Below are 144179 nucleotides of genomic sequence, written 5' to 3'. Positions count from 1 at the left end.
GTGATTTAGCTCGCTTCGGTCTAAAACAGCTTGTTTCGTCGTATTAGGCACGAATACATGCTTTTCGCGCAGTTATAAGAGAAAAAGTTTAGACGCGTATCAGAGGAACACTTGTAAAACCGATGTGTTCAGATTTAGCTCGTTTCGGTCTAAAACAGCTTGTTTCGTTGTATTAAGCACGAATACATGCTTTTCGCGCAGTTATAAGAGAAAAAGTTTAGACGCGTATCAGAGGAACACTTGTAAAACCGATGTGTTGTGATTTAGCTCGTTTCGGTCTAAAACAGCTTGTTTCGTTGTATTAAGCAAGAATACATGCTTTTCGCGCAGTTATAAGAGAAAAAGATTTGACGCGTATCAGAGGAACACTTGTAAAACCGATGTGTTGTGATTTAGCTCGTTTCGGTCGAAAACAGCTTGTTTCGTTGTATTAAGCAAGAATACATGCTTTTCGCGCAGTTATAAGAGAAAAAGTTTTGAGGCCTATCAGAGGAACACTTGTAAAAGCGATGTGTTGTGATTTAGCTCGTTTCGGTCTAAAACAGCTTGTTTCGCTGTATTAGGCAAGAATACATGCTTTTCGCGCAGTTATAAGAGAAAAAGTTTTGACGAGTATCACGTGGATACTTGTAAAACCGATGCGTTCAGATACAGCTCGTTTCGGTCTAAACAGCTTGATTCGTTGTATTAAGCACGAATACATGCTTTTCGCGCAGTTATAAGAGAAAAAGTTTTGACGCGTATCAGAGGAACACTTGTAAAACCGATGTGTTGTGATTTAACTCGTTTCGGTCTAAAACAGCTTGCTTCGCTGTATTAAGCAAGAATACATGCTTTTCGCGCAGTTATAAGAGAAAAAGTTGTGATGCGTGTCACAGGGACACTTGTAAAACCGATGTGTTCAGATTTAGCTCGTTTCGGTCTAAAACAGCTTGTTTCGTTGTATTAAGCACGAATACATGCTTTTCGCGCAGGTATAAGAGAAAAAGTTTTAAAGGCATGTCACAAGGACACTTGTAAAACCGATGTGTTCAGATTTACCTCGTTTCGGTGTAAAACAGCTTGTTTCGTTGGACTAAGCAGGAATACGTGCTTTTCGCGCAGTTATAAGAGAAAAAAAGTTTTGACGCGTATCAGAGGAACACTTGTAAAACCGATGTGTTGTGATTTAGCTCGTTTCGGTCTAAAACAGCTTGTTTCGCTGTATTAAGCAAGAATACGTGCTTTTCGCGCATTTATAAGAGAAAAAGTTTTGACGCGTGTCACAGGGACACGTGTAAAACCGATGTGTTCAGATATAGCTCGTTTTGGTATAAAACAGCTTGTTTCGTTGTTTTAAGCACGAATACATGCTTTACGCGCAGTTATAGAAGAAAAACTTTTGACGCGTATTAGAGAGACACTTGTAAAACCGATGTGTTCAGATTTAGCTCATCTCGGTCTAAAACAGCTTGTTTCGTTGTATTAAGCACGAATACATGCTTTTCGCGCAGTTATAAAAGAAAAAGTTTTGACGCGTATCAGAGGAACACTTGTAAAACCGATGTGTTGTGATTTAGCTCGTTTCGGTCTAAAACAGCCTGTTTCGTTGTATTAAGCAAGAATACATGCTTTTCGCGCAGTTATAAGAGAAAAAGTTTTGACGCGTGTCACAGGGACACTTGTAAAACCGATGTGTTCAGATTTAGCTCGTTTCGGTTTAAAACAGCTTGTTTCGTTGAACTAAGCACGAATACCTGCTTTTCGCGCAGTTATAAGAGAAAAAAGTTTTGACGCCTATCAGAGGAACACTTGTAAAACCGATGTGTTGTGATTTAGCTCGTTTCGGTCTAAAACAGCTTGTTTTGCTGTATTAAGCAAGAATACATGCTTTTCGCGCAGTTATAAGAGAAAAAGTTTTGACGCGTGTCACAGGGACACTTGTAAAACCGAAGTGTTCAGATTTAGCTCGTTTCGGTCTAAAACCGCTTGTTTCGTCGTATTAAGCACGAATACATGCTTTTCGCGCAGTTATAAGAGAAAAAGTTTAGACGCGTATCAGAGGAACACTTGTAAAACCGATGTGTTGTGATTTAGCTCGTTTCGGTCTAAAACAGCTTGTTTCGTTGTATTAAGCAAGAATACATGCTTTTCGCGCAGTTATAAGAGAAAAAGATTTGACGCGTATCAGAGGAACACTTATAAAGCCGATGTGTTGTGATTTAGCTCGTTTCGGTGTAAAACAGCTTGTTTCGCTGTATTAAGCAGGAATACATGCTTTTCGCTCAGTTATAAGAGAAAAAGTTTTGACGCGTGTCACAGGGACACGTGTAAAACCGATGTGTTCAGATATAGCTCGTTTTGGTATAAAACAGCTTGTTTCGTTGTTTTAAGCACGAATACATGCTTTACGCGCAGTTATAGAAGAAAAACTTTTGACGCGTATTAGAGAGACACTTGTAAAACCGATGTGTTCAGATTTAGCTCATCTCGGTCTAAAACAGCTTGTTTCGTTGTATTAAGCACGAATACATGCTTCTCGCGCAGTTATAAAAGAAAAAGTTTTGACGCGTATCAGAGGAACGCTTGTAAAACCGATGTGTTGTGATTTAGCTTGTTTCGGTCTAAAACAGCCTGTTTCGCTGTATTAAGCAAGAATACATGCTTTTCGCGCAGTTATAAGAAAAAAAGTTTAGACGCGTATCAGAGGAACACTTGTAAAACCGGTGTTGTGATTTAGCTCGTTTCGGTCTAAAACAGCTTGTTTCGTTGTATTAAGCAAGAATACATGCTTTTCGCGCAGTTGTAAGAGAAAAAGTTTTGACGCGTGTCACAGGGACACTTGTAAAACCGATGTGTTCAGATTTAGCTTGTTTCGGTCTAAAACAGCTTGTTTCGTTGAACTAAGCACGAATACATGCTTTTCGCGCAGTTATAAGAGAAAAAAGTTTTGACGCCTATCAGAGGAACACTTGTAAAACCAATGTGTTGTGATTTAGCTCGTTTCGGTCTAAAACAGCTTGTTTCGTCGTATTAAGCACGAATACATGCTTTTCGCGCAGTTATAAGAGAAAAAGTTTAGACGCGTATCAGAGGAACACTTGTAAAACCGATGTGTTCAGATTTAGCTCGTTTCGGTCTAAAACAGCTTGTTTCGTTGTATTAAGCACGAATACATGCTTTTCGCGCAGTTATAAGAGAAAAAGTTTAGACTCGTATCAGAGGAACACTTGTAAAACCGATGTGTTGTGATTTAGCTCGTTTCGGTCTAAAACAGCTTGTTTCGTTGTATTAAGCAAGAATACATGCTTTTCGCGCAGTTATAAGAGAAAAAGATTTGACGCGTATCAGAGGAACACTTGTAAAGCCGATGTGTTGTGATTTAGCTCGTTTCGGTCTAAAACAGCTTGTTTCGCTGTATTAAGCAGGAATACATGCTTTTCGCGCACTTATAAGAGAAAACGTTGTGACGCGTGTCACAGGGACACTTGTAAAACCGATGTGTTCAGATTTAGTTCGTTTCGGTCTAAAACAACTTGTTTCGTTGTATTAAGCACGAATACATGCTTTTCGCGCAGGTATAAGAGAAAAAGTTTTAAAGGCATGTCACAGGGACACTTGTAAAACCGATGTGTTCAAATTTACCTCGTTTCGGTCTAAAACAGCTTGTTTCGTTGGACTAAGCAAGAATACATGCTTTTCGCGCAGTTATAAGAGAAAAAGTGTTTACGCGTATCACAGGGACACTTGTAAAACCGATGTGTTCAGATTTAGCTCGTTTCGGTCTAAAACAGCTTGTTTCGTCGTATTAAGCACAAATACATGCTTTTCGCGCAGTTATAAGAGAAAAAGTTTTGACGCGTATCAGAGGAACACTTGTAAAACCGATGTGATGTGATTTAGCTCGTTTCGGTCGAAAACAGCTTGTTTCGCTGTATTAGGAAGAATACATGCTTTTCGCGCAGTTATAGGAGAAAAAGTTTTGACGCGTATCAGAGGAACACTTGTAAAACCGATGTGCTGTGATTTAGCTCGTTTCGGTCTAAAACAGCTTGTTTCGCTGTATTAAGCAAGATTACATGCTTTTCGCGCAGTTATTAGAGAAAAAGTTTTGACGAGTATCACGTGGAACACTTGTAATACCGATGTGTTGTAATTTGGCTCGTTTCGGTCTAAAACAGCTTGTTTCGTTGTATTAAGCAAGAATACATTCTTTTCGCGCAGTTATCAGAGAAAAAGTTTTGACGCGTATCAGAGGAACACTTGTAAAACCAATGTGTTCAGATTTACCTCGTTTCGGTCTAAAACAGCTTGTTTCGTTGAACTAAGCACGAATACATGCTTTTCGCGCAGTTATAGGAGAAAAAAGTTTTGAAGCGTAACAGAGGAACACTTGTAAAACCGATGTGTTGTGATTTAGCTCGTTTCGGTCTAAAACAGCTTGTTTCGCTGTATTAAGCAAGAATACATGCTTTTCGCGCAGTTATAGGAGAAAAAGATTTGACGCGTGTCACAGGGACACTTGTAAAACCGATGTGTTGTGATTTAGCTCGTTTCGGTCTAAAACAGCTTGTTTCGTTGAACTAAGCACGAATGCATGCTTTTCGCGCAGTTATAAGAGAAAAAGTTCAGACGCGTATCAGAGGAACACTTGTAAAACCGATGTGTTGTGATTTAGCTCGTTTCGGTCTAAAACAGCTTGTTTCGCTGTATTAAGCAAGAATACACGCTTTTCGCGCAGTTATAAGAGAAAAAGATTTAAAGGCGTGTCACAGGGACACTAGTAAAACCGATGTGTTCAGATTTAGCTCGTTTCGGTCTAAAACAGCTTGTTTCGCTGTATTAAGCAAGAATACGTGCTTTTCGCGCAGTTACAAGAGAAAAAGTTTTGACGCGTGTCACAGGGACACTTGTAAAACCGGTGTTCAGATCTAGCTCGTTTTGGTGTAAAACAGCTTGTTTCGTTGTATTAAGCACGAATACATGCTTTTCGCGCAGTTATAAGAGAAAAAAGTTTTGACGCGTAACAGAGGAACACTTGTAAAACCGATGTGTTGTGATTTAGCTCGTTTCGGTCTAAAACAGCTTGTTTCGTTGTATTAAGAACGAATACATGCTTTTCGCGCAGTTATAAGAGAAAAAGTTTTGACGCGTGTCACAGGGACACTTGTAAAACCGATGTGTTCAGATCTAGCTCGTTTCGGTCTAAAACAGCTTGTTTCGTTTTATTAAGCACGAATACATGCTTTTCGCGCAGTAATAAGAGAAAAAGTTTAGACGCGTATCAGAGGAACAATTGTAAAACCGATGTGTTGTGATTTAGCTCGTTTCGGTCTAAAACAGCTTGTTTCGTTGTATTAAGCAAGAATACATGCTTTTCGCGCAGTTATAAGAGAAAAAGTTTTGACGCTATCAGAGGAACACTTGTAAAACCGATGTGTTGTGATTTAGCTCGTTTCGGTCTAAAACAGCTTGTTTCGCTGTATTAAGCAAGAATACATGCTTTTCGCGCAGATATAAGAGAAAACAGTTTTGACGCGTATCAGAGGAACACTTGTAAAACCGATGTGTTGTGATTTAGCTCGTTTCGGTCTAAAACAGCTTGTTTCGTTGTATTAAGCAAGAATACATGCTTTTCGCGCAGTTATAAGAGAAAAAGTTTTGAGGCGTATCAAAGGAACACTTGTAAAACCGATGTGTTGTGATTTAGCTCGTTTCGGTCTAAAACAGCTTGTTTCGCTGTATTAAGCAAGAATACATGCTTTTCGCGCAGTTATAAGAGAAAAAGTTTTGACGAGTATCACGTGGATACTTGTAAAACCGATGCGTTCAGATACAACTCGTTTCGGTCTAAAACAGCTTGATTCGTTGTATTAAGCACGAATACATGCTTTTCGCGCAGTTATAGGAGAAAAAGTTGACGAGTATCACGTGGATACTTGTAAAACCGATGCGTTCAGATACAGCTTGTTTCGGTCTAAAACAGCTTGTTTCGTGGTATTAAGCAAGAATACATGCTTTTCGCGCAGTTATAAGAAAAACATTTTTGACGCGTATCACAGGAACACTTGTAAAACCGATGTGTTGTGATTTAACTCGTTTCGGTCTAAAACAGCTTGTTTCGCTGTATTAAGCAAGAATACATGCTTTTCGCGCAGTTATAAGAGAAAAAGTTGTGACGCGTGTCACAGGGACACTTGTAAAACCGATGTGTTCAGATTTAGCTCGTTTCGGTCTAAAACAGCTTGTTTCGTTGTATTAAGCACGAATACATGCTTTTCGCGCAGGTATAAGAGAAAAAGTTTTGACGCGTATCAGAGGAACACTTGTAAAACCGATGTGTTGTGATTTAGCTCGTTTCGGTCTAAAACAGCTTGTTTCGCTGTATTAAGCAAGAATACATGCTTTTCGCGCAGTTATAAGAGAAAAAGTTTTGACGCGTATCAGAGGAACACTTGTAAAACCGATGTGTTGTGATTTAGCTCGTTTCGGTCTAAAACAGCTTGTTTCGTTGTATTAAGCAAGAATACATTCTTTTCGCGCAGTTATCAGAGAAAAAGTTTTGACGCGTATCAGAGGAACACTTGTAAAACCAACGTGTTCAGATTTACCTCGTTTCGGTCTAAAACAGCTTGTTTCGTTGAACTAAGCACGAATACATGCTTTTCGCGCAGTTATAGGAGAAAAAAGTTTTGAAGCGTAACAGAGGAACACTTGTAAATCCGATGAGTTGTGATTTAGCTCGTTTCGGTCTAAAACAGCTTGTTTCGTTGTATTAAGCAAGAATACATGCTTTTCGCGCAGTTATAAGAGAAAAAGATTTGACGCGTGTCACAGGGACACTTGTAAAACCGATGTGTTGTGATTTAGCTCGTTTCGGTCAAAAACAGCTTGTTTCGTTGTATTAAGCAAGAATACATGCTTTTCGCGCAGTTATAAGAGAAAAAGTTTTGAGGCGTATCAGAGGAACACTTGTAAAAGCGATGTGTTGTGATTTAGCTCGTTTCGGTCTAAAACAGCTTGTTTCGCTGTATTAAGCAAGAATACATGCTTTTCGCGCAGTTATAAGAGAAAAAGTTTTGACGCGTGTCACAGGGACACTTGTAAAACCGATGTGTTCAGATCTAGCTCGTTTCGGTCTAAAACCGCTTGTTTCGTTGTATTAAGCACGAATACATGCTTTTCGCGCAGTAATAAGAGAAAAAGTTTAGACGCGTATCAGAGGAACACTTGTAAAACCGATGTGTTGTGATTTAGCTCGTTTCGGTCTAAAACAGCTTGTTTCGTTGTATTAAGCAAGAATACATGCTTTTCGCGCAGTTATAAGAGAAAAAGTTTTGACGCGTATCAGAGGAACACTTGTAAAACCGATGTGTTGTGATTTAGCTCGTTTCGGTCTAAAACAGCTTGTTTCGCTGTATTAAACAAGAATACATGCTTTTCGCGCAGATATAAGAGAAAACAGTTTTGACGCGTATCAGAGGAACACTTGTAAAACCGATGTGTTGTGATTTAGCTCGTTTCGGTCTAAAACAGCTTGTTTCGTTGTATTAAGCAAGAATACATGCTTTTCGCGCAGTTATAAGAGAAAAAGTTTTGAGGCGTATCAAAGGAACACTTGTAAAACCGATGTGTTGTGATTTAGCTCGTTTCGGTCTAAAACAGCTTGTTTCGTTGTATTAAGCAAGAATACATGCTTTTCGCGCAGTTATAAGAGAAAAAGTTTTGACGCGTATCAGAGGAACACTTGTAAAACCGATGTGTTGTGATTTAGCTCGTTTCGGTCTAAAACAGCTTGTTTCGCTGTATTAAGCAAGAATACATGCTTTTCGCGCAGATATAAGAGAAAACAGTTTTGACGCGTATCAGAGGAACACTTGTAAAACCGATGTGTTGTGATTTAGCTCGTTTCGGTCTAAAACAGCTTGTTTCGTTGTATTAAGCAAGAATACATGCTTTTCGCGCAGTTATAAGAGAAAAAGTTTTGAGGCGTATCAAAGGAACACTTGTAAAACCGATGTGTTGTGATTTAGCTCGTTTCGGTCTAAAACAGCTTGTTTCGCTGTATTAAGCAAGAATACATGCTTTTCGCGCAGTTATAAGAGAAAAAGTTTTGACGAGTATCACGTGGATACTTGTAAAACCGATGCGTTCAGATACAACTCGTTTCGGTCTAAAACAGCTTGATTCGTTGTATTAAGCACGAATACATGCTTTTCGCGCAGTTATAAGAGAAAAAGTTGACGAGTATCACGTGGATACTTGTAAAACCGATGCGTTCAGATACAGCTCGTTTCGGTCTAAAACAGCTTGTTTCGTTGTATTAAGCAAGAATACATGCTTTTCGCGCAGTTATAAGAGAAAAAGTTTTGACGCGTATCAGAGGAACACTTGTAAAACCGATGTGTTGTGATTTAACTCGTTTCGGTCTAAAACAGCTTGTTTCGCTGTATTAAGCAAGAATACATGCTTTTCGCGCAGTTATAAGAGAAAAAGTTGTGACGCGTGTCACAGGGACACTTGTAAAACCGATGTGTTCAGATTTAGCTCGTTTCGGTCTAAAACAGCTTGTCTCGTTGTATTAAGCACGAATACATGCTTTTCGCGCAGGTATAAGAGAAAAAGTTTTGACGCGTATCAGAGGAACACTTGTAAAACCGATGTGTTGTGATTTAGCTCGTTTCGGTCTAAAACAGCTTGTTTCGCTGTATTAAGCAAGAATACATGCTTTTCGCGCAGTTATAAGAGAAAAAGTTTTGACGCGTATCAGAGGAACACTTGTAAAACCGATGTGTTGTGATTTAGCTCGTTTCGGTCTAAAACAGCTTGTTTCGTTGTATTAAGCAAGAATACATTCTTTTCGCGCAGTTATCAGAGAAAAAGTTTTGACGCGTATCAGAGGAACACTTGTAAAACCAATGTGTTCAGATTTACCTCGTTTCTGTCTAAAACAGCTTGTTTCGTTGAACTAAGCACGAATACATGCTTTTCGCGCAGTTATAAGAGAAAAAAGTTTTGAAGCGTAACAGAGGAACACTTGTAAAACCGATGAGTTGTGATTTAGCTCGTTTCGGTCTAAAACAGCTTGTTTCGTTGTATTAAGCTAGAATACATGCTTTTCGCGCAGTTATAAGAGAAAAAGATTTGACGCGTGTCACAGGGACACTTGTAAAACCGATGTGTTGTGATTTAGCTCGTTTCGGTCTAAAACAGCTTGTTTCGTCGTATTAAGCAAGAATACATGCTTTTCGCGCAGTTATAAGAGAAAAAGTTTAGACGCGTATCAGAGGAACACTTGTAAAACCGATGTGTTGTGATTTAGCTCGTTTCGGTCTAAAACAGCTTGTTTCGCTGTATTAAGCAAGAATACATGCTTTTCGCGCAGTTATAAGAGAAAAAGTTTTGACGAGTATCACGTGGATACTTGTAAAACCGATGCGTTCAGATACAGCTCGTTTCGGTCTAAAACAGCTTGTTTCGTTGTATTAAGAAGAATACATGCTTTTCGCGCAGTTATAAGAGAAAAAGTTTTGACGCGTATCAGAGGAACACTTGTAAAACCGATGTGTTGTGATTTAGCTCGTTTCGGTCTAAAACAGCTTGTTTCGTTGAACTAAGCACGAATACATGCTTTTCGCGCAGTTATAAGAGAAAAAAGTTTTGACGCGTATCAGAGGAACACTTGTAAAACCGATGTGTTGTGATTTAGCTCGTTTCGGTCTAAAACAGCTTGTTTCGCTGTATTAAGCAAGAATACATGCTTTTCGCGCAGTTATAAGAGAAAAAGTTTTGACGCGTATCACAACGACACTTGTAAAACCGATGTGTTCAGAGTTAGCTCGTTTCGGTCTAAAACAGCTTTTTCGTCGTATTAAGCACAAATACATGCTTTTCGCGCAGTTATAAGAGAAAAAAAGTTTTGACGCGTATCAGAGGAACACTTGTAAAACCTATGTGTTGTGATTTAGCTCGTTTCGGTCTAAAACAGCTTGTTTCGCTGTATTAAGCAAGATTACATGCTTTTCGCGCAGTTATAAGAGAAAAAGTTTTGACGCGTATCAGAGGAACACTTGTAAAACCGATGTGTTGTGATTTAGCTCGTTTCGGTCTAAAACAGCTTGTTTCGTTGTATTAAGCAAGAATACATTCTTTTCGCGCAGTTATCAGAGAAAAAGTTTTGACGCGTATCAGAGGAACACTTGTAAAACCAACGTGTTCAGATTTACCTCGTTTCGGTCTAAAACAGCTTGTTTCGTTGAACTAAGCACGAATACATGCTTTTCGCGCAGTTATAGGAGAAAAAAGTTTTGAAGCGTAACAGAGGAACACTTGTAAATCCGATGAGTTGTGATTTAGCTCGTTTCGGTCTAAAACAGCTTGTTTCGTTGTATTAAGCAAGAATACATGCTTTTCGCGCAGTTATAAGAGAAAAAGATTTGACGCGTGTCACAGGGACACTTGTAAAACCGATGTGTTGTGATTTAGCTCGTTTCGGTCAAAAACAGCTTGTTTCGTTGTATTAAGCAAGAATACATGCTTTTCGCGCAGTTATAAGAGAAAAAGTTTTGAGGCGTATCAGAGGAACACTTGTAAAAGCGATGTGTTGTGATTTAGCTCGTTTCGGTCTAAAACAGCTTGTTTCGCTGTATTAAGCAAGAATACATGCTTTTCGCGCAGTTATAAGAGAAAAAGTTTTGACGCGTGTCACAGGGACACTTGTAAAACCGATGTGTTCAGATCTAGCTCGTTTCGGTCTAAAACCGCTTGTTTCGTTGTATTAAGCACGAATACATGCTTTTCGCGCAGTAATAAGAGAAAAAGTTTAGACGCGTATCAGAGGAACACTTGTAAAACCGATGTGTTGTGATTTAGCTCGTTTCGGTCTAAAACAGCTTGTTTCGTTGTATTAAGCAAGAATACATGCTTTTCGCGCAGTTATAAGAGAAAAAGTTTTGACGCGTATCAGAGGAACACTTGTAAAACCGATGTGTTGTGATTTAGCTCGTTTCGGTCTAAAACAGCTTGTTTCGCTGTATTAAACAAGAATACATGCTTTTCGCGCAGATATAAGAGAAAACAGTTTTGACGCGTATCAGAGGAACACTTGTAAAACCGATGTGTTGTGATTTAGCTCGTTTCGGTCTAAAACAGCTTGTTTCGTTGTATTAAGCAAGAATACATGCTTTTCGCGCAGTTATAAGAGAAAAAGTTTTGAGGCGTATCAAAGGAACACTTGTAAAACCGATGTGTTGTGATTTAGCTCGTTTCGGTCTAAAACAGCTTGTTTCGTTGTATTAAGCAAGAATACATGCTTTTCGCGCAGTTATAAGAGAAAAAGTTTTGACGCGTATCAGAGGAACACTTGTAAAACCGATGTGTTGTGATTTAGCTCGTTTCGGTCTAAAACAGCTTGTTTCGCTGTATTAAGCAAGAATACATGCTTTTCGCGCAGATATAAGAGAAAACAGTTTTGACGCGTATCAGAGGAACACTTGTAAAACCGATGTGTTGTGATTTAGCTCGTTTCGGTCTAAAACAGCTTGTTTCGTTGTATTAAGCAAGAATACATGCTTTTCGCGCAGTTATAAGAGAAAAAGTTTTGAGGCGTATCAAAGGAACACTTGTAAAACCGATGTGTTGTGATTTAGCTCGTTTCGGTCTAAAACAGCTTGTTTCGCTGTATTAAGCAAGAATACATGCTTTTCGCGCAGTTATAAGAGAAAAAGTTTTGACGAGTATCACGTGGATACTTGTAAAACCGATGCGTTCAGATACAACTCGTTTCGGTCTAAAACAGCTTGATTCGTTGTATTAAGCACGAATACATGCTTTTCGCGCAGTTATAAGAGAAAAAGTTGACGAGTATCACGTGGATACTTGTAAAACCGATGCGTTCAGATACAGCTCGTTTCGGTCTAAAACAGCTTGTTTCGTTGTATTAAGCAAGAATACATGCTTTTCGCGCAGTTATAAGAGAAAAAGTTTTGACGCGTATCAGAGGAACACTTGTAAAACCGATGTGTTGTGATTTAACTCGTTTCGGTCTAAAACAGCTTGTTTCGCTGTATTAAGCAAGAATACATGCTTTTCGCGCAGTTATAAGAGAAAAAGTTGTGACGCGTGTCACAGGGACACTTGTAAAACCGATGTGTTCAGATTTAGCTCGTTTCGGTCTAAAACAGCTTGTCTCGTTGTATTAAGCACGAATACATGCTTTTCGCGCAGGTATAAGAGAAAAAGTTTTGACGCGTATCAGAGGAACACTTGTAAAACCGATGTGTTGTGATTTAGCTCGTTTCGGTCTAAAACAGCTTGTTTCGCTGTATTAAGCAAGAATACATGCTTTTCGCGCAGTTATAAGAGAAAAAGTTTTGACGCGTATCAGAGGAACACTTGTAAAACCGATGTGTTGTGATTTAGCTCGTTTCGGTCTAAAACAGCTTGTTTCGTTGTATTAAGCAAGAATACATTCTTTTCGCGCAGTTATCAGAGAAAAAGTTTTGACGCGTATCAGAGGAACACTTGTAAAACCAATGTGTTCAGATTTACCTCGTTTCTGTCTAAAACAGCTTGTTTCGTTGAACTAAGCACGAATACATGCTTTTCGCGCAGTTATAAGAGAAAAAAGTTTTGAAGCGTAACAGAGGAACACTTGTAAAACCGATGAGTTGTGATTTAGCTCGTTTCGGTCTAAAACAGCTTGTTTCGTTGTATTAAGCTAGAATACATGCTTTTCGCGCAGTTATAAGAGAAAAAGATTTGACGCGTGTCACAGGGACACTTGTAAAACCGATGTGTTGTGATTTAGCTCGTTTCGGTCTAAAACAGCTTGTTTCGTCGTATTAAGCAAGAATACATGCTTTTCGCGCAGTTATAAGAGAAAAAGTTTAGACGCGTATCAGAGGAACACTTGTAAAACCGATGTGTTGTGATTTAGCTCGTTTCGGTCTAAAACAGCTTGTTTCGCTGTATTAAGCAAGAATACATGCTTTTCGCGCAGTTATAAGAGAAAAAGTTTTGACGAGTATCACGTGGATACTTGTAAAACCGATGCGTTCAGATACAGCTCGTTTCGGTCTAAAACAGCTTGTTTCGTTGTATTAAGAAGAATACATGCTTTTCGCGCAGTTATAAGAGAAAAAGTTTTGACGCGTATCAGAGGAACACTTGTAAAACCGATGTGTTGTGATTTAGCTCGTTTCGGTCTAAAACAGCTTGTTTCGTTGAACTAAGCACGAATACATGCTTTTCGCGCAGTTATAAGAGAAAAAAGTTTTGACGCGTATCAGAGGAACACTTGTAAAACCGATGTGTTGTGATTTAGCTCGTTTCGGTCTAAAACAGCTTGTTTCGCTGTATTAAGCAAGAATACATGCTTTTCGCGCAGTTATAAGAGAAAAAGTTTTGACGCGTATCACAACGACACTTGTAAAACCGATGTGTTCAGAGTTAGCTCGTTTCGGTCTAAAACAGCTTTTTCGTCGTATTAAGCACAAATACATGCTTTTCGCGCAGTTATAAGAGAAAAAAAGTTTTGACGCGTATCAGAGGAACACTTGTAAAACCTATGTGTTGTGATTTAGCTCGTTTCGGTCTAAAACAGCTTGTTTCGCTGTATTAAGCAAGATTACATGCTTTTCGCGCAGTTATTAAAAAAAAGTTTTGACGAGTATCACGTGGAACACTTGTAATACCGATGTGTTGTGATTTGGCTCGCTTCGGTCTAAAACAGCTTGTTTCGTTGAACTAAGCACGAATACATGCTTTTCGCGCAGTTATAAGAGAAAAAAGTTTTGACGCGTAACAGAGGAACACTTGTAATACCGATGTGTTGTGATTTAGCTCGTTTCGGTCTAAAACAGCTTGTTTCGTTGTATTAAGCAAGAATACATGCTTTTCGCGCAGTTATAAGAGAAAAAGTTTTGACGCGTGTCAGAGGAACACTTGTAAAACCGATGTGTTGTGATTTAACTCGTTTCGGTCTAAAACAGCTTGTTTCGCTGTATTAAGCAAGAATACATGCTTTTCGCGCAGTTATAAGAGAAAACGTTGTGACGCGTGTCACAGGGACACTTGTAAATCCGATGTGTTCAGATTTAGCTCGTTTCGGTCTAAAACAGCTTGTTTCGTTGGACTAAGCAGGAATACGTGCTTTTCGCGCAGTTATAAGAGAAAAAAAGTTTTGACGCGTATCAGAGGAACACTTGTAAAACCGATGTGTTGTGATTTAGCTCGTTTCGGTCTAAAACAGCTTGTTTCGCTGTATTAAGCAAGAATACATGCTTTTCGCGCAGGTATAAGAGAAAAAGTTTTAAAGGCATGTCACAGGGACACTTCTAAAACCGATGTGTTCAGATTTACCTCGTTTCGGTCTAAAATAGCTTGTTTCGTTGGACTAAGCAGGAATACGTGCTTTTCGAGCAGTTATAAGAGAAAAAAGTTTTGAAGCGTAACAGACGAACACTTGTAAAACCGATGTGTTGTGATTTAGCTCGTTTCGGTCTAAAACAGCTTGTTTCGTTGTATTAAGCAAGAATACATGCTTTTCGCGCAGTTATAAGAGAAAAAGATTTGACGCGTGTCACAGGGACACTTGTAAAACCGATGTGTTGTGATTTAGCTCGTTTCGGTCTAAAACAGCTTGTTTCGCTGTATTAAGCAAGAATACATGCTTTTCGCGCAGTTATAAGAGAAAAAGTTGTGACGCGTGTCACAGGGACACTTGTAAATCCGATGTGTTCAGATTTAGCTCGTTTCGGTCTAAAACAGCTTGTTTCGTTGGACTAAGCAGGAATACGTGCTTTTCGCGCAGTTATAAGAGAAAAAAAGTTTTGACGCGTATCAGAGGAACACTTGTAAAACCGATGTGTTGTGATTTAGCTCGTTTCGGTCTAAAACAGCTTGTTTCGCTGTATTAAGCAAGAATACATGCTTTTCGCGCAGGTATAAGAGAAAAAGTTTTAAAGGCATGTCACAGGGACACTTCTAAAACCGATGTGTTCAGATTTACCTCGTTTCGGTCTAAAACAGCTTGTTTCGTTGGACTAAGCAGGAATACGTGCTTTTCGAGCAGTTATAAGAGAAAAAAGTTTTGAAGCGTAACAGACGACCACTTGTAAAACCGATGTGTTGTGATTTAGCTCGTTTCGGTCTAAAACAGCTTGTTTCGTTGTATTAAGCAAGAATACATGTTTTTCGCGCAGTTATAAGAGAAAAAGATTTGACGCGTGTCACAGGGACACTTGTAAAACCGATGTGTTGTGATTTAGCTCGTTTCGGTCTAAAACAGCTTGTTTCGTTGAACTAAGCACGAATACATGCTTTTCGCGCAGTTATAAGAGAAAAACGTTTTGACGCGTAACAGAGGAACACTTGTAAAACCGATATGTTGTGATTTAGCTCGTTTCGGTCTAAAACAGCTTGTTTCGTCGTATTAAGCACGAATACATGCTTTTCGCGCAGTTATAAGAGAAAAAGCTTAGACGCGTTTCAGAGGAACACTTGTAAAACCGATGTGTTGTGATTTAGCTCGTTTCGGTCTAAAACAGCTTGTTTCGTTGTATTAAGCAAGAATACATGCTTTTCGCGCAGTCATAAGAGAAAAAGTTTTGAGGCGTATCAGAGGAGCACTTGTAAAAGCGATGTGTTGTGATTTAGCTCGTTTCGGTCTAAAACAGCTTGTTTCGCTGTATTAAGCAAGAATACATGCTTTTCGCGCAGTTATAAGAGAAAAAGTTTTGACGCGTGTCACAGGGACACTTGTAAAACCGATGTGTTTAGATCTAGCTCGTTTCGGTCTAAAACAGCTTGTTTCGTTGTAATAAGCACGAATACATGCTTTTCGCGCAGTAATAAGAGAAAAAGTTTAGACGCGTATCAGAGGAATACTTGTAAAACCGATGTGTTGTGATTTAGCTCGTTTCGGTCTAAAACAGCTTGTTTCGTTGTATTAAGCAAGAATACATGCTTTTCGCGCAGTTATAAGAGAAAAAGTTTTGACGCGTGTCAAAGGGACACTTGTAAAACCGATGTGTTCAGATTTAGCTCGTTTCGGTCTAAAACAGCTTGTTTCGTTGAACTAAGCACGAATACATGCTTTTCGCGCAGTTATAAGAGAAAAAAGTTTTGACGCCTATCAGAGGAACACTTGTAAAACCGATGTGTTGTGATTTAGTTCGTTTCGGTCTAAAACAACTTGTTTCGCTGTATTAAGCAAGAATACATGCTTTTCGCGCAGTTATAAGAGAAAAAGTTTTGACGCGTGTCACAAGGACACTTGTAAAACCGATGTGTTCAGATTTAGCTCGTTTCGGTCTAAAACAGCTTGTTTCGTCGTATTAATCACGAATACATGCTTTTCGCGCAGTTATAAGAGAAAAAGTTTAGACGCGTATCAGAGGAACACTTGTAAAACCGATGTGTTCAGATTTAGCTCGTTTCGGTCTAAAACAGCTTGTTTCGTTGTATTAGGCAAGAATACATGCTTTTCGCGCAGGTATAAGAGAAAAAGTTCAGACGCGTATCAGAGGAACACTTGTAAAACCGATGTGTTGTGATTTAGCTCGTTTCGGTCTAAAACAGCTTGTTTCGTTGTATTAAGCAAGAATACATGCTTTTCGCGCAGGTATAAGAGAAAAAGTTTTGACGCGTGTCACAGAGACACTTGTAAAACCGATGTGTTCAGATTTAGCTCGTTTCGGTCTAAAACAGCTTGTTTCGCTGTATTAAGCAAGAATACGTGCTTTTCGCGCAGTTACAAGAGAAAAAGTTTTGACGCGTGTCACAGGGACACTTGTAAAACCGGTGTTCAGATCTAGCTCGTTTTGGTGTAAAACAGCTTGTTTCGTTGTATTAAGCACGAATACATGCTTTTTGCGCAGTTATAAGAGAAAAAGTTTAGACGCGTATCAGAGGAACACTTGTAAAACCGATGTGTTGTGATTTAGCTCGTTTCGGTCTAAAACAGCTTGTTTCGCTGTATTAAGCAAGAATACATGCTTTTCGCGCAGTTATAAGAGAAAAAGTTTTGACGCGTATCACAGGGACACTTGTAAAACCGATGTGTTCAGAGTTAGCTCGTTTCGGTCTAAAACAGCTTTTTCGTCGTATTAAGCACAAATACATGCTTTTCGCGCAGTTATAAGAGAAAAAAAGTTTTGACGCGTATCAGAGGAACACTTGTAAAACCGATGTGTTGTGATTTAGCTCGTTTCGGTCTAAAACAGCTTGTTTCGCTGTATTAAGCAAGATTACATGCTTTTCGCGCAGTTATTAAAAAAAAGTTTTGACGAGTATCACGTGGAACACTTGTAATACCGATGTGTTGTGATTTGGCTCGCTTCGGTCTAAAACAGCTTGTTTCGTTGAACTAAGCACGAATACATGCTTTTCGCGCAGTTATAAGAGAAAAAAGTTTTGACGCGTAACAGAGGAACACTTGTAAAACCGATGTGTTGTGATTTAGCTCGTTTCGGTCTAAAACAGCTTGTTTCGTTGTATTAAGCAAGAATACATGCTTTTCGCGCAGTTATAAGAGAAAAAGTTTTGACGCGTATCAGAGGAACACTTGTAAAACCGATGTGTTGTGATTTAACTCGTTTCGGTCTAAAACAGCTTGTTTCGCTGTATTAAGCAAGAATACATGCTTTTCGCGCAGTTATAAGAGAAAAAGTTGTGACGCGTGTCACAGGGACACTTGTAAAACCGATGTGTTCAGATTTAGCTCGTTTCGGTCTAAAACAGCTTGTTTCGTTGGACTAAGCAGGAATACGTGCTTTTCGCGCAGTTATAAGAGAAAAAAAGTTTTGACGCGTATCAGAGGAACACTTGTAAAACCGATGTGTTGTGATTTAGCTCGTTTCGGTCTAAAACAGCTTGTTTCGCTGTATTAAGCAAGAATACATGCTTTTCGCGCAGGTATAAGAGAAAAAGTTTTAAAGGCATGTCACAGGGACACTTCTAAAACCGATGTGTTCAGATTTACCTCGTTTCGGTCTAAAACAGCTTGTTTCGTTGGACTAAGCAGGAATACGTGCTTTTCGAGCAGTTATAAGAGAAAAAAGTTTTGAAGCGTAACAGACGAACACTTGTAAAACCGATGTGTTGTGATTTAGCTCGTTTCGGTCTAAAACAGCTTGTTTCGTTGTATTAAGCAAGAATACATGCTTTTCGCGCAGTTATAAGAGAAAAAGATTTGACGCGTGTCACAGGGACACTTGTAAAACCGATGTGTTGTGATTTAGCTCGTTTCGGTCTAAAACAGCTTGTTTCGTTGAACTAAGCACGAATACATGCTTTTCGCGCAGTTATAAGAGAAAAACGTTTTGACGCGTAACAGAGGAACACTTGTAAAACCGATATGTTGTGATTTAGCTCGTTTCGGTCTAAAACAGCTTGTTTCGTCGTATTAAGCACGAATACATGCTTTTCGCGCAGTTATAAGAGAAAAAGTTTAGACGCGTAACAGAGGAACACTTGTAAAACCGATGAGTTGTGATTTAGCTCGTTTCGGTCTAAAACAGCTTGTTTCGTTGTATTAAGCTAGAATACATGCTTTTCGCGCAGTTATAAGAGAAAAAGATTTGACGCGTGTCACAGGGACACTTGTAAAACCGATGTGTTGTGATTTAGCTCGTTTCGGTCTAAAACAGCTTGTTTCGTCGTATTAAGCAAGAATACATGCTTTTCGCGCAGTTATAAGAGAAAAAGTTTAGACGCGTATCAGAGGAACACTTGTAAAACCGATGTGTTGTGATTTAGCTCGTTTCGGTCTAAAACAGCTTGTTTCGCTGTATTAAGCAAGAATACATGCTTTTCGCGCAGTTATAAGAGAAAAAGTTTTGACGAGTATCACGTGGATACTTGTAAAACCGATGCGTTCAGATACAGCTCGTTTCGGTCTAAAACAGCTTGTTTCGTTGTATTAAGAAGAATACATGCTTTTCGCGCAGTTATAAGAGAAAAAGTTTTGACGCGTATCAGAGGAACACTTGTAAAACCGATGTGTTGTGATTTAGCTCGTTTCGGTCTAAAACAGCTTGTTTCGTTGAACTAAGCACGAATACATGCTTTTCGCGCAGTTATAAGAGAAAAAAGTTTTGACGCGTATCAGAGGAACACTTGTAAAACCGATGTGTTGTGATTTAGCTCGTTTCGGTCTAAAACAGCTTGTTTCGCTGTATTAAGCAAGAATGCATGCTTTTCGCGCAGTTATAAGAGAAAAAGTTTTGACGCGTATCACAACGACACTTGTAAAACCGATGTGTTCAGAGTTAGCTCGTTTCGGTCTAAAACAGCTTTTTCGTCGTATTAAGCACAAATACATGCTTTTCGCGCAGTTATAAGAGAAAAAAAGTTTTGACGCGTATCAGAGGAACACTTGTAAAACCTATGTGTTGTGATTTAGCTCGTTTCGGTCGAAAACAGCTTGTTTCGCTGTATTAAGCAAGATTACATGCTTTTCGCGCAGTTATTAAAAAAAAGTTTTGACGAGTATCACGTGGAACACTTGTAATACCGATGTGTTGTGATTTGGCTCGCTTCGGTCTAAAACAGCTTGTTTCGTTGAACTAAGCACGAATACATGCTTTTCGCGCAGTTATAAGAGAAAAAAGTTTTGACGCGTAACAGAGGAACACTTGTAATACCGATGTGTTGTGATTTAGCTCGTTTCGGTCTAAAACAGCTTGTTTCGTTGTATTAAGCAAGAATACATGCTTTTCGCGCAGTTATAAGAGAAAAAGTTTTGACGCGTATCAGAGGAACACTTGTAAAACCGATGTGTTGTGATTTAACTCGTTTCGGTCTAAAACAGCTTGTTTCGCTGTATTAAGCAAGAATACATGCTTTTCGCGCAGTTATAAGAGAAAAAGTTGTGACGCGTGTCACAGGGACACTTGTAAATCCGATGTGTTCAGATTTAGCTCGTTTCGGTCTAAAACAGCTTGTTTCGTTGGACTAAGCAGGAATACGTGCTTTTCGCGCAGTTATAAGAGAAAAAAAGTTTTGACGCGTATCAGAGGAACACTTGTAAAACCGATGTGTTGTGATTTAGCTCGTTTCGGTCTAAAACAGCTTGTTTCGCTGTATTAAGCAAGAATACATGCTTTTCGCGCAGGTATAAGAGAAAAAGTTTTAAAGGCATGTCACAGGGACACTTCTAAAACCGATGTGTTCAGATTTACCTCGTTTCGGTCTAAAATAGCTTGTTTCGTTGGACTAAGCAGGAATACGTGCTTTTCGAGCAGTTATAAGAGAAAAAAGTTTTGAAGCGTAACAGACGAACACTTGTAAAACCGATGTGTTGTGATTTAGCTCGTTTCGGTCTAAAACAGCTTGTTTCGTTGTATTAAGCAAGAATACATGCTTTTCGCGCAGTTATAAGAGAAAAAGATTTGACGCGTGTCACAGGGACACTTGTAAAACCGATGTGTTGTGATTTAGCTCGTTTCGGTCTAAAACAGCTTGTTTCGCTGTATTAAGCAAGAATACATGCTTTTCGCGCAGTTATAAGAGAAAAAGTTGTGACGCGTGTCACAGGGACACTTGTAAATCCGATGTGTTCAGATTTAGCTCGTTTCGGTCTAAAACAGCTTGTTTCGTTGGACTAAGCAGGAATACGTGCTTTTCGCGCAGTTATAAGAGAAAAAAAGTTTTGACGCGTATCAGAGGAACACTTGTAAAACCGATGTGTTGTGATTTAGCTCGTTTCGGTCTAAAACAGCTTGTTTCGCTGTATTAAGCAAGAATACATGCTTTTCGCGCAGGTATAAGAGAAAAAGTTTTAAAGGCATGTCACAGGGACACTTCTAAAACCGATGTGTTCAGATTTACCTCGTTTCGGTCTAAAACAGCTTGTTTCGTTGGACTAAGCAGGAATACGTGCTTTTCGAGCAGTTATAAGAGAAAAAAGTTTTGAAGCGTAACAGACGACCACTTGTAAAACCGATGTGTTGTGATTTAGCTCGTTTCGGTCTAAAACAGCTTGTTTCGTTGTATTAAGCAAGAATACATGTTTTTCGCGCAGTTATAAGAGAAAAAGATTTGACGCGTGTCACAGGGACACTTGTAAAACCGATGTGTTGTGATTTAGCTCGTTTCGGTCTAAAACAGCTTGTTTCGTTGAACTAAGCACGAATACATGCTTTTCGCGCAGTTATAAGAGAAAAACGTTTTGACGCGTAACAGAGGAACACTTGTAAAACCGATATGTTGTGATTTAGCTCGTTTCGGTCTAAAACAGCTTGTTTCGTCGTATTAAGCACGAATACATGCTTTTCGCGCAGTTATAAGAGAAAAAGTTTAGACGCGTTTCAGAGGAACACTTGTAAAACCGATGTGTTGTGATTTAGCTCGTTTCGGTCTAAAACAGCTTGTTTCGTTGTATTAAGCAAGAATACATGCTTTTCGCGCAGTCATAAGAGAAAAAGTTTTGAGGCGTATCAGAGGAGCACTTGTAAAAGCGATGTGTTGTGATTTAGCTCGTTTCGGTCTAAAACAGCTTGTTTCGCTGTATTAAGCAAGAATACATGCTTTTCGCGCAGTTATAAGAGAAAAAGTTTTGACGCGTGTCACAGGGACACTTGTAAAACCGATGTGTTTAGATCTAGCTCGTTTCGGTCTAAAACAGCTTGTTTCGTTGTAATAAGCACGAATACATGCTTTTCGCGCAGTAATAAGAGAAAAAGTTTAGACGCGTATCAGAGGAATACTTGTAAAACCGATGTGTTGTGATTTAGCTCGTTTCGGTCTAAAACAGCTTGTTTCGTTGTATTAAGCAAGAATACATGCTTTTCGCGCAGTTATAAGAGAAAAAGTTTTGACGCGTGTCAAAGGGACACTTGTAAAACCGATGTGTTCAGATTTAGCTCGTTTCGGTCTAAAACAGCTTGTTTCGTTGAACTAAGCACGAATACATGCTTTTCGCGCAGTTATAAGAGAAAAAAGTTTTGACGCCTATCAGAGGAACACTTGTAAAACCGATGTGTTGTGATTTAGTTCGTTTCGGTCTAAAACAACTTGTTTCGCTGTATTAAGCAAGAATACATGCTTTTCGCGCAGTTATAAGAGAAAAAGTTTTGACGCGTGTCACAAGGACACTTGTAAAACCGATGTGTTCAGATTTAGCTCGTTTCGGTCTAAAACAGCTTGTTTCGTCGTATTAATCACGAATACATGCTTTTCGCGCAGTTATAAGAGAAAAAGTTTAGACGCGTATCAGAGGAACACTTGTAAAACCGATGTGTTCAGATTTAGCTCGTTTCGGTCTAAAACAGCTTGTTTCGTTGTATTAGGCACGAATACATGCTTTTCGCGCAGTTATAAGAGAAAAAGTTCAGACGCGTATCAGAGGAACACTTGTAAAACCGATGTGTTGTGATTTAGCTCGTTTCGGTCTAAAACAGCTTGTTTCGTTGTATTAAGCAAGAATACATGCTTTTCGCGCAGGTATAAGAGAAAAAGTTCAGACGCGTATCAGAGGAACACTTGTAAAACCGATGTGTTGTGATTTGGCTCGTTTCGGTCTAAAACAGCTTGTTTCGTTGTATTAAGCAAGAATACATGCTTTTCGCGCAGGTATAAGAGAAAAAGTTTTGACGCGTGTCACAGGGACACTTGTAAAACCGATGTGTTCAGATTTAGCTCGTTTCGGTCTAAAACAGCTTGTTTCGCTGTATTAAGCAAGAATACGTGCTTTTCGCGCAGTTACAAGAGAAAAAGTTTTGACGCGTGTCACAGGGACACTTGTAAAACCGGTGTTCAGATCTAGCTCGTTTTGGTGTAAAACAGCTTGTTTCGTTGTATTAAGCACGAATACATGCTTTTTGCGCAGTTATAAGAGAAAAAGTTTAGACGCGTATCAGAGGAACACTTGTAAAACCGATGTGTTGTGATTTAGCTCGTTTCGGTCTAAAACAGCTTGTTTCGCTGTATTAAGCAAGAATACATGCTTTTCGCGCAGTTATAAGAGAAAAAGTTTTGACGCGTATCACAGGGACACTTGTAAAACCGATGTGTTCAGAGTTAGCTCGTTTCGGTCTAAAACAGCTTTTTCGTCGTATTAAGCACAAATACATGCTTTTCGCGCAGTTATAAGAGAAAAAAAGTTTTGACGCGTATCAGAGGAACACTTGTAAAACCGATGTGTTGTGATTTAGCTCGTTTCGGTCTAAAACAGCTTGTTTCGCTGTATTAAGCAAGATTACATGCTTTTCGCGCAGTTATTAAAAAAAAGTTTTGACGAGTATCACGTGGAACACTTGTAATACCGATGTGTTGTGATTTGGCTCGCTTCGGTCTAAAACAGCTTGTTTCGTTGAACTAAGCACGAATACATGCTTTTCGCGCAGTTATAAGAGAAAAAAGTTTTGACGCGTAACAGAGGAACACTTGTAAAACCGATGTGTTGTGATTTAGCTCGTTTCGGTCTAAAACAGCTTGTTTCGTTGTATTAAGCAAGAATACATGCTTTTCGCGCAGTTATAAGAGAAAAAGTTTTGACGCGTATCAGAGGAACACTTGTAAAACCGATGTGTTGTGATTTAACTCGTTTCGGTCTAAAACAGCTTGTTTCGCTGTATTAAGCAAGAATACATGCTTTTCGCGCAGTTATAAGAGAAAAAGTTGTGACGCGTGTCACAGGGACACTTGTAAAACCGATGTGTTCAGATTTAGCTCGTTTCGGTCTACAACAGCTTGTTTCGTTGGACTAAGCAGGAATACGTGCTTTTCGCGCAGTTATAAGAGAAAAAAAGTTTTGACGCGTATCAGAGGAACACTTGTAAAACCGATGTGTTGTGATTTAGCTCGTTTCGGTCTAAAACAGCTTGTTTCGCTGTATTAAGCAAGAATACATGCTTTTCGCGCAGGTATAAGAGAAAAAGTTTTAAAGGCATGTCACAGGGACACTTCTAAAACCGATGTGTTCAGATTTACCTCGTTTCGGTCTAAAACAGCTTGTTTCGTTGGACTAAGCAGGAATACGTGCTTTTCGAGCAGTTATAAGAGAAAAAAGTTTTGAAGCGTAACAGACGAACACTTGTAAAACCGATGTGTTGTGATTTAGCTCGTTTCGGTCTAAAACAGCTTGTTTCGTTGTATTAAGCAAGAATACATGCTTTTCGCGCAGTTATAAGAGAAAAAGATTTGACGCGTGTCACAGGGACACTTGTAAAACCGATGTGTTGTGATTTAGCTCGTTTCGGTCTAAAACAGCTTGTTTCGTTGAACTAAGCACGAATACATGCTTTTCGCGCAGTTATAAGAGAAAAACGTTTTGACGCGTAACAGAGGAACACTTGTAAAACCGATATGTTGTGATTTAGCTCGTTTCGGTCTAAAGCAGCTTGTTTCGTCGTATTAAGCACGAATACATGCTTTTCGCGCAGTTATAAGAGAAAAAGTTTAGACGCGTTTCAGAGGAACACTTGTAAAACCGATGTGTTGTGATTTAGCTCGTTTCGGTCTAAAACAGCTTGTTTCGTTGTATTAAGCAAGAATACATGCTTTTCGCGCAGTCATAAGAGAAAAAGTTTTGAGGCGTATCAGAGGAGCACTTGTAAAAGCGATGTGTTGTGATTTAGCTCGTTTCGGTCTAAAACAGCTTGTTTCGCTGTATTAAGCAAGAATACATGCTTTTCGCGCAGTTATAAGAGAAAAAGTTTTGACGCGTGTCACAGGGACACTTGTAAAACCGATGTGTTTAGATCTAGCTCGTTTCGGTCTAAAACAGCTTGTTTCGTTGTAATAAGCACGAATACATGCTTTTCGCGCAGTAATAAGAGAAAAAGTTTAAACGCGTATCAGAGGAATACTTGTAAAACCGATGTGGTGTGATTTAGCTCGTTTCGGTCTAAAACAGCTTGTTTCGTTGTATTAAGCAACAATACATGCTTTTCGCGCAGTTATAAGAGAAAAAGTTTTGACGCGTGTCAAAGGGACACTTGTAAAACCGATGTGTTCAGATTTAGCTCGTTTCGGTCTAAAACAGCTTGTTTCGTTGAACTAAGCACGAATACATGCTTTTCGCGCAGTTATAAGAGAAAAAAGTTTTGACGCCTATCAGAGGAACACTTGAAAAACCGATGTGTTGTGATTTAGTTCGTTTCGGTCTAAAACAACTTGTTTCGCTGTATTAAGCAAGAATACATGCTTTTCGCGCAGTTATAAGAGAAAAAGTTTTGACGCGTGTCACAAGGACACTTGTAAAACCGATGTGTTCAGATTTAGCTCGTTTCGGTCTAAAACAGCTTGTTTCGTCGTATTAATCACGAATACATGCTTTTCGCGCAGTTATAAGAGAAAAAGTTTAGACGCGTATCAGAGGAACACTTGTAAAACCGATGTGTTCAGATTTAGCTCGTTTCGGTCTAAAACAGCTTGTTTCGTTGTATTAGGCACGAATACATGCTTTTCGCGCAGTTATAAGAGAAAAAGTTCAGACGCGTATCAGAGGAACACTTGTAAAACCGATGTGTTGTGATTTAGCTCGTTTCGGTCTAAAACAGCTTGTTTCGTTGTATTAAGCAAGAATACATGCTTTTCGCGCAGGTATATGAGAAAAAGTTCAGACGCGTATCAGAGGAACACTTGTAAAACCGATGTGTTGTGATTTAGCTCGTTTCGGTCTAAAACAGCTTGTTTCGTTGTATTAAGCAAGAATACATGCTTTTCGCGCAGGTATAAGAGAAAAAGTTTTGACGCGTGTCACAGGGACACTTGTAAAACCGATGTGTTCAGATTTAGCTCGTTTCGGTCTAAAACAGCTTGTTTCGCTGTATTAAGCAAGAATACGTGCTTTTCGCGCAGTTACAAGAGAAAAAGTTTTGACGCGTGTCACAGGGACACTTGTAAAACCGGTGTTCAGATCTAGCTCGTTTTGGTGTAAAACAGCTTGTTTCGTTGTATTAAGCACGAATACATGCTTTTTGCGCAGTTATAAGAGAAAAAGTTTAGACGCGTATCAGAGGAACACTTGTAAAACCGATGTGTTGTGATTTAGCTCGTTTCGGTCTAAAACAGCTTGTTTCGCTGTATTAAGCAAGAATACATGCTTTTCGCGCAGTTATAAGAGAAAAAGATTTGACGCGTGTCACAGGGACACTTGTAAAACCGATGTGTTGTGATTTAGCTCGTTTCGGTCTAAAACAGCTTGAATCGTTGAACTAAGCACGAATACATGCTTTTCGCGCAGTTATAAGAGAAAGAAGTTTTGACGCGTAACAGAGGAACACTTGTAAAACCGATGTGTTGTGATTTAGCTCGTTTCGGTCTAAAACAGCTTGTTTCGTTGTATTAAGCAAGAATACATGCTTTTCGCGCAGTTATAAGAGAAAAAGTTTTGACGCGTATCAGAGGAACACTTGTAAAACTGATGTGTTGTGATTTAGCTCGTTACGGTCTAAAACAGCTTGTTTCGCTGTATTAAGCAAGAATACATGCTTTTCGCGCAGTTATTAGAGAAAAAGTTTTGACGAGTATCACGTGGAACACTTGTAATACCGATGTGTTGTGATTTGGCTCGTTTCGGTCTAAAACAGCTTGTTTCGTTGTATTAAGCAAGAATACATTCTTTTCGCGCAGTTATCAGAGAAAAATTTTTGAGGCGTATCAGAGGAACACTTGTAAAACCAATGTGTTAAGATTTACCTCGTTTCGGTCTAAAACAGCTTGTTTCGTTGAACTAAGCACGAATACATGCTTTTCGCGCAGTTATAAGAGAAAAAAGTTTTGACGCGTAACAGAGGAACACTTGTAAAACCGACGGGTTGTGATTTAGCTCGTTTCGGTCTAAAACAGCTTGTTTCGCTGTATTAAGCAAGAATACGTGCTTTTCGCGCAGTTACAAGAGAAAAAGTTTTGACGCGTGTCACAGGGACATTGTAAAACCGATGTGTTCAGATCTAGCTCGTTTTGGTGTAAAACAGCTTGTTTCGTTGTATTAAGCACGAATACATGCTTTTTGCGCAGTTATAAGAGAAAAAGTTTAGACGCGTATCAGAGGAACACTTGTAAAACCGATGTGTTGTGATTTAGCTCGTTTCGGTCTAAAACAGCTTGTTTCGTTGTATTAGGCAAGAATACATGCTTTTCGCGCAGTTATAAGAGAAAAAGTTTTGACGCCTATCAGAGGAACACTTGTAAAACCGATGTGTTGTGATTTAGCTCGTTTCGGTCTAAAACAGCTTGTTTCGCAGTATTAAGCAAGAATACATGCTTTTCGCGCAGTTATAAGAGAAAAAAGTTTTGACGCGTATCAGAGGAACACTTGTAAAACCGATGTGTTGTGATTTAGCTCGTTTCGGTCTAAAACAGCTTGTTTCGCTGTATTAAGCAAGAATACATGCTTTTCGCGCAGTTATAAGAGAAAGAAGTTTTGACGCGTAACAGAGGAACACTTGTAAAACCGATGTGTTGTGATTTAGCTCGTTTCGGTCTAAAACAGCTTGTTTCGTTGTATTAAGCAAGAATACATGCTTTTCGCGCAGTTATAAGAGAAAAAGTTTTGACGCGTATCAGAGGAACACTTGTAAAACCGATGTGTTGTGATTTACCTCGTTTCGGTCTAAAACCGCTTGTTTCGTTGGACTAAGCGGGAATACGTGCTTTTCGTGCAGTTATAAGAGAAAAAAAGTTTTGACGCGTATCAGAGGAACACTTGTAAAACCGATGTGTTGTGATTTAGCTCGTTTCGGTCTAAAACAGCTTGTTTCGCTGTATTAAGCAAGAATACGTGCTTTTCGCGCATTTATAAGACAAAAAGTTTTGACGCGTGTCACAGGGACACGTGTAAAACCGATGTGTTCAGATATAGCTCCTTTTGGTATAAAACAGCTTGTTTCGTTGTTTTAAGCACGAATACATGCTTTTTGCGCAGTTATAAGAGAAAAAGTTTAGACGCGTATCAGAGGAACACTTGTAAAACCGATGTGTTGTGATTTAGCTCGTTTCGGTCTAAAACAACTTGTTTCGTTGTATTAGGCAAGAATACATGCTTTTCGCGCAGTTATAAGAGAAAAAGTTTTGACGCGTATCAGAGGAACACTTGTAAAACCGATGTGTTATGATTTAGCTCGTTTCAGTCTAAAACAGCTTGTTTCGCTGTATTAAGCAAGAATACATGCTTTTCGCGCAGATATAAGAGAAAACAGTTTTGACACGTATCAGAGGAACACTTGTAAAACCGATGTGTTGTGATTTAGCTCGTTTCGGTCTAAAACAGCTTGTTTCGCTGTATTAAGCAAGAATACATGCTTTTCGCGCAGTTATAAGAGAAAAAGATTTGACGCGTGTCACAGGGACACTTGTAAAACCGATGTGTTGTGATTTAGCTCGTTTCGGTCTAAAACAGCTTGTTTCGTTGAACTAAGCACGAATACATGCTTTTCGCGCAGTTATAAGAGAAAGAAGTTTTGACGCGTAACAGAGGAACACTTGTAAAACCGATGTGTTGTGATTTAGCTCGTTTCGGTCTAAAACAGCTTGTTTCGTTGTATTAAGCAAGAATACATGCTTTTCGCGCAGTTATAAGAGAAAAAGTTTTGACGCGTATCAGAGGAACACTTGTAAAACCGATGTGTTGTGATTTAGCTCGTTTCGGTCTAAAACAGCTTGTTTCGCTGTATTAAGCAAGAATACATGCTTTTCGCGCAGTTATTAGAGAAAAAGTTTTGACGAGTATCACGTGGAACACTTGTAATACCGATGTGTTGTGATTTGGCTTGTTTCGGTCTAAAACAGCTTGTTTCGTTGTATTAAGCAAGAATACATTCTTTTCGCGCAGTTATCAGAGAAAAAGTTTTGAGGCGTATCAGAGGAACACTTGTAAAACCAATGTGTTAAGATTTACCTCGTTGCGGTCTAAAACAGCTTGTTTCGTTGAACTAAGCACGAATACATGCTTTTCGCGCAGTTATAAGAGAAAAAAGTTTTGACGCGTAACAGAGGAACACTTGTAAAACCGATGGGTTGTGATTTAGCTCGTTTCGGTCTAAAACAGCTTGTTTCGCTGTATTAAGCAAGAATACGTGCTTTTCGCGCAGTTACAAGAGAAAAAGTTTTGACGCGTGTCACAGGGACATTGTAAAACCGATGTGTTCAGATCTAGCTCGTTTTGGTGTAAAACAGCTTGTTTCGTTGTATTAAGCACGAATACATGCTTTTTGCGCAGTTATAAGAGAAAAAGTTTAGACGCGTATCAGAGGAACACTTTTAAAACCGATGTGTTGTGATTTAGCTCGTTTCGGTCTAAAACAGCTTGTTTCGTTGTATTAGGCAAGAATACATGCTTTTCGCGCAGTTATAAGAGAAAAAGTTTTGACGCCTATCAGAGGAACACTTGTAAAACCGATGTGTTGTGATTTAGCTCGTTTCGGTCTAAAACAGCTTGTTTCGCTGTATTAAGCAAGAATACATGCTTTTCGCGCAGTTATAAGAGAAAAAGTTTTGAGGCGTATCAGAGGAACACTTGTAAAACCGATGTGTTGTGATTTAGCTCGTTTCGGTCTAAAACAGCTTGTTTCGCTGTATTAAGCAAGAATACATGCTTTTCGCGCAGTTATAAGAGAAAACGTTTTCACGACTATCACGTGGATACTTGTAAAACCGATGCGTTCAGATTCAGCTCGTTTCGGTCTAAAACAGCTTGATTCGTTGTATTAAGCACGAATACATGCTTTTCGCGCAGTTATAAGAGAAAAAGTTGACGAGTATCACGTGGATACTTGTAAAACCGATGCATTCAGATACAGCTCGTTTCGGTCTAAAACAGCTTGTTTCGTTTTATTAAGCACGAATACATGCTTTTCGCGCAGTTATAGGAGAAAAAGTTTTGACGCGTATCAGAGGAACACTTGTAAAACCGATGTGTTGTGATTTAACTCGTTTCGGTCTAAAACAACTTGTTTCGCTGTATTAAGCAAGAATACATGCTTTTCGCGCAGTTATAAGAGAAAAAGTTGTGACGCGTGTCACAGGGACACTTGTAAAACCGATGTGTTCAGATTTAGCTCGTTTCGGTCTAAAACAGCTTGTTTCGTTGTATTAAGAACGAATACATGCTTTTCGCGCAGGTATAAGAGAAAAAGTTTTAAAGGCATGTCACAGGGACACTTGTAAAATCGATGTGTTCAGATTTAGCTCGTTTCGGTCTAAAACAGCTTGTTTCGTTGGACTAAGCAAGAATACGTGCTTTTCGCGCAGTTACAAGAGAAAAAGTTTTGACGCGTGTCACAGGGACATTGTAAAACCGATGTGTTCAGATCTAGCTCGTTTTGGTGTAAAACAGCTTGTTTCGTTGTATTAAGCACGAATACATGCTTTTTGCGCAGTTATAAGAGAAAAAGTTTAGACGCGTATCAGAAGAACACTTGTAAAACCGGTTTTGTGATTTAGCTCGTTTCGGTCTAAAACAGCTTGTTTCGTTGTATTAGGCAAGAATACATGCTTTTCGCGCAGTTATAAGAAAAAAAGTTTTGACGCCTATCAGAGGAACACTTGTAAAACCGATGTGTTGTGATTTAGCTCGTTTCGGTTTAAAACAGCTTGTTTCGCTGTATTAAGCAAGAATACATGCTTTTCGCGCAGTTATAAGAGAAAAAGTTTTGACGCGTATCAGAGGAACACTTGTGAATCCGATGTGTTGTGATTTAGCTCGTTTCGGTCTAAAACAGCTTGTTTCGCTGTATTAAGCAGGAATACATGCTTTTCGCGCAGGTATAAGAGAAAAAGATTTAAAGGCGTGTCACAGGGACACGTGTAAAACCGACGTGTTCAGATTTATCTCGTTTCGGCCTAAAACAGCTTGTTTCTTTGAACTAAGCACGAATACATGCTTTTCGCGCAGTTATAAGAGAAAAAAGTTTTGACGCGTAACAGAGGAACACTTGTAAAACCGATGTGTTGTGATTTAGCTCGTTTCGGTATAAAACAGCTTGTTTCGTTGTATTAAGCAAGAATACATGCTTTTCGCGCAGTTATAAGAGAAAAAGTTTTGACGCGTATCAGAGGAACACTTGTAAAACCGATGTGTTGTGATTTAGCTCGTTTCGGTCTAAAACAGCTTGTTTCGTTGAACTAAGCACGAATACATGCTTTTCGCGCAGTTATAAGAGAAAAAAGTTTTGACGCGTAACAGAGGAACACTTGTAAAACCGATGTGTTGTGATTTAGCTCGTTTCGGTCTAAAACAGCTTGTTTCGTCGTATTAAGCACGAATACATGCTTTTCGTGCAGTTATAAGAGAAAAAGTTTAGACGCGTATCAGAGGAACACTTGTAAAACCGATGTGTTGTGATTTAGCTCGTTTCGGTCTAAAACAGCTTGTTTCGTTGTATTAAGCAAGATTACATGCTTTTCGCGCAGTTATAAGAGAAAAAGTTTTGAGGCGTATCAGAGGAACACTTGTAAAACCGATGTGTTGTGATTTAGCTCGTTTCGGTCTAAAACAGCTTGTTTCGCTGTATTAAGCAAGAATACATGCTTTTCGCGCAGTTATAAGAGAAAAAGTTTTGACGAGTATCACGTGGATACTTGTAAAACCGATGCGTTCAGATACAGCTCGTTTCGGTCTAAAACAGCTTGATTCGTTGTATTAAGCACGAATACATGCTTTTCGCGCAGTTATAAGAGAAAACGTTTTGAGGCGTATCAGAGGAACACTTGTAAAACCGATGTGTTGTGATTTAGCTCGTTTCGGTCTAAAACAGCTTGTTTCGCTGTATTAAGCAAGAATACATGCTTTTCGCGCAGTTATAAGAGAAAAAGTTTTGACGAGTATCACGTGGATACTTGTAAAACCGATGCGTTCAGATACAGCTCGTTTCGGTCTAAAACAGCTTGATTCGTTGTATTAAGCACGAATACATGCTTTTCGCGCAGTTATAAGAGAAAAAGTTGACGAGTATCACGTGGATACTTGTAAAACCGATGCGTTCAGATACAGCTCGTTTCGGTCTAAAACAGCTTGTTTCGTTTTATTTAAGCAAGAATACATGCTTTTCACGCAGTTATAAGAGAAAAAGATTTGACGCGTGTCACAGGGACACTTGTAAAACCGATGTGTTGTGATTTAGCTCGTTTCGGTCTAAAACAGCTTGTTTCGTTGAACTAAGCACGAATACATGCTTTTCGCGCAGTTATAAGAGAAAAAAGTTTTGACGCGCAACAGAGGAACACTTGTAAAACCGATGTGTTGTGATTTAGCTCGTTTCGGTCTAAAACAGCTTGTTTCGTCGTATTAAGCACGAATACATGCTTTTCGCGCAGTTATAAGAGAAAAAGTTTTGAGGCGTATCAGAGGAACACTTGTAAAACCGATGTGTTGTGATTTAGCTCGTTTCGGTCTAAAACAGCTTGTTTCGCTGTATTAAGCAAAAATACATGCTTTTCGCGCAGTTATAAGAGAAAAAGTTTTGACGAGTATCACGTGGATACTTGTAAAACCGATGCGTTCAGATACAGCTCGTTTCAGTCTAAAACAGCTTGTTTCGTTGTATTAAGCAAGAATACATGCTTTTCGCGCAGTTATAAGAGAAAAAGTTTTGACGCGTATCAGAGGAATACTTGTAAAACCGATGTGTTGTGATTTAGCTCGTTTCGGTCTAAAACAGCTTGTTTCGCTGTATTAAGCAAGATTACATGCTTTTCGCGCAGTTATTAGAGAAAAAGTTTTGACGAGTATCACGTGGAACACTTGTAATACCGATGTGTTGTGATTTGGCTCGCTTCGGTCTAAAACAGCTTGTTTCGTTGTGTTAAGCAAGAATACATTCTTTTCGCGCAGTTATCAGAGAAAAAGTTTTGACGCGTATCAGAGGAACACTTGTAAAACCAATGTGTTCAGATTTACCTCGATTCGGTCTAAAACAGCTTGTTTCGTTGAACTAAGCACGAATACATGCTTTTCGCGCAGTTATAAGACAAAAAAGTTTTGAAGCGTAACAGAGGAACACTTGTAAAACCGATGTGTTGTGATTTAGCTCGTTTCGGTCTAAAACAGCTTGTTTCGTTGTATTAAGCAAGAATATATACTTTTCGCGCAGTTATAAGAGAAAAAGATTTGACGCGTGTCACAGGGACACTTGTAAAACCGAAGTGTTGTGATTTAGCTCGTTTCGGTCTAAAACAGCTTGTTTCGTTGAACTAAGCACGAATACATGCTTTTCGCGCAGTTATAAGAGAAAAACGTTTTGACGCGTAACAGAGGAACACTTGTAAAACCGATGTGTTGTGATTTAGCTCGTTTCGGTCTAAAACAGCTTGTTTCGTCGTATTAAGCACGAATACATGCTTTTCGCGCAGTTATAAGAGGAAAAGTTTAGACGCGTATCAGAGGAACACTTGTAAAACCGATGTGTTGTGATTTAGCTCGTTTCGGTCGAAAACAGCTTGTTTCGTTGTATTAGGCAAGAATACATGCTTTTCGCGCAGTTATAAGAGAAAAAGTTTTGAGGCGTATCAGAGGAACACTTGTAAAAGCGATGTGTTGTGATTTAGCTCGTTTCGGTCTAAAACAGCTTGTTTCGCTGTATTAGGCAAGAATACATGCTTTTCGCGCAGTTATAAGAGAAAAAGTTTTGACGAGTATCACGTGGATACTTGTAAAACCGATGCGTTCAGATTTAGCTCGTTTCGGTCTAAAACAGCTTGTTTCGTTGTATTAAGCACGAATACATGCTTTTCGCGCAGGTATAAGAGAAAAAGTTTTAAAGGCATGTCACAAGGACACTTGTAAAACCGATGTGTTCAGATTTACCTCGTTTCGGTCTAAAACAGCTTGTTTCGTTGGACTAAGCAGGAATACGTGCTTTTCGCGCAGTTATAAGAGAAAAAAAGTTTTGACGCGTATCAGAGGAACACTTGTAAAACCGATGTGTTGTGATTTAGCTCGTTTCGGTCTAAAACAGCTTGTTTCGCTGTATTAAGCAAGAATACGTGCTTTTCGCGCATTTATAAGAGAAAAAGTTTTGACGCGTGTCACAGGGACACGTGTAAAACCGATGTGTTCAGATATAGCTCGTTTTGGTATAAAACAGCTTGTTTCGTTGTTTTAAGCACGAATACATGCTTTACGCGCAGTTATAGAAGAAAAACTTTTGACGCGTATTAGAGAGACACTTGTAAAACCGATGTGTTCAGATTTAGCTCATCTCGGTCTAAAACAGCTTGTTTCGTTGTATTAAGCACGAATACATGCTTTTCGCGCAGTTATAAAAGAAAAAGTTTTGACGCGTATCAGAGGAACACTTGTAAAACCGATGTGTTGTGATTTAGCTCGTTTCGGTCTAAAACAGCCTGTTTCGTTGTATTAAGCAAGAATACATGCTTTTCGCGCAGTTATAAGAGAAAAAGTTTTGACGCGTGTCACAGGGACACTTGTAAAACCGATGTGTTCAGATTTAGCTCGTTTCGGTTTAAAACAGCTTGTTTCGTTGAACTAAGCACGAATACATGCTTTTCGCGCAGTTATAAGAGAAAAAAGTTTTGACGCCTATCAGAGGAACACTTGTAAAACCGATGTGTTGTGATTTAGCTCGTTTCGGTCTAAAACAGCTTGTTTCGCTGTATTAAGCAAGAATACATGCTTTTCGCGCAGTTATAAGAGAAAAAGTTTTGACGCGTGTCACAGGGACACTTGTAAAACCGAAGTGTTCAGATTTAGCTCGTTTCGGTCAAAAACAGCTTGTTTCGTCGTATTAAGCACGAATACATGCTTTTCGCGCAGTTATAAGAAAAAAAGTTTTGACGCCTATCAGAGGAACACTTGTAAAACCGATGTGTTGTGATTTAGCTCGTTTCGGTCTAAAACAGCTTGTTTCGCTGTATTAAGCAAGAATACATGCTTTTCGCGCAGTTATAAGAGAAAAAGTTTTGAGGCGTATCAGAGGAACACTTGTAAAACCGATGTGTTGTGATTTAGCTCGTTTCGGTCTAAAACAGCTTGTTTCGCTGTATTAAGCAAGATAACATGCTTTTCGCGCAGTTATAAGAGAAAAAATTTTGATGAGTATCACGTGGATACTTGTAAAACCGATGCGTTCAGATACAGCTCGTTTCGGTCTAAAACAGCTTGATTCGTTGTATTAAGCACGAATACATGCTTTGCGCGCAGTTATAAGAGAAAAAGTTGACGAGTATCACGTGGATACTTGTAAAACCGATGCGTTCAGATACAGCTCGTTTCGGTCTAAAACAGCTTGTTTCGTTTTATTAAGCACGAATACATGCTTTTCGCGCAGTTATAAGAGAAAAAGTTTTTACGCGTATCAGAGGAACACTTGTAAAACCGATGTGTTGTGATTTAACTCGTTTCGGTCTAAAACAACTTGTTTCGCTGTATTAAGCAAGAATACATGCTTTTCGCGCAGTTATAAGAGAAAAAGTTGTGACGCGTGTCACAGGGACACTTGTAAAACCGATGTGTTCAGATTTAGCTCGTTTCGGTCTAAAACAGCTTGTTTCGTTGTATTAAGAACGAATACTTGCTTTTCGCGCAGGTATAAGAGAAAAAGTTTTAAAGGCATGTCACAGGGACACTTGTAAAATCGATGTATTCAGATTTAGCTCGTTTTGGTCTAAAACAGCTTGTTTCATTGGACTAAGCAAGAATACGTGCTTTTCGCGCAGTTACAAGAGAAAAAGTTTTGACGCGTGTCACAGGGACATTGTAAAACCGATGTGTTCAGATCTAGCTCGTTTTGGTGTACAACAGCTTGTTTCGTTGTATTAAGCACGAATACATGCTTTTTGCGCAGTTATAGGAGAAAAAGTTTAGACGCGTATCATAGGAACACTTGTAAAACCGATGTGTTGTGATTTAGCTCGTTTCGGTCTAAAACAGCTTGTTTCGTTGAACTAAGCACGAATACATGCTTTTCGCGCAGTTATAAGAGAAAAACGTTTTGACGCGTAACAGAGGAACACTTGTAAAACCGATGTGTTGTGATTTAGCTCGTTTCGGTCTAAAACAGCTTGTTTCGTCGTATTAAGCACGAATACATGCTTTTCGCGCAGTTATAAGAGGAAAAGTTTAGACGCGTATCAGAGGAACACTTGTAAAACCGATGTGTTGTGATTTAGCTCGTTTCGGTCGAAAACAGCTTGTTTCGTTGTATTAGGCAAGAATACATGCTTTTCGCGCAGTTATAAGAGAAAAAGTTTTGAGGCGTATCAGAGGAACACTTGTAAAAGCGATGTGTTGTGATTTAGCTCGTTTCGGTCTAAAACAGCTTGTTTCGCTGTATTAGGCAAGAATACATGCTTTTCGCGCAGTTATAAGAGAAAAAGTTTTGACGAGTATCACGTGGATACTTGTAAAACCGATGCGTTCAGATTTAGCTCGTTTCGGTCTAAAACAGCTTGTTTCGTTGTATTAAGCACGAATACATGCTTTTCGCGCAGGTATAAGAGAAAAAGTTTTAAAGGCATGTCACAAGGACACTTGTAAAACCGATGTGTTCAGATTTACCTCGTTTCGGTCTAAAACAGCTTGTTTCGTTGGACTAAGCAGGAATACGTGCTTTTCGCGCAGTTATAAGAGAAAAAAAGTTTTGACGCGTATCAGAGGAACACTTGTAAAACCGATGTGTTGTGATTTAGCTCGTTTCGGTCTAAAACAGCTTGTTTCGCTGTATTAAGCAAGAATACGTGCTTTTCGCGCATTTATAAGAGAAAAAGTTTTGACGCGTGTCACAGGGACACGTGTAAAACCGATGTGTTCAGATATAGCTCGTTTTGGTATAAAACAGCTTGTTTCGTTGTTTTAAGCACGAATACATGCTTTACGCGCAGTTATAGAAGAAAAACTTTTGACGCGTATTAGAGAGACACTTGTAAAACCGATGTGTTCAGATTTAGCTCATCTCGGTCTAAAACAGCTTGTTTCGTTGTATTAAGCACGAATACATGCTTTTCGCGCAGTTATAAAAGAAAAAGTTTTGACGCGTATCAGAGGAACACTTGTAAAACCGATGTGTTGTGATTTAGCTCGTTTCGGTCTAAAACAGCCTGTTTCGTTGTATTAAGCAAGAATACATGCTTTTCGCGCAGTTATAAGAGAAAAAGTTTTGACGCGTGTCACAGGGACACTTGTAAAACCGATGTGTTCAGATTTAGCTCGTTTCGGTTTAAAACAGCTTGTTTCGTTGAACTAAGCACGAATACATGCTTTTCGCGCAGTTATAAGAGAAAAAAGTTTTGACGCCTATCAGAGGAACACTTGTAAAACCGATGTGTTGTGATTTAGCTCGTTTCGGTCTAAAACAGCTTGTTTCGCTGTATTAAGCAAGAATACATGCTTTTCGCGCAGTTATAAGAGAAAAAGTTTTGACGCGTGTCACAGGGACACTTGTAAAACCGAAGTGTTCAGATTTAGCTCGTTTCGGTCAAAAACAGCTTGTTTCGTCGTATTAAGCACGAATACATGCTTTTCGCGCAGTTATAAGAAAAAAAGTTTTGACGCCTATCAGAGGAACACTTGTAAAACCGATGTGTTGTGATTTAGCTCGTTTCGGTCTAAAACAGCTTGTTTCGCTGTATTAAGCAAGAATACATGCTTTTCGCGCAGTTATAAGAGAAAAAGTTTTGAGGCGTATCAGAGGAACACTTGTAAAACCGATGTGTTGTGATTTAGCTCGTTTCGGTCTAAAACAGCTTGTTTCGCTGTATTAAGCAAGATAACATGCTTTTCGCGCAGTTATAAGAGAAAAAATTTTGATGAGTATCACGTGGATACTTGTAAAACCGATGCGTTCAGATACAGCTCGTTTCGGTCTAAAACAGCTTGATTCGTTGTATTAAGCACGAATACATGCTTTGCGCGCAGTTATAAGAGAAAAAGTTGACGAGTATCACGTGGATACTTGTAAAACCGATGCGTTCAGATACAGCTCGTTTCGGTCTAAAACAGCTTGTTTCGTTTTATTAAGCACGAATACATGCTTTTCGCGCAGTTATAAGAGAAAAAGTTTTTACGCGTATCAGAGGAACACTTGTAAAACCGATGTGTTGTGATTTAACTCGTTTCGGTCTAAAACAACTTGTTTCGCTGTATTAAGCAAGAATACATGCTTTTCGCGCAGTTATAAGAGAAAAAGTTGTGACGCGTGTCACAGGGACACTTGTAAAACCGATGTGTTCAGATTTAGCTCGTTTCGGTCTAAAACAGCTTGTTTCGTTGTATTAAGAACGAATACTTGCTTTTCGCGCAGGTATAAGAGAAAAAGTTTTAAAGGCATGTCACAGGGACACTTGTAAAATCGATGTATTCAGATTTAGCTCGTTTTGGTCTAAAACAGCTTGTTTCATTGGACTAAGCAAGAATACGTGCTTTTCGCGCAGTTACAAGAGAAAAAGTTTTGACGCGTGTCACAGGGACATTGTAAAACCGATGTGTTCAGATCTAGCTCGTTTTGGTGTACAACAGCTTGTTTCGTTGTATTAAGCACGAATACATGCTTTTTGCGCAGTTATAGGAGAAAAAGTTTAGACGCGTATCATAGGAACACTTGTAAAACCGATGTGTTGTGATTTAGCTCGTTTCGGTCTAAAACAGCTTGTTTCGTTGTATTAGGCAAGAATACATGCTTTTCGCGCAGTTATAAGAAAAAAAGTTTTGACGCCTATCAGAGGAACACTTGTAAAACCGATGTGTTGTGATTTAGCTCGTTTCGGTTTAAAACAGCTTGTTTCGCTGTATTAAGCAAGAATACATGCTTTTCGCGCAGTTATAAGAGAAAAAAGTTTTGACGCGTATCAGAGGAACACTTGTAAAACCGATGTGTTGTGATTTAGCTCGTTTCGGTCTAAAACAGCTTGTTTCGCTGTATTAAGCAAGAATACATGCTTTTCGCGCAGTTATAAGAGAAAAAGATTTGAAGCGTGTCACAGGGACACTTGTAAAACCGATGTGTTGTGATTTAGCTCGTTTCGGTCTAAAACAGCTTGTTTCGTTGAACTAAGCACGAATACATGCTTTTCGCGCAGTTATAAGAGAAAAAGTTTTGACGCGTATCAGAGGAACACTTGTAAAACCGATGTGTTGAGATTTAGCTCGTTTCGGTCTAAAACAACTTGTTTCGCTGTATTAAGCAAGAATACATGCTTTTCGCGCAGTTATTAGAGAAAAAGTTTTGACGAGTATCACGTGGAACACTTGTGAAGCCGATGTGTTGTGATTTAGCTCGTTTCGGTCTAGAACAGCTTGTTTCGCTGTATTAAGCAAGATTACATGCTTTTCGCGCAGTTATTAGAGAAAAAGTTTTGACGAGTATCACGTGGAACACTTGTAATACCGATGTGTTGTGATTTGGCTCGCTTCGGTCTAAAACAGCTTGTTTCGTTGTATTAAGCAAGAATACATTCTTTTCGCGCAGTTATCAGAGAAAAAGTTTTGACGAGTATCACCTGGAACACTTGTAAAACCGATGTGTTGTGATTTAGCTCGTTTCGGTCTAAAACAGCTTGTTTCGTTGTATTAAGCAAGAATACATACTTTTCGCGCAGTTATAAGAGAAAAAGATTTGACGCGTGTCACAGGGACACTTGTAAAACCGAAGTGTTGTGATTTAGCTCGTTTCGGTCTAAAACAGCTTGTTTCGTTGTATTAAGCAAGAATACATGCTTTTCGCGCAGTTATAAGAGAAAAAGTTTTGAGGCCTATCAGAGGAACACTTGTAAAAGCGATGTGTTGTGATTTAGCTCGTTTCGGTCTAAAACAGCTTGTTTCGTCGTATTAAGCACGAATACATGCTTTTCGCGCAGTTATAAGAGGAAAAGTTTAGACGCGTATCAGAGGAACACTTGTAAAACCGATGTGTTGTGATTTAGCTCGTTTCGGTCGAAAACAGCTTGTTTCGTTGTATTAAGCAAGAATACATGCTTTTCGCGCAGTTATAAGAGAAAAAGTTTTGAGGCCTATCAGAGGAACACTTGTAAAAGCGATGTGTTGTGATTTAGCTCGTTTCGGTCTAAAACAGCTTGTTTCGCTGTATTAGGCAAGAATACATGCTTTTCGCGCAGTTATAAGAGAAAAAGTTTTGACGAGTATCACGTGGATACTTGTAAAACCGATGCGTTCAGATACAGCTCGTTTCGGTCTAAACAGCTTGATTCGTTGTATTAAGCACGAATACATGCTTTTCGCGCAGTTATAAGAGAAAAAGTTTTGACGCGTATCAGAGGAACACTTGTAAAACCGATGTGTTGTGATTTAACTCGTTTCGGTCTAAAACAGCTTGCTTCGCTGTATTAAGCAAGAATACATGCTTTTCGCGCAGTTATAAGAGAAAAAGTTGTGACGCGTGTCAGAGGGACACTTGTAAAACCGATGTGTTCAGATTTAGCTCGTTTCGGTCTAAAACAGCTTGTTTCGTTGTATTAAGCACGAATACATGCTTTTCGCGCAGGTATAAGAGAAAAAGTTTTAAAGGCATGTCACAAGGACACTTGTAAAACCGATGTGTTCAGATTTACCTCGTTTCGGTGTAAAACAGCTTGTTTCGTTGGACTAAGCAGGAATACGTGCTTTTCGCGCAGTTATAAGAGAAAAAAAGTTTTGACGCGTATCAGAGGAACACTTGTAAAACCGATGTGTTGTGATTTAGCTCGTTTCGGTCTAAAACAGCTTGTTTCGCTGTATTAAGCAAGAATACGTGCTTTTCGCGCATTTATAAGAGAAAAAGTTTTGACGCGTGTCACAGGGACACGTGTAAAACCGATGTGTTCAGATATAGCTCGTTTTGGTATAAAACAGCTTGTTTCGTTGTTTTAAGCACGAATACATGCTTCACGCGCAGTTATAGAAGAAAAACTTTTGACGCGTATTAGAGAGACACTTGTAAAACCGATGTGTTCAGATTTAGCTCATCTCGGTCTAAAACAGCTTGTTTCGTTGTATTAAGCACGAATACATGCTTTTCGCGCAGTTATAAAAGAAAAAGTTTTGACGCGTATCAGAGGAACACTTGTAAAACCGATGTGTTGTGATTTAGCTCGTTTCGGTCTAAAACAGCCTGTTTCGTTGTATTAAGCAAGAATACATGCTTTTCGCGCAGTTATAAGAGAAAAAGTTTTGACGCGTGTCACAGGGACACTTGTAAAACCGATGTGTTCAGATTTAGCTCGTTTCGGTTTAAAACAGCTTGTTTCGTTGAACTAAGCACGAATACATGCTTTTCGCGCAGTTATAAGAGAAAAAAGTTTTGACGCCTATCAGAGGAACACTTGTAAAACCGATGTGTTGTGATTTAGCTCGTTTCGGTCTAAAACAGCTTGTTTTGCTGTATTAAGCAAGAATACATGCTTTTCGCGCAGTTATAAGAGAAAAAGTTTTGACGCGTGTCACAGGGACACTTGTAAAACCGAAGTGTTCAGATTTAGCTCGTTTCGGTCTAAAACCGCTTGTTTCGTCGTATTAAGCACGAATACATGCTTTTCGCGCAGTTATAAGAGAAAAAGTTTAGACGCGTATCAGAGGAACACTTGTAAAACCGATGTGTTGTGATTTAGCTCGTTTCGGTCTAAAACAGCTTGTTTCGTTGTATTAAGCAAGAATACATGCTTTTCGCGCAGTTATAAGAGAAAAAGATTTGACGCGTATCAGAGGAACACTTGTAAAGCCGATGTGTTGTGATTTAGCTCGTTTCGGTGTAAAACAGCTTGTTTCGCTGTATTAAGCAGGAATACATGCTTTTCGCGCAGTTATAAGAGAAAAAGTTTTGACGCGTGTCACAGGGACACGTGTAAAACCGATGTGTTCAGATATAGCTCGTTTTGGTATAAAACAGCTTGTTTCGTTGTTTTAAGCACGAATACATGCTTTACGCGCAGTTAGAGAAGAAAAACTTTTGACGCGTATTAGAGAGACACTTGTAAAACCGATGTGTTCAGATTTAGCTCATCTCGGTCTAAAACAGCTTGTTTCGTTGTATTAAGCACGAATACATGTTTCTCGCGCAGTTATAAAAGAAAAAGTTTTGACGCGTATCAGAGGAACGCTTGTAAAACCGATGTGTTGTGATTTAGCTCGTTTCGGTCTAAAACAGCCTGTTTCGCTGTATTAAGCAAGAATACATGCTTTTCGCGCAGTTGTAAGAGAAAAAGTTTTGACGCGTGTCACAGGGACACTTGTAAAACCGATGTGTTCAGATTTAGCTCGTTTCGGTCTAAAACAGCTTGTTTCGTTGAACTAAGCACGAATACATGCTTTTCGCGCAGTTATAAGAGAAAAAAGTTTTGACGCCTATCAGAGGAACACTTGTAAAACCGATGTGTTGTGATTTAGCTCGTTTCGGTCTAAAACAGCTTGTTTCGTCGTATTAAGCACGAATACATGCTTTTCGCGCAGTTATAAGAGAAAAAGTTTAGACGCGTATCAGAGGAACACTTGTAAAACCGATGTGTTGTGATTTAGCTCGTTTCGGTCTAAAACAGCTTGTTTCGTTGTATTAAGCAAGAATACATGCTTTTCGCGCAGTTATAAGAGAAAAAGATTTGACGCGTATCAGAGGAACACTTGTAAAACCGATGTGTTGTGATTTAGCTCGTTTCGGTCGAAAACAGCTTGTTTTGTTGTATTAAGCAAGAATACATGCTTTTCGCGCAGTTATAAGAGAAAAAGTTTTGAGGCCTATCAGAGGAACACTTGTAAAAGCGATGTGTTGTGATTTAGCTCGTTTCGGTCTAAAACAGCTTGTTTCGCTGTATTAGGCAAGAATACATGCTTTTCGCGCAGTTATAAGAGAAAAAGTTTTGACGAGTATCACGTGGATACTTGTAAAACCGATGCGTTCAGATACAGCTCGTTTCGGTCTAAACAGCTTGATTCGTTGTATTAAGCACGAATACATGCTTTTCGCGCAGTTATAAGAGAAAAAGTTTTGACGCGTATCAGAGGAACACTTGTAAAACCGATGTGTTGTGATTTAACTCGTTTCGGTCTAAAACAGCTTGCTTCGCTGTATTAAGCAAGAATACATGCTTTTCGCGCAGTTATAAGAGAAAACGTTGTGACGCGTCTCACAGGGACACTTGTAAAACCGATGTGTTCAGATTTAGCTCGTTTCGGTCTAAAACAGCTTGTTTCGTTGTATTAAGCACGAATACATGCTTTTCGCGCAGGTATAAGAGAAAAAGTTTTAAAGGCATGTCACAAGGACACTTGTAAAACCGATGTGTTCAGATTTACCTCGTTTCGGTGTAAAACAGCTTGTTTCGTTGGACTAAGCAGGAATACGTGCTTTTCGCGCAGCTATAAGAGAAAAAAAGTTTTGACGCGTATCAGAGGAACACTTGTAAAACCGATGTGTTGTGATTTAGCTCGTTTCGGTCTAAAACAGCTTGTTTCGCTGTATTAAGCAAGAATACGTGCTTTTCGCGCATTCATAAGAGAAAAAGTTTTGACGCGTGTCACAGGGACACGTGTAAAACCGATGTGTTCAGATATAGCTCGTTTTGGTATAAAACAGCTTGTTTCGTTGTTTTAAGCACGAATACATGCTTTACGCGCAGTTATAGAAGAAAAACTTTTGACGCGTATTAGAGAGACACTTGTAAAACCAATGTGTTCAGATTTAGCTCATCTCGGTCTAAAACAGCTTGTTTCGTTGTATTAAGCACGAATACATGCTTTTCGCGCAGTTATAAAAGAAAAAGTTTTGACGCGTATCAGAGGAACACTTGTAAAACCGATGTGTTGTGATTTAGCTCGTTTCGGTCTAAAACAGCCTGTTTCGTTGTATTAAGCAAGAATACATGCTTTTCGCGCAGTTATAAGAGAAAAAGTTTTGACGCTTGTCACAGGGACACTTGTAACACCGATGTGTTCAGATTTAGCTCGTTTCGGTTTAAAACAGCTTGTTTCGTTGAACTAAGCACGAATACATGCTTTTCGCGCAGTTATAAGAGAAAAAAGTTTTGACGCCTATCAGAGGAACACTTGTAAAACCGATGTGTTGTGATTTAGCTCGTTTCGGTCTAAAACAGCTTGTTTTGCTGTATTAAGCAAGAATACATGCTTTTCGCGCAGTTATAAGAGAAAAAGTTTTGACGCGTGTCACAGGGACACTTGTAAAACCGAAGTGTTCAGATTTAGCTCGTTTCGGTCTAAAACCGCTTGTTTCGTCGTATTAAGCACGAATACATGCTTTTCGCGCAGTTATAAGAGAAAAAGTTTAGACGCGTATCAGAGGAACACTTGTAAAACCGATGTGTTGTGATTTAGCTCGTTTCGGTCTAAAACAGCTTGTTTCGTTGTATTAAGCAAGAATACATGCTTTTCGCGCAGTTATACGAGAAAAAGATTTGACGCGTATCAGAGGAACACTTATAAAGCCGATGTGTTGTGATTTAGCTCGTTTCGGTGTAAAACAGCTTGTTTCGCTGTTTTAAGCAGGAATACATGCTTTTCGCGCAGTTATAAGAGAAAAAGTTTTGACGCGTGTCACAGGGACACGTGTAAAACCGATGTGTTCAGATATAGCTCGTTTTGGTATAAAACAGCTTGTTTCGTTGTTTTAAGCACGAATACATGCTTTACGCGCAGTTATAGAAGAAAAACTTTTGACGCGTATTAGAGAGACACTTGTAAAACCGATGTGTTCAGATTTAGCTCATCTCGGTCTAAAACAGCTTGTTTCGTTGTATTAAGCACGAATACATGCTTCTCGCGCAGTTATAAAAGAAAAAGTTTTGACGCGTATCAGAGGAACGCTTGTGAAACCGATGTGTTGTGATTTAGCTCGTTTCGGTCTAAAACAGCCTGTTTCGCTGTATTAAGCAAGAATACATGCTTTTCGCGCAGTTATAAGAAAAAAAGTTTAGACGCGTATCAGAGGAACACTTGTAAAACCGGTGTTGTGATTTAGCTCGTTTCGGTCTAAAACAGCTTGTTTCGTTGTATTAAGCAAGAATACATGCTTTTCGCGCAGTTGTAAGAGAAAAAGTTTTGACGCGTGTCACAGGGACACTTGTAAAACCGATGTGTTCAGATTTAGCTCGTTTCGGTCTAAAACAGCTTGTTTCGTTGAACTAAGCACGAATACATGCTTTTCGCGCAGTTATAAGAGAAAAAAGTTTTGACGCCTATCAGAGGAACACTTGTAAAACCGATGTGTTGTGATTTAGCTCGTTTCGGTCTAAAACAGCTTGTTTCGTCGTATTAAGCACGAATACATGCTTTTCGCGCAGTTATAAGAGAAAAAGTTTAGACGCGTATCAGAGGAACACTTGTAAAACCGATGTGTTCAGATTTAGCTCGTTTCGGTCTAAAACAGCTTGTTTCGTTGTATTAAGCACGAATACATGCTTTTCGCGCAGTTATAAGAGAAAGAGTTTAGACGCGTATCAGAGGAACACTTGTAAAACCGATGTGTTGTGATTTAGCTCGTTTCGGTCTAAAACAGCTTGTTTCGTTGTATTAAGCAAGAATACATGCTTTTCGCGCAGTTATAAGAGAAAAAGATTTGACGCGTATCAGAGGAACACTTGTAAAGCCGATGTGTTGTGATTTAGCTCGTTTCGGTCTAAAACAGCTTGTTTCGCTGTATTAAGCAGGAATACATGCTTTTCGCGCACTTATAAGAGAAAACGTTGTGACGCGTGTCACAGGGACACTTGTAAAACCGATGTGTTCAAATTTACCTCGTTTCGGTCTAAAACAGCTTGTTTCGTTGGACTAAGCAAGAATACATGCTTTTCGCGCAGTTATAAGAGAAAAAGTGTTGACGCGTATCACAGGGACACTTGTAAAACCGATGTGTTCAGATTTAGCTCGTTTCGGTCTAAAACAGCTTGTTTCGTCGTATTAAGCACAAATACATGCTTTTCGCGCAGTTATAAGAGAAAAAGTTTTGACGCGTATCAGAGGAACACTTGTAAAACCGATGTGTTGTGATTTAGCTCGTTTCGGTCTAAAACAGCTTGTTTCGCTGTATTAAGGAAGAATACATGCTTTTCGCGCAGTTATAGGAGAAAAAGTTTTGACGCGTATCAGAGGAACACTTGTAAAACCGATGTGCTGTGATTTAGCTCGTTTCGGTCTAAAACAGCTTGTTTCGCTGTATTAAGCAAGATTACATGCTTTTCGCGCAGTTATTAGAGAAAAAGTTTTGACGAGTATCACGTGGAACACTTGTAATACCGATGTGTTGTAATTTGGCTCGTTTCGGTCTAAAACAGCTTGTTTCGTTGTATTAAGCAAGAATACATTCTTTTCGCGCAGTTATCAGAGAAAAAGTTTTGACGCGTATCAGAGGAACACTTGTAAAACCAATGTGTTCAGATTTACCTCGTTTCGGTCTAAAACAGCTTGTTTCGTTGAACTAAGCACGAATACATGCTTTTCGCGCAGTTTTAGGAGAAAAAAGTTTTGAAGCGTAACAGAGGAACACTTGTAAAACCGATGTGTTGTGATTTAGCTCGTTTTGGTCTAAAACAGCTTGTTTCGCTGTATTAAGCAAGAATACATGCTTTTCGCGCAGTTATAAGAGAAAAAGATTTGACGCGTGTCACAGGGACACTTGTAAAACCGATGTGTTGTGATTTAGCTCGTTTCGGTCTAAAACAGCTTGTTTCGCTGTATTAAGCAAGAATACATGCTTTTCGCGCAGTTATAAGAGAAAAAGATTTAAAGGCGTGTCACAGGGACACTAGTAAAACCGATGTGTTCAGATTTAGCTCGTTTCGGTCTAAAACAGCTTGTTTCGCTGTATTAAGCAAGAATACGTGCTTTTCGCGCAGTTACAAGAGAAAAAGTTTTGACGCGTGTCACAGGGACACTTGTAAAACCGGTGTTCAGATCTAGCTCGTTTTGGTGTAAAACAGCTTGTTTCGTTGTATTAAGCACGAATACATGCTTTTTGCGCAGTTATAAGAGAAAAAGTTTAGACGCGTATCAGAGGAACACTTGTAAAACCGATGTGTTGTGATTTAGCTCGTTTCGGTCTAAAACAGCTTGTTTCGCTGTATTAAGCAAGAATACATGCTTTTCGCGCAGTTATAGGAGAAAAAGTTTTGAGGCGTATCAGAGGAACACTTGTAAAACCGATGTGTTGTGATTTAGCTCGTTTCGGTCTAAAACAGCTTGTTTCGTTGTATTAAGCAAGAATACATGCTTTTCGCGCAGTTATACGAGAAAAAGATTTGACGCGTATCAGAGGAACACTTATAAAGCCGATGTGTTGTGATTTAGCTCGTTTCGGTGTAAAACAGCTTGTTTCGCTGTATTAAGCAGGAATACATGCTTTTCGCGCAGTTATAAGAGAAAAAGTTTTGACGCGTGTCACAGGGACACGTGTAAAACCGATGTGTTCAGATATAGCTCGTTTTGGTATAAAACAGCTTGTTTCGTTGTTTTAAGCACGAATACATGCTTTACGCGCAGTTATAGAAGAAAAACTTTTGACGCGTATTAGAGAGACACTTGTAAAACCGATGTGTTCAGATTTAGCTCATCTCGGTCTAAAACAGCTTGTTTCGTTGTATTAAGCACGAATACATGCTTCTCGCGCAGTTATAAAAGAAAAAGTTTTGACGCGTATCAGAGGAACGCTTGTGAAACCGATGTGTTGTGATTTAGCTCGTTTCGGTCTAAAACAGCCTGTTTCGCTGTATTAAGCAAGAATACATGCTTTTCGCGCAGTTATAAGAAAAAAAGTTTAGACGCGTATCAGAGGAACACTTGTAAAACCGGTGTTGTGATTTAGCTCGTTTCGGTCTAAAACAGCTTGTTTCGTTGTATTAAGCAAGAATACATGCTTTTCGCGCAGTTGTAAGAGAAAAAGTTTTGACGCGTGTCACAGGGACACTTGTAAAACCGATGTGTTCAGATTTAGCTCGTTTCGGTCTAAAACAGCTTGTTTCGTTGAACTAAGCACGAATACATGCTTTTCGCGCAGTTATAAGAGAAAAAAGTTTTGACGCCTATCAGAGGAACACTTGTAAAACCGATGTGTTGTGATTTAGCTCGTTTCGGTCTAAAACAGCTTGTTTCGTCGTATTAAGCACGAATACATGCTTTTCGCGCAGTTATAAGAGAAAAAGTTTAGACGCGTATCAGAGGAACACTTGTAAAACCGATGTGTTCAGATTTAGCTCGTTTCGGTCTAAAACAGCTTGTTTCGTTGTATTAAGCACGAATACATGCTTTTCGCGCAGTTATAAGAGAAAGAGTTTAGACGCGTATCAGAGGAACACTTGTAAAACCGATGTGTTGTGATTTAGCTCGTTTCGGTCTAAAACAGCTTGTTTCGTTGTATTAAGCAAGAATACATGCTTTTCGCGCAGTTATAAGAGAAAAAGATTTGACGCGTATCAGAGGAACACTTGTAAAGCCGATGTGTTGTGATTTAGCTCGTTTCGGTCTAAAACAGCTTGTTTCGCTGTATTAAGCAGGAATACATGCTTTTCGCGCACTTATAAGAGAAAACGTTGTGACGCGTGTCACAGGGACACTTGTAAAACCGATGTGTTCAAATTTACCTCGTTTCGGTCTAAAACAGCTTGTTTCGTTGGACTAAGCAAGAATACATGCTTTTCGCGCAGTTATAAGAGAAAAAGTGTTGACGCGTATCACAGGGACACTTGTAAAACCGATGTGTTCAGATTTAGCTCGTTTCGGTCTAAAACAGCTTGTTTCGTCGTATTAAGCACAAATACATGCTTTTCGCGCAGTTATAAGAGAAAAAGTTTTGACGCGTATCAGAGGAACACTTGTAAAACCGATGTTTTGTGATTTAGCTCGTTTCGGTCTAAAACAGCTTGTTTCGCTGTATTAAGGAAGAATACATGCTTTTCGCGCAGTTATAGGAGAAAAAGTTTTGACGCGTATCAGAGGAACACTTGTAAAACCGATGTGCTGTGATTTAGCTCGTTTCGGTCTAAAACAGCTTGTTTCGCTGTATTAAGCAAGATTACATGCTTTTCGCGCAGTTATTAGAGAAAAAGTTTTGACGAGTATCACGTGGAACACTTGTAATACCGATGTGTTGTAATTTGGCTCGTTTCGGTCTAAAACAGCTTGTTTCGTTGTATTAAGCAAGAATACATTCTTTTCGCGCAGTTATCAGAGAAAAAGTTTTGACGCGTATCAGAGGAACACTTGTAAAACCAATGTGTTCAGATTTACCTCGTTTCGGTCTAAAACAGCTTGTTTCGTTGAACTAAGCACGAATACATGCTTTTCGCGCAGTTTTAGGAGAAAAAAGTTTTGAAGCGTAACAGAGGAACACTTGTAAAACCGATGTGTTGTGATTTAGCTCGTTTTGGTCTAAAACAGCTTGTTTCGCTGTATTAAGCAAGAATACATGCTTTTCGCGCAGTTATAAGAGAAAAAGATTTGACGCGTGTCACAGGGACACTTGTAAAACCGATGTGTTGTGATTTAGCTCGTTTCGGTCTAAAACAGCTTGTTTCGCTGTATTAAGCAAGAATACATGCTTTTCGCGCAGTTATAAGAGAAAAAGATTTAAAGGCGTGTCACAGGGACACTAGTAAAACCGATGTGTTCAGATTTAGCTCGTTTCGGTCTAAAACAGCTTGTTTCGCTGTATTAAGCAAGAATACGTGCTTTTCGCGCAGTTACAAGAGAAAAAGTTTTGACGCGTGTCACAGGGACACTTGTAAAACCGGTGTTCAGATCTAGCTCGTTTTGGTGTAAAACAGCTTGTTTCGTTGTATTAAGCACGAATACATGCTTTTTGCGCAGTTATAAGAGAAAAAGTTTAGACGCGTATCAGAGGAACACTTGTAAAACCGATGTGTTGTGATTTAGCTCGTTTCGGTCTAAAACAGCTTGTTTCGCTGTATTAAGCAAGAATACATGCTTTTCGCGCAGTTATAGGAGAAAAAGATTTGACGCGTGTCGCAGGGACACTTGTAAAACCGATGTGTTGTGATTTAGCTCGTTTTGGTCTAAAACAGCTTGTTTCGTTGAACTAAGCACGAATACATGCTTTTCGCGCAGTTATAAGAGAAAAAAGTTTTGACGCGTAACAGAGGAACACTTGTAAAACCGATGTGTTGTGATTTAGCTCGTTTCGGTCTAAAACAGCTTGTTTCGCTGTATTAAGGAAGAATACATGCTTTTCGCGCAGTTATAGGAGAAAAAGTTTTGACGCGTATCAGAGGAACACTTGTAAAACCGATGTGCTGTGATTTAGCTCGTTTCGGTCTAAAACAGCTTGTTTCGCTGTATTAAGCAAGATTACATGCTTTTCGCGCAGTTATTAGAGAAAAAGTTTTGACGAGTATCACGTGGAACACTTGTAATACCGATGTGTTGTAATTTGGCTCGTTTCGGTCTAAAACAGCTTGTTTCGTTGTATTAAGCAAGAATACATTCTTTTCGCGCAGTTATCAGAGAAAAAGTTTTGACGCGTATCAGAGGAACACTTGTAAAACCGATGTGCTGTGATTAGCTCGTTTCGGTCTAAAACAGCTTGTTTCGCTGTATTAAGCAAGATTACATGCTTTTCGCGCAGTTATTAGAGAAAAAGTTTTGACGAGTATCACGTGGAACACTTGTAATACCGATGTGTTGTAATTTGGCTCGTTTCGGTCTAAAACAGCTTGTTTCGTTGTATTAAGCAAGAATACATTCTTTTCGCGCAGTTATCAGAGAAAAAGTTTTGACGCGTATCAGAGGAACACTTGTAAAACCAATGTGTTCAGATTTACCTCGTTTCGGTCTAAAACAGCTTGTTTCGTTGAACTAAGCACGAATACATGCTTTTCGCGCAGTTTTAGGAGAAAAAAGTTTTGAAGCGTAACAGAGGAACACTTGTAAAACCGATGTGTTGTGATTTAGCTCGTTTTGGTCTAAAACAGCTTGTTTCGCTGTATTAAGCAAGAATACATGCTTTTCGCGCAGTTATAAGAGAAAAAGATTTGACGCGTGTCACAGGGACACTTGTAAAACCGATGTGTTGTGATTTAGCTCGTTTCGGTCTAAAACAGCTTGTTTCGCTGTATTAAGCAAGAATACATGCTTTTCGCGCAGTTATAAGAGAAAAAGATTTAAAGGCGTGTCACAGGGACACTAGTAAAACCGATGTGTTCAGATTTAGCTCGTTTCGGTCTAAAACAGCTTGTTTCGCTGTATTAAGCAAGAATACGTGCTTTTCGCGCAGTTACAAGAGAAAAAGTTTTGACGCGTGTCACAGGGACACTTGTAAAACCGGTGTTCAGATCTAGCTCGTTTTGGTGTAAAACAGCTTGTTTCGTTGTATTAAGCACGAATACATGCTTTTTGCGCAGTTATAAGAGAAAAAGTTTAGACGCGTATCAGAGGAACACTTGTAAAACCGATGTGTTGTGATTTAGCTCGTTTCGGTCTAAAACAGCTTGTTTCGCTGTATTAAGCAAGAATACATGCTTTTCGCGCAGTTATAGGAGAAAAAGATTTGACGCGTGTCACAGGGACACTTGTAAAACCGATGTGTTGTGATTTAGCTCGTTTTGGTCTAAAACAGCTTGTTTCGTTGAACTAAGCACGAATACATGCTTTTCGCGCAGTTATAAGAGAAAAAAGTTTTGACGCGTAACAGAGGAACACTTGTAAAACCGATGTGTTGTGATTTAGCTCGTTTCGGTCTAAAACAGCTTGTTTCGTTGTATTAAGAACGAATACATGCTTTTCGCGCAGGTATAAGAGAAAAAGTTTTGACGCGTGTCACAAGGACACTTGTAAAACCGATGTGTTCAGATTTAGCTCGTTTCGGTCTAAAACAGCCTGTTTCGCTGTATTAAGCAAGAATACGTGCTTTTCGCGCAGTTACAAGAGAAAAAGTTTTGACGCGTGTCACAGGGACACTTGTAAAACCGGTGTTCAGATCTAGCTCGTTTTGGTGTAAAACAGCTTGTTTCGTTGTATTAAGCACGAATACATGCTTTTTGCGCAGTTATAAGAAAAAAAGTTTAGACGCGTATCAGAGGAACACTTGTAAAACCGATGTGTTGTGATTTAGCTCGTTTCGGTCTAAAACAGCTTGTTTCGCTGTATTAAGCAAGAATACATGCTTTTCGCGCAGTTATAGGAGAAAAAGATTTGACGCGTGTCACAGGGACACTTGTAAAACCGATGTGTTGTGATTTAGCTCGTTTCGGTCTAAAACAGCTTGTTTCGCTGTATTAAGCAAGAATACATGCTTTTCGCGCAGTTATAAGAGCAAAAGTTTTGACGCGTATCAGAGGAACACTTGTAAAACCGATGTGTTGTGATTTAGCTCGTTTCGGTCTAAAACAGCTTGTTTCGCTGTATTAAGCAGGAATACATGCTTTTCGCGCAGTCATAAGAGAAAAAGTTTTAAAGGCGTGTCACAGGGACACGTGTAAAACCGACGTGTTCAGATTTATCTCGTTTCGGCCTAAAACAGCTTGTTTCGCTGTATTAAGCAGGAATACATGCTTTTCGCGCAGGTATAAGAGAAAAAGATTTAAAGGCGTGTCACAGGGACACGTGTAAAACCGACGTGTTCAGATTTATCTCGTTTCGGCCTAAAACAGCTTGTTTCGCTGTATTAAGCAGGAATACATGCTTTTCGCGCAGTCATAGGAGAAAAAGTTTTAAAGGCGTGTCACAGGGACACGTGTAAAACCGACGTGTTCAGATTTATCTCGTTTCGGCCTAAAACAGCTTGTTTCGCTGTATTAAGCAGGAATACATGCTTTTCGCGCAGGTATAAGAGAAAAAGATTTAAAGGCGTGTCACAGGGACACGTGTAAAACCGACGTGTTCAGATTTATCTCGTTTCGGCCTAAAACAGCTTGTTTCGCTGTATTAAGCAGGAATACATGCTTTTCGCGCAGTCATAGGAGAAAAAGTTTTAAAGGCGTGTCACAGGGACACGTGTAAAACCGACGTGTTCAGATTTATCTCGTTTCGGCCTAAAACAGCTTGTTTCGCTGTATTAAGCAGGAATACATGCTTTTCGCGCAGGTATAAGAGAAAAAGATTTAAAGGCGTGTCACAGGGACACTAGTAAAACCGATGTGTTCAGATTTAGCTCGTTTCGGTCTAAAACCGCTTGTTTCGCTGTATTAAGAACGAATACATGCTTTTCGCGCAGGTATAAGAGAAAAAGTTTTGACGCGTGTCACAGGGACACTTGTAAAACCGATGTGTTCAGATTTAGCTCGTTTCGGTCTAAAACAGCTTGTTTCGCTGTATTAAGCAAGAATACGTGCTTTTCGCGCAGTTACAAGAGAAAAAGTTTTGACGCGTGTCACAGGGACACTTGTAAAACCGATGTGTTCAGATCTAGCTCGTTTTGGTGTAAAACAGCTTGTTTCGTTGTATTAAGCACGAATACATGCTTTTTGCGCAGTTATAAGAGAAAAAGTTTAGACGCGTATCAGAGGAACACTTGTAAAACCGATGTGTTCTGATTTACCTCGTTTCGGTCTAAAACAGCTTGTTTCGTTGAACTAAGCACGAATACATGCTTTTCGCGCAGTTATAAGAGAAAAAAGTTTTGACGCGTAACAGAGGAACTCTTGTAAAACCGATGTGTTGTGATTTAGCTCGTTTCGGTCTAAAACAGCTTGTTTCGCTGTATTAAGCAAGAATACATGCTTTTCGCGCAGTTATAAGAGAAAAAGTTTTGACGCGTGTCACAGGGACACTTGTAAAACCGATATGTTCAGATTTAGCTCGTTTCGGTCTAAAACAGCTTGTTTCGTCGTATTAAGCAAGAATACATGCTTTTCGCGCAGTTATAAGAGAAAAAGTTTTGACGAGTATCACGTGGATACTTCTAAAACCGATGCGTTCAGATACAGCTCGTTTCGGTCTAAAACAGCTTGATTCGTTGTATTAAGCACGAATACATGCTTTTCGCGCAGTTATAGGAGAAAAAGTTTTGACGAGTATCACGTGGATACTTGTAAAACCGATGCGTTCAGATACAGCTCGTTTCGGTCTAAAACAGCTTGTTTCGTTGTATTAGGCAAGAATACATGCTTTTCGCGCAGTTATAAGAGAAAAAGTTTTGACGCGTATCAGAGGAACACTTGTAAAACCGATGTGTTGTGATTTAGCTCGTTTCGGTCTAAAACAGCTTGTTTCGCTGTATTAAGCAAGAATACATGCTTTTCGCGCAGATATAAGAGAAAACAGTTTTGACGCGTATCAGAGGAACACTTGTAAAACCGATGTGTTGTGATTTAGCTCGTTTCGGTCTAAAACAGCTTGTTTCGCTGTATTAAGCAAGAATACATGCTTTTCGCGCAGTTATAAGAGAAAAAGATTTGACGCGTGTCACAGGGACACTTGTAAAACCGATGTGTTGTGATTTAGCTCGTTTCGGTCTAAAACAGCTTGTTTCGTTGAACTAAGCACGAATACATGCTTTTCGCGCAGTTATAAGAGAAAAAAGTTTTGACGCGTAACAGAGGAACACTTGTAAAACCGATGTGTTGTGATTTAGCTCGTTTCGGTCTAAAACAGCTTGCTTCGTTGTATTAAGCAAGAATACATGCTTTTCGCGCAGTTATAAGAGAAAAAGTTTTGACGCGTATCAGAGGAACACTTGTAAAACCGATGTGTTGTGATTTAGCTCGTTTCGGTCTAAAACAGCTTGTTTCGCTGTATTAAGCAAGAATACATTCTTTTCGCGCAGTTATCAGAGAAAAAGTTTTGACGCGTATCAGAGGAACACTTGTAAAACCAATGTGTTCAGATTTACCTCGTTTCGGTCTAAAACAGCTTGTTTCGTTGAACTAAGCACGAATACATGCTTTTCGCGCAGTTATAAGAGAAAAAAGCTTTGACGCGTAACAGAGGAACACTTGTAAAACCGATGTGTTGTGATTTAGCTCGTTTCGGTCTAAAACAGCTTGTTTCGCTGTATTAAGCAAGAATACATGCTTTTCGCGCAGTTATAAGAGCAAAAGTTTTGACGCGTATCAGAGGAACACTTGTAAAACCGATGTGTTGTGATTTAGCTCGTTTCGGTCTAAAACAGCTTGTTTCGCTGTATTAAGCAGGAATACATGCTTTTCGCGCAGTCATAAGAGAAAAAGTTTTAAAGGCGTGTCACAGGGACACGTGTAAAACCGACGTGTTCAGATTTATCTCGTTTCGGCCTAAAACAGCTTGTTTCGCTGTATTAAGCAGGAATACATGCTTTTCGCGCAGGTATAAGAGAAAAAGATTTAAAGGCGTGTCACAGGGACACGTGTAAAACCGACGTGTTCAGATTTATCTCGTTTCGGCCTAAAACAGCTTGTTTCGCTGTATTAAGCAGGAATACATGCTTTTCGCGCAGTCATAGGAGAAAAAGTTTTAAAGGCGTGTCACAGGGACACGTGTAAAACCGACGTGTTCAGATTTATCTCGTTTCGGCCTAAAACAGCTTGTTTCGCTGTATTAAGCAGGAATACATGCTTTTCGCGCAGGTATAAGAGAAAAAGATTTAAAGGCGTGTCACAGGGACACGTGTAAAACCGACGTGTTCAGATTTATCTCGTTTCGGCCTAAAACAGCTTGTTTCGCTGTATTAAGCAGGAATACATGCTTTTCGCGCAGTCATAGGAGAAAAAGTTTTAAAGGCGTGTCACAGGGACACGTGTAAAACCGACGTGTTCAGATTTATCTCGTTTCGGCCTAAAACAGCTTGTTTCGCTGTATTAAGCAGGAATACATGCTTTTCGCGCAGGTATAAGAGAAAAAGATTTAAAGGCGTGTCACAGGGACACTAGTAAAACCGATGTGTTCAGATTTAGCTCGTTTCGGTCTAAAACCGCTTGTTTCGCTGTATTAAGAACGAATACATGCTTTTCGCGCAGGTATAAGAGAAAAAGTTTTGACGCGTGTCACAGGGACACTTGTAAAACCGATGTGTTCAGATTTAGCTCGTTTCGGTCTAAAACAGCTTGTTTCGCTGTATTAAGCAAGAATACGTGCTTTTCGCGCAGTTACAAGAGAAAAAGTTTTGACGCGTGTCACAGGGACACTTGTAAAACCGATGTGTTCAGATCTAGCTCGTTTTGGTGTAAAACAGCTTGTTTCGTTGTATTAAGCACGAATACATGCTTTTTGCGCAGTTATAAGAGAAAAAGTTTAGACGCGTATCAGAGGAACACTTGTAAAACCGATGTGTTCTGATTTACCTCGTTTCGGTCTAAAACAGCTTGTTTCGTTGAACTAAGCACGAATACATGCTTTTCGCGCAGTTATAAGAGAAAAAAGTTTTGACGCGTAACAGAGGAACTCTTGTAAAACCGATGTGTTGTGATTTAGCTCGTTTCGGTCTAAAACAGCTTGTTTCGCTGTATTAAGCAAGAATACATGCTTTTCGCGCAGTTATAAGAGAAAAAGTTTTGACGCGTGTCACAGGGACACTTGTAAAACCGATATGTTCAGATTTAGCTCGTTTCGGTCTAAAACAGCTTGTTTCGTCGTATTAAGCAAGAATACATGCTTTTCGCGCAGTTATAAGAGAAAAAGTTTTGACGAGTATCACGTGGATACTTCTAAAACCGATGCGTTCAGATACAGCTCGTTTCGGTCTAAAACAGCTTGATTCGTTGTATTAAGCACGAATACATGCTTTTCGCGCAGTTATAGGAGAAAAAGTTTTGACGAGTATCACGTGGATACTTGTAAAACCGATGCGTTCAGATACAGCTCGTTTCGGTCTAAAACAGCTTGTTTCGTTGTATTAGGCAAGAATACATGCTTTTCGCGCAGTTATAAGAGAAAAAGTTTTGACGCGTATCAGAGGAACACTTGTAAAACCGATGTGTTGTGATTTAGCTCGTTTCGGTCTAAAACAGCTTGTTTCGCTGTATTAAGCAAGAATACATGCTTTTCGCGCAGATATAAGAGAAAACAGTTTTGACGCGTATCAGAGGAACACTTGTAAAACCGATGTGTTGTGATTTAGCTCGTTTCGGTCTAAAACAGCTTGTTTCGCTGTATTAAGCAAGAATACATGCTTTTCGCGCAGTTATAAGAGAAAAAGATTTGACGCGTGTCACAGGGACACTTGTAAAACCGATGTGTTGTGATTTAGCTCGTTTCGGTCTAAAACAGCTTGTTTCGTTGAACTAAGCACGAATACATGCTTTTCGCGCAGTTATAAGAGAAAAAAGTTTTGACGCGTAACAGAGGAACACTTGTAAAACCGATGTGTTGTGATTTAGCTCGTTTCGGTCTAAAACAGCTTGCTTCGTTGTATTAAGCAAGAATACATGCTTTTCGCGCAGTTATAAGAGAAAAAGTTTTGACGCGTATCAGAGGAACACTTGTAAAACCGATGTGTTGTGATTTAGCTCGTTTCGGTCTAAAACAGCTTGTTTCGCTGTATTAAGCAAGAATACATTCTTTTCGCGCAGTTATCAGAGAAAAAGTTTTGACGCGTATCAGAGGAACACTTGTAAAACCAATGTGTTCAGATTTACCTCGTTTCGGTCTAAAACAGCTTGTTTCGTTGAACTAAGCACGAATACATGCTTTTCGCGCAGTTATAAGAGAAAAAAGCTTTGACGCGTAACAGAGGAACACTTGTAAAACCGATGTGTTGTGATTTAGCTCGTTTCGGTCTAAAACAGCTTGTTTCGCTGTATTAAGCAAGAATACATGCTTTTCGCGCAGTTATAAGAGAAAAAGATTTGACGCGTGTCACAGGGACACTTGTAAAACCGATGTTTTGTGATTTTGCTCGTTTCGGTCTAAAACAGCTTGTTTCGCTGTATTAAGCACGAATACATGCTTTTCGCGCAGTTATAAGAGAAAAAAGTTTTGACGCGTAACAGAGGAACACTTGTAAAACCGATGTGTTGTGATTTAGCTCGTTTCGGTCTAAAACAGCTTGTTTCGTTGTATTAAGCAAGAATACATGCTTTTCGCGCAGTTATAAGAGAAAAAGTTTTAAAGGCGTGTCACAGGGACACGTGTAAAACCGACGTGTTCAGATTTTTCTCGTTTCGGCCTAAAACAGCTTGTTTCGCTGTATTAAGCAAGAATACATGCTTTTCGCGCAGTTATAAGAGAAAAAGTTTTGACGCGTAACAGAGGAACACTTGTAAAACCGATGTGTAGTGATTTAACTCGTTTCGGTCTAAAACAGCTTGTTTCGCTGTATTAAGCAAGAATACATGCTTTTCGCGCAGTTATAAGAGAAAAAGTTTTGACGAGTATCACGTGGATACTTGTAAAACCGATGCGTTCAGATACAGCTCGTTTCGGTCTAAAACAGCTTGATTCGTTGTATTAAGCACGAGAACATGCTTTTCGCGCAGTTATAAGAGAAAAAGTTGACGAGTATCACGTGGATACTTGTAAAACCGATGCGTTCAGATACAGCTCGTTTCGGTCTAAAACAGCTTGTTTCGTTTTATTTAAGCAAGAATACATTCTTTTCGCGCAGTTATCAGAGAAAAAGTTTTGACGCGTATCAGAGGAACACTTGTAAAACCAATGTGTTCAGATTTACCTCGTTTCGGTCTAAAACAGCTTGTTTCGTTGAACTAAGCACGAATACATGCTTTTCGCGCAGTTATAAGAGAAAAAAGTTTTGACGCGTAACAGAGGAACACTTGTAAAACCGATGTGTTGTGATTTAGCTCGTTTCGGTCTAAAACAGCTTGTTTCGCTGTATTAAGCAAGAATACATGCTTTTCGCGCAGTTATAAGAGAAAAAGATTTGACGCGTGTCACAGGGACACTTGTAAAACCGATGTGTTGTGATTTAGCTCGTTTCGGTCTAAAACAGCTTGTTTCGTTGAACTAAGCACGAATACATGCTTTTCGCGCAGTTATAAGAGAAAAAAGTTTTGACGCGTAACAGAGGAACACTTGCAAAAACCGATGTGTTGTGATTTAGCTCGTTTCGGTCTAAAACAGCTTGTTTCGTCGTATTAAGCACGAATACATGCTTTTCGCGCAGTTATAAGAGAAAAAGTTTTGAGGCGTATCAGAGGAACACTTGTAAAACCGATGTGTTGTGATTTAGCTCGTTTCGGTCTAAAACAGCTTGTTTCGCTGTATTAAGCAAAAATACATGCTTTTCGCGCAGTTATAAGAGAAAAAGTTTTGACGAGTATCACGTGGATACTTGTAAAACCGATGCGTTCAGATACAGCTCGTTTCGGTCTAAAACAGCTTGATTCGTTGTATTAAGCACGAATACATGCTTTTCGCGCAGTTATAAGAGAAAAAGTTGACGAGTATCACGTGGATACTTGTAAAACCGATGCGTTCAGATACAGCTCGTTTCAGTCTAAAACAGCTTGTTTCGTTGTATTAAGCAAGAATACATGCTTTTCGCGCAGTTATAAGAGAAAAAGTTTTGACGCGTATCAGAGGAATACTTGTAAAACCGATGTGTTGTGATTTAGCTCGTTTCGGTCTAAAACAGCTTGTTTCGCTGTATTAAGCAAGAATACATGCTTTTCGCGCAGTTATAAGAGAAAAAGTTTTGACGCGTGTCACAGGGACACTTGTAAAACCAATGTGTTCAGATTTACCTCGTTTCGGTCTAAAACAGCGTGTTTCGTTGAACTAAGCACGAATACATGCTTTTCGCGCAGTTATAAGAGAAAAACGTTTTGACGCGTATCAGAGGAACACTTGTAAAACCGATGTGTTGTGATTTATCTCGTTTTGGTCTAAAACAGATTGTTTCGCTGTATTAAGCAAGAATACATGCTTTTCGCGCAGTTATAAGAGAAAAAGTTTTGACGCGTGTCACAGGGACACTTGTAAAACCGATGTGTTGTGATTTAGCTCGTTTCGGTCTAAAACAGCTTGTTTCGCTGTATTAAGCAATAATACATGCTTTTCGCGCAGTTATAAGAGAAAAAGTTTTGACGCGTGTCACAGGGACACGTGTAAAACCGACGTGTTCAGATTTATCTCGTTTCGGCCTAAAACAGCTTGTTTCGCTGTATTAAGCAGGAATACATGCTTTTCGCGCAGTCATAAGAGAAAAAGTTTTAAAGGCGTGTCACAGGGACACGTGTAAAACCGACGTGTTCAGATTTATCTCGTTTCGGCCTAAAACAGCTGGTTTCGCTGTATTAAGCAGGAATACATGCTTTTCGCGCAGTTATAAGAGAAAAAGTTTTAAAGGCGTGTCACAGGGACACTTGTAAAACCGATGTGATCAGATTTACCCCGTTTCGGTCTAAAACAGCTTGTTTCGTTAAACTAAGCACGAATACATGCTTTTCGCGCAGTTATAAGAGAAAAAGTTTTGACGCGTATCAGAGGAACACTTGTAAAACCGATGTGTTGTGATTTAACTCGTTTCGGTCTAAAACAGCTTGTTTCGCTGTATTAAGCAAGAATACATGCTTTTCGCGCAGTTATAAGAGAAAAGGTTGTGACGCGTGTCACAGGGACACTAGTAAAACCGATGTGTTCAGATTTAGCTCGTTTCGGTCTAAAACAGCTTGTTTCGCTGTATTAAGCAAGAATACGTGCTTTTCGCGCAGTTACAAGAGAAAAAGTTTTGACGCGTATCAGAGGAACACTTGTAAAACCGATGTGTTCTGATTTACCTCGTTTCGGTCTAAAACAGCTTGTTTCGTTGAACTAAGCACGAATACATGCTTTTCGCGCAGTTATAAGAGAAAAAAGTTTTGACGCGTAACAGAGGAACACTTGTAAAACCGATGTGTTGTGATTTAGCTCGTTTCGGTCTAAAACAGCTTGTTTCGCTGTATTAAGCAAGAATACATGCTTTTCGCGCAGTTATAAGAGAAAAAGTTTTGACGCGTGTCACAGGGACACTTGTAAAACCGATATGTTCAGATTTAGCTCGTTTCGGTCTAAAACAGCTTGTTTCGTCGTATTAAGCACGAACACATGCTTTTCGCGCAGTTATAAGAGAAAAAGTTTAGACGCGTATCAGCGGAACACTTGTAAAACCGATGTGTTGTGATTTAGCTCGTTTCGGTCTAAAACAGCTTCTTTCGTTGTATTAAGCAAGAATACATGCTTTTCGCGCAGTTATAAGAGAAAAAGTTTTGAGGCGTATCAGAGGAACACTTGTAAAACCGATGCGTTCAGATACAGCTCGTTTCGGTCTAAAACAGCTTGATTCGTTGTATTAAGCACGAATACATGCTTTTTGCGCAGTTATAAGAGAAAAAGTTGACGAGTATCACGTGGATACTTGTAAAACCGATGCGTTCAGATACAGCTCGTTTCGGTCTAAAACAGCTTGTTTCGTTTTATTTAAGCAAGAATACATTCTTTTCGCGCAGTTATCAGAGAAAAAGTTTTGACGCGTATCAGAGGAACACTTGTAAAACCAATGTGTTCAGATTTACCTCGTTTCGGTCTAAAACAGCTTGTTTCGTTGAACTAAGCACGAATACATGCTTTTCGCGCAGTTATAAGAGAAAAAAGTTTTGACGCGTAACAGAGGAACACTTGTAAAACCGATGTGTTGTGATTTAGCTCGTTTCGGTCTAAAACAGCTTGTTTCGCTGTATTAAGCAAGAATACATGCTTTTCGCGCAGTTATAAGAGAAAAAGATTTGACGCGTGTCACAGGGACACTTGTAAAACCGATGTGTTGTGATTTAGCTCGTTTCGCTCTAAAACAGCTTGTTTCGTTGAACTAAGCACGAATACATGCTTTTCGCGCAGTTATAAGAGAAAAAAGTTTTGGCGCGTAACAGAGGAACACTTGTAAGACCGATGTGTTGTGATTTAGCTCGTTTCGGTCTAAAACAGCTTGTTTCGTCGTATTAAGCACGAATACATGCTTTTCGCGCAGTTATAAAAGAAAAAGTTTAGACGCGTATCAGAGGAACACTTGTAAAACCGATGTGTTGTGATTTAGCTCGTTTCGGTCTAAAACAGCTTGTTTCGTTGTATTAAGCAAGAATACATGCTTTTCGCGCAGTTATAAGAGAAAAAGTTTTGAGGCGTATTAGAGGAACACTTGTAAAACCGATGTGTTGTGATTTAGCTCGTTTCGGTCTAAAACAGCTTGTTTCGCTGTATTAAGCAAGAATACATGCTTTTCGCGCAGTTATAAGAGAAAAAGTTTTGACGAGTATCACGTGGATACTTGTAAAACCGATGCGTTCAGATACAGCTCGTTTCGGTCTAAAAGAGCTTGATTCGTTGTATTAAGCACGAATACATGCTTTTCGCGCAGTTATAAGAGAAAAAGTTGACGAGTATCACGTGGATACTTGTAAAACCGATGCGTTCAGATACAGCTCGTTTCAGTCTAAAACAGCTTGTTTCGTTGTATTAAGCAAGAATACATGCTTTTCGCGAAGTTATAAGAGAAAAAGTTTTGACGCGTATCAGAGGAACACTTGTAAAACCGATGTGTTGTGATTTAGCTCGTTTCGGTCTAAAACAGCTTGTTTCGCTGTATTAAGCAAGAATACATGCTTTTCGCGCAGTTATAAGAGAAAAAGTTTTGACGCGTGTCACAGGGACACTTGTAAAACCGATGTGTTCAGATTTACCTCGTTTCGGTCTAAAACAGCTTGTTTCGTTGAACTAAGCACGAATACATGCTTTTCGCGCAGTTATAAGAGAAAAACGTTTTGACGCGTATCAGAGGAACACTTGTAAAACCGATGTGTTGTGATTTAGCTCGTTTCGGTCTAAAACAGCTTGTTTCGCTGTATTAAGCAAGAATACATGCTTTTCGCGCAGTTATAAGAGAAAAAGTTTTGACGCGTGTCACAGAGACACTTGTAAAACCGATGTGTTGTGATTTAGCTCGTTTCGGTCTAAAACAGCTTGTTTCGCTGTATTAAGCAAGAATACATGCTTTTCGCGCAGTTATAAGAGAAAAAGTTTTCACGCGTGTCACAGGGACACGTGTAAAACCGACGTGTTCAGATTTATCTCGTTTCGGCCTAAAACAGCTTGTTTCGCTGTATTAAGCAGGAATATATGCTCTTCGCGCAGTTATAAGAGAAAAAGTTTTAAAGGCGTGTCACAGGGACACTTGTAAAACCGATGTGTTCAGATTTACCCCGTTTCGGTCTAAAACAGCTTGTTTCGTTAAACTAAGCACGAATACATGCTTTTCGCGCAGTTATAAGAGAAAAAGTTTTGACGCGTATCAGAGGAACACTTGTAAAACCGATGTGTTGTGATTTAACTCGTTTCGGTCTAAAACAGCTTGTTTCGCTGTATTAAGCAAGAATACATGCTTTTCGCGCAGTTATAAGAGAAAAGGTTGTGACGCGTGTCACAGGGACACTAGTAAAACCGATGTGTTCAGATTTAGCTCGTTTCGGTCTAAAACAGCTTGTTTCGCTGTATTAAGCAAGAATACGTGCTTTTCGCGCAGTTACAAGAGAAAAAGTTTTGACGCGTATCAGAGGAACACTTGTAAAACCGATGTGTTGTGATTTAGCTCGTTTCGGTCTAAAACAGCTTGTTTCGTTATTAAGCAAGAATACATGCTTTTCGCGCAGTTATAAGAGAAAAAGTTCTGACGCGTATCAGAGGAACACTTGTAAAACCGATGTGTTCTGATGTACCTCGTTTCGGTCTAAAACAGCTTGTTTCGTTGAACTAAGCACGAATACATGCTTTTCGCGCAGGGTTAAGAGAAAAAAGTTTTGACGCGTAATAGAGGAACACTTGTAAAACCGATGTGTTGTGATTTAGCTCGTTTCGGTCTAAAACAGCTTGTTTCGTCGTATTAAGCAAGAATACATGCTTTTCGCGCAGTTATAAGAGAAAAAGTTTAGACGCGTATCAGAGGAACACTTGTAAAACCGATGTGTTGTGATTTAGCTCGTTTCGGTCTAAAACAGCTTGTTTCGCTGTATTAAGCAAGAATACATGCTTTTCGCGCAGTTATAAGAGAAAAATGTTTGACGAGTATCACGTGGATACTTGTAAAACCGATGCGTTCAGATACAGCTCGTTTCGGTCTAAAACAGCTTGATTCGTTGTAATAAGCACGAATACATGCTTTTCGCGCAGTTTTAAGAGAAAAAGTTGACGAGTATCACGTGGATACTTGTAAAACCGATGCGTTCAGATACAGCTCGTTTCGGTCTAAAACAGCTTGTTTCGTTTTATTTAAGCACGAATACATGCTTTTCGCGCAGTTATAAGAGAAAAAGTTTTGACGCGTATCAGAGGAACACTTGTAAAACCGATGTGTTGTGATTTAGCTCGTTTCGGTCTAAAACAGCTTGTTTCGCTGTATTAAGCAAGAATACATGCTTTTCGCGCAGTTATAAGAGAAAAAGATGAAAGGCGTGTCACAGAGACACTAGTGAAACCGATGTGTTCAGATTTAGCTCGTTTTGGTATAAAACAGCTTGTTTCTTTGTTTTAGGCACGAATACATGCTTTTCGCGCAGTTATAGAAGAAAAACTTTTGACGCGTATTAGAGAGACACTTGTAAAATCGATGTGTTCAGATTTAGCTCATCTCGGTCTAAAACAGCTTGTTTCGTTGTATTAGGCACGAATACATGCTTTTCGCGCAGTTATAAGAGAAAAAGTTTTTACGCGTATCAGAGGAACACTTGTAAAACCGATGTGTTGTGATTTAGCTCGTTTCGGTCTAAAACAGCTTGTTTCGTTGTATTAAGAAGAATACATGCTTTTCGCGCAGTTATAAGAGAAAAAGTTTTGACGCGTATCAGAGGAACACTTGTAAAACCGATGTGTTGTGATTTAGCTCGTTTCGGTCTAAAACAGCTTGTTTCGCTGTATTAAGCAAGAATACATGCTTTTCGCGCAGTTATAAGAGAAAAAGTCAAGACGCGTATCAGAAGAACACTTGTAAAACCGATGTGTTGTGATTTAGCTCGTTTCGGTCTAAAACAGCTTGTTTCGTTGAACTAAGCACGAATACATGCTTTTCGCGCAGTTATAAGAGAAAAAAGTTTTGACGCGTATCAGAGGAACACTTGTAAAACCGATGTGTTGTGATTTAGCTCGTTTCGGTCTAAAACAGCTTGTTTCGCTGTATTAAGCAAGAATACATGCTTTTCGCGCAGTTATAAGAGAAAAAGATTTAAAGGCGTGTCACAGGGACATTAGTAAAACCGATGTGTTCAGATTTAGCTCGTTTCGGTCTAAAACAGCTTGTTTCGCTGTATTAAGCAAGAATACATGCTTTTCGCGCAGTTATAAGAGAAAAAGATTTGACGCGTGTCACAGGGACACTTGTAAAACCGATGTGTTGTGATTTAGCTCGTTTCGGTCTAAAACAGCTTGTTTCGTTGAACTAAGCACGAATGCATGCTTTTCGCGCAGTTATAAGAGAAAAAGTTTAGACGCGTATCAGAGGAACACTTGTAAAACCGATGTGTTGTGATTTAGCTCGTTTCTGTCTAAAACAGCTTGTTTCGCTGTATTAAGCAAGAATACATGCTTTTCGCGCAGTTATAAGAGAAAAAGATTTAAAGGCGTGTCACAGGGACACTAGTAAAACCGATGTGTTCAGATTTAGCTCGTTTCGGTCTAAAACAGCTTGTTTCGCTGTATTAAGCAAGAATACGTGCTTTTCGCGCAGTTACAAGAGAAAAAGTTTTGACGCGTGTCACAGGGACACTTGTAAAACCGGTGTTCAGATCTAGCTCGTTTTGGTGTAAAACAGCTTGTTTCGTTGTATTAAGCACGAATACATGCTTTTTGCGCAGTTATAAGAGATAAAGTTTAGACGCGTATCAGAGGAACACTTGTAAAACCGATGTGTTGTGATTTAGCTCGTTTCGGTCTAAAACAGCTTGTTTCGCTGTATTAAGCAAGAATACATGCTTTTCGCGCAGTTATAGGAGAAAAAGATTTGACGCGTGTCACAGGGACACTTGTAAAACCGATGTGTTGTGATTTAGCTCGTTTTGGTCTAAAACAGCTTGTTTCGTTGAGCTAAGCACGAATACATGCTTTTCGCGCAGTTATAAGAGAAAAAAGTTTTGACGCGTAACAGAGGAACACTTGTAAAACCGATGTGTTGTGATTTAGCTCGTTTCGGTCTAAAACAGCTTGTTTCGTTGTATTAAGAACGAATACATGCTTTTCGCGCAGGTATAAGAGAAAAAGTTTTGACGCGTGTCACAAGGACGCTTGTAAAACCGATGTGTTCAGATTTAGCTCGTTTCGGTCTAAAACAGCCTGTTTCGCTGTATTAAGCAAGAATACGTGCTTTTCGCGCAGTTACAAGAGAAAAAGTTTTGACGCGTGTCACAGGGACACTTGTAAAACCGATGTGTTGTGATTTAGCTCGTTTTGGTCTAAAACAGCTTGTTTCGTTGAACTAAGCACGAATACATACTTTTCGCGCAGTTATAAGAGAAAAAAGTTTTGACGCGTAACAGAGGAACACTTGTAAAACCGATGTGTTGTGATTTAGCTCGTTTCGGTCTAAAACAGCTTGTTTCGTTGTATTAAGCAAGAATATATGCTTTTCGCGCAGTTATAAGAGAAAAAGTTTTGACGCGTATCAGAGGAACACTTGTAAATCCGATGTGTTGTGATTTAGCTCGTTTCGGTCTAAAACAGCTTGTTTCGCTGTATTAAGCAAGAATACATGCTTTTCGCGCAGTTATAAGAGAAAAAGTTTTGACGCGTATCAGAGGAACACTTGTAAAACCGATGTGTTGTGATTTAGCTCGTTTCTGTCTAAAACAGCTTGTTTCGCTGTATTAAGCAAGAATACATGCTTTTCGCGCAGTTATTAGAGAAAAAGTTTTGACGAGTATCACGTGGAACACTTGTAATACCGATGTGTTGTGATTTGGCTCTTTTCGGTCTAAAACAGCTTGTTTCGTTGTATTAAGCAAGAATACATGCTTTTCGCGCAGTTATAAGAGAAAAAGATTTGACGCGTGTCACAGGGACACTTGTAAAACCGATGTGTTGTGATTTACCTCGTTTCGGTCTAAAACAGCTTGTTTCGTTGAATTAAGCACGAATACATGCTTTTCGCGCAGTTATAAGAGAAAAAAGTTTTGACGCGTAACAGAGGAACACTTGTAAAACCGATGTGTTGTGATTTAGCTCGTTTCGGTCTAAAACAGCTTGTTTCGTCGTATTAAGCACGAATACATGCTTTTCGTGCAGTTATAAGAGAAAAAGTTTAGACGCGTATCAGAGGAACACTTGTAAAACCGATGTGTTGTGATTTAGCTCGTTTCGGTCTAAAACAGCTTGTTTCGTTGTATTAAGCAAGAATACATGCTTTTCGCGCAGTTATAAGAGAAAAAGTTTTGAGGCGTATCAGAGGAACACTTGTAAAACCGATGTGTTGTGAATTAGCTCGTTTCGGTCTAAAACAGCTTGTTTCGCTGTATTAAGCAAGAATACGTGCTTTTCGCGCAGTTATAAGAGAACAAGTTTTGACGAGTATCACGTGGATACTTGTAAAACCGATGCGTTCAGATACAGCTCGTTTCGGTCTAAAACAGATTGATTCGTTGTATTAAGCACGAATACATGCTTTTCGCGCAGTTATAAGAGAAAAAGTTGACGAGTATCACGTGGATACTTGTAAAACCGATGCGTTCAGATACAGCTCGTTTCGGTCTAAAACAGGTTGTTTCGTTGTATTAAGCAAGAATACATGCTTTTCGCGCAGTTATAAGAGAAAAAGTTTTGACGCGTATCAGAGGAACACTTGTAAAACCGATGTGTTGTGATTTAGCTCGTTTTGGTCTAAAACAGCTTGTTTCGCTGTATTAAGCAAGAATACATGCTTTTCGCGCAGTTATAAGAGAAAAAGTTTAGACCCGTGTCACAGGGACACTTGTAAAACCGATGTGTTCAGATTTACCTCGTTTCGGTCTAAAACAGCTTGTTTCGTTGAACTAAGCACGAATACATGCTTTTCGCGCAGTTATAAGAGAAAAACGTTTTGACGCGCATCAGAGGAACACTTGTTAAACCGATGTGTTGTGATTTAGCTCGTTTCGGTCTAAAACAGCTTGTTTCGCTGTATTAAGCAAGAATACATGCTTTTCTCGCAGTTATAAGAGAAAAAGTTTTGACGCGTGTCACAGGGACACGTGTAAAACCGACGTGTTCAGATTTATCTCGTTTCGGCCTAAAACAGCTTGTTTCGCTGTATTAAGCAGGAATACATGCTTTTCGCGCAGTCATAAGAGAAAAAGTTTTAAAAGCGTGTCACAGGGACACGTGTAAAACCGACGTGTTCAGATTTATCTCGTTTCGGCCTAAAACAGCTTGTTTCGCTGTATTAAGCAGGAATACATGCTTTTCGCGCAGGTATAAGACAAAAAGATTTAAAGGCGTGTCACAGGGACACGTGTAAAACCGACGTGTTCAGATTTATCTCGTTTCGGCCTAAAACAGCTTGTTTCGCTGTATTAAGCAGGAATACATGCTTTTCGCGCAGTCATAAGAGAAAAAGTTTTAAAGGCGTGTCACAGGGACACGTGTAAAACCGACGTGTTCAGATTTATCTCGTTTCGGCCTAGAACAGCTTGTTTCGCTGTATTAAGCAGGAATACATGCTTTTCGCGCAGGTATAAGAGAAAAAGATTTAAAGGCGTGTCACAGGGACACTAGTAAAACCGATGTGTTCAGATTTAGCTCGTTTCGGTCTAAAACCGCTTGTTTCGCTGTATTAAGAACGAATACATGCTTTTCGCGCAGGTATAAGAGAAAAAGTTTTGACGCGTGTCACAGGGACACTTGTAAAACCGATGTGTTCAGATTTAGCTCGTTTCGGTCTAAAACAGCTTGTTTCGCTGTATTAAGCAAGAATACGTGCTTTTCGCGCAGTTACAAGAGAAAAAGTTTTGACGCGTGCACAGGGACACTTGTAAAACCGATGTGTTCAGATCTAGCTCGTTTTGGTGTAAAACAGCTTGTTTCGTTGTATTAAGCACGAATACATGCTTTTTGCGCAGTTATAAGAGAAAAAGTTTAGACGCGTATCAGAGGAACACTTGTAAAACCGATGTGTTCTGATTTACCTCGTTTCGGTCTAAAACAGCTTGTTTCGTTGAACTAAGCATGAATACATGCTTTTCGCGCAGTTATAAGAGAAAAAAGTTTTGACGCGTAACAGAGGAACACTTGTAAAACCGATGTGTTGTGATTTAGCTTGTTTCGGTCTAAAACAGCTTGTTTCGCTGTATTAAGCAAGAATACATGCTTTTCGCGCAGTTATAAGAGAAAAAGTTTTGACGCGTGTCACAGGGACACTTGTAAAACCGATATGTTCAGATTTAGCTCGTTTCGGTCTAAAACAGCTTGTTTCGTCGTATTAAGCAAGAATACATGCTTTTCGCGCAGTTATAAGAGAAAAAGTTTTGACGAGTATCACGTGGATACTTGTAAAACCGATGCGTTCAGATACAGCTCGTTTCGGTCTAAAACAGCTTGATTCGTTGTATTAAGCACGAATACATGCTTTTCGCGCAGTTATAAGAGAAAAAGTTGACGAGTATCACGTGGATACTTGTAAAACCGATGCGTTCAGATACAGCTCGTTTCGGTCTAAAACAGCTTGTTTCGTTGTATTAGGCAAGAATACATGCTTTTCGCGCAGATATAAGAGAAAACAGTTTTGACGCGTATCAGAGGAACACTTGTAAAACCGATGTGTTGTGATTTAGCTCGTTTCGGTCTAAAACAGCTTGTTTCGCTGTATTAAGCAAGAATACATGCTTTTCGCGCAGTTATAAGAGAAAAAGATTTGACGCGTGTCACAGGGACACTTGTAAAACCGATGTGTTGTGATTTAGCTCGTTTCGGTCTAAAACAGCTTGTTTCTTTGAACTAAGCACGAATACATGCTTTTCGCGCAGTTATAAGAGAAAAACGTTTTGACGCGTAACAGAGGAACACTTGTAAAACCGATGTGTTGTGATTTAGCTCGTTTCGGTCTAAAACAGCTTGTTTCGTTGTATTAAGCAAGAATACATGCTTTTCGCGCAGTTATAAGAGAAAAAGTTTTGACGCGTATCAGAGGAACACTTGTAAAACCGATGTGTTGTGATTTAGCTCGTTTCGGTCTAAAAAAGCTTGTTTCGTTGAACTAAGCACGAATACATGCTTTTCGCGCAGTTATAAGAGAAAAAAGTTTTGACGCGTAACAGAGGAACACTTGTAAAACCGATGTGTTGTGATTTAGCTCGTTTCGGTCTAAAACAGCTTGTTTCGTCGTATTAAGCACGAATACATGCTTTTCGTGCAGTTATAAGAGAAAAAGTTTAGACGCGTATCAGAAGAACACTTGTAAAACCGATGTGTTGTGATTTAGCTCGTTTCGGTCTAAAACAGCTTGTTTCGTTGTATTAAGCAAGAATACATGCTTTTCGCGCAGTTATAAGAGAAAAAGTTTTGAGGCGTATCAGAGGAACACTTGTAAAACCGATGTGTTGTGATTTAGCTCGTTTCGGTCTAAAACAGCTTGTTTCGCTGTATTAAGCAAGAATACATGCTTTTCGCGCAGTTATAAGAGAAAAAGTTTTGACGAGTATCACGTGGATACTTGTAAAACCGATGTGTTCAGATACAGCTCGTTTCGGTCTAAAACAGCTTGATTCGTTGTATTAAGCACGAATACATGCTTTTCGCGCAGTTATAAGAGAAAAAGTTGACGAGTATCACGTGGATACTTGTAAAACCGATGCGTTCAGATACAGCTCGTTTCGGTCTAAAACAGGTTGTTTCGTTGTATTAAGCAAGAATACATGCTTTTCGCGCAGTTATAAGAGAAAAAGTTTTGACGCGTATCAGAGGAACACTTGTAAAACCGATGTGTTGTGATTTAGCTCGTTTCGGTCTAAAACAGCTTGTTTCGCTGTATTAAGCAAGAATACATGCTTTTCGCGCAGTTATAAGAGAAAAAGTTTAGACCCGTGTCACAGGGACACTTGTAAAACCGATGTGTTCAGATTTACCTCGTTTCGGTCTAAAACAGCTTGTTTCGTTGAACTAAGCACGAATACATGCTTTTCGCGCAGTTATAAGAGAAAAACGTTTTGACGCGCATCAGAGGAACACTTGTTAAACCGATGTGTTGTGATTTAGCTCGTTTCGGTCTAAAACAGCTTGTTTCGCTGTATTAAGCAAGAATACATGCTTTTCGCGCAGTTATAAGAGAAAAAGTTTTGACGCGTGTCACAGGGACACGTGTAAAACCGACGTGTTCAGATTTATCTCGTTTCGGCCTAAAACTGCTTGTTTCGCTGTATTAAGCAGGAATACATGCTTTTCGCGCAGTCATAAGAGAAAAAGTTTTAAAGGCGTGTCACAGGGACACGTGTAAAACCGACGTGTTCAGATTTATCTCGTTTCGGCCTAAAACAGCTTGTTTCGCTGTATTAAGCAGGAATACGTGCTTTTCGCGCAGGTATAAGAGAAAAAGATTTAAAGGCGTGTCACAGGGACACGTGTAAAACCGACGTGTTCAGATTTATCTCGTTTCGGCCCAAAACAGCTTGTTTCGCTGTATTAGGCAGGAATACATGCTTTTCGCGCAGTCATAAGAGAAAAAGTTTTAAAGGCGTGTCACAGGGACACGTGTAAAACCGACGTGTTCAGATTTATCTCGTTTCGGCCTAGAACAGCTTGTTTCGCTGTATTAAGCAAGAATACGTGCTTTTCGCGCAGTTACAAGAGAAAAAGTTTTGACGCGTGTCACAGGGACACTTGTAAAACCGATGTTTTCAGATCTAGCTCGTTTTGGTGTAAAACAGCTTGTTTCGTTGTATTAAGCACGAATACATGCTTTTTGCGCAGTTATAAGAGAAAAAGTTTAGACGCGTATCAGAGGAACACTTGTAAAACCGATGTGTTCTGATTTACCTCGCTTCGGTCTAAAACAGCTTGTTTCGTTGAACTAAGCACGAATACATGCTTTTCGCGCAGTTATAAGAGAAAAAAGTTTTGACGCGTAACAGAGGAACACTTGTAAAACCGATGTGTTGTGATTTAGCTCGTTTCGGTCTAAAACAGCTTGTTTCGCTGTATTAAGCAAGAATACATGCTTTTCGCGCAGTTATAAGAGAAAAAGTTTTGACGCATGTCACAGGGACACTTGTAAAACCGATATGTTCAGATTTAGCTCGTTTCGGTCTAAAACAGCTTGTTTCGTCGTATTAAGCAAGAATACATGCTTTTCGCGCAGTAATAAGAGAAAAAGTTTTGACGAGTATCACGTGGATACTTGTAAAACCGATGCGTTCAGATACAGCTCGTTTCGGTCTAAAACAGCTTGATTCGTTGTATTAAGCACGAATACATGCTTTTCGCGCAGTTATAAGAGAAAAAGTTGACGAGTATCACGTGGATACTTGTAAAACCGATGCGTTCAGATACAGCTCGTTTCGGTCTAAAACAGCTTGTTTCGTTGTATTAGGCAAGAATACATGCTTTTCGCGCAGTTATAAGAGAAAAAGTTTTGACGCGTATCAGAGGAACACTTGTAAAACCGATGTGTTGTGATTTAGCTCGTTTCGGTCTAAAACAGCTTGTTTCGCTGTATTAAGCAAGAATACATGCTTTTCGCGCAGATATAGGAGAAAACAGTTTTGACGCGTATCAGAGGAACACTTGTAAAACCGATGTGTTGTGATTTAGCTCGTTTCGGTCTAAAACAGCTTGTTTCGCTGTATTAAGCAAGAATACATGCTTTTCGCGCAGTTATAAGAGAAAAAGATTTGACGCGTGTCACAGGGACACTTGTAAAACCGATGTGTTGTGATTTAGCTCGTTTCGGTCTAAAACAGCTTGTTTCGTTGAACTAAGCACGAATACATGCTTTTCGCGCAGTTATAAGAGAAAAAAGTTTTGACGCGTAACAGAGGAACACTTGTAAAACCGATGTGTTGTGATTTAGCTCGTTTCGGTCTAAAACAGCTTGTTTCGTTGTATTAAGCAAGAATACATGCTTTTCGCGCAGTTATAAGAGAAAAAGTTTTGACGCGTATCAGAGGAACACTTGTAAAACCGATGTGTTGTGATTTAGCTCGTTTCGGTCTAAAACAGCTTGTTTCGTTGTATTAAGCAAGAATACATTCTTTTCGCGCAGTTATCAGAGAAAAAGTTTTGACGCGTATCAGAGGAACACTTGTAAAACCAATGTGTTCAGATTTACCTCGTTTCGGTCTAAAACAGCTTGTTTCGTTGAACTAAGCACGAATACATGCTTTTCGCGCAGTTATAAGAGAAAAAAGTTTTGACGCGTAACAGAGGAACACTTGTAAAACCGATGTGTTGTGATTTAGCTCGTTTCGGTCTAAAACAGCTTGTTTCGTCGTATTAAGCACGAATACTTGCTTTTCGCGCAGTTATAAGAGAAAAAGTTTTGACGCATAACAGAGGAACACTTGTAAAACCGATGTGTTGTGATTTAGCTCGTTTCGGTCTAAAACAGCTTGTTTCGTCGTATTAAGCACGAATACTTGCTTTTCGCGCAGTTATAAGAGAAAAAGTTTAGACGCGTATCAGAGGAACACTTGTAAAACCGATGTGTTGTGATTTAGCTCGTTTCGGTCTAAAACAGCTTGTTTCGCTGTATTAAGCAAGAATACATGCTTTTCGCGCAGTTATAAGAGAAAAAGTTTTGACGAGTATCACGTGGATACTTGTAAAACCGATGCGTTCAGATACAGCTCGTTTCGGTCTAAAACAGCTTGATTCGTTGTATTAAGCACGAATACATGCTTTTCGCGCAGTTATAAGAGAAAAAGTTGAGTATCACGTGGATACTTGTAAAACCGATGCGTTCAGATACAGCTCGTTTCGGTCTAAAACAGCTTGTTTCGTTGTATTAAGCAAGAATACATGCTTTTCGCGCAGTTATAAGAGAAATAGTTTTGACGCGTATCAGAGGAACACTTGTAAAACCGATGTGTTGTGATTTAGCTCGTTTCGGTCTAAAACAGCTTGTTTCGCTGTATTAAGCAAGAATACATGCTTTTCGCGCAGTTATAAGAGAAAAAGTTTTGACGCGTGTCACAGGGACACTTGTAAAACCGATGTGTTCAGATTTACCTCGTTTCGGTCTAAAACACCTTGTTTCGTTGAACTAAGCACGAATACATGCTTTTCGCGCAGTTATAAGAGAAAAACGTTTTGACGCGTATCAGAGGAACACTTGTAAAACCGATGTGTTGTGATTTAGCTCGTTTCGGTCTAAAACAGCTTGTTTCGCTGTATTAAGCAAGAATACATGCTTTTCGCGCAGTTATAAGAGAAAAAGTTTTGACGCGTGTCACAGGGACACGTGTAAAACCGACGTGTTCAGATTTATCTCGTTTCGGCCTAAAACAGCTTGTTTCGCTGTATTAAGCAGGAATACATGCTTTTCGCGCAGTCATAAGAGAAAAAGTTTTAAAGGCGTGTCACAGGGACACGTGTAAAACCGACGTGTTCAGATTTTTCTCGTTTCGGCCTAAAACAGCTTGTTTCGCTGTATTAAGCTGGAATACATGCTTTTCGCGCAGTTATAAGAGAAAAAGTTTTGACGCGTAACAGAGGAACAGTTGTAAAACCGATGTGTAGTGATTTAACTCGTTTCGGTCTAAAACAGCTTGTTTTGTCGTATTAAGCACGAATACATGCTTTTCGCGCAGTTATAAGAGAAAACGTTTTGAGGCGTATCAGAGGAACACTTGTAAAACCGATGTGTTGTGATTTAGCTCGTTTCGGTCTAAAACAGCTTGTTTCGCTGTATTAAGCAAGAATACATGCTTTTCGCGCAGTTATAAGAGAAAAAGTTTTGACGAGTATCACGTGGATACTTGTAAAACCGATGCGTTCAGATACAGCTCGTTTCGGTCTAAAACAGCTTGATTCGTTGTATTAAGCACGAATACATGCTTTTCGCGCAGTTATAAGAGAAAAAGTTGACGAGTATCACGTGGATACTTGTAAAACCGATGCGTTCAGATACAGCTCGTTTCGGTCTAAAACAGCTTGTTTCGTTTTATTTAAGCAAGAATACATGCTTTTCACGCAGTTATAAGAGAAAAAGATTTGACGCGTGTCACAGGGACACTTGTAAAACCGATGTGTTGTGATTTAGCTCGTTTCGGTCTAAAACAGCTTGTTTCGTTGAACTAAGCACGAATACATGCTTTTCGCGCAGTTATAAGAGAAAAAAGTTTTGACGCGCAACAGAGGAACACTTGTAAAACCGATGTGTTGTGATTTAGCTCGTTTCGGTCTAAAACAGCTTGTTTCGTCGTATTAAGCACGAATACATGCTTTTCGCGCAGTTATAAGAGAAAAAGTTTTGAGGCGTATCAGAGGAACACTTGTAAAACCGATGTGTTGTGATTTAGCTCGTTTCGGTCTAAAACAGCTTGTTTCGCTGTATTAAGCAAAAATACATGCTTTTCGCGCAGTTATAAGAGAAAAAGTTTTGACGAGTATCACGTGGATACTTGTAAAACCGATGCGTTCAGATACAGCTCGTTTCAGTCTAAAACAGCTTGTTTCGTTGTATTAAGCAAGAATACATGCTTTTCGCGCAGTTATAAGAGAAAAAGTTTTGACGCGTATCAGAGGAATACTTGTAAAACCGATGTGTTGTGATTTAGCTCGTTTCGGTCTAAAACAGCTTGTTTCGCTGTATTAAGCAAGAATACATGCTTTTCGCGCAGTTATAAGAGAAAAAGTTTTGACGCGTGTCACAGGGACACTTGTAAAACCGATGTGTAGTGATTTAACTCGTTTCGGTCTAAAACAGCGTGTTTCGTTGAACTAAGCACGAATACATGCTTTTCGCGCAGTTATAAGAGAAAAACGTTTTGACGCGTATCAGAGGAACACTTGTAAAACCGATGTGTTGTGATTTATCTCGTTTTGGTCTAAAACAGCTTGTTTCGCTGTATTAAGCAAGAATACATGCTTTTCGCGCAGTTATAAGAGAAAAAGTTTTGACGCGTGTCACAGGGACACTTGTAAAACCGATGTGTTGTGATTTAGCTCGTTTCGGTCTAAAACAGCTTGTTTCGCTGTATTAAGCAATAATACATGCTTTTCGCGCAGTTATAAGAGAAAACGTTTTGACGCGTGTCACAGGGACACGTGTAAAACCGACGTGTTCAGATTTATCTCGTTTCGGCCTAAAACAGCTTGTTTCGCTGTATTAAGCAGGAATACATGCTTTTCGCGCAGTCATAAGAGAAAAAGTTTTAAAGGCGTGTCACAGGGACACGTGTAAAACAGACGTGTTCAGATTTATCTCGTTTCGGCCTAAAACAGCTGGTTTCGCTGTATTAAGCAGGAATACATGCTTTTCGCGCAGTTATAAGAGAAAAAGTTTTAAAGGCGTGTCACAGGGACACTTGTAAAACCGATGTGTTCAGATTTACCCCGTTTCGGTCTAAAACAGCTTGTTTCGTTAAACTAAGCACGAATACATGCTTTTCGCGCAGTTATAAAAGAAAAAGTTTTGACGCGTATCAGAGGAACACTTGTAAAACCGATGTGTTGTGATTTAACTCGTTTCGGTCTAAAACAGCTTGTTTCGCTGTATTAAGCAAGAATACATGCTTTTCGCGCAGTTATAAGAGAAAAGGTTGTGACGCGTGTCACAGGGACACTAGTAAAACCGATGTGTTCAGATTTAGCTCGTTTCGGTCTAAAACAGCTTGTTTCGCTGTATTAAGCAAGAATACGTGCTTTTCGCGCAGTTACAAGAGAAAAAGTTTTGACGCGTATCAGAGGAACACTTGTAAAACCGATGTGTTCTGATTTACCTCGTTTCGGTCTAAAACAGCTTGTTTCGTTGAACTAAGCACGAATACATGCTTTTCGCGCAGTTATAAGAGAAAAAAGTTTTGACGCGTAACAGAGGAACACTTGTAAAACCGATATGTTGTGATTTAGCTCGTTTCGGTCTAAAACAGCTTGTTTCGCTGTATTAAGCAAGAATACATGCTTTTCGCGCAGTTATAAGAGAAAAAGTTTTGACGCGTGTCACAGGGACACTTGTAAAACCGATATGTTCAGATTTAGCTCGTTTCGGTCTAAAACAGCTTTTTTCGTCGTATTAAGCACGAATACATGCTTTTCGCGCAGTTATAAGAGAAAAAGTTTAGACGCGTATCAGCGGAACACTTGTAAAACCGATGTGTTGTGATTTAGCTCGTTTCGGTCTAAAACAGCTTCTTTCGTTGTATTAAGCAAGAATACATGCTTTTCGCGCAGTTATAAGAGAAAAAGTTTTGAGGCGTATCAGAGGAACACTTGTAAAACCGATGTGTTGTGATTTAGCTCGTTTCGGTCTAAAACAGCTTGTTTCGCTGTATTAAGCAAGAATACATGCTTTTCGCGCAGTTATAAGAGAAAAAGTTTTGACGAGTATCACGTGGATACTTGTAAAACCGATGCGTTCAGATACAGCTCGTTTCGGTCTAAAACAGCTTGATTCGTTGTATTAAGCACGAATACATGATTTTCGCGCAGTTATAAGAGAAAAAGTTTAGACGCGTATCAGAGGAACACTTGTAAAACCGATGTGTTGTGATTTAGCTCGTTTCGGTCTAAAACAGCTTGTTTCGTTGTATTAAGCAAGAATACATGCTTTTCGCGCAGTTATAAGAGAAAAAGATTTGACGCGTATCAGAGGAACACTTGTAAAGCCGATGTGTTGTGATTTAGCTCGTTTCGGTCTAAAAGAGCTTGTTTCGCTGTATTAAGCAGGAATACATGCTTTTCGCGCACTTATAAGAGAAAACGTTGTGACGCGTGTCACAGGGACACTTGTAAAACCGATGTGTTCAGATTTAGCTCGTTTCGGTCTAAAACAACTTGTTTCGTTGTATTAAGCACGAATACATGCTTTTCGCGCAGGTATAAGAGAAAACGTTTTAAAGGCATGTCACAGGGACACTTGTAAAACCGATGTGTTCAAATTTACCTCGTTTCGGTCTAAAACAGCTTGTTTCGTTGGACTAAGCAAGAATACATGCTTTTCGCGCATTTATAAGAGAAAAAGTGTTGACGCGTATCACAGGGACACTTGTAAAACCGATGTGTTCAGATTTAGCTCGTTTCGGTCTAAAACAGCTTGTTTCGTCGTATTAAGCACAAATACATGCTTTTCGCGCAGTTATAAGAGAAAAAGTTTTGACGCGTATCAGAGGAACACTTGTAAAACCGATGTGTTGTGATTTAGCTCGTTTCGGTCTAAAACAGCTTGTTTCGTTGTATTAAGCAAGAATACATTCTTTTCGCGCAGTTATCAAAGAAAAAGTTTTGACGCGTATCAGAGGAACACTTGTAAAACCAATGTGTTCAGATTTACCTCGTTTCGGTCTAAAACAGCTTGTTTCGTTGAACTAAGCACGAATACATGCTTTTCGCGCAGTTATAAGAGAAAAAAGTTTTGAAGCGTAACAGAGGAACACTTGTAAAACCGATGTGTTGTGATTTAGCTCGTTTCGGTCTAAAACAGCTTGTTTCGCTGTATTAAGCAAGAATACATGCTTTTCGCGCAGTTATAAGAGAAAAAGATTTGACGCGTGTCACAGGGACACTTGTAAAACCGATATGTTGTGATTTAGCTCGTTTCGGTCTAAAACAGCTTGCTTCGTTGAACTAAGCACGAATGCATGCTTTTCGCGCAGTTATAAGAGAAAAAGTTTAGACGCGTATCAGAGGAACACTTGTAAAACCGATGTGTTGTGATTTAGCTCGTTTCGGTCTAAAACAGCTTGTTTCGCTGTATTAAGCAAGAATACATGCTTTTCGCGCAGTTATAAGAGAAAAAGATTTAAAGGCGTGTCACAGGGACACTAGTAAAACCGATGTGTTCAGATTTAGCTCGTTTCGGTCTAAAACAGCTTGTTTCGCTGTATTAAGCAAGAATACGTGCTTTTCGCGCAGTTACAAGAGAAAAAGTTTTGACGCGTGTCACAGGGACACTTGTAAAACCGGTGTTCAGATCTAGCTCGTTTTGGTGTAAAACAGCTTGTTTCGTTGTATTAAGCACGAATACACGCTTTTTGCGCAGTTATAAGAGAAAAAGTTTAGACGCGTATCAGAGGAACACTTGTAAAACCGATGTGTTGTGATTTAGCTCGTTTCGGTCTAAAACAGCTTGTTTCGCTGTATTAAGCAAGAATACATGCTTTTCGCGCAGTTATAGGAGAAAAAGATTTGACGCGTGTCACAGGAACACTTGTAAAACCGATGTGTTGTGATTTAGCTCGTTTTGGTCTAAAACAGCTTGTTTCGTTGAACTAAGCACGAATACATGCTTTTCGCGCAGTTATAAGAGAAAAAAGTTTTGACGCGTAACAGAGGAACACTTGTAAAACCGATGTGTTGTGATTTAGCTCGTTTCGGTCTAAAACAGCTTGTTTCGTTGTATTAAGAACGAATACATGCTTTTCGCGCAGGTATAAGAGAAAAAGTTTTGACGCGTGTCACAAGGACACTTGTAAAACCGATGTGTTCAGATTTAGCTCGTTTCGGTCTAAAACAGCCTGTTTCGCTGTATTAAGCAAGAATACGTGCTTTTCGCGCAGTTATAGGAGAAAAAGTTTTGACGCGTGTCACAGGGACACTTGTAAAACCGGTGTTCAGATCTAGCTCGTTTTGGTGTAAAACAGCTTGTTTCGTTGTATTAAGCACGAATACATGCTTTTTGCGCAGTTATAAGAGAAAAAGTTTAGACGCGTATCAGAGGAACACTTGTAAAACCGATGTGTTGTGATTTAGCTCGTTTCGGTCTAAAACAGCTTGTTTCGCTGTATTAAGCAAGAATACATGCTTTTCGCGCAGTTATAGGAGAAAAAGATTTGACGCGTGTCACAGGGACACTTGTAAAACCGATGTGTTGTGCTTTAGCTCGTTTTGGTCTAAAACAGCTTGTTTCGTTGAACTAAGCACGAATACATACTTTTCGCGCAGTTATAAGAGAAAAAAGTTTTGACGCGTAACAGAGGAACACTTGTAAAACCGATGTGTTGTGATTTAGCTCGTTTCGGTCTAAAACAGCTTGTTTCGTTGTATTAAGCAAGAATACATGCTTTTCGCGCAGTTATAAGAGAAAAAGTTTTGACGCGTATCAGAGGAACACTTGTAAAACCGATGTGTTGTGATTTAGCTCGTTTCGGTCTAAAACAGCTTGTTTCGCTGTATTAAGCAAGAATACATGCTTTTCGCGCAGTTATAAGAGAAAAAGTTTTGACGCGTATCACAGGGACACTTGTAAAACCGATGTGTTGTGATTTAGCTCGTTTTGGTCTAAAACAGCTTGTTTCTTTGAACTAAGCACGAATACATGCTTTTCGCGCAGTTATAAGAGAAAAAAGTTTTGACGCGTAACAGAGGAACACTTGTAAAACCGATGTGTTGTGATTTAGCTCGTTTCGGTATAAAACAGCTTGTTTCGTTGTATTAAGCAAGAATACATGCTTTTCGCGCAGTTATAAGAGAAAAAGTTTTGACGCGTATCAGAGGAACACTTGTAAAACCGATGTGTTGTGATTTAGCTCGTTTCGGTCTAAAACAGCTTGTTTCGTTGAACTAAGCACGAATACATGCTTTTCGTGCAGTTATAAGAGAAAAAGTTTAGACGCGTATCAGAGGAACACTTGTAAAACCGATGTGTTGTGATTTAGCTCGTTTCGGTCTAAAACAGCTTGTTTCGTTGTATTAAGCAAGAATACATGCTTTTCGCGCAGTTATAAGAGAAAAAGTTTTGAGGCGTATCAGAGGAACACTTGTAAAACCGATGTGTTGTGATTTAGCTCGTTTCGGTCTAAAACAGCTTGTTTCGCTGTATTAAGCAAGAATACATGCTTTTCGCGCAGTTATAAGAGAAAAAGTTTTGACGAGTATCACGTGGATACTTGTAAAACCGATGCGTTCAGATACAGCTCGTTTCGGTCTAAAACAGGTTGTTTCGTTGTATTAAGCAAGAATACATGCTTTTCGCGCAGTTATAAGAGAAAAAGTTTTGACGCGTATCAGAGGAACACTTGTAAAACCGATGTGTTGTGATTTAGCTCGTTTCGGTCTAAAACAGCTTGTTTCGCTGTATTAAGCAAGAATACATGCTTTTCGCGCAGTTATAAGAGAAAACGTTTAGACCCGTGTCACAGGGACACTTGTAAAACCGATGTGTTCAGATTTACCTCGTTTCGGTCTAAAACAGCTTGTTTCGTTGAACTAAGCACGAATACATGCTTTTCGCGCAGTTATAAAAGAAAAACGTTTTGACGCGCATCAGAGGAACACTTGTTAAACCGATGTGTTGTGATTTAGCTCGTTTCGGTCTAAAACAGCTTGTTTCGCTGTATTAAGCAAGAATACATGCTTTTCGCGCAGTTATAAGAGAAAAAGTTTTCACGCGTGTCACAGGGACACGTGTAAAACCGACGTGTTCAGATTTATCTCGTTTCGGCCTAAAACAGCTTGTTTCGCTGTATTAAGCAGGAATACATGCTTTTCGCGCAGTCATAAGAGAAAAAGTTTTAAAGGCGTGTCACAGGGACACGTGTAAAACCGACGTGTTCAGATTTATCTCGTTTCGGCCTAAAACAGCTTGTTTCGCTGTATTAAGCAGGAATACATGCTTTTCGCGCAGGTATAAGAGAAAAAGATTTAAAGGCGTGTCACAGGGACACGTGTAAAACCGACGTGTTCAGATTTATCTCGTTTCGGCCTAAAACAGCTTGTTTCTTTGAACTAAGCACGAATACATGCTTTTCGCGCAGTTATAAGAGAAAAAAGTTTTGACGCGTAACAGAGGAACACTTGTAAAACCGATGTGTTGTGATTTAGCTCGTTTCGGTATAAAACAGCTTGTTTCGTTGTATTAAGCAAGAATACATGCTTTTCGCGCAGTTATAAGAGAAAAAGTTTTGACGCGTATCAGAGGAACACTTGTAAAACCGATGTGTTGTGATTTAGCTCGTTTCGGTCTAAAACAGCTTGTTTCGTTGAACTAAGCACGAATACATGCTTTTCGCGCAGTTATAAGAGAAAAAAGTTTTGACGCGTAACAGAGGAACACTTGTAAAACCGATGTGTTGTGATTTAGCTCGTTTCGGTCTAAAACAGCTTGTTTCGTCGTATTAAGCACGAATACATGCTTTTCGTGCAGTTATAAGAGAAAAAGTTTAGACGCGTATCAGAGGAACACTTGTAAAACCGATGTGTTGTGATTTAGCTCGTTTCGGTCTAAAACAGCTTGTTTCGTTGTATTAAGCAAGATTACATGCTTTTCGCGCAGTTATAAGAGAAAAAGTTTTGAGGCGTATCAGAGGAACACTTGTAAAACCGATGTGTTGTGATTTAGCTCGTTTCGGTCTAAAACAGCTTGTTTCGCTGTATTAAGCAAGAATACATGCTTTTCGCGCAGTTATAAGAGAAAAAGTTTTGACGAGTATCACGTGGATACTTGTAAAACCGATGCGTTCAGATACAGCTCGTTTCGGTCTAAAACAGCTTGATTCGTTGTATTAAGCACGAATACATGCTTTTCGCGCAGTTATAAGAGAAAAAGTTGACGAGTATCACGTGGATACTTGTAAAACCGATGCGTTCAGATACAGCTCGTTTCGGTCTAAAACAGGTTGTTTCGTTGTATTAAGCAAGAATACATGCTTTTCGCGCAGTTATAAGAGAAAAAGTTTTGACGCGTATCAGAGGAACACTTGTAAAACCGATGTGTTGTGATTTAGCTCGTTTCGGTCTAAAACAGCTTGTTTCGCTGTATTAAGCAAGAATACATGCTTTTCGCGCGGTTATAAGAGAAAACGTTTAGACCCGTGTCACAGGGACACTTGTAAAACCGATGTGTTCAGATTTACCTCGTTTCGGTCTAAAACAGCTTGTTTCGTTGAACTAAGCACGAATACATGCTTTTCGCGCAGTTATAAGAGAAAAACGTTTTGACGCGCATCAGAGGAACACTTGTTAAACCGATGTGTTGTGATTTAGCTCGTTTCGGTCTAAAACAGCTTGTTTCGCTGTATTAAGCAAGAATACATGCTTTTCGCGCAGTTATAAGAGAAAAAGTTTTGACGCGTGTCACAGGGACACGTGTAAAACCGACGTGTTCAGATTTATCTCGTTTCGGCCTAAAACAGCTTGTTTCGCTGTATTAAGCAGGAATACATGCTTTTCGCGCAGTCATAAGAGAAAAAGTTTTAAAGGCGTGTCACAGGGACACGTGTAAAACCGACGTGTTCAGATTTATCTCGTTTCGGCCTAAAACAGCTTGTTTCGCTGTATTAAGCAGGAATACATGCTTTTCGCGCAGGTATAAGAGAAAAAGATTTAAAGGCGTGTCACAGGGACACGTGTAAAACCGACGTGTTCAGATTTATCTCGTTTCGGCCTAAAACAGCTTGTTTCGCTGTATTAAGCAGGAATACATGCTTTTCGCGCAGTCATAAGAGAAAAAGTTTTAAAGGCGTGTCACAGGGACACGTGTAAAACCGACGTGTTCAGATTTATCTCGTTTCGGCCTAGAACAGCTTGTTTCGCTGTATTAAGCAGGAATACATGCTTTTCGCGCAGGTATAAGAGAAAAAGATTTAAAGGCGTGTCACAGGGACACTAGTAAAACCGATGTGTTCAGATTTAGCTCGTTTCGGTCTAAAACCGCTTGTTTCGCTGTATTAAGAACGAATACATGCTTTTCGCGCAGTTATAAGAGAAAAAGTTTTGACGAGTATCACGTGGATACTTGTAAAACCGATGCGTTCAGATACAGCTCGTTTCGGTCTAAAACAGCTTGTTTCGTTTTATTTAAGCAAGAATACATGCTTTTCACGCAGTTATAAGAGAAAAAGATTTGACGCGTGTCACAGGGACACTTGTAAAACCGATGTGTTGTGATTTAGCTCGTTTCGGTCTAAAACAGCTTGTTTCGTTGAACTAAGCACGAATACATGCTTTTCGCGCAGTTATAAGAGAAAAAAGTTTTGACGCGCAACAGAGGAACACTTGTAAAACCGATGTGTTGTGATTTAGCTCGTTTCGGTCTAAAACAGCTTGTTTCGTCGTATTAAGCACGAATACATGCTTTTCGCGCAGTTATAAGAGAAAAAGTTTTGAGGCGTATCAGAGGAACACTTGTAAAACCGATGTGTTGTGATTTAGCTCGTTTCGGTCTAAAACAGCTTGTTTCGCTGTATTAAGCAAAAATACATGCTTTTCGCGCAGTTATAAGAGAAAAAGTTTTGACGAGTATCACGTGGATACTTGTAAAACCGATGCGTTCAGATACAGCTCGTTTCAGTCTAAAACAGCTTGTTTCGTTGTATTAAGCAAGAATACATGCTTTTCGCGCAGTTATAAGAGAAAAAGTTTTGACGCGTATCAGAGGAATACTTGTAAAACCGATGTGTTGTGATTTAGCTCGTTTCGGTCTAAAACAGCTTGTTTCGCTGTATTAAGCAAGAATACATGCTTTTCGCGCAGTTATAAGAGAAAAAGTTTTGACGCGTGTCACAGGGACACTTGTAAAACCGATGTGTAGTGATTTAACTCGTTTCGGTCTAAAACAGCGTGTTTCGTTGAACTAAGCACGAATACATGCTTTTCGCGCAGTTATAAGAGAAAAACGTTTTGACGCGTATCAGAGGAACACTTGTAAAACCGATGTGTTGTGATTTATCTCGTTTTGGTCTAAAACAGCTTGTTTCGCTGTATTAAGCAAGAATACATGCTTTTCGCGCAGTTATAAGAGAAAAAGTTTTGACGCGTGTCACAGGGACACTTGTAAAACCGATGTGTTGTGATTTAGCTCGTTTCGGTCTAAAACAGCTTGTTTCGCTGTATTAAGCAATAATACATGCTTTTCGCGCAGTTATAAGAGAAAACGTTTTGACGCGTGTCACAGGGACACGTGTAAAACCGACGTGTTCAGATTTATCTCGTTTCGGCCTAAAACAGCTTGTTTCGCTGTATTAAGCAGGAATACATGCTTTTCGCGCAGTCATAAGAGAAAAAGTTTTAAAGGCGTGTCACAGGGACACGTGTAAAACAGACGTGTTCAGATTTATCTCGTTTCGGCCTAAAACAGCTGGTTTCGCTGTATTAAGCAGGAATACATGCTTTTCGCGCAGTTATAAGAGAAAAAGTTTTAAAGGCGTGTCACAGGGACACTTGTAAAACCGATGTGTTCAGATTTACCCCGTTTTGGTCTAAAACAGCTTGTTTCGTTAAACTAAGCACGAATACATGCTTTTCGCGCAGTTATAAAAGAAAAAGTTTTGACGCGTATCAGAGGAACACTTGTAAAACCGATGTGTTGTGATTTAACTCGTTTCGGTCTAAAACAGCTTGTTTCGCTGTATTAAGCAAGAATACATGCTTTTCGCGCAGTTATAAGAGAAAAGGTTGTGACGCGTGTCACAGGGACACTAGTAAAACCGATGTGTTCAGATTTAGCTCGTTTCGGTCTAAAACAGCTTGTTTCGCTGTATTAAGCAAGAATACGTGCTTTTCGCGCAGTTACAAGAGAAAAAGTTTTGACGCGTATCAGAGGAACACTTGTAAAACCGATGTGTTCTGATTTACCTCGTTTCGGTCTAAAACAGCTTGTTTCGTTGAACTAAGCACGAATACATGCTTTTCGCGCAGTTATAAGAGAAAAAAGTTTTGACGCGTAACAGAGGAACACTTGTAAAACCGATATGTTGTGATTTAGCTCGTTTCGGTCTAAAACAGCTTGTTTCGCTGTATTAAGCAAGAATACATGCTTTTCGCGCAGTTATAAGAGAAAAAGTTTTGACGCGTGTCACAGGGACACTTGTAAAACCGATATGTTCAGATTTAGCTCGTTTCGGTCTAAAACAGCTTTTTTCGTCGTATTAAGCACGAATACATGCTTTTCGCGCAGTTATAAGAGAAAAAGTTTAGACGCGTATCAGCGGAACACTTGTAAAACCGATGTGTTGTGATTTAGCTCGTTTCGGTCTAAAACAGCTTCTTTCGTTGTATTAAGCAAGAATACATGCTTTTCGCGCAGTTATAAGAGAAAAAGTTTTGAGGCGTATCAGAGGAACACTTGTAAAACCGATGTGTTGTGATTTAGCTCGTTTCGGTCTAAAACAGCTTGTTTCGCTGTATTAAGCAAGAATACATGCTTTTCGCGCAGTTATAAGAGAAAAAGTTTTGACGAGTATCACGTGGATACTTGTAAAACCGATGCGTTCAGATACAGCTCGTTTCGGTCTAAAACAGCTTGATTCGTTGTATTAAGCACGAATACATGATTTTCGCGCAGTTATAAGAGAAAAAGTTTAGACGCGTATCAGAGGAACACTTGTAAAACCGATGTGTTGTGATTTAGCTCGTTTCGGTCTAAAACAGCTTGTTTCGTTGTATTAAGCAAGAATACATGCTTTTCGCGCAGTTATAAGAGAAAAAGATTTGACGCGTATCAGAGGAACACTTGTAAAGCCGATGTGTTGTGATTTAGCTCGTTTCGGTCTAAAACAGCTTGTTTCGCTGTATTAAGCAGGAATACATGCTTTTCGCGCACTTATAAGAGAAAACGTTGTGACGCGTGTCACAGGGACACTTGTAAAACCGATGTGTTCAGATTTAGCTCGTTTCGGTCTAAAACAACTTGTTTCGTTGTATTAAGCACGAATACATGCTTTTCGCGCAGGTATAAGAGAAAACGTTTTAAAGGCATGTCACAGGGACACTTGTAAAACCGATGTGTTCAAATTTACCTCGTTTCGGTCTAAAACAGCTTGTTTCGTTGGACTAAGCAAGAATACATGCTTTTCGCGCAGTTATAAGAGAAAAAGTGTTGACGCGTATCACAGGGACACTTGTAAAACCGATGTGTTCAGATTTAGCTCGTTTCGGTCTAAAACAGCTTGTTTCGTCGTATTAAGCACAAATACATGCTTTTCGCGCAGTTATAAGAGAAAAAGTTTTGACGCGTATCAGAGGAACACTTGTAAAACCGATGTGTTGTGATTTAGCTCGTTTCGGTCTAAAACAGCTTGTTTCGTTGTATTAAGCAAGAATACATTCTTTTCGCGCAGTTATCAAAGAAAAAGTTTTGACGCGTATCAGAGGAACACTTGTAAAACCAATGTGTTCAGATTTACCTCGTTTCGGTCTAAAACAGCTTGTTTCGTTGAACTAAGCACGAATACATGCTTTTCGCGCAGTTATAAGAGAAAAAAGTTTTGAAGCGTAACAGAGGAACACTTGTAAAACCGATGTGTTGTGATTTAGCTCGTTTCGGTCTAAAACAGCTTGTTTCGCTGTATTAAGCAAGAATACATGCTTTTCGCGCAGTTATAAGAGAAAAAGATTTGACGCGTGTCACAGGGACACTTGTAAAACCGATATGTTGTGATTTAGCTCGTTTCGGTCTAAAACAGCTTGTTTCGTTGAACTAAGCACGAATGCATGCTTTTCGCGCAGTTATAAGAGAAAAAGTTTAGACGCGTATCAGAGGAACACTTGTAAAACCGATGTGTTGTGATTTAGCTCGTTTCGGTCTAAAACAGCTTGTTTCGCTGTATTAAGCAAGAATACATGCTTTTCGCGCAGTTATAAGAGAAAAAGATTTAAAGGCGTTGCACAGGGACACTAGTAAAACCGATGTGTTCAGATTTAGCTCGTTTCGGTCTAAAACAGCTTGTTTCGCTGTATTAAGCAAGAATACGTGCTTTTCGCGCAGTTACAAGAGAAAAAGTTTTGACGCGTGTCACAGGGACACTTGTAAAACCGGTGTTCAGATCTAGCTCGTTTTGGTGTAAAACAGCTTGTTTCGTTGTATTAAGCACGAATACACGCTTTTTGCGCAGTTATAAGAGAAAAAGTTTAGACGCGTATCAGAGGAACACTTGTAAAACCGATGTGTTGTGATTTAGCTCGTTTCGGTCTAAAACAGCTTGTTTCGCTGTATTAAGCAAGAATACATGCTTTTCGCGCAGTTATAGGAGAAAAAGATTTGACGCGTGTCACAGGGACACTTGTAAAACCGATGTGTTGTGCTTTAGCTCGTTTTGGTCTAAAACAGCTTGTTTCGTTGAACTAAGCACGAATACATACTTTTCGCGCAGTTATAAGAGAAAAAAGTTTTGACGCGTAACAGAGGAACACTTGTAAAACCGATGTGTTGTGATTTAGCTCGTTTCGGTCTAAAACAGCTTGTTTCGTTGTATTAAGCAAGAATACATGCTTTTCGCGCAGTTATAAGAGAAAAAGTTTTGACGCGTATCAGAGGAACACTTGTAAAACCGATGTGTTGTGATTTAGCTCGTTTCGGTCTAAAACAGCTTGTTTCGCTGTATTAAGCAAGAATACATGCTTTTCGCGCAGTTATAAGAGAAAAAGTTTTGACGCGTATCACAGGGACACTTGTAAAACCGATGTGTTGTGATTTAGCTCGTTTCGGTCTAAAACAGCTTGTTTCTTTGAACTAAGCACGAATACATGCTTTTCGCGCAGTTATAAGAGAAAAAAGTTTTGACGCGTAACAGAGGAACACTTGTAAAACCGATGTGTTGTGATTTAGCTCGTTTCGGTATAAAACAGCTTGTTTCGTTGTATTAAGCAAGAATACATGCTTTTCGCGCAGTTATAAGAGAAAAAGTTTTGACGCGTATCAGAGGAACACTTGTAAAACCGATGTGTTGTGATTTAGCTCGTTTCGGTCTAAAACAGCTTGTTTCGTTGAACTAAGCACGAATACATGCTTTTCGTGCAGTTATAAGAGAAAAAGTTTAGACGCGTATCAGAGGAACACTTGTAAAACCGATGTGTTGTGATTTAGCTCGTTTCGGTCTAAAACAGCTTGTTTCGTTGTATTAAGCAAGAATACATGCTTTTCGCGCAGTTATAAGAGAAAAAGTTTTGAGGCGTATCAGAGGAACACTTGTAAAACCGATGTGTTGTGATTTAGCTCGTTTCGGTCTAAAACAGCTTGTTTCGCTGTATTAAGCAAGAATACATGCTTTTCGCGCAGTTATAAGAGAAAAAGTTTTGACGAGTATCACGTGGATACTTGTAAAACCGATGCGTTCAGATACAGCTCGTTTCGGTCTAAAACAGGTTGTTTCGTTGTATTAAGCAAGAATACATGCTTTTCGCGCAGTTATAAGAGAAAAAGTTTTGACGCGTATCAGAGGAACACTTGTAAAACCGATGTGTTGTGATTTAGCTCGTTTCGGTCTAAAACAGCTTGTTTCGCTGTATTAAGCAAGAATACATGCTTTTCGCGCAGTTATAAGAGAAAACGTTTAGACCCGTGTCACAGGGACACTTGTAAAACCGATGTGTTCAGATTTACCTCGTTTCGGTCTAAAACAGCTTGTTTCGTTGAACTAAGCACGAATACATGCTTTTCGCGCAGTTATAAGAGAAAAACGTTTTGACGCGTATCAGAGGAACACTTGTAAAACCGATGTGTTGTGATTTAACTCGTTTCGGTCTAAAACAGCTTGTTTCGCTGTATTAAGCAAGAATACATGCTTTTCGCGCAGTTATAAGAGAAAAGGTTGTGACGCGTGTCACAGGGACACTAGTAAAACCGATGTGTTCAGATTTAGCTCGTTTCGGTCTAAAACAGCTTGTTTCGCTGTATTAAGCAAGAATACGTGCTTTTCGCGCAGTTACAAGAGAAAAAGTTTTGACGCGTATCAGAGGAACACTTGTAAAACCGATGTGTTCTGATTTACCTCGTTTCGGTCTAAAACAGCTTGTTTCGTTGAACTAAGCACGAATACATGCTTTTCGCGCAGTTATAAGAGAAAAAAGTTTTGACGCGTAACAGAGGAACACTTGTAAAACCGATATGTTGTGATTTAGCTCGTTTCGGTCTAAAACAGCTTGTTTCGCTGTATTAAGCAAGAATACATGCTTTTCGCGCAGTTATAAGAGAAAAAGTTTTGACGCGTGTCACAGGGACACTTGTAAAACCGATATGTTCAGATTTAGCTCGTTTCGGTCTAAAACAGCTTTTTTCGTCGTATTAAGCACGAATACATGCTTTTCGCGCAGTTATAAGAGAAAAAGTTTAGACGCGTATCAGCGGAACACTTGTAAAACCGATGTGTTGTGATTTAGCTCGTTTCGGTCTAAAACAGCTTCTTTCGTTGTATTAAGCAAGAATACATGCTTTTCGCGCAGTTATAAGAGAAAAAGTTTTGAGGCGTATCAGAGGAACACTTGTAAAACCGATGTGTTGTGATTTAGCTCGTTTCGGTCTAAAACAGCTTGTTTCGCTGTATTAAGCAAGAATACATGCTTTTCGCGCAGTTATAAGAGAAAAAGTTTTGACGAGTATCACGTGGATACTTGTAAAACCGATGCGTTCAGATACAGCTCGTTTCGGTCTAAAACAGCTTGATTCGTTGTATTAAGCACGAATACATGATTTTCGCGCAGTTATAAGAGAAAAAGTTTAGACGCGTATCAGAGGAACACTTGTAAAACCGATGTGTTGTGATTTAGCTCGTTTCGGTCTAAAACAGCTTGTTTCGTTGTATTAAGCAAGAATACATGCTTTTCGCGCAGTTATAAGAGAAAAAGATTTGACGCGTATCAGAGGAACACTTGTAAAGCCGATGTGTTGTGATTTAGCTCGTTTCGGTCTAAAACAGCTTGTTTCGCTGTATTAAGCAGGAATACATGCTTTTCGCGCACTTATAAGAGAAAACGTTGTGACGCGTGTCACAGGGACACTTGTAAAACCGATGTGTTCAGATTTAGCTCGTTTCGGTCTAAAACAACTTGTTTCGTTGTATTAAGCACGAATACATGCTTTTCGCGCAGGTATAAGAGAAAACGTTTTAAAGGCATGTCACAGGGACACTTGTAAAACCGATGTGTTCAAATTTACCTCGTTTCGGTCTAAAACAGCTTGTTTCGTTGGACTAAGCAAGAATACATGCTTTTCGCGCAGTTATAAGAGAAAAAGTGTTGACGCGTATCACAGGGACACTTGTAAAACCGATGTGTTCAGATTTAGCTCGTTTCGGTCTAAAACAGCTTGTTTCGTCGTATTAAGCACAAATACATGCTTTTCGCGCAGTTATAAGAGAAAAAGTTTTGACGCGTATCAGAGGAACACTTGTAAAACCGATGTGTTGTGATTTAGCTCGTTTCGGTCTAAAACAGCTTGTTTCGTTGTATTAAGCAAGAATACATTCTTTTCGCGCAGTTATCAAAGAAAAAGTTTTGACGCGTATCAGAGGAACACTTGTAAAACCAATGTGTTCAGATTTACCTCGTTTCGGTCTAAAACAGCTTGTTTCGTTGAACTAAGCACGAATACATGCTTTTCGCGCAGTTATAAGAGAAAAAAGTTTTGAAGCGTAACAGAGGAACACTTGTAAAACCGATGTGTTGTGATTTAGCTCGTTTCGGTCTAAAACAGCTTGTTTCGCTGTATTAAGCAAGAATACATGCTTTTCGCGCAGTTATAAGAGAAAAAGATTTGACGCGTGTCACAGGGACACTTGTAAAACCGATATGTTGTGATTTAGCTCGTTTCGGTCTAAAACAGCTTGTTTCGTTGAACTAAGCACGAATGCATGCTTTTCGCGCAGTTATAAGAGAAAAAGTTTAGACGCGTATCAGAGGAACACTTGTAAAACCGATGTGTTGTGATTTAGCTCGTTTCGGTCTAAAACAGCTTGTTTCGCTGTATTAAGCAAGAATACATGCTTTTCGCGCAGTTATAAGAGAAAAAGATTTAAAGGCGTTGCACAGGGACACTAGTAAAACCGATGTGTTCAGATTTAGCTCGTTTCGGTCTAAAACAGCTTGTTTCGCTGTATTAAGCAAGAATACGTGCTTTTCGCGCAGTTACAAGAGAAAAAGTTTTGACGCGTGTCACAGGGACACTTGTAAAACCGGTGTTCAGATCTAGCTCGTTTTGGTGTAAAACAGCTTGTTTCGTTGTATTAAGCACGAATACACGCTTTTTGCGCAGTTATAAGAGAAAAAGTTTAGACGCGTATCAGAGGAACACTTGTAAAACCGATGTGTTGTGATTTAGCTCGTTTCGGTCTAAAACAGCTTGTTTCGCTGTATTAAGCAAGAATACATGCTTTTCGCGCAGTTATAGGAGAAAAAGATTTGACGCGTGTCACAGGGACACTTGTAAAACCGATGTGTTGTGCTTTAGCTCGTTTTGGTCTAAAACAGCTTGTTTCGTTGAACTAAGCACGAATACATACTTTTCGCGCAGTTATAAGAGAAAAAAGTTTTGACGCGTAACAGAGGAACACTTGTAAAACCGATGTGTTGTGATTTAGCTCGTTTCGGTCTAAAACAGCTTGTTTCGTTGTATTAAGCAAGAATACATGCTTTTCGCGCAGTTATAAGAGAAAAAGTTTTGACGCGTATCAGAGGAACACTTGTAAAACCGATGTGTTGTGATTTAGCTCGTTTCGGTCTAAAACAGCTTGTTTCGCTGTATTAAGCAAGAATACATGCTTTTCGCGCAGTTATAAGAGAAAAAGTTTTGACGCGTATCACAGGGACACTTGTAAAACCGATGTGTTGTGATTTAGCTCGTTTCGGTCTAAAACAGCTTGTTTCTTTGAACTAAGCACGAATACATGCTTTTCGCGCAGTTATAAGAGAAAAAAGTTTTGACGCGTAACAGAGGAACACTTGTAAAACCGATGTGTTGTGATTTAGCTCGTTTCGGTATAAAACAGCTTGTTTCGTTGTATTAAGCAAGAATACATGCTTTTCGCGCAGTTATAAGAGAAAAAGTTTTGACGCGTATCAGAGGAACACTTGTAAAACCGATGTGTTGTGATTTAGCTCGTTTCGGTCTAAAACAGCTTGTTTCGTTGAACTAAGCACGAATACATGCTTTTCGTGCAGTTATAAGAGAAAAAGTTTAGACGCGTATCAGAGGAACACTTGTAAAACCGATGTGTTGTGATTTAGCTCGTTTCGGTCTAAAACAGCTTGTTTCGTTGTATTAAGCAAGAATACATGCTTTTCGCGCAGTTATAAGAGAAAAAGTTTTGAGGCGTATCAGAGGAACACTTGTAAAACCGATGTGTTGTGATTTAGCTCGTTTCGGTCTAAAACAGCTTGTTTCGCTGTATTAAGCAAGAATACATGCTTTTCGCGCAGTTATAAGAGAAAAAGTTTTGACGAGTATCACGTGGATACTTGTAAAACCGATGCGTTCAGATACAGCTCGTTTCGGTCTAAAACAGGTTGTTTCGTTGTATTAAGCAAGAATACATGCTTTTCGCGCAGTTATAAGAGAAAAAGTTTTGACGCGTATCAGAGGAACACTTGTAAAACCGATGTGTTGTGATTTAGCTCGTTTCGGTCTAAAACAGCTTGTTTCGCTGTATTAAGCAAGAATACATGCTTTTCGCGCAGTTATAAGAGAAAACGTTTAGACCCGTGTCACAGGGACACTTGTAAAACCGATGTGTTCAGATTTACCTCGTTTCGGTCTAAAACAGCTTGTTTCGTTGAACTAAGCACGAATACATGCTTTTCGCGCAGTTATAAGAGAAAAACGTTTTGACGCGCATCAGAGGAACACTGTTAAACCGATGTGTTGTGATTTAGCTCGTTTCGGTCTAAAACAGCTTGTTTCGCTGTATTAAGCAAGAATACATGCTTTTCGCGCAGTTATAAGAGAAAAAGTTTTCACGCGTGTCACAGGGACACGTGTAAAACCGACGTGTTCAGATTTATCTCGTTTCGGCCTAAAACAGCTTGTTTCGCTGTATTAAGCAGGAATACATGCTTTTCGCGCAGTCATAAGAGAAAAAGTTTTAAAGGCGTGTCACAGGGACACGTGTAAAACCGACGTGTTCAGATTTATCTCGTTTCGGCCTAAAACAGCTTGTTTCGCTGTATTAAGCAGGAATACATGCTTTTCGCGCAGTCATAAGAGAAAAAGTTTTAAAGGCGTGTCACAGGGACACGTGTAAAACCGACGTGTTCAGATTTATCTCGTTTCGGCCTAAAACAGCTTGTTTCTTTGAACTAAGCACGAATACATGCTTTTCGCGCAGTTATAAGAGAAAAAAGTTTTGACGCGTAACAGAGGAACACTTGTAAAACCGATGTGTTGTGATTTAGCTCGTTTCGGTATAAAACAGCTTGTTTCGTTGTATTAAGCAAGAATACATGCTTTTCGCGCAGTTATAAGAGAAAAAGTTTTGACGCGTATCAGAGGAACACTTGTAAAACCGATGTGTTGTGATTTAGCTCGTTTCGGTCTAAAACAGCTTGTTTCGTTGAACTAAGCACGAATACATGCTTTTCGCGCAGTTATAAGAGAAAAAAGTTTTGACGCGTAACAGAGGAACACTTGTAAAACCGATGTGTTGTGATTTAGCTCGTTTCGGTCTAAAACAGCTTGTTTCGTCGTATTAAGCACGAATACATGCTTTTCGTGCAGTTATAAGAGAAAAAGTTTAGACGCGTATCAGAGGAACACTTGTAAAACCGATGTGTTGTGATTTAGCTCGTTTCGGTCTAAAACAGCTTGTTTCGTTGTATTAAGCAAGAATACATGCTTTTCGCGCAGTTATAAGAGAAAAAGTTTTGAGGCGTATCAGAGGAACACTTGTAAAACCGATGTGTTGTGATTTAGCTCGTTTCGGTCTAAAACAGCTTGTTTCGCTGTATTAAGCAAGAATACATGCTTTTCGCGCAGTTATAAGAGAAAAAGTTTTGACGAGTATCACGTGGATACTTGTAAAACCGATGCGTTCAGATACAGCTCGTTTCGGTCTAAAACAGCTTGATTCGTTGTATTAAGCACGAATACATGCTTTTCGCGCAGTTATAAGAGAAAAAGTTGACGAGTATCACGTGGATACTTGTAAAACCGATGCGTTCAGATACAGCTCGTTTCGGTCTAAAACAGGTTGTTTCGTTGTATTAAGCAAGAATACATGCTTTTCGCGCAGTTATAAGAGAAAAAGTTTTGACGCGTATCAGAGGAACACTTGTAAAACCGATGTGTTGTGATTTAGCTCGTTTCGGTCTAAAACAGCTTGTTTCGCTGTATTAAGCAAGAATACATGCTTTTCGCGCAGTTATAAGAGAAAACGTTTAGACCCGTGTCACAGGGACACTTGTAAAACCGATGTGTTCAGATTTACCTCGTTTCGGTCTAAAACAGCTTGTTTCGTTGAACTAAGCACGAATACATGCTTTTCGCGCAGTTATAAGAGAAAAACGTTTTGACGCGCATCAGAGGAACACTTGTTAAACCGATGTGTTGTGATTTAGCTCGTTTCGGTCTAAAACAGCTTGTTTCGCTGTATTAAGCAAGAATACATGCTTTTCGCGCAGTTATAAGAGAAAAAGTTTTGACGCGTGTCACAGGGACACGTGTAAAACCGACGTGTTCAGATTTATCTCGTTTCGGCCTAAAACAGCTTGTTTCGCTGTATTAAGCAGGAATACATGCTTTTCGCGCAGTCATAAGAGAAAAAGTTTTAAAGGCGTGTCACAGGGACACGTGTAAAACCGACGTGTTCAGATTTATCTCGTTTCGGCCTAAAACAGCTTGTTTCGCTGTATTAAGCAGGAATACATGCTTTTCGCGCAGGTATAAGAGAAAACGATTTAAAGGCGTGTCACAGGGACACGTGTAAAACCGACGTGTTCAGATTTATCTCGTTTCGGCCTAAAACAGCTTGTTTCGCTGTATTAAGCAGGAATACATGCTTTTCGCGCAGTCATAAGAGAAAAAGTTTTAAAGGCGTGTCACAGGGACACGTGTAAAACCGACGTGTTCAGATTTATCTCGTTTCGGCCTAGAACAGCTTGTTTCGCTGTATTAAGCAGGAATACATGCTTTTCGCGCAGGTATAAGAGAAAAAGATTTAAAGGCGTGTCACAGGGACACTAGTAAAACCGATGTGTTCAGATTTAGCTCGTTTCGGTCTAAAACCGCTTGTTTCGCTGTATTAAGAACGAATACATGCTTTTCGCGCAGTTATAAGAGAAAAAGTTTTGACGAGTATCACGTGGATACTTGTAAAACCGATGCGTTCAGATACAGCTCGTTTCGGTCTAAAACAGCTTGATTCGTTGTATTAAGCACGAATACATGCTTTTCGCGCAGTTATAAGAGAAAAAGTTGACGAGTATCACGTGGATACTTGTAAACCCGATGCGTTCAGATACAGCTCGTTTCGGTCTAAAACAGCTTGTTTCGTTGTATTAGGCAAGAATACATGCTTTTCGCGCAGTTATAAGAAAAAAAGTTTTGACGCGTATCAGAGGAACACTTGTAAAACCGATGTGTTGTGATTTAGCTCGTTTCGGTCTAAAACAGCTTGTTTCGCTGTATTAAGCAAGAATACATGCTTTTCGCGCAGATATAAGAGAAAACAGTTTTGACGCGTATCAGAGGAACACTTGTAAAACCGATGTGTTGTGATTTAGCTCGTTTCGGTCTAAAACAGCTTGTTTCGCTGTATTAAGCAAGAATACATGCTTTTCGCGCAGTTATAAGAGAAAAAGATTTGACGCGTGTCACAGGGACACTTGTAAAACCGATGTGTTGTGATTTAGCTCGTTTCGGTCTAAAACAGCTTGTTTCGTTGAACTAAGCACGAATACATGCTTTTCGCGCAGTTATAAGAGAAAAAAGTTTTGACGCGTAACAGAGGAACACTTGTAAAACCGATGTGTTGTGATTTAGCTCGTTTCGGTCTAAAACAGCTTGTTTCGTTGTATTAAGCAAGAATACATGCTTTTCGCGCAGTTATAAGAGAAAAAGTTTTGACGCGTATCAGAGGAACACTTGTAAAACCGATGTGTTGTGATTTAGCTCGTTTCGGTCTAAAACAGCTTGTTTCGTTGTATTAAGCAAGAATACATTCTTTTCGCGCAGTTATCAGAGAAAAACGTTTTGACGCGCATCAGAGGAACACTTGTTAAACCGATGTGTTGTGATTTAGCTCGTTTCGGTCTAAAACAGCTTGTTTCGCTGTATTAAGCAAGAATACATGCTTTTCGCGCAGTTATAAGAGAAAAAGTTTTGACGCGTGTCACAGGGACACGTGTAAAACCGACGTGTTCAGATTTATCTCGTTTCGGCCTAAAACAGCTTGTTTCGCTGTATTAAGCAGGAATACATGCTTTTCGCGCAGTCATAAGAGAAAAAGTTTTAAAGGCGTGTCACAGGGACACGTGTAAAACCGACGTGTTCAGATTTATCTCGTTTCGGCCTAAAACAGCTTGTTTCGCTGTATTAAGCAGGAATACATGCTTTTCGCGCAGGTATAAGAGAAAAAGATTTAAAGGCGTGTCACAGGGACACGTGTAAAACCGACGTGTTCAGATTTATCTCGTTTCGGCCTAAAACAGCTTGTTTCGCTGTATTAAGCAGGAATACATGCTTTTCGCGCAGTCATAAGAGAAAAAGTTTTAAAGGCGTGTCACAGGGACACGTGTAAAACCGACGTGTTCAGATTTATCTCGTTTCGGCCTAGAACAGCTTGTTTCGCTGTATTAAGCAGGAATACATGCTTTTCGCGCAGGTATAAGAGAAAAAGATTTAAAGGCGTGTCACAGGGACACTAGTAAAACCGATGTGTTCAGATTTAGCTCGTTTTGGTCTAAAACCGCTTGTTTCGCTGTATTAAGAACGAATACATGCTTTTCGCGCAGGTATAAGAGAAAAAGTTTTGACGCGTGTCACAGGGACACTTGTAAAACCGATGTGTTCAGATTTAGCTCGTTTCGGTCTAAAACAGCTTGTTTCGCTGTATTAAGCAAGAATACGTGCTTTTCGCGCAGTTACAAGAGAAAAAGTTTTGACGCGTGTCACAGGGACACTTGTAAAACCGATGTTTTCAGATCTAGCTCGTTTTGGTGTAAAACAGCTTGTTTCGTTGTATTAAGCACGAATACATGCTTTTTGCGCAGTTATAAGAGAAAAAGTTTAGACGCGTATCAGAGGAACACTTGTAAAACCGATGTGTTCTGATTTACCTCGTTTCGGTCTAAAACAGCTTGTTTCGTTGAACTAAGCACGAATACATGCTTTTCGCGCAGTTATAAGAGAAAAAAGTTTTGACGCGTAACAGAGGAACACTTGTAAAACCGATGTGTTGTGATTTAGCTCGTTTCGGTCTAAAACAGCTTGTTTCGCTGTATTAAGCAAGAATACATGCTTTTCGCGCAGTTATAAGAGAAAAAGTTTTGACGCATGTCACAGGGACACTTGTAAAACCGATATGTGCAGATTTAGCTCGTTTCGGTCTAAAACAGCTTGTTTCGTCGTATTAAGCAAGAATACATGCTTTTCGCGCAGTTATAAGAGAAAAAGTTTTGACGAGTATCACGTGGATACTAGTAAAACCGATGCGTTCAGATACAGCTCGTTTCGGTCTAAAACAGCTTGATTCGTTGTATTAGGCACGAATACATGCTTTTCGCGCAGTTATAAGAGAAAAAGTTGACGAGTATCACGTGGATACTTGTAAAACCGATGCGTTCAGATACAGCTCGTTTCGGTCTAAAACAGCTTGTTTCGTTGTATTAGGCAAGAATACATGCTTTTCGCGCAGTTATAAGAGAAAAAGTTTTGACGCGTATCAGAGGAACACTTGTAAAACCGATGTGTTGTGATTTAGCTCGTTTCGGTCAAAAACAGCTTGTTTCGCTGTATTAAGCAAGAATACATGCTTTTCGCGCAGATATAAGAGAAAACAGTTTTGACGCGTATCAGAGGAACACTTGTAAAACCGATGTGTTGTGATTTAGCTCGTTTCGGTCTAAAACAGCTTGTTTCGCTGTATTAAGCAAGAATACATGCTTTTCGCGCAGTTATAAGAGAAAAAGATTTGACGCGTGTCACAGGGACACTTGTAAAACCGATGTGTTGTGATTTAGCTCGTTTCGGTCTAAAACAGCTTGTTTCGTTGAACTAAGCACGAATACATGCTTTTCGCGCAGTTATAAGAGAAAAAAGTTTTGACGCGTAACAGAGGAACACTTGTAAAACCGATGTGTTGTGATTTAGCTCGTTTCGGTCTAAAACAGCTTGTTTCGTTGTATTAAGCAAGAATACATGCTTTTCGCGCAGTTATAAGAGAAAAAGTTTTGACGCGTATCAGAGGAACACTTGTAAAACCGATGTGTTGTGATTTAGCTCGTTTCGGTCTAAAACAGCTTGTTTCGTTGTATTAAGCAAGAATACATTCTTTTCGCGCAGTTATCAGAGAAAATGTTTTGACGCCTATCAGAGGAACACTTGTAAAACCAATGTGTTCAGATTTACCTCGTTTCGGTCTAAAACAGCTTGTTTCGTTGAACTAAGCACGAATACATGCTTTTCGCGCAGTTATAAGAGAAAAAAGCTTTGACGCGTAACAGAGGAACACTTGTAAAACCGATGTGTTGTGATTTAGCTCGTTTCGGTCTAAAACAGCTTGTTTCGCTGTATTAAGCAAGAATACATGCTTTTCGCGCAGTTATAAGAGAAAAAGGTTTGACGCGTGTCACAGGGACACTTGTAAAACCGATGTGTTGTGATTTAGCTCGTTTCGGTCTAAAACAGCTTGTTTCGTTGAACTAAGCACGAATACATGCTTTTCGCGCAGTTATAAGAGAAAAAAGTTTTGACGCGTAACAGAGGTACACTTGTAAAACCGATGTGTTGTGATTTAGCTCGTTTCGGTCTAAAACAGCTTGTTTCGTCGTATTAAGCACGAATACTTGCTTTTCGCGCAGTTATAAGAGAAAAAGTTTAGACGCGTATCAGAGGAACACTTGTAAAACCGATGTGTTGTGATTTAGCTCGTTTCGGTCTAAAACAGCTTGTTTCGTTGTATTAAGCAAGAATACATGCTTTTCGCGCAGTTATAAGAGAAAAAGTTTTGACGCGTATCAGAGGAACACTTGTAAAACCGATGTGTTGTGATTTAGCTCGTTTCGGTCTAAAACAGCTTGTTTCGCTGTATTAAGCAAGAATACAAGCTTTTCGCGCAGTTATAAGAGAAAAAGTTTTGACGAGTATCACGTGGATACTTGTAAAACCGATGCGTTCAGATACAGCTCGTTTCGGTCTAAAACAGCTTGATTCGTTGTATTAAGCACGAATACATGCTTTTCGCGCAGTTATAAGAGAAAAAGTTGACGAGTATCACGTGGATACTTGTAAAACCGATGCGTTCAGATACAGCTCGTTTCGGTCTAAAACAGCTTGTTTCGTTTTATTTAAGCAAGAATACATGCTTTTCACGCAGTTATAAGAGAAAAAGATTTGACGCGTGTCACAGGGACACTTGTAAAACCGATGTGTTGTGATTTAGCTCGTTTCGGTCTAAAACAGCTTGTTTCGTTGAACTAAGCACGAATACATGCTTTTCGCGCAGTTATAAGAGAAAAAAGTTTTGACGCGCAACAGAGGAACACTTGTAAAACCGATGTGTTGTGATTTAGCTCGTTTCGGTCTAAAACAGCTTGTTTCGTCGTATTAAGCACGAATACATGCTTTATGCGCAGTTATAAGAGAAAAAGTTTTGAGGCGTATCAGAGGAACACTTGTAAAACCGATGTGTTGTGATTTAGCTCGTTTCGGTCTAAAACAGCTTGTTTCGCTGAACTAAGCACGAATACATGCTTTTCGCGCAGTTATAAGAGAAAAAAGTTTTGACGCGTAACAGAGGAACACTTGTAAAACCGATGTGTTGTGATTTAGCTCGTTTCGGTCTAAAACAGCTTGTTTCGTTGTATTAAGCAAGAATACATGCTTTTCGCGCAGTTATAAGAGAAAAAGTTTTGACGCGTATCAGAGGAACACTTGTAAAACCGATGTGTTGTGATTTAGCTCGTTTCGGTCTAAAACAGCTTGTTTCGTTGTATTAAGCAAGAATACATTCTTTTCGCGCAGTTATCAGAGAAAAAGTTTTGACGCGTATCAGAGGAACACTTGTAAAACCAATGTGTTCAGATTTACCTCGTTTCGGTCTAAAACAGCTTGTTTCGTTGAACTAAGCACGAATACATGCTTTTCGCGCAGTTATAAGAGAAAAAAGCTTTGACGCGTAACAGAGGAACACTTGTAAAACCGATGTGTTGTGATTTAGCTCGTTTCGGTCTAAAACAGCTTGTTTCGCTGTATTAAGCAAGAATACATGCTTTTCGCGCAGTTATAAGAGAAAAAGGTTTGACGCGTGTCACAGGGACACTTGTAAAACCGATGTGTTGTGATTTAGCTCGTTTCGGTCTAAAACAGCTTGTTTCGTTGAACTAAGCACGAATACATGCTTTTCGCGCAGTTATAAGAGAAAAAAGTTTTGACGCGTAACAGAGGTACACTTGTAAAACCGATGTGTTGTGATTTAGCTCGTTTCGGTCTAAAACAGCTTGTTTCGTCGTATTAAGCACGAATACTTGCTTTTCGCGCAGTTATAAGAGAAAAAGTTTAGACGCGTATCAGAGGAACACTTGTAAAACCGATGTGTTGTGATTTAGCTCGTTTCGGTCTAAAACAGCTTGTTTCGTTGTATTAAGCAAGAATACATGCTTTTCGCGCAGTTATAAGAGAAAAAGTTTTGAGGCGTATCAGAGGAACACTTGTAAAACCGATGTGTTGTGATTTAGCTCGTTTCGGTCTAAAACAGCTTGTTTCGCTGTATTAAGCAAGAATACATGCTTTTCGCGCAGTTATAAGAGAAAAAGTTTTGACGAGTATCACGTGGATACTTGTAAAACCGATGCGTTCAGATACAGCTCGTTTCGGTCTAAAACAGCTTGATTCGTTGTATTAAGCACGAATACATGCTTTTCGCGCAGTTATAAGAGAAAAAGTTGAGTATCACGTGGATACTTGTAAAACCGATGCGTTCAGATACAGCTCGTTTCGGTCTAAAACAGCTTGTTTCGTTGTATTAAGCAAGAATACATGCTTTTCGCGCAGTTATAAGAGAAAAAGTTTTGACGCGTATCAGAGGAACACTTGTAAAACCGATGTGTTGTGATTTAGCTCGTTTCGGTCTAAAACAGCTTGTTTCGCTGTATTAAGCAAGAATACAAGCTTTTCGCGCAGTTATAAGAGAAAAAGTTTTGACGAGTATCACGTGGATACTTGTAAAACCGATGCGTTCAGATACAGCTCGTTTCGGTCTAAAACAGCTTGATTCGTTGTATTAAGCACGAATACATGCTTTTCGCGCAGTTATAAGAGAAAAAGTTGACGAGTATCACGTGGATACTTGTAAAACCGATGCGTTCAGATACAGCTCGTTTCGGTCTAAAACAGCTTGTTTCGTTTTATTTAAGCAAGAATACATGCTTTTCGCGCAGTTATAAGAGAAAAAAGTTTTGACGCGCAACAGAGGAACACTTGTAAAACCGATGTGTTGTGATTTAGCTCGTTTCGGTCTAAAACAGCTTGTTTCGTCGTATTAAGCACGAATACATGCTTTTCGCGCAGTTATAAGAGAAAAAGTTTTGAGGCGTATCAGAGGAACACTTGTAAAACCGATGTGTTGTGATTTAGCTCGTTTCGGTCTAAAACAGCTTGTTTCGCTGTATTAAGCAAAAATACATGCTTTTCGCGCAGTTATAAGAGAAAAAGTTTTGACGAGTATCACGTGGATACTTGTAAAACCGATGCGTTCAGATACAGCTCGTTTCGGTCTAAAACAGCTTGATTCGTTGTATTAAGCACGAATACATGCTTTTCGCGCAGTTATAAGAGAAAAAGTTGACGAGTATCACGTGGATACTTGTAAAACCGATGCGTTCAGATACAGCTCGTTTCAGTCTAAAACAGCTTGTTTCGTTGTATTAAGCAAGAATACATGCTTTTCGCGCAGTTATAAGAGAAAAAGTTTTGACGCGTATCAGAGGAATACTTGTAAAACCGATGTGTTGTGATTTAGCTCGTTTCGGTCTAAAACAGCTTGTTTCGCTGTATTAAGCAAGAATACATGCTTTTCGCGCAGTTATAAGAGAAAAAGTTTTGACGCGTGTCACAGGGACACTTGTAAAACCAATGTGTTCAGATTTACCTCGTTTCGGTCTAAAACAGCTTGTTTCGCTGTATTAAGCAAGAATACATGCTTTTCGCGCAGTTATAAGAGAAAAAGTTTTGACGAGTATCACGTGGATACTTGTAAAACCGATGCGTTCAGATACAGCTCGTTTCGGTCTAAAACAGCTTGATTCGTTGTATTAAGCACGAATACATGCTTTTCGCGCAGTTATAAGAGAAAAAGTTGAGTATCACGTGGATACTTGTAAAACCGATGCGTTCAGATACAGCTCGTTTCGGTCTAAAACAGCTTGTTTCGTTGTATTAAGCAAGAATACATGCTTTTCGCGCAGTTATAAGAGAAAAAGTTTTGACGCGTATCAGAGGAACACTTGTAAAACCGATGTGTTGTGATTTAGCTCGTTTCGGTCTAAAACAGCTTGTTTCGCTGTATTAAGCAAGAATACATGCTTTTCGCGCAGTTATAAGAGAAAAAGTTTTGACGAGTATCACGTGGATACTTGTAAAACCGATGCGTTCAGATACAGCTCGTTTCGGTCTAAAACAGCTTGATTCGTTGTATTAAGCACGTATACATGCTTTTCGCGCAGTTATAAGAGAAAAAGTTGACGAGTATCACGTGGATACTTGTAAAACCGATGCGTTCAGATACAGCTCGTTTCGGTCTAAAACAGCTTGTTTCGTTTTATTTAAGCAAGAATACATGCTTTTCACGCAGTTATAAGAGAAAAAGATTTGACGCGTGTCACAGGGACACTTGTAAAACCGATGTGTTGTGATTTATCTCGTTTCGGTCTAAAACAGCTTGTTTCGTTGAACTAAGCACGAATACATGCTTTTCGCGCAGTTATAAGAGAAAAAAGTTTTGACGCGCAACAGAGGAACACTTGTAAAACCGATGTGTTGTGATTTAGCTCGTTTCGGTCTAAAACAGCTTGTTTCGTCGTATTAAGCACGAATACATGCTTTTCGCGCAGTTATAAGAGAAAAAGTTTTGAGGCGTATCAGAGGAACACTTGTAAAACCGATGTGTTGTGATTTAGCTCGTTTCGGTCTAAAACAGCTTGTTTCGCTGTATTAAGCAAAAATACATGCTTTTCGCGCAGTTATAAGAGAAAAAGTTTTGACGAGTATCACGTGGATACTTGTAAAACCGATGCGTTCAGATACAGCTCGTTTCGGTCTAAAACAGCTTGATTCGTTGTATTAAGCACGAATACATGCTTTTCGCGCAGTTATAAGAGAAAAAGTTGACGAGTATCACGTGGATACTTGTAAAACCGATGCGTTCAGATACAGCTCGTTTCAGTCTAAAACAGCTTGTTTCGTTGTATTAAGCAAGAATACATGCTTTTCGCGCAGTTATAAGAGAAAAAGTTTTGACGCGTATCAGAGGAATACTTGTAAAACCGATGTGTTGTGATTTAGCTCGTTTCGGTCTAAAACAGCTTGTTTCGCTGTATTAAGCAAGAATACATGCTTTTCGCGCAGTTATAAGAGAAAAAGTTTTGACGCGTGTCACAGGGACACTTGTAAAACCAATGTGTTCAGATTTACCTCGTTTCGGTCTAAAACAGCGTGTTTCGTTGAACTAAGCACGAATACATGCTTTTCGCGCAGTTATAAGAGAAAAACGTTTTGACGCGTATCAGAGGAACACTTGTAAAACCGATGTGTTGTGATTTATCTCGTTTTGGTCTAAAACAGCTTGTTTCGCTGTATTAAGCAAGAATACATGCTTTTCGCGCAGTTATAAGAGAAAAAGTTTTGACGCGTGTCACAGGGACACTTGTAAAACCGATGTGTTGTGATTTAGCTCGTTTCGGTCTAAAACAGCTTGTTTCGCTGTATTAAGCAATAATACATGCTTTTCGCGCAGTTATAAGAAAAAAAGTTTTGACGCGTGTCACAGGGACACGTGTAAAACCGACGTGTTCAGATTTATCTCTTTTCGGCCTAAAACAGCTTGTTTCGCTGTATTAAGCAGGAATACATGCTTTTCGCGCAGTCATAAGAGAAAAAGTTTTAAAGGCGTGTCACAGGGACACGTGTAAAACCGACGTGTTCAGATTTATCTCGTTTCGGCCTAAAACAGCTGGTTTCGCTGTATTAAGCAGGAATACATGCTTTTCGCGCAGTTATAAGAGAAAAAGTTTTAAAGGCGTGTCACAGGGACACTTGTAAAACCGATGTGTTCAGATTTACCCCGTTTCGGTCTAAAACAGCTTGTTTCGTTAAACTAAGCACGAATACATGCTTTTCGCGCAGTTATAAGAGAAAAAGTTTTGACGCGTATCAGAGGAACACTTGTAAAACCGATGTGTTGTGATTTAACTCGTTTCGGTCTAAAACAGCTTGTTTCGCTGTATTAAGCAAGAATACATGCTTTTCGCGCAGTTATAAGAGAAAAGGTTGTGACGCGTGTCACAGGGACACTAGTAAAACCGATGTGTTCAGATTTAGCTCGTTTCGGTCTAAAACAGCTTGTTTCGCTGTATTAAGCAAGAATACATGCTTTTCGCGCAGTTACAAGAGAAAAAGTTTTGACGCGTATCAGAGGAACACTTGTAAAACCGATGTGTTCTGATTTACCTCGTTTCGGTCTAAAACAGCTTGTTTCGTTGAACTAAGCACGAATACATGCTTTTCGCGCAGTTATAAGAGAAAAAAGTTTTGACGCGTAACAGAGGAACACTTGTAAAACCGATATGTTGTGATTTAGCTCGTTTCGGTCTAAAACAGCTTGTTTCGCTGTATTAAGCAAGAATACATGCTTTTCGCGCAGTTATAAGAGAAAAAGTTTTGACGCGTGTCACAGGGACACTTGTAAAACCGATATGTTCAGATTTAGCTCGTTTCGGTCTAAAACAGCTTGTTTCGTCGTATTAAGCACGAATACATGCTTTTCGCGCAGTTATAAGAGAAAAAGTTTAGACGCGTATCAGCGGAACACTTGTAAAACCGATGTGTTGTGATTTAGCTCGTTTCGGTCTAAAACAGCTTCTTTCGTTGTATTAAGCAAGAATACATGCTTTTCGCGCAGTTATAAGAGAAAAAGTTTTGAGGCGTATCAGAGGAACACTTGTAAAACCGATGTGTTGTGATTTAGCTCGTTTCGGTCTAAAACAGCTTGTTTCGCTGTATTAAGCAAGAATACATGCTTTTCGCGCAGTTATAAGAGAAAAAGTTTTGACGAGTATCACGTGGATACTTGTAAAACCGATGCGTTCAGATACAGCTCGTTTCGGTCTAAAACAGCTTGATTCGTTGTATTAAGCACGAATACATGCTTTTCGCGCAGTTATAAGAGAAAAAGTTGACGAGTATCACGTGGATACTTGTAAAACCGATGCGTTCAGATACAGCTCGTTTCGGTCTAAAACAGCTTTTTCGTTTTATTTAAGCAAGAATACATTCTTTTCGCGCAGTTATCAGAGAAAAAGTTTTGACGCCTATCAGAGGAACACTTGTAAAACCAATGTGTTCAGATTTACCTCGTTTTGGTCTAAAACAGCTTGTTTCGTTGAACTAAGCACGAATACATGCTTTTCGCGCAGTTATAAGAGAAAAAAGTTTTGACGCGTAACAGAGGAACACTTGTAAAACCGATGTGTTGTGATTTAGCTCGTTTCGATCTAAAACAGCTTGTTTCGCTGTATTAAGCAAGAATACATGCTTTTCGCGCAGTTATAAGAGAAAAAGATTTGACGCGTGTCACAGGGACACTTGTAAAACCGATGTGTTGTGATTTAGCTCGTTTTGGTCTAAAACAGCTTGTTTCGTTGAACTAAGCACGAATACATGCTTTTCGCGCAGTTATAAGAGAAAAAAGTTTTGACGCGTAACAGAGGAACACTTGTAAAACCGATGTGTTGTGATTTAGCTCGTTTCGGTCTAAAACAGCTTGTTTCGTCGTATTAAGCACGAATACATGCTTTTCGCGAAGTTATAAAAGAAAAAGTTTAGACGCGTATCAGAGGAACACTTGTAAAACCGATGTGTTGTGATTTAGCTCGTTTCGGTCTAAAACAGCTTGTTTCGTTGTATTAAGCAAGAATACATGCTTTTCGCGCAGTTATAAGAGAAAAAGTTTTGAGGCGTATCAGAGGAACACTTGTAAAACCGATGTTTTGTGATTTAGCTCGTTTCGGTCTAAAACAGCTTGTTTCGCTGTATTAAGCAAGAATACATGCTTTTCGCGCAGTTATAAGAGAAAAAGTTTTGACGAGTATCACGTGGATACTTGTAAAACCGATGCGTTCAGATACAGCTCGTTTCGGTCTAAAACAGCTTGATTCGTTGTATTAAGCACGAATACATGCTTTTCGCGCAGTTATAAGAGAAAAAGTTGACGAGTATCACGTGGATACTTGTAAAACCGATGCGTTCAGATACAGCTCGTTTCAGTCTAAAACAGCTTGTTTCGTTGTATTAAGCAAGAATACATGCTTTTCGCGCAGTCATAAGAGAAAAAGTTTTAAAGGCGTGTCACAGGGACACGTGTAAAACCGACGTGTTCAGATTTATCTCGTTTCGGCCTAAAACAGCTGGTTTCGCTGTATTAAGCAGGAATACATGCTTTTCGCGCAGTTATAAGAGAAAAAGTTTTAAAGGCGTGTCACAGGGACACTTGTAAAACCGATGTGTTCAGATTTACCCCGTTTCGGTCTAAAACAGCTTGTTTCGTTAAACTAAGCACGAATACATGCTTTTCGCGCAGTTATAAGAGAAAAAGTTTTGACGCGTATCAGAGGAACACTTGTAAAACCGATGTGTTGTGATTTAACTCGTTTCGGTCTAAAACAGCTTGTTTCGCTGTATTAAGCAAGAATACATGCTTTTCGCGCAGTTATAAGAGAAAAGGTTGTGACGCGTGTCACAGGGACACTAGTAAAACCGATGTGTTCAGATTTAGCTCGTTTCGGTCTAAAACAGCTTGTTTCGTCGTATTAAGCACGAATACATGCTTTTCGCGCAGTTATAAGAGAAAAAGTTTAGACGCGTATCAGCGGAACACTTGTAAAACCGATGTGTTGTGATTTAGCTCGTTTCGGTCTAAAACAGCTTCTTTCGTTGTATTAAGCAAGAATACATGCTTTTCGCGCAGTTATAAGAGAAAAAGTTTTGACGCGTATCAGAGGAACACTTGTAAAACCGATGTGTTGTGATTTCGCTCGTTTCGGTCTAAAACAGCTTGTTTCGCTGTATTAAGCACGAATACATGCTTTTCGCGCAGTTATAAGAGAAAAACGTTTTGACGCGTATCAGAGGAACACTTGTAAAACCGATGTGTTGTGATTTAGCTCGTTTCGGTCTAAAACAGCTTGTTTCGCTGTATTAAGCAAGAATACATGCTTTTCGCGCAGTTATAAGAGAAAAAGTTTTGACGCGTGTCACAGGGACACTTGTAAAACCGATGTGTTGTGATTTAGCTCGTTTCGGTCTAAAACAGCTTGTTTCGCTGTATTAAGCAAGAATACATGCTTTTCGCGCAGTTATAAGAGAAAAAGTTTTGACGCGTGTCACAGGGACACGTGTAAAACCGACGTGTTCAGATTTATCTCGTTTCGGCCTAAAACAGCTTGTTTCGCTGTATTAAGCAGGAATACATGCTTTTCGCGCAGTCATAAGAAAAAAAGTTTTAAAGGCGTGTCACAGGGACACGTGTAAAACCGACGTGTTCAGATTTATCTCGTTTCGGCCTAAAACAGCTTGTTTCGCTGTATTAAGCAGGAATATATGCTCTTCGCGCAGTTATAAGAGAAAAAGTTTTAAAGGCGTGTCACAGGGACACTTGTAAAACCGATGTGTTCAGATTTACCCCGTTTCGGTCTAAAACAGCTTGTTTCGTTAAACTAAGCACGAATACATGCTTTTCGCGCAGTTATAAGAGAAAAAGTTTTGAGGCCTATCAGAGGAACACTTGTAAAACCGATGTGTTGTGATTTAGCTCGTTTCGGTCTAAAACAGCTTGTTTCGCTGTATTAAGCAAGAATACATGCTTTTCGCGCAGTTATAAGAGAAAAAGTTTTGACGAGTATCACGTGGATACTTGTAAAACCGATGCGTTCAGATACAGCTCGTTTCGGTCTAAAACAGCTTGATTCGTTGTATTAAGCACGAATACATGCTTTTCGCGCAGTTAAAAGAGAAAAAGTTGACCAGTATCACGTGGATACTTGTAAAACCGATGCGTTCAGATACAGCTCGTTTCGGTCTAAAACAGGTTGTTTCGTTGTATTAAGCAAGAATACATGCTTTTCGCGCAGTTATAAGAGAAAAAGTTTTGACGCGTATCAGAGGAACACTTGTAAAACCGATGTGTTGTGATTTAGCTCGTTTCGGTCTAAAACAGCTTGTTTCGCTGTATTAAGCAAGAATACATGCTTTTCGCGCAGTTATAAGAGAAAAAGTTTAGACCCGTGTCACAGGGACACTTGTAAAACCGATGTGTTCAGATTTACCTCGTTTCGGTCTAAAACAGCTTGTTTCGTTGAACTAAGCAAGAATACATGCTTTTCGCGCAGTTATAAGAGAAAAAGTTTTGACGCGTATCAGAGGAACACTTGTAAAACCGATGTGTTGTGATTTAGCTCGTTTCGGTCTAAAACAGCTTGTTTCGCTGTATTAAGCAAGAATACATGCTTTTCGCGCAGTTATAAGAGAAAAAGTTTTGACGCGTATCAGAGGAACACTTGTAAAACCGATGTGTTGTGATTTAGCTCGTTTCGGTCTAAAACAGCTTGTTTCGCTGTATTAAGCAAGAATACATGCTTTTCGCGCAGTTATAAGAGAAAACGTTTAGACCCGTGTCACAGGGACACTTGTAAAACCGATGTGTTCAGATTTACCTCGTTTCGGTCTAAAACAGCTTGTTTCGTTGAACTAAGCACGAATACATGCTTTTCGCGCAGTTATAAGAGAAAAACGTTTTGACGCGCATCAGAGGAACACTTGTTAAACCGATGTGTTGTGATTTAGCTCGTTTCGGTCTAAAACAGCTTGTTTCGCTGTATTAAGCAAGAATACATGCTTTTCGCGCAGTTATAAGAGAAAAAGTTTTGACGCGTGTCACAGGGACACGTGTAAAACCGACGTGTTCAGATTTATCTCGTTTCGGCCTAAAACAGCTTGTTTCGCTGTATTAAGCAGGAATACATGCTTTTCGCGCAGTCATAAGAGAAAAAGTTTTAAAGGCGTGTCACAGGGACACGTGTAAAACCGACGTGTTCAGATTTATCTCGTTTCGGCCTAAAACAGCTTGTTTCGCTGTATTAAGCAGGAATACATGCTTTTCGCGCAGGTATAAGAGAAAAAGATTTAAAGGCGTGTCACAGGGACACGTGTAAAACCGACGTGTTCAGATTTATCTCGTTTCGGCCTAAAACAGCTTGTTTCGCTGTATTAAGCAGGAATACATGCTTTTCGCGCAGTCATAAGAGAAAAAGTTTTAAAGGCGTGTCACAGGGACACGTGTAAAACCGACGTGTTCAGATTTATCTCGTTTCGGCCTAGAACAGCTTGTTTCGCTGTATTAAGCAGGAATACATGCTTTTCGCGCAGGTATAAGAGAAAAAGATTTAAAGGCGTGTCACAGGGACACTATTAAAACCGATGTGTTCAGATTTAGCTCGTTTCGGTCTAAAACCGCTTGTTTCGCTGTATTAAGAACGAATACATGCTTTTCGCGCAGGTATAAGAGAAAAAGTTTTGACGCGTGTCACAGGGACACTTGTAAAACCGATGTGTTCTGATTTACCTCGTTTCGGTCTAAAACAGCTTGTTTCGTTGAACTAAGCACGAATACATGCTTTTCGCGCAGTTATAAGAGAAAAAAGTTTTGACGCGTAACAGAGGAACACTTGTAAAACCGATGTGTTGTGATTTAGCTCGTTTCGGTCTAAAACAGCTTGTTTCGCTGTATTAAGCAAGAATACATGCTTTTCGCGCAGTTATAAGAGAGAAAGTTTTGACGCATGTCACAGGGACACTTGTAAAACCGATATGTTCAGATTTAGCTCGTTTCGGTCTAAAACAGCTTGCTTCGTCGTATTAAGCAAGAATACATGCTTTTCGGGCAGTTATAAGAGAAAACGTTTTGACGAGTATCACGTGGATACTTGTAAAACCGATGCGTTCAGATACAGCTCGTTTCGGTCTAAAACAGCTTGATTCGTTGTATTAAGCACGAATACATGCTTTTCGCGCAGTTATAAGAGAAAAAGTTGACGAGTATCACGTGGATACTTGTAAAACCGATGCGTTCAGATACAGCTCGTTTCGGTCTAAAACAGCTTGTTTCGTTGTATTAGGCAAGAATACATGCTTTTCGCGCAGTTTAAGAGAAAAAGTTTTGACGCGTATCAGAGGAACACTTGTAAAACCGATGTGTTGTGATTTAGCTCGTTTCGGTCTAAAACAGCTTGTTTCGCTGTATTAAGCAAGAATACATGCTTTTCGCGCAGTTATAAGAGAAAAAGTTTTGACGCGTATCAGAGGAACATTTGTAAAACCGATGTGTTGTGATTTAGCTCGTTTCGGTCTAAAACAGCTTGTTTCGCTGTATTAAGCAAGAATACATGCTTTTCGCGCAGTTATAAGAGAAAACGTTTAGACCCGTGTCACAGGGACACTTGTAAAACCGATGTGTTCAGATTTACCTCGTTTCGGTCTAAAACAGCTTGTTTCGTTGAACTAAGCACGAATACATGCTTTTCGCGCAGTTATAAGAGAAAAACGTTTTGACGCGCATCAGAGGAACACTTGTTAAACCGATGTGTTGTGATTTAGCTCGTTTCGGTCTAAAACAGCTTGTTTCGCTGTATTAAGCAAGAATACATGCTTTTCGCGCAGTTATAAGAGAAAAAGTTTTGACGCGTGTCACAGGGACACGTGTAAAACCGACGTGTTCAGATTTATCTCGTTTCGGCCTAAAACAGCTTGTTTCGCTGTATTAAGCAGGAATACATGCTTTTCGCGCAGTCATAAGAGAAAAAGTTTTAAAGGCGTGTCACAGGGACACGTGTAAAACCGACGTGTTCAGATTTATCTCGTTTCGGCCTAAAACAGCTTGTTTCGCTGTATTAAGCAGGAATACATGCTTTTCGCGCAGGTATAAGAGAAAAAGATTTAAAGGCGTGTCACAGGGACACGTGTAAAACCGACGTGTTCAGATTTATCTCGTTTCGGCCTAAAACAGCTTGTTTCGCTGTATTAAGCAGGAATACATGCTTTTCGCGCAGTCATAAGAGAAAAAGTTTTAAAGGCGTGTCACAGGGACACGTGTAAAACCGACGTGTTCAGATTTATCTCGTTTCGGCCTAGAACAGCTTGTTTCGCTGTATTAAGCAGGAATACATGCTTTTCGCGCAGGTATAAGAGAAAAAGATTTAAAGGCGTGTCACAGGGACACTAGTAAAACCGATGTGTTCAGATTTAGCTCGTTTCGGTCTAAAACCGCTTGTTTCGCTGTATTAAGAACGAATACATGCTTTTCGCGCAGGTATAAGAGAAAAAGTTTTGACGCGTGTCACAGGGACACTTGTAAAACCGATGTGTTCTGATTTACCTCGTTTCGGTCTAAAACAGCTTGTTTCGTTGAACTAAGCACGAATACATGCTTTTCGCGCAGTTATAAGAGAAAAAAGTTTTGACGCGTAACAGAGGAACACTTGTAAAACCGATGTGTTGTGATTTAGCTCGTTTCGGTCTAAAACAGCTTGTTTCGCTGTATTAAGCAAGAATACATGCTTTTCGCGCAGTTATAAGAGAGAAAGTTTTGACGCATGTCACAGGGACACTTGTAAAACCGATATGTTCAGATTTAGCTCGTTTCGGTCTAAAACAGCTTGCTTCGTCGTATTAAGCAAGAATACATGCTTTTCGGGCAGTTATAAGAGAAAACGTTTTGACGAGTATCACGTGGATACTTGTAAAACCGATGCGTTCAGATACAGCTCGTTTCGGTCTAAAACAGCTTGATTCGTTGTATTAAGCACGAATACATGCTTTTCGCGCAGTTATAAGAGAAAAAGTTGACGAGTATCACGTGGATACTTGTAAAACCGATGCGTTCAGATACAGCTCGTTTCGGTCTAAAACAGCTTGTTTCGTTGTATTAGGCAAGAATACATGCTTTTCGCGCAGTTATAAGAGAAAAAGTTTTGAGGCGTATCAGAGGAACACTTGTAAAACCGATGTGTTGTGATTTAGCTCGTTTCGGTCTAAAACAGCTTGTTTCGCTGTATTAAGCAAGAATACATGCTTTTCGCGCAGTTATAAGAGAAAAACGTTTTGACGCGTATCAGAGGAACACTTGTAAAACCGATGTGTTGTGATTTATCTCGTTTTGGTCTAAAACAGCTTGTTTCGCTGTATTAAGCAAGAATACATGCTTTTCGCGCAGTTATAAGAGAAAAAGTTTTGACGCGTGTCACAGGGACACTTGTAAAACCGATGTGTTGTGATTTAGCTCGTTTCGGTCTAAAACAGCTTGTTTCGCTGTATTAAGCAATAATACATGCTTTTCGCGCAGTTATAAGAAAAAAAGTTTTGACGCGTGTCACAGGGACACGTGTAAAACCGACGTGTTCAGATTTATCTCTTTTCGGCCTAAAACAGCTTGTTTCGCTGTATTAAGCAGGAATACATGCTTTTCGCGCAGTCATAAGAGAAAAAGTTTTAAAGGCGTGTCACAGGGACACGTGTAAAACCGACGTGTTCAGATTTATCTCGTTTCGGCCTAAAACAGCTGGTTTCGCTGTATTAAGCAGGAATACATGCTTTTCGCGCAGTTATAAGAGAAAAAGTTTTAAAGGCGTGTCACAGGGACACTTGTAAAACCGATGTGTTCAGATTTACCCCGTTTCGGTCTAAAACAGCTTGTTTCGTTGAACTAAGCACGAATACATGCTTTTCGCGCAGTTATAAGAGAAAAAGTTTTGACGCGTATCAGAGGAACACTTGTAAAACCGATGTGTTGTGATTTAACTCGTTTCGGTCTAAAACAGCTTGTTTCGCTGTATTAAGCAAGAATACATGCTTTTCGCGCAGTTATAAGAGAAAAGGTTGTGACGCGTGTCACAGGGACACTAGTAAAACCGATGTGTTCAGATTTAGCTCGTTTCGGTCTAAAACAGCTTGTTTCGCTGTATTAAGCAAGAATACGTGCTTTTCGCGCAGTTACAAGAGAAAAAGTTTTGACGCGTATCAGAGGAACACTTGTAAAACCGATGTGTTCTGATTTACCTCGTTTCGGTCTAAAACAGCTTGTTTCGTTGAACTAAGCACGAATACATGCTTTTCGCGCAGTTATAAGAGAAAAAAGTTTTGACGCGTAACAGAGGAACACTTGTAAAACCGATATGTTGTGATTTAGCTCGTTTCGGTCTAAAACAGCTTGTTTCGCTGTATTAAGCAAGAATACATGCTTTTCGCGCAGTTATAAGAGAAAAAGTTTTGACGCGTGTCACAGGGACACTTGTAAAACCGATATGTTCAGATTTAGCTCGTTTCGGTCTAAAACAGCTTGTTTCGTCGTATTAAGCACGAATACATGCTTTTCGCGCAGTTATAAGAGAAAAAGTTTAGACGCGTATCAGCGGAACACTTGTAAAACCGATGTGTTGTGATTTAGCTCGTTTCGGTCTAAAACAGCTTCTTTCGTTGTATTAAGCAAGAATACATGCTTTTCGCGCAGTTATAAGAGAAAAAGTTTTGAGGCGTATCAGAGGAACACTTGTAAAACCGATGTGTTGTGATTTAGCTCGTTTCGGTCTAAAACAGCTTGTTTCGTCGTATTAAGCACGAATACATGCTTTTCGCGCAGTTATAAAAGAAAAAGTTTAGACGCGTATCAGAGGAGCACTTGTAAAACCGATGTGTTGTGATTTAGCTCGTTTCGGTCTAAAACAGCTTGTTTCGTTGTATTAAGCACGAATACATGCTTTTCGCGCAGTTATAAGAGAAAAAGTTGACGAGTATCACGTGGATACTTGTAAAACCGATGCGTTCAGATACAGCTCGTTTCGGTCTAAAACAGCTTTTTCGTTTTATTTAAGCAAGAATACATTCTTTTCGCGCAGTTATCAGAGAAAAAGTTTTGACGCGTATCAGAGGAACACTTGTAAAACCAATGTGTTCAGATTTACCTCGTTTTGGTCTAAAACAGCTTGTTTCGTTGAACTAAGCACGAATACATGCTTTTCGCGCAGTTATAAGAGAAAAACGTTTTGACGCGTAACAGAGGAACACTTGTAAAACCGATGTGTTGTGATTTAGCTCGTTTCGGTCTAAAACAGCTTGTTTCGCTGTATTAAGCAAGAATACATGCTTTTCGCGCAGTTATAAGAGAAAAAGATTTGACGCGTGTCACAGGGACACTTGTAAAACCGATGTGTTGTGATTTAGCTCGTTTCGGTCTAAAACAGCTTGTTTCGTTGAACTAAGCACGAATACATGCTTTTCGCGCAGTTATAAGAGAAAAAAGTTTTGGCGCGTAACAGAGGAACACTTGTAAAACCGATGTGTTGTGATTTAGCTCGTTTCGGTCTAAAACAGCTTGTTTCGTCGTATTAAGCACGAATACATGCTTTTCGCGCAGTTATAAAAGAAAAAGTTTAGACGCGTATCAGAGGAACACTTGTAAAACCGATGTGTTGTGATTTAGCTCGTTTCGGTCTAAAACAGCTTGTTTCGTTGTATTAAGCAAGAATACATGCTTTTCGCGCAGTTATAAGAGAAAAAGTTTTGACGAGTATCACGTGGATACTTGTAAAACCGATGCGTTCAGATACAGCTCGTTTCGGTCTAAAACAGCTTGATTCGTTGTATTAAGCAAGAATACATGCTTTTCGCGCAGTTATAAGAGAAAAAGTTGACGAGTATCACGTGGATACTTGTAAAACCGATGCGTTCAGATACAGCTCGTTTCAGTCTAAAACAGCTTGTTTCGTTGTATTAAGCAAGAATACATGCTTTTCGCGCAGTTATAAGAGAAAAAGTTTTGACGCGTATCAGAGGAACACTTGTAAAACCGATGTGTTGTGATTTCGCTCGTTTCGGTCTAAAACAGCCTGTTTCGCTGTATTAAGCAAGAATACATGCTTTTCGCGCAGTTATAAGAGAAAAAGTTTTGACGCGTGTCACAGGGACACTTGTAAAACCGATGTGTTCAGATTTACCTCGTTTCGGTCTAAAACAGCTTGTTTCGTTGAACTAAGGACGAATACATGCTTTTCGCGCAGTTATAAGAGAAAAACGTTTTGACGCGTATCAGAGGAACACTTGTAAAACCGATGTGTTGTGATTTAGCTCGTTTCGGTCTAAAACAGCTTGTTTCGCTGTATTAAGCAAGAATACATGCTTTTCGCGCAGTTATAAGAGAAAAAGTTTTGACGCGTGTCACAGGGACACTTGTAAAACCGATGTGTTGTGATTTAGCTCGTTTCGGTCTAAAACAGCTTGTTTCGCTGTATTAAGCAAGAATACATGCTTTTCGCGCAGTTATAAGAGAAAAAGTTTTGACGCGTGTCACAGGGACACGTGTAAAACCGACGTGTTCAGATTTATCTCGTTTCGGCCTAAAACAGCTTGTTTCGCTGTATTAAGCAGGAATACATGCTTTTCGCGCAGTCATAAGAGAAAAAGTTTTAAAGGCGTGTCACAGGGACACGTGTAAAACCGACGTGTTCAGATTTATCTCGTTTCGGCCTAAAACAGCTTGTTTCGCTGTATTAAGCAGGAATATATGCTCTTCGCGCAGTTATAAGAGAAAAAGTTTTAAAGGCGTGTCACAGGGACACTTGTAAAACCGATGTGTTCAGATTTACCCCGTTTCGGTCTAAAACAGCTTGTTTCGTTAAACTAAGCACGAATACATGCTTTTCGCGCAGTTATAAGAGAAAAAGTTTTGAGGCGTATCAGAGGAACACTTGTAAAACCGATGTGTTGTGATTTAGCTCGTTTCGGTCTAAAACAGCTTGTTTCGCTGTATTAAGCAAGAATACATGCCTTTCGCGCAGTTATAAGAGAAAAAGTTTTGACGAGTATCACGTGGATACTTGTAAAACCGATGCGTTCAGATACAGCTCGTTTCGGTCTAAAACAGCTTGATTCGTTGTATTAAGCACGAATACATGCTTTTCGCGCAGTTAAAAGAGAAAAAGTTGACGAGTATCACGTGGATACTTGTAAAACCGATGCGTTCAGATACAGCTCGTTTCGGTCTAAAACAGGTTGTTTCGTTGTATTAAGCAAGAATACATGCTTTTCGCGCAGTTATAAGAGAAAAAGTTTTGACGCGTATCAGAGGAACACTTGTAAAACCGATGTGTTGTGATTTAGCTCGTTTCGGTCTAAAACAGCTTGTTTCGCTGTATTAAGCAAGAATACATGCTTTTCGCGCAGTTATAAGAGAAAAAGTTTAGACCCGTGTCACAGGGACACTTGTAAAACCGATGTGTTCAGATTTACCTCGTTTCGGTCTAAAACAGCTTGTTTCGTTGAACTAAGCAAGAATACATGCTTTTCGCGCAGTTATAAGAGAAAAAGTTTTGACGCGTATCAGAGGAACACTTGTAAAACCGATGTGTTGTGATTTAGCTCGTTTCGGTCTAAAACAGCTTGTTTCGCTGTATTAAGCAAGAATACATGCTTTTCGCGCAGTTATAAGAGAAAAAGTTTAGACCCGTGTCACAGGGACACTTGTAAAACCGATGTGTTCAGATTTACCTCGTTTCGGTCTAAAACAGCTTGTTTCGTTGAACTAAGCACGAATACATGCTTTTCGCGCAGTTATAAGAGAAAAACGTTTTGACGCGCATCAGAGGAACACTTGTTAAACCGATGTGTTGTGATTTAGCTCGTTTCGGTCTAAAACAGCTTGTTTCGCTGTATTAAGCAAGAATACATGCTTTTCGCGCAGTTATAAGAGAAAAAGTTTTGACGCGTGTCACAGGGACACGTGTAAAACCGACGTGTTCAGATTTATCTCGTTTCGGCCTAAAACAGCTTGTTTCGCTGTATTAAGCAGGAATACATGCTTTTCGCGCAGTCATAAGAGAAAAAGTTTTAAAGGCGTGTCACAGGGACACGTGTAAAACCGACGTGTTCAGATTTATCTCGTTTCGGCCTAAAACAGCTTGTTTCGCTGTATTAAGCAGGAATACATGCTTTTCGCGCAGGTATAAGAGAAAAAGATTTAAAGGCGTGTCACAGGGACACGTGTAAAACCGACGTGTTCAGATTTATCTCGTTTCGGCCTAAAACAGCTTGTTTCGCTGTATTAAGCAGGAATACATGCTTTTCGCGCAGTCATAAGAGAAAAAGTTTTAAAGGCGTGTCACAGTGACACGTGTAAAACCGACGTGTTCAGATTTATCTCGTTTCGGCCTAGAACAGCTTGTTTCGCTGTATTAAGCAGGAATACATGCTTTTCGCGCAGGTATAAGAGAAAAAGATTTAAAGGCGTGTCACAGGGACACTAGTAAAACCGATGTGTTCAGATTTAGCTCGTTTCGGTCTAAAACCGCTTGTTTCGCTGTATTAAGAACGAATACATGCTTTTCGCGCAGGTATAAGAGAAAAAGTTTTGACGCGTGTCACAGGGACACTTGTAAAACCGATGTGTTCAGATTTAGCTCGTTTCGGTCTAAAACAGCTTGTTTCGCTGTATTAAGCAAGAATACGTGCTTTTCGCGCAGTTACAAGAGAAAAAGTTTTGACGCGTGTCACAGGGACACTTGTAAAACCGATGTTTTCAGATCTAGCTCGTTTTGGTGTAAAACAGCTTGCTTCGTTGTATTAAGCACGAATACATGCTTTTTGCGCAGTTATAAGAGAAAAAGTTTAGACGCGTATCAGAGGAACACTTGTAAAACCGATGTGTTCTGATTTACCTCGTTTCGGTCTAAAACAGCTTGTTTCGTTGAACTAAGCACGAATACATGCTTTTCGCGCAGTTATAAGAGAAAAAAGTTTTGACGCGTAACAGAGGAACACTTGTAAAACCGATGTGTTGTGATTTAGCTCGTTTCGGTCTAAAACAGCTTGTTTCGCTGTATTAAGCAAGAATACATGCTTTTCGCGCAGTTATAAGAGAAAAAGTTTTGACGCATGTCACAGGGACACTTGTAAAACCGATATGTTCAGATTTAGCTCGTTTCGGTCTAAAACAGCTTGTTTCGTCGTATTAAGCAAGAATACATGCTTTTCGGGCAGTTATAAGAGAAAACGTTTTGACGAGTATCACGTGGATACTTGTAAAACCGATGCGTTCAGATACAGCTCGTTTCGGTCTAAAACAGCTTGATTCGCTGTATTAAGCACGAATACATGCTTTTCGCGCAGTTATAAGAGAAAAAGTTGACGAGTATCACGTGGATACTTGTAAAACCGATGCGTTCAGATACAGCTCGTTTCGGTCTAAAACAGCTTGTTTCGTTGTATTAGGCAAGAATACATGCTTTTCGCGCAGTTATAAGAGAAAAAGTTTTGACGCGTATCAGAGGAACACTTGTAAAACCGATGTGTTGTGATTTAGCTCGTTTCGGTCTAAAACAGCTTGTTTCGCTGTATTAGGCAAGAATACATGCTTTTCGCGCAGATATAAGAGAAAACAGTTTTGACGCGTATCAGAGGAACACTTGTAAAACCGATGTGTTGTGATTTAGCTCGTTTCGGTCTAAAACAGCTTGTTTCGCTGTATTAAGCAAGAATACATGTTTTCGCGCAGTTATAAGAGAAAAAGATTTGACGCGTGTCACAGGGACACTTGTAAAACCGATGTGTTGTGATTTAGCTCGTTTCGGTCTAAAACAGCTTGTTTCGTTGAACTAAGCACGAATACATGCTTTTCGCGCAGTTATAAGAGAAAAAAGTTTTGACGCGTAACAGAGGAACACTTGTAAAACCGATGTGTTGTGATTTAGCTCGTTTCGGTCTAAAACAGCTTGTTTCGTTGTATTAAGCAAGAATACATGCTTTTCGCGCAGTTATAAGAGAAAAAGTTTTGACGCGTATCAGAGGAACACTTGTAAAACCGATGTGTTGTGATTTAGCTCGTTTCGGTCTAAAACAGCTTGTTTCGTTGTATTAAGCAAGAATACATTCTTTTCGCGCAGTTATCAGAGAAAAAGTTTTGACGCGTATCAGAGGAACACTTGTAAAACCAATGTGTTCAGATTTACCTCATTTCGGTCTAAAACAGCTTGTTTCGTTGAACTAAGCACGAATACATGCTTTTCGCGCAGTTATAAGAGAAAAAAGCTTTGACGGTTAACAGAGGAACACTTGTAAAACCGATGTGTTGTGATTTAGCTCGTTTCGGTCTAAAACAGCTTGTTTCGCTGTATTAAGCAAGAATACATGCTTTTCGCGCAGTTATAAGAGAAAAAGATTTGACGCGTGTCACAGGGACACTTGTAAAACCGATGTGTTGTGATTTAGCTCGTTTCGGTCTAAAACAGCTTGTTTCGTTGAACTAAGCACGAATACATGCTTTTCGCGCAGTTATAAGAGAAAAAAGTTTTGACGCGTAACAGAGGAACACTTGTAAAACCGATGTGTTGTGATTTAGCTCGTTTCGGTCTAAAACAGCTTGTTTCGTCGTATTAAGCACGAATACTTGCTTTTCGCGCAGTTATAAGAGAAAAAGTTTAGACGCGTATCAGAGGAACACTTGTAAAACCGATGTGTTGTGATTTAGCTCGTTTCGGTCTAAAACAGTTTGTTTCGTTGTAATAAGCAAGAATACATGCTTTTCGCGCAGTTATAGGAGAAAAAGTTTTGAGGCGTATCAGAGGAACACTTGTAAAACCGATGTGTTGTGATTTAGCTCGTTTCGGTCTAAAACAGCTTGTTTCGCTGTATTAGGCAAGAATACATGCTTTTCGCGCAGTTATAAGAGAAAAAGTTTTGACGAGTATCACGTGGATACTTGTAAAACCGATGCGTTCAGATACAGCTCGTTTCGGTCTAAAACAGCTTGATTCGTTGTATTAAGCACGAATACATGCTTTTCGCGCAGTTATAAGAGAAAAAGTTGAGTATCACGTGGATACTTGTAAAACCGATGCGTTCAGATACAGCTCGTTTCGGTCTAAAACAGCTTGTTTCGTTGTATTAAGCAAGAATACATGCTTTTCGCGCAGTTATAAGAGAAAAAGTTTTGACGCGTATCAGAGGAACACTTGTAAAACCGATGTGTTGTGATTTAGCTCGTTTCGGTCTAAAACAGCTTGTTTCGCTGTATTAAGCAAGAATACATGCTTTTCGCGCAGTTATAAGAGAAAAAGTTTTGACGCGTGTCACAGGGACACTTGTAAAACCGATGTGTTCAGATTTAGCTCGTTTCGGTCTAAAACAGCTTGTTTCGCTGTATTAAGCAAGAATACGTGCTTTTCGCGCAGTTACAAGAGAAAAAGTTTTGACGCGTGTCACAGGGACACTTGTAAAACCGATGTTTTCAGATCTAGCTCGTTTTGGTGTAAAACAGCTTGCTTCGTTGTATTAAGCACGAATACATGCTTTTTGCGCAGTTATAAGAGAAAAAGTTTAGACGCGTATCAGAGGAACACTTGTAAAACCGATGTGTTCTGATTTACCTCGTTTCGGTCTAAAACAGCTTGTTTCGTTGAACTAAGCACGAATACATGCTTTTCGCGCAGTTATAAGAGAAAAAAGTTTTGACGCGTAACAGAGGAACACTTGTAAAACCGATGTGTTGTGATTTAGCTCGTTTCGGTCTAAAACAGCTTGTTTCGCTGTATTAAGCAAGAATACATGCTTTTCGCGCAGTTATAAGAGAAAAAGTTTTGACGCATGTCACAGGGACACTTGTAAAACCGATATGTTCAGATTTAGCTCGTTTCGGTCTAAAACAGCTTGTTTCGTCGTATTAAGCAAGAATACATGCTTTTCGGGCAGTTATAAGAGAAAACGTTTTGACGAGTATCACGTGGATACTTGTAAAACCGATGCGTTCAGATACAGCTCGTTTCGGTCTAAAACAGCTTGATTCGCTGTATTAAGCACGAATACATGCTTTTCGCGCAGTTATAAGAGAAAAAGTTGACGAGTATCACGTGGATACTTGTAAAACCGATGCGTTCAGATACAGCTCGTTTCGGTCTAAAACAGCTTGTTTCGTTGTATTAGGCAAGAATACATGCTTTTCGCGCAGTTATAAGAGAAAAAGTTTTGACGCGTATCAGAGGAACACTTGTAAAACCGATGTGTTGTGATTTAGCTCGTTTCGGTCTAAAACAGCTTGTTTCGCTGTATTAAGCAAGAATACATGCTTTTCGCGCAGATATAAGAGAAAACAGTTTTGACGCGTATCAGAGGAACACTTGTAAAACCGATGTGTTGTGATTTAGCTCGTTTCGGTCTAAAACAGCTTGTTTCGCTGTATTAAGCAAGAATACATGTTTTCGCGCAGTTATAAGAGAAAAAGATTTGACGCGTGTCACAGGGACACTTGTAAAACCGATGTGTTGTGATTTAGCTCGTTTCGGTCTAAAACAGCTTGTTTCGTTGAACTAAGCACGAATACATGCTTTTCGCGCAGTTATAAGAGAAAAAAGTTTTGACGCGTAACAGAGGAACACTTGTAAAACCGATGTGTTGTGATTTAGCTCGTTTCGGTCTAAAACAGCTTGTTTCGTTGTATTAAGCAAGAATACATGCTTTTCGCGCAGTTATAAGAGAAAAAGTTTTGACGCGTATCAGAGGAACACTTGTAAAACCGATGTGTTGTGATTTAGCTCGTTTCGGTCTAAAACAGCTTGTTTCGTTGTATTAAGCAAGAATACATTCTTTTCGCGCAGTTATCAGAGAAAAAGTTTTGACGCGTATCAGAGGAACACTTGTAAAACCAATGTGTTCAGATTTACCTCATTTCGGTCTAAAACAGCTTGTTTCGTTGAACTAAGCACGAATACATGCTTTTCGCGCAGTTATAAGAGAAAAAAGCTTTGACGGTTAACAGAGGAACACTTGTAAAACCGATGTGTTGTGATTTAGCTCGTTTCGGTCTAAAACAGCTTGTTTCGCTGTATTAAGCAAGAATACATGCTTTTCGCGCAGTTATAAGAGAAAAAGATTTGACGCGTGTCACAGGGACACTTGTAAAACCGATGTGTTGTGATTTAGCTCGTTTCGGTCTAAAACAGCTTGTTTCGTTGAACTAAGCACGAATACATGCTTTTCGCGCAGTTATAAGAGAAAAAAGTTTTGACGCGTAACAGAGGAACACTTGTAAAACCGATGTGTTGTGATTTAGCTCGTTTCGGTCTAAAACAGCTTGTTTCGTCGTATTAAGCACGAATACTTGCTTTTCGCGCAGTTATAAGAGAAAAAGTTTAGACGCGTATCAGAGGAACACTTGTAAAACCGATGTGTTGTGATTTAGCTCGTTTCGGTCTAAAACAGTTTGTTTCGTTGTATTAAGCAAGAATACATGCTTTTCGCGCAGTTATAAGAGAAAAAGTTTTGAGGCGTATCAGAGGAACACTTGTAAAACCGATGTGTTGTGATTTAGCTCGTTTCGGTCTAAAACAGCTTGTTTCGCTGTATTAGTCAAGAATACATGCTTTTCGCGCAGTTATAAGAGAAAAAGTTTTGACGAGTATCACGTGGATACTTGTAAAACCGATGCGTTCAGATACAGCTCGTTTCGGTCTAAAACAGCTTGATTCGTTGTATTAAGCACGAATACATGCTTTTCGCGCAGTTATAAGAGAAAAAGTTGAGTATCACGTGGATACTTGTAAAACCGATGCGTTCAGATACAGCTCGTTTCGGTCTAAAACAGCTTGTTTCGTTGTATTAAGCAAGAATACATGCTTTTCGCGCAGTTATAAGAGAAAAAGTTTTGACGCGTATCAGAGGAACACTTGTAAAACCGATGTGTTGTGATTTAGCTCGTTTCGGTCTAAAACAGCTTGTTTCGCTGTATTAAGCAAGAATACATGCTTTTCGCGCAGTTATAAGAGAAAAAGTTTTGACGCGTGTCACAGGGACACTTGTAAAACCGATGTGTTCAGATTTACCTCGTTTCGGTCTAAAACACCTTGTTTCGTTGAACTAAGCACGAATACATGCTTTTCGCGCAGTTATAAGAGAAAAACGTGTTGACGCGTATCAGAGGAACACTTGTAAAACCGATGTGTTGTGATTTAGCTCGTTTCGGTCTAAAACAGCTTGTTTCGCTGTATTAAGCAAGAATACATGCTTTTCGCGCAGTTATAAGAGAAAAATTTTGACGCGTGTCACAGGGACACTTGTAAAACCGATGTGTTGTGATTTAGCTCGTTTCGGTCGAAAACAGCTTGTTTCGCTGTATTAAGCAAGAATACATGCTTTTCGCGCAGTTATAAGAGAAAAAGTTTTGACGCGTGTCACAGGGACACGTGTAAAACCGACGTGTTCAGATTTATCTCGTTTCGGCCTAAAACAGCTTGTTTCGCTGTATTAAGCAGGAATACATGCTTTTCGCGCAGTTATAAGAGAAAAAGTTTTGACGCGTAACAGAGGAACACTTGTAAAACCGATGTGTAGTGATTTAACTCGTTTCGGTCTAAAACAGCTTGTTTCGTCGTATTAAGCACGAATACATGCTTTTCGCGCAGTTATAAGAGAAAAAGTTTTGAGGCGTATCAGAGGAACACTTGTAAAACCGATGTGTTGTGATTTAGCTCGTTTCGGTCTAAAACAGCTTGTTTCGCTGTATTAAGCAAGAATACATGCTTTTCGCGCAGTTATAAGAGAAAAAGTTTTGACGAGTATCACGTGGATACTTGTAAAACCGATGCGTTCAGATACAGCTCGTTTCGGTCTAAAACAGCTTGATTCGTTGTATTAAGCACGAATACATGCTTTTCGCGCAGTTATAAGAGAAAAAGTTGACGAGTATCACGTGGATACTTGTAAAACCGATGCGTTCAGATACAGCTCGTTTCGGTCTAAAACAGCTTGTTTCGTTTTATTTAAGCAAGAATACATGCTTTTCACGCAGTTATAAGAGAAAAAGATTTGACGCCTGTCACAGGGACACTTGTAAAACCGATGTGTTGTGATTTAGCTCGTTTCGGTCTAAAACAGCTTGTTTCGTTGAACTAAGCACGAATACATGCTTTTCGCGCAGTTATAAGAGAAAAAAGTTTTGACGCGCAACAGAGGAACACTTGTAAAACCGATGTGTTGTGATTTAGCTCGTTTCGGTCTAAAACAGCTTGTTTCGTCGTATTAAGCACGAATACATGCTTTTCGCGCAGTTATAAGAGAAAAAGTTTTGAGGCGTATCAGAGGAACACTTGTAAAACCGATGTGTTGTGATTTAGCTCGTTTCGGTCTAAAACAGCTTGTTTCGCTGTATTAAGCAAAAATACATGCTTTTCGCGCAGTTATAAGAGAAAAAGTTTTGACGAGTATCACGTGGATACTTGTAAAACCGATGCGTTCAGATATAGCTCGTTTCGGTCTAAAACAGCTTGATTCGTTGTATTAAGCACGAATACATGCTTTTCGCGCAGTTATAAGAGAAAAAGTTGACGAGTATCACGTGGATACTTGTAAAACCGATGCGTTCAGATACAGCTCGTTTCAGTCTAAAACAGCTTGTTTCGTTGTATTAAGCAAGAATACATGCTTTTCGCGCAGTTATAAGAGAAAAAGTTTTGACGCGTATCAGAGGAATACTTGTAAAACCGATGTGTTGTGATTTAGCTCGTTTCGGTCTAAAACAGCTTGTTTCGCTGTATTAAGCAAGAATACATGCTTTTCGCGCAGTTATAAGAGAAAAAGTTTTGACGCGTGTCACAGGGACACTTGTAAAACCAATGTGTTCAGATTTACCTCGTTTCGGTCTAAAACAGCTTGTTTCGTTGAACTAAGCACGAATACATGCTTTTCGCGCAGTTATAAGAGAAAAAAGTTTTGACGCGTAACAGAGGAACACTTGTAAAACCGATGTGTTGTGATTTAGCTCGTTTCGGTCTAAAACAGCTTGTTTCGTTGTATTAAGCAAGAATACATGCTTTTCGCGCAGTTATAACAGAAAAAGTTTTGACGCGTATCAGAGGAACACTTGTAAAACCGATGTGTTGTGATTTAGCTCGTTTCGGTCTAAAACAGCTTGTTTCGTTGTATTAAGCAAGAATACATTTTTTTCGCGCAGTTATCAGAGAAAAAGTTTTGACGCGTATCAGAGGAACACTTGTAAAACCAATGTGTTCAGATTTACCTCATTTCGGTCTAAAACAGCTTGTTTCGTTGAACTAAGCACGAATACATGCTTTTCGCGCAGTTATAAGAGAAAAAAGCTTTGACGCTTAACAGAGGAACACTTGTAAAACCGATGTGTTGTGATTTAGCTCGTTTCGGTCTAAAACAGCTTGTTTCGCTGTATTAAGCAAGAATACATGCTTTTCGCGCAGTTATAAGAGAAAAAGATTTGACGCGTGTCACAGGGACACTTGTAAAACCGATGTGTTGTGATTTAGCTCGTTTCGGTCTAAAACAGCTTGTTTCGTTGAACTAAGCACGAATACATGCTTTTCGCGCAGTTATAAGAGAAAAAAGTTTTGACGCGTAACAGAGGAACACTTGTAAAACCGATGTGTTGTGATTTAGCTCGTTTCGGTCTAAAACAGCTTGTTTCGTCGTATTAAGCACGAATACTTGCTTTTCGCGCAGTTATAAGAGAAAAAGTTTAGACGCGTATCAGAGGAACACTTGTAAAACCGATGTGTTGTGATTTAGCTCGTTTCGGTCTAAAACAGCTTGTTTCGTTGTATTAAGCAAGAATACATGCTTTTCGCGCAGTTATAAGAGAAAAAGTTTTGAGGCGTATCAGAGGAACACTTGTAAAACCGATGTGTTGTGATTTAGCTCGTTTCGGTCTAAAACAGCTTGTTTCGCTGTATTAAGCAAGAATACATGCTTTTCGCGCAGTTATAAGAGAAAAAGTTTTGACGAGTATCACGTGGATACTTGTAAAACCGATGCGTTAAGATACAGCTCGTTTCGGTCTAAAACAGCTTGATTCGTTGTATTAAGCACGAATACATGCTTTTCGCGCAGTTATAAGAGAAAAAGTTGAGTATCACGTGGATACTTGTAAAACCGATGCGTTCAGATACAGCTCGTTTCGGTCTAAAACAGCTTGTTTCGTTGTATTAAGCAAGAATACATGCTTTTCGCGCAGTTATAAGAGAAAAAGTTTTGACGCGTATCAGAGGAACACTTGTAAAACCGATGTGTTGTGATTTAGCTCGTTTCGGTCTAAAACAGCTTGTTTCGCTGTATTAAGCAAGAATACATGCTTTTCGCGCAGTTATAAGAGAAAAAGTTTTGACGCGTGTCACAGGGACACTTGTAAAACCGATGTGTTCAGATTTACCTCGTTTCGGTCTAAAACACCTTGTTTCGTTGAACTAAGCACGAATACATGCTTTTTGCGCAGTTATAAGAGAAAAACGTTTTGACGCGTATCAGAGGAACACTTGTAAAACCGATGTGTTGTGATTTAGCTCGTTTCGGTCTAAAACAGCTTGTTTCGCTGTATTAAGCAAGAATACATGCTTTTCGCGCAGTTATAAGAGAAAAATTTTGACGCGTGTCACAGGGACACGTGTAAAACCGACGTGTTCAGATTTATCTCGTTTCGGCCTAAAACAGCTTGTTTCGCTGTATTAAGCAGGAATACATGCTTTTCGCGCAGTTATAAGAGAAAAAGTTTTGACGCGTAACAGAGGAACACTTGTAAAACCGATGTGTAGTGATTTAACTCGTTTCGGTCTAAAACAGCTTGTTTCGTCGTATTAAGCACGAATACATGCTTTTCGCGCAGTTATAAGAGAAAAAGTTTTGAGGCGTATCAGAGGAACACTTGTAAAACCGATGTGTTGTGATTTAGCTCGTTTCGGTCTAAAACAGCTTGTTTCGCTGTATTAAGCAAGAATACATGCTTTTCGCGCAGTTATAAGAGAAAAAGTTTTGACGAGTATCACGTGGATACTTGTAAAACCGATGCGTTCAGATACAGCTCGTTTCGGTCTAAAACAGCTTGATTCGTTGTATTAAGCACGAATACATGCTTTTCGCGCAGTTATAAGAGAAAAAGTTGACGAGTATCACGTGGATACTTGTAAAACCGATGCGTTCAGATACAGCTCGTTTCGGTTTAAAACAGCTTGTTTCGTTTTATTTAAGCAAGAATACATGCTTTTCACGCAGTTATAAGAGAAAAAGATTTGACGCGTGTCACAGGGACACTTGTAAAACCGATGTGTTGTGATTTAGCTCGTTTCGGTCTAAAACAGCTTGTTTCGTTGAACTAAGCACGAATACATGCTTTTCGCGCAGTTATAAGAGAAAAAAGTTTTGACGCGCAACAGAGGAACACTTGTAAAACCGATGTGTTGTGATTTAGCTCGTTTCGGTCTAAAACAGCTTGTTTCGTCGTATTAAGCACGAATACATGCTTTTCGCGCAGTTATAAGAGAAAAAGTTTTGAGGCGTATCAGAGGAACACTTGTAAAACCGATGTGTTGTGATTTAGCTCGTTTCGGTCTAAAACAGCTTGTTTCGCTGTATTAAGCAAAAATACATGCTTTTCGCGCAGTTATAAGAGAAAAAGTTTTGACGAGTATCACGTGGATACTTGTAAAACCGATGCGTTCAGATACAGCTCGTTTCGGTCTAAAACAGCTTGATTCGTTGTATTAAGCACGAATACATGCTTTTCGCGCAGTTATAAGAGAAAAAGTTGACGAGTATCACGTGGATACTTGTGAAACCGATGCGTTCAGATACAGCTCGTTTCAGTCTAAAACAGCTTGTTTCGTTGTATTAAGCAAGAATACATGCTTTTCGCGCAGTTATAAGAGAAAAAGATTTGACGCGTGTCACAGGGACACTTGTAAAACCGATGTGTTGTGATTTAGCTCGTTTCGGTCTAAAACAGCTTGTTTCGTTAAACTAAGCACGAATACATGCTTTTCGCGCAGTTATAAGAGAAAAAAAGTTTTGACGCGTAACAGAGGAACACTTGTAAAACCGATGTGTTGTGATTTAGCTCGTTTCGGTCTAAAACAGCTTGTTTCGTCGTATTAAGCACGAATACTTGCTTTTCGCGCAGTTATAAGAGAAAAAGTTTAGACGCGTATCAGAGGAACACTTGTAAAACCGATGTGTTGTGATTTAGCTCGTTTCGGTCTAAAACAGCTTGTTTCGCTGTATTAAGCAAGAATACAGGCTTTTCGCGCAGTTATAAGAGAAAAAGTTTTGACGAGTATCACGTGGATACTTGTAAAACCGATGCGTTCAGATACAGCTCGTTTCGGTCTAAAACAGCTTGATTCGTTGTATTAAGCACGAATACATGCTTTTCGCGCAGTTATAAGAGAAAAAGTTGAGTATCACGTGGATACTTGTAAAACCGATGCGTTCAGATACAGCTCGTTTCGGTCTAAAACAGCTTGTTTCGTTGTATTAAGCAAGAATACATGCTTTTCGCGCAGTTATAAGAGAAAAAGTTTTGACGCGTATCAGAGGAACACTTGTAAAACCGATGTGTTGTGATTTAGCTCGTTTCGGTCTAAAACAGCTTGTTTCGCTGTATTAAGCAAGAATACATGCTTTTCGCGCAGTTATAAGAGAAAAAGTTTTGACGCGTGTCACAGGGACACTTGTAAAACCGATGTGTTCAGATTTACCTCGTTTCGGTCTAAAACACCTTGTTTCGTTGAACTAAGCACGAATACATGCTTTTCGCGCAGTTATAAGAGAAAAACGTTTTGACGCGTATCAGAGGAACACTTGTAAAACCGATGTGTTGTGATTTAGCTCGTTTCGGTCTAAAACAGCTTGTTTCGCTGTATTAGGCAAGAATACATGCTTTTCGCGCAGTTATAAGAGAAAAATTTTGACGCGTGTCACAGGGACACTTGTAAAACCGATGTGTTGTGATTTAGCTCGTTTCGGTCGAAAACAGCTTGTTTCGCTGTATTAAGCAAGAATACATGCTTTTCGCGCAGTTATAAGAGAAAAAGTTTTGACGCGTGTCACAGGGACACGTGTAAAACCGACGTGTTCAGATTTATCTCGTTTCGGCCTAAAACAGCTTGTTTCGCTGTATTAAGCAGGAATACATGCTTTTCGCGCAGTTATAAGAGAAAACGTTTTGACGCGTAACAGAGGAACACTTGTAAAACCGATGTGTAGAGATTTAACTCGTTTCGGTCTAAAACAGCTTGTTTCGTCGTATTAAGCACGAATACATGCTTTTCGCGCAGTTATAAGAGAAAAAGTTTTGAGGCGTATCAGAGGAACACTTGTAAAACCGATGTGTTGTGATTTAGCTCGTTTCGGTCTAAAACAGCTTGTTTCGCTGTATTAAGCAAGAATACATGCTTTTCGCGCAGTTATAAGAGAAAAAGTTTTGACGAGTATCACGTGGATACTTGTAAAACCGATGCGTTCAGATACAGCTCGTTTCGGTCTAAAACAGCTTGATTCGTTGTATTAAGCACGAATACATGCTTTTCGCGCAGTTATAAGAGAAAAAGTTGACGAGTATCACGTGGATACTTGTAAAACCGATGCGTTCAGATACAGCTCGTTTCGGTCTAAAACAGCTTGTTTCGTTTTATTTAAGCAAGAATACATGCTTTCCACGCAGTTATAAGAGAAAAAGATTTGACTCGTGTCACAGGGACACTTGTAAAACCGATGTGTTGTGATTTAGCTCGTTTCGGTCTAAAACAGCTTGTTTCGTTGAACTAAGCACGAATACATGCTTTTCGCGCAGTTATAAGAGAAAAAAGTTTTGACGCAAACCAGAGGAACACTTGTAAAACCGATGTGTTGTGATTTAGCTCGTTTCGGTCTAAAACAGCTTGTTTCGTCGTATTAAGCACGAATACATGCTTTTCGCGCAGTTATAAGAGAAAAAGTTTTGAGGCGTATCAGAGGAACACTTGTAAAACCGATGTGTTGTGATTTAGCTCGTTTCGGTCTAAAACAGCTTGTTTCGCTGTATTAAGCAAAAATACATGCTTTTCGCGCAGTTATAAGAGAAAAAGTTTTGACGAGTATCACGTGGATACTTGTAAAACCGATGCGTTCAGATACAGCTCGTTTCGGTCTAAAACAGCTTGATTCGTTGTATTAAGCACGAATACATGCTTTTCGCGCAGTTATAAGAGAAAAAGTTGACGAGTATCACGTGGATACTTGTAAAACCGATGCGTTCAGATACAGCTCGTTTCAGTCTAAAACAGCTTGTTTCGTTGTATTAAGCAAGAATACATGCTTTTCGCGCAGTTATAAGAGAAAAAGTTTTGACGCGTATCAGAGGAATACTTGTAAAACCGATGTGTTGTGATTTAGCTCGTTTCGGTCTAAAACAGCTTGTTTCGCTGTATTAAGCAAGAATACATGCTTTTCGCGCAGTTATAAGAGAAAAAGTTTTGACGCGTGTCACAGGGACACTTGTAAAACCAATGTGTTCAGATTTACCTCGTTTCGGTCTAAAACAGCGTGTTTCGTTGAACTAAGCACTAATACATGCTTTTCGCGCAGTTAAAAGAGAAAAACGTTTTGACGCGTATCAGAGGAACACTTGTAAAACCGATGTGTTGTGATTTATCTCGTTTTGGTCTAAAACAGCTTGTTTCGCTGTATTAAGCAAGAATACATGCTTTTCGCGCAGTTATAAGAGAAAAAGTTTTGACGCGTGTCACAGGGACACTTGTAAAACCGATGTGTTGTGATTTAGCTCGTTTCGGTCTAAAACAGCTTGTTTCGCTGTATTAAGCAATAATACATGCTTTTCGCGCAGTTATAAGAGAAAAAGTTTTGACGCGTGTCACAGGGACACGTGTAAAACCGACGTGTTCAGATTTATCTCGTTTCGGCCTGTTTTTAAAACAGCTTGTTTCGCTGTATTAAGCAGGAATACATGCTTTTCGCGCAGTCATAAGAGAAAAAGTTTTAAAGGCGTGTCACAGGGACACGTGTAAAACCGACGTGTTCAGATTTATCTCGTTTCGGCCTAAAACAGCTGGTTTCGCTGTATTAAGCAGGAATACATGCTTTTCGCGCAGTTATAAGAGAAAAAGTTTTAAAGGCGTGTCACAGGGACACTTGTAAAACCGATGTGTTCAGATTTACCCCGTTTCGGTCTAAAACAGCTTGTTTCGTTAAACTAAGCACGAATACATGCTTTTCGCGCAGTTATAAGAGAAAAAGTTTTGACGCGTATCAGAGGAACACTTGTAAAACCGATATGTTGTGATTTCGCTCGTTTCGGTCTAAAACAGCTTGTTTCGCTGTATTAAGCAAGAATACATGCTTTTCGCGCAGTTATAAGAGAAAAAGTTTTGACGCGTGTCACAGGGACACTTGTAAAACCGATATGTTCAGATTTAGCTCGTTTCGGTCTAAAACAGCTTGTTTCGTCGTATTAAGCACGAATACATGCTTTTCGCGCAGTTATAAGAGAAAAAGTTTAGACGCGTATCAGCGGAACACTTGTAAAACCGATGTGTTGTGATTTAGCTCGTTTCGGTCTAAAACAGCTTCTTTCGTTGTATTAAGCAAGAATACATGCTTTTCGCGCAGTTATAAGAGAAAAAGTTTTGAGGCGTATCAGAGGAACACTTGTAAAACCGATGTGTTGTGATTTAGCTCGTTTCGGTGTAAAACAGCTTGTTTCGCTGTATTAAGCAAGAATACATGCTTTTCGCGCAGTTATAAGAGAAAAAGTTTTGACGAGTATCACGTGGATACTTGTAAAACCGATGCGTTCAGATACAGCTCGTTTCGGTCTAAAACAGCTTGATTCGTTGTATTAAGCACGAATACATGCTTTTCGCGCAGTTATAAGAGAAAAAGTTGACGAGTATCACGTGGATACCTGTAAAACCGATGCGTTCAGATACAGCTCGTTTCGGTCTAAAACAGCTTTTTCGTTTCATTTAAGCAAGAATACATTCTTTTCGCGCAGTTATCAGAGAAAAAGTTTTGACGCGTATCAGAGGAACACTTGTAAAACCAATGTGTTCAGATTTACCTCGTTTCGGTCTAAAACAGCTTGTTTCGTTGAACTAAGCACGAATACATGCTTTTCGCGCAGTTATAAGAGAAAAAAGTTTTGACGCGTAACAGAGGAACGCTTGTAAAACCGATGTGTTGTGATTTAGCTCGTTTCGGTCTAAAACAGCTTGTTTCGCTGTATTAAGCAAGAATACATGCTTTTCGCGCAGTTATAAGAGAAAAAGATTTGACGCGTGTCACAGGGACACTTGTAAAACCGATGTGTTGTGATTTAGCTCGTTTCGGTCTAAAACAGCTTGTTTCGTTGAACTAAGCACGAATACATGCTTTTCGCGCAGTTATAAGAGAAAAAAGTTTTGGCGCGTAACAGAGGAACACTTGTAAAACCGATGTGTTGTGATTTAGCTCGTTTCGGTCTAAAACAGCTTGTTTCGTCGTATTAAGCACGAATACATGCTTTTCGCGCAGTTATAAAAGAAAAAGTTTAGACGCGTATCAGAGGAACACTTGTAAAACCGATGTGTTGTGATTTAGCTCGTTTCGGTTTAAAACAGCTTGTTTCGTTGTATTAAGCAAGAATACATGCTTTTCGCGCAGTTATAAGAGAAAAAGTTTTGAGGCGTATCAGAGGAACACTTGTAAAACCGATGTGTTGTGATTTAGCTCGTTTCGGTCTAAAACAGCTTGTTTCGCTGTATTAAGCAAGAATACATGCTTTTCGCGCAGTTATAAGAGAAAACGTTTTGACGAGTATCACGTGGATACTTGTAAAACCGATGCGTTCAGATACAGCTCGTTTCGGTCTAAAACAGCTTGATTCGTTGTATTAAGCACGAATACATGCTTTTCGCGCAGTTATAAGAGAAAAAGTTGACGAGTATCACGTGGATACTTGTAAAACCGATGCGTTCAGATACAGCTCGTTTCAGTCTAAAACAGCTTGTTTCGTTGTATTAAGCAAGAATACATGCTTTTCGCGCAGTTATAAGAGAAAAAGTTTTGACGCGTATCAGAGGAACACTTGTAAAACCGATGTGTTGTGATTTCGCTCGTTTCGGTCTAAAACAGCTTGTTTCGCTGTATTAAGCAAGAATACATGCTTTTCGCGCAGTTATAAGAGAAAAAGTTTTGACGCGTGTCACAGGGACACTTGTAAAACCGATGTGTTCAGATTTACCTCGTTTCGGTCTAAAACAGCTTGTTTCGTTGAACTAAGCACGAATACATGCTTTTCGCGCAGTTATAAGAGAAAAACGTTTTGACGCGTATCAGAGGAACACTTGTAAAACCGATGTGTTGTGATTTAGCTCGTTTCGGTCTAAAACAGCTTGTTTCGCTGTATTAAGCAAGAATACATGCTTTTCGCGCAGTTATAAGAGAAAAAGTTTTGACGCGTGTCACAGGGACACGTGTAAAACCGACGTGTTCAGATTTATCTCGTTTCGGCCTAAAACAGCTTGTTTCGCTGTATTAAGCAGGAATACATGCTTTTCGCGCAGTCATAAGAGAAAAAGTTTTAAAGGCGTGTCACTGGGACACGTGTAAAACCGACGTGTTCAGATTTATCTCGTTTCGGCCTAAAACAGCTTGTTTCGCTGTATTAAGCAGGAATATATGCTCTTCGCGCAGTTATAAGAGAAAAAGTTTTAAAGGCGTGTCACAGGGACACTTGTAAAACCGATGTGTTCAGATTTACCCCGTTTCGGTCTAAAACAGCTTGTTTCGTTAAACTAAGCACGAATACATGCTTTTCGCGCAGTTATAAGAGAAAAAGTTTTGACGCGTATCAGAGGAACACTTGTAAAACCGATGTGTTGTGATTTAACTCGTTTCGGTCTAAAACAGCTTGTTTCGCTGTATTAAGCAAGAATACATGCTTTTCGCGCAGTTATAAGAGAAAAGGTTGTGACGCGTGTCACAGGGACACTAGTAAAACCGATGTGTTCAGATTTAGCTCGTTTCGGTCTAAAACAGCTTGTTTCGCTGTATTAAGCAAGAATACGTGCTTTTCGCGCAGTTACAAGAGAAAAAGTTTTGACGCGTATCAGAGGAACACTTGTAAAACCGATGTGTTATGATTTAGCTCGTTTCGGTCCAAAACAGCTTGTTTAGTTGTATTAAGCAAGAATACATGCTTTTCGCGCAGTTATAAGAGAAAAAGTTTTGACGCGTATCAGAGGAACACTTGTAAAACCGATGTGTTCTGATTTACCTCGTTTCGGTCTAAAACAGCTTGTTTCGTTGAACTAAGCACGAATACATGCTTTTCGCGCAGGGTTAAGAGAAAAAAGTTTTGACGCGTAATAGAGGAACACTTGTAAAACCGATGTGTTGTGATTTAGCTCGTTTCGGTCTAAAACAGCTTGTTTCGTCGTATTAAGCACGAATACATGCTTTTCGCGCAGTTATAAGAGAAAATGTTTAGACGCGTATCAGAGGAACACTTGTAGAACCGATGTGTTGTGATTTAGCTCGTTTCGGTCTAAAACAGCTTGTTTCGTTGTATTAAGCAAGAATACATGCTTTTCGCGCAGTTATAAGAGAAAAAGTTTTGAGGCGTATCAGAGGAACACTTGTAAAACCGATGTGTTGTGATTTAGCTCGTTTCGGTCTAAAACAGCTTGTTTCGCTGTATTAAGCAAGAATACATGCTTTTCGCGCAGTTATAAGAGAAAAATTTTTGACGAGTATCACGTGGATACTTGTAAAACCGATGCGTTCAGATACAGCTCGTTTCGGTCAAAAACAGCTTGATTCGTTGTATTAAGCACGAATACATGCTTTTCGCGCAGTTATAAGAGAAAAAGTTGACGAGTATCACGTGGATACTTGTAAAACCGATGCTTTCAGATACAGCTCGTTTCGGTCTAAAACAGCTTGTTTCGTTTTATTTAAGCACGAATACATGCTTTTCGCGCAGTTATAAGAGAAAAAGTTTTGACTCGTATCAGAGGAACACTTGTAAAACCGATGTGTTGTGATTTAGCTCGTTTCGGTCTAAAACAGCTTGTTTCGCTGTATTAAGCAAGAATACATGCTTTTCGCGCAGTTATAAGAGAAAAAGATTTAAAGGCGTGTCACAGAGACACTAGTGAAACCGATGTGTTGAGATTTAGCTCGTTTTGGTATAAAACAGCTTGTTTCTTTGTTTTAGGCACGAATACATGCTTTTCGCGCAGTTATAGAAGAAAAACTTTTGACGCGTATTAGAGAGACACTTGTAAAATCGATGTGTTCAGATTTAGCTCATCTCGGTCTAAAACAGCTTGTTTCGTTGTATTAAGCACGAATACATGCTTTTCGCGCAGTTATAAGAGAAAAAGTTTTGACGCGTATCAGAGGAACACTTGTAAAACCGATGTGTTGTGATTTAGCTCGTTTCGGTCTGAAACAGCTTGTTTCGTTGTATTAAGCAAGAATACATGCTTTTCGCGCAGTTATTAGAGAAAAAGTTTTGACGCGTATCAGAGGAACACTTGTAAAACCGATGTGTTGTGATTTAGCTCGTTTCGGTCTAAAACAGCTTGTTTCGTTGTATTAAGAAGAATACATGCTTTTCGCGCAGTTATAAGAGAAAAAGTTTTGACGCGTATCAGAGGAACACTTGTAAAACCGATGTGTTGTGATTTAGCTCGTTTCGGTCTAAAACAGCTTGTTTCGCTGTATTAAGCAAGAATACATGCTTTTCGCGCAGTTATAAGAGAAAAAGTCAAGACGCGTATCAGAAGAACACTTGTAAAACCGATGTGTTGTGATTTAGCTCGTTTCGGTCTAAAACAGCTTGTTTCGTTGAATTAAGCATGAATACATGCTTTTCGCGCAGTTATAAGAGAAAAAAGTTTTGACGCGTATCAGAGGAAGACTTGTAAAACCGATGTGTTGTGATTTAGCCCGTTTCGGTCTAAAACAGCTTGTTTCGCTGTATTAAGCAAGAATACATGCTTTTCGCGCAGTTATAAGAGAAAAAGATTTAAAGGCGTGTCACAGGGACACTAGTAAAACCGATGTGTTCAGATTTAGCTCGTTTCGGTCTAAAACAGCTTGTTTCGCTGTATTAAGCAAGAATACGTGCTTTTCGCGCAGTTACAAGAGAAAAAGTTTTGACGCGTATCAGAGGAACACTTGTAAAACCGATGTGTTGTGATTTAGCTCGTTTCGGTCTAAAACAGCTTGTTTCGTTGTATTAAGCAAGAATACATGCTTTTCGCGCAGTTATAAGAGAAAAAGTTTTGACGCGTATCAGAGGAACACTTGTAAAACCGATGTGTTCTGATTTACCTCGTTTCGGTCTAAAACAGCTTGTTTCGTTGAACTAAGCACGAATACATGCTTTTCGCGCAGGGTTAAGAGAAAAAAGTTTTGACGCGTAATAGAGGAACACTTGTAAAACCGATGTGTTGTGATTTAGCTCGTTTCGGTCTAAAACAGCTTGTTTCGTCGTATTAAGCACGAATACATGCTTTTCGCGCAGTTATAAGAGAAAAAGTTTAGACGCGTATCAGAGGAACACTTGTAAAACCGATGTGTTGTGATTTAGCTCGTTTCGGTCTAAAACAGCTTGTTTCGCTGTATTAAGCAAGAATACATGCTTTTCGCGCAGTTATAAGAGAAAAATTTTTGACGAGTATCACGTGGATACTTGTAAAACCGATGCGTTCAGATACAGCTCGTTTCGGTCTAAAACAGCTTGATTCGTTGTATTAAGCACGAATACATGCTTTTCGCGCAGTTATAAGAGAAAAAGTTGACGAGTATCACGTGGATACTTGTAAAACCGATGCGTTCAGATACAGCTCGTTTCGGTCTAAAACAGCTTGTTTCGTTTTATTTAAGCACGAATACATGCTTTTCGCGCAGTTATAAGAGAAAAAGTTTTGACGCGTATCAGAGGAACACTTGTAAAACCGATGTGTTGTGATTTAGCTCGTTTCGGTCTAAAACAGCTTGTTTCGCTGTATTAAGCAATAATACATGCTTTTCGCGCAGTTATAAGAGAAAAAGTTTTGACGCGTGTCACAGGGACACGTGTAAAACCGACGTGTTCAGATTTATCTCGTTTCGGCCTGTTTTTAAAACAGCTTGTTTCGCTGTATTAAGCAGGAATACATGCTTTTCGCGCAGTCATAAGAGAAAAAGTTTTAAAGGCGTGTCACAGGGACACGTGTAAAACCGACGTGTTCAGATTTATCTCGTTTCGGCCTAAAACAGCTGGTTTCGCTGTATTAAGCAGGAATACATGCTTTTCGCGCAGTTATAAGAGAAAAAGTTTTAAAGGCGTGTCACAGGGACACTTGTAAAACCGATGTGTTCAGATTTACCCCGTTTCGGTCTAAAACAGCTTGTTTCGTTAAACTAAGCACGAATACATGCTTTTCGCGCAGTTATAAGAGAAAAAGTTTTGACGCGTATCAGAGGAACACTTGTAAAACCGATATGTTGTGATTTCGCTCGTTTCGGTCTAAAACAGCTTGTTTCGCTGTATTAAGCAAGAATACATGCTTTTCGCGCAGTTATAAGAGAAAAAGTTTTGACGCGTGTCACAGGGACACTTGTAAAACCGATATGTTCAGATTTAGCTCGTTTCGGTCTAAAACAGCTTGTTTCGTCGTATTAAGCACGAATACATGCTTTTCGCGCAGTTATAAGAGAAAAAGTTTAGACGCGTATCAGCGGAACACTTGTAAAACCGATGTGTTGTGATTTAGCTCGTTTCGGTCTAAAACAGCTTCTTTCGTTGTATTAAGCAAGAATACATGCTTTTCGCGCAGTTATAAGAGAAAAAGTTTTGAGGCGTATCAGAGGAACACTTGTAAAACCGATGTGTTGTGATTTAGCTCGTTTCGGTGTAAAACAGCTTGTTTCGCTGTATTAAGCAAGAATACATGCTTTTCGCGCAGTTATAAGAGAAAAAGTTTTGACGAGTATCACGTGGATACTTGTAAAACCGATGCGTTCAGATACAGCTCGTTTCGGTCTAAAACAGCTTGATTCGTTGTATTAAGCACGAATACATGCTTTTCGCGCAGTTATAAGAGAAAAAGTTGACGAGTATCACGTGGATACCTGTAAAACCGATGCGTTCAGATACAGCTCGTTTCGGTCTAAAACAGCTTTTTCGTTTCATTTAAGCAAGAATACATTCTTTTCGCGCAGTTATCAGAGAAAAAGTTTTGACGCGTATCAGAGGAACACTTGTAAAACCAATGTGTTCAGATTTACCTCGTTTCGGTCTAAAACAGCTTGTTTCGTTGAACTAAGCACGAATACATGCTTTTCGCGCAGTTATAAGAGAAAAAAGTTTTGACGCGTAACAGAGGAACGCTTGTAAAACCGATGTGTTGTGATTTAGCTCGTTTCGGTCTAAAACAGCTTGTTTCGCTGTATTAAGCAAGAATACATGCTTTTCGCGCAGTTATAAGAGAAAAAGATTTGACGCGTGTCACAGGGACACTTGTAAAACCGATGTGTTGTGATTTAGCTCGTTTCGGTCTAAAACAGCTTGTTTCGTTGAACTAAGCACGAATACATGCTTTTCGCGCAGTTATAAGAGAAAAAAGTTTTGGCGCGTAACAGAGGAACACTTGTAAAACCGATGTGTTGTGATTTAGCTCGTTTCGGTCTAAAACAGCTTGTTTCGTCGTATTAAGCACGAATACATGCTTTTCGCGCAGTTATAAAAGAAAAAGTTTAGACGCGTATCAGAGGAACACTTGTAAAACCGATGTGTTGTGATTTAGCTCGTTTCGGTCTAAAACAGCTTGTTTCGTTGTATTAAGCAAGAATACATGCTTTTCGCGCAGTTATAAGAGAAAAAGTTTTGAGGCGTATCAGAGGAACACTTGTAAAACCGATGTGTTGTGATTTAGCTCGTTTCGGTCTAAAACAGCTTGTTTCGCTGTATTAAGCAAGAATACATGCTTTTCGCGCAGTTATAAGAGAAAACGTTTTGACGAGTATCACGTGGATACTTGTAAAACCGATGCGTTCAGATACAGCTCGTTTCGGTCTAAAACAGCTTGATTCGTTGTATTAAGCACGAATACATGCTTTTCGCGCAGTTATAAGAGAAAAAGTTGACGAGTATCACGTGGATACTTGTAAAACCGATGCGTTCAGATACAGCTCGTTTCAGTCTAAAACAGCTTGTTTCGTTGTATTAAGCAATAATACATGCTTTTCGCGCAGTTATAAGAGAAAAAGTTTTGACGCGTATCAGAGGAACACTTGTAAAACCGATGTGTTGTGATTTCGCTCGTTTCGGTCTAAAACAGCTTGTTTCGCTGTATTAAGCAAGAATACATGCTTTTCGCGCAGTTATAAGAGAAAAAGTTTTGACGCGTGTCACAGGGACACTTGTAAAACCGATGTGTTCAGATTTACCTCGTTTCGGTCTAAAACAGCTTGTTTCGTTGAACTAAGCACGAATACATGCTTTTCGCGCAGTTATAAGAGAAAAACGTTTTGACGCGTATCAGAGGAACACTTGTAAAACCGATGTGTTGTGATTTAGCTCGTTTCGGTCTAAAACAGCTTGTTTCGCTGTATTAAGCAAGAATACATGCTTTTCGCGCAGTTATAAGAGAAAAAGTTTTGACGCGTGTCACAGGGACACGTGTAAAACCGACGTGTTCAGATTTATCTCGTTTCGGCCTAAAACAGCTTGTTTCGCTGTATTAAGCAGGAATACATGCTTTTCGCGCAGTCATAAGAGAAAAAGTTTTAAAGGCGTGTCACTGGGACACGTGTAAAACCGACGTGTTCAGATTTATCTCGTTTCGGCCTAAAACAGCTTGTTTCGCTGTATTAAGCAGGAATATATGCTCTTCGCGCAGTTATAAGAGAAAAAGTTTTAAAGGCGTGTCACAGGGACACTTGTAAAACCGATGTGTTCAGATTTACCCCGTTTCGGTCTAAAACAGCTTGTTTCGTTAAACTAAGCACGAATACATGCTTTTCGCGCAGTTATAAGAGAAAAAGTTTTGACGCGTATCAGAGGAACACTTGTAAAACCGATGTGTTGTGATTTAACTCGTTTCGGTCTAAAACAGCTTGTTTCGCTGTATTAAGCAAGAATACATGCTTTTCGCGCAGTTATAAGAGAAAAGGTTGTGACGCGTGTCACAGGGACACTAGTAAAACCGATGTGTTCAGATTTAGCTCGTTTCGGTCTAAAACAGCTTGTTTCGCTGTATTAAGCAAGAATACGTGCTTTTCGCGCAGTTACAAGAGAAAAAGTTTTGACGCGTATCAGAGGAACACTTGTAAAACCGATGTGTTATGATTTAGCTCGTTTCGGTCCAAAACAGCTTGTTTAGTTGTATTAAGCAAGAATACATGCTTTTCGCGCAGTTATAAGAGAAAAAGTTTTGACGCGTATCAGAGGAACACTTGTAAAACCGATGTGTTCTGATTTACCTCGTTTCGGTCTAAAACAGCTTGTTTCGTTGAACTAAGCACGAATACATGCTTTTCGCGCAGGGTTAAGAGAAAAAAGTTTTGACGCGTAATAGAGGAACACTTGTAAAACCGATGTGTTGTGATTTAGCTCGTTTCGGTCTAAAACAGCTTGTTTCGTCGTATTAAGCACGAATACATGCTTTTCGCGCAGTTATAAGAGAAAATGTTTAGACGCGTATCAGAGGAACACTTGTAGAACCGATGTGTTGTGATTTAGCTCGTTTCGGTCTAAAACAGCTTGTTTCGTTGTATTAAGCAAGAATACATGCTTTTCGCGCAGTTATAAGAGAAAAAGTTTTGAGGCGTATCAGAGGAACACTTGTAAAACCGATGTGTTGTGATTTAGCTCGTTTCGGTCTAAAACAGCTTGTTTCGCTGTATTAAGCAAGAATACATGCTTTTCGCGCAGTTATAAGAGAAAAATTTTTGACGAGTATCACGTGGATACTTGTAAAACCGATGCGTTCAGATACAGCTCGTTTCGGTCTAAAACAGCTTGATTCGTTGTATTAAGCACGAATACATGCTTTTCGCGCAGTTATAAGAGAAAAAGTTGACGAGTATCACGTGGATACTTGTAAAACCGATGCTTTCAGATACAGCTCGTTTCGGTCTAAAACAGCTTGTTTCGTTTTATTTAAGCACGAATACATGCTTTTCGCGCAGTTATAAGAGAAAAAGTTTTGACTCGTATCAGAGGAACACTTGTAAAACCGATGTGTTGTGATTTAGCTCGTTTCGGTCTAAAACAGCTTGTTTCGCTGTATTAAGCAAGAATACATGCTTTTCGCGCAGTTATAAGAGAAAAAGATTTAAAGGCGTGTCACAGAGACACTAGTGAAACCGATGTGTTGAGATTTAGCTCGTTTTGGTATAAAACAGCTTGTTTCTTTGTTTTAGGCACGAATACATGCTTTTCGCGCAGTTATAGAAGAAAAACTTTTGACGCGTATTAGAGAGACACTTGTAAAATCGATGTGTTCAGATTTAGCTCATCTCGGTCTAAAACAGCTTGTTTCGTTGTATTAAGCACGAATACATGCTTTTCGCGCAGTTATAAGAGAAAAAGTTTTGACGCGTATCAGAGGAACACTTGTAGAACCGATGTGTTGTGATTTAGCTCGTTTCGGTCTGAAACAGCTTGTTTCGTTGTATTAAGCAAGAATACATGCTTTTCGCGCAGTTATTAGAGAAAAAGTTTTGACGCGTATCAGAGGAACACTTGTAAAACCGATGTGTTGTGATTTAGCTCGTTTCGGTCTAAAACAGCTTGTTTCGTTGTATTAAGAAGAATACATGCTTTTCGCGCAGTTATAAGAGAAAAAGTTTTGACGCGTATCAGAGGAACACTTGTAAAACCGATGTGTTGTGATTTAGCTCGTTTCGGTCTAAAACAGCTTGTTTCGCTGTATTAAGCAAGAATACATGCTTTTCGCGCAGTTATAAGAGAAAAAGTCAAGACGCGTATCAGAAGAACACTTGTAAAACCGATGTGTTGTGATTTAGCTCGTTTCGGTCTAAAACAGCTTGTTTCGTTGAATTAAGCATGAATACATGCTTTTCGCGCAGTTATAAGAGAAAAAAGTTTTGACGCGTATCAGAGGAAGACTTGTAAAACCGATGTGTTGTGATTTAGCCCGTTTCGGTCTAAAACAGCTTGTTTCGCTGTATTAAGCAAGAATACATGCTTTTCGCGCAGTTATAAGAGAAAAAGATTTAAAGGCGTGTCACAGGGACACTAGTAAAACCGATGTGTTCAGATTTAGCTCGTTTCGGTCTAAAACAGCTTGTTTCGCTGTATTAAGCAAGAATACGTGCTTTTCGCGCAGTTACAAGAGAAAAAGTTTTGACGCGTATCAGAGGAACACTTGTAAAACCGATGTGTTGTGATTTAGCTCGTTTCGGTCTAAAACAGCTTGTTTCGTTGTATTAAGCAAGAATACATGCTTTTCGCGCAGTTATAAGAGAAAAAGTTTTGACGCGTATCAGAGGAACACTTGTAAAACCGATGTGTTCTGATTTACCTCGTTTCGGTCTAAAACAGCTTGTTTCGTTGAACTAAGCACGAATACATGCTTTTCGCGCAGGGTTAAGAGAAAAAAGTTTTGACGCGTAATAGAGGAACACTTGTAAAACCGATGTGTTGTGATTTAGCTCGTTTCGGTCTAAAACAGCTTGTTTCGTCGTATTAAGCACGAATACATGCTTTTCGCGCAGTTATAAGAGAAAAAGTTTAGACGCGTATCAGAGGAACACTTGTAAAACCGATGTGTTGTGATTTAGCTCGTTTCGGTCTAAAACAGCTTGTTTCGCTGTATTAAGCAAGAATACATGCTTTTCGCGCAGTTATAAGAGAAAAATTTTTGACGAGTATCACGTGGATACTTGTAAAACCGATGCGTTCAGATACAGCTCGTTTCGGTCTAAAACAGCTTGATTCGTTGTATTAAGCACGAATACATGCTTTTCGCGCAGTTATAAGAGAAAAAGTTGACGAGTATCACGTGGATACTTGTAAAACCGATGCGTTCAGATACAGCTCGTTTCGGTCTAAAACAGCTTGTTTCGTTTTATTTAAGCACGAATACATGCTTTTCGCGCAGTTATAGGAGAAAAAGTTTTGACGCGTATCAGAGGAACACTTGTAAAACCGATGTGTTGTGATTTAGCTCGTTTCGGTCTAAAACAGCTTGTTTCGCTGTATTAAGCAAGAATACATGCTTTTCGCGCAGTTATAAGAGAAAAAGATTGAAAGGCGTGTCACAGAGACACTAGTGAAACCGATGTGTTCAGATTTAGCTCGTTTTGGTATAAAACAGCTTGTTTCTTTGTTTTAGGCACGAA

Source organism: Amblyomma americanum, unplaced genomic scaffold (assembly GCF_052857255.1).
Source record: "Amblyomma americanum isolate KBUSLIRL-KWMA unplaced genomic scaffold, ASM5285725v1 scaffold_24, whole genome shotgun sequence".
In the NCBI taxonomy this organism is placed as follows: Eukaryota; Metazoa; Arthropoda; class Arachnida; order Ixodida; family Ixodidae; genus Amblyomma; species Amblyomma americanum.
This window is presented reverse-complemented; position numbering follows the sequence as displayed.